At 49.0% G+C, this 137,997-nt stretch overlaps 6 protein-coding genes across 10 annotated transcripts; 1 reads left to right on the top strand and 5 right to left on the bottom strand.

Annotated features, from left to right (window-relative positions):
* Positions 1–6,553: 6,553 nt before the first annotated feature.
* Positions 6,554–10,395, top strand: DUOXA2 (dual oxidase maturation factor 2; the record flags this gene model as incomplete). The annotated part of the gene is made up of 6 exons (XM_084293530.1): positions 6,554–6,700; positions 6,823–6,880; positions 8,768–8,902; positions 9,091–9,304; positions 9,535–9,749; positions 10,196–10,395. The coding sequence occupies 6 exons, from the start codon at positions 6,554–6,556 to the stop codon at positions 10,393–10,395; spliced, it is 969 nt and encodes a 322-aa protein (XP_084149656.1).
* Positions 10,396–13,870: 3,475 nt separating this feature from the next.
* DUOXA1 (dual oxidase maturation factor 1) lies at positions 13,871–18,917 on the bottom strand (the record flags this gene model as incomplete). Its single annotated transcript, XM_084293698.1, has 6 exons — positions 13,871–14,085; positions 14,813–15,027; positions 16,823–17,036; positions 17,156–17,290; positions 17,887–17,944; positions 18,771–18,917. 6 exons carry the CDS (start codon positions 18,915–18,917, stop codon positions 13,871–13,873), a joined length of 984 nt encoding a protein of 327 aa, XP_084149824.1.
* Positions 18,918–27,125: 8,208 nt separating this feature from the next.
* Positions 27,126–31,137, bottom strand: NMB (neuromedin B; the record flags this gene model as incomplete). The annotated part of the gene is made up of 3 exons (XM_084293120.1): positions 27,126–27,173; positions 30,350–30,552; positions 31,002–31,137. The coding sequence occupies 3 exons, from the start codon at positions 31,135–31,137 to the stop codon at positions 27,126–27,128; spliced, it is 387 nt and encodes a 128-aa protein (XP_084149246.1).
* Positions 31,138–41,165: 10,028 nt separating this feature from the next.
* On the bottom strand, positions 41,166–50,039 carry SEC11A (SEC11 homolog A, signal peptidase complex subunit). Its single transcript, XM_084293394.1, has 6 exons — positions 49,957–50,039; positions 49,727–49,836; positions 47,225–47,374; positions 43,433–43,552; positions 41,791–41,848; positions 41,166–41,631 (listed from the first exon to the last, which is right to left on the bottom strand). Exons 1-6 carry the CDS (start codon positions 50,005–50,007, stop codon positions 41,581–41,583), a joined length of 540 nt encoding a protein of 179 aa, XP_084149520.1. The 5' UTR covers positions 50,008–50,039; the 3' UTR covers positions 41,166–41,580.
* A 226-nt stretch (positions 50,040–50,265) lies between these two features.
* Positions 50,266–90,736, bottom strand: ZNF592 (zinc finger protein 592). 2 transcript variants are annotated; one of them, XM_084293058.1, is made up of 10 exons: positions 90,634–90,736; positions 89,696–89,810; positions 83,399–85,737; positions 68,165–68,343; positions 63,612–63,788; positions 62,662–62,821; positions 58,525–58,803; positions 57,214–57,326; positions 53,419–53,554; positions 50,266–52,107 (listed from the first exon to the last, which is right to left on the bottom strand). In XM_084293058.1, the coding sequence occupies exons 3-10, from the start codon at positions 85,727–85,729 to the stop codon at positions 51,571–51,573; spliced, it is 3,912 nt and encodes a 1,303-aa protein (XP_084149184.1). In that variant the 5' UTR covers positions 85,730–85,737; positions 89,696–89,810; positions 90,634–90,736; the 3' UTR covers positions 50,266–51,570. The 2 variants fall into 2 exon arrangements, with proteins under 2 accessions (XP_084149184.1, XP_084149185.1); XM_084293059.1 differs by lacking the exon at positions 53,419–53,554 and having other exon boundaries at positions 51,896–52,107.
* A 13,966-nt stretch (positions 90,737–104,702) lies between these two features.
* Positions 104,703–132,783, bottom strand: LOC311213457 (mucosa-associated lymphoid tissue lymphoma translocation protein 1-like). Of its 4 annotated transcripts, none has more exons than XM_084293468.1 (16): positions 132,643–132,783; positions 131,974–132,062; positions 131,704–131,807; positions 131,153–131,271; positions 130,659–130,812; positions 129,824–130,002; positions 128,230–128,326; positions 125,914–125,940; positions 124,890–125,093; positions 119,881–120,058; positions 116,242–116,316; positions 115,523–115,650; positions 115,120–115,251; positions 114,852–115,003; positions 108,504–108,629; positions 104,703–106,972 (listed from the first exon to the last, which is right to left on the bottom strand). In XM_084293468.1, exons 1-16 carry the CDS (start codon positions 132,673–132,675, stop codon positions 106,643–106,645), a joined length of 2,127 nt encoding a protein of 708 aa, XP_084149594.1. In that variant the 5' UTR covers positions 132,676–132,783; the 3' UTR covers positions 104,703–106,642. The 4 variants fall into 4 exon arrangements, with proteins under 4 accessions (XP_084149594.1, XP_084149596.1, XP_084149595.1 ...); XM_084293470.1 differs by lacking the exon at positions 132,643–132,783 and adding an exon at positions 132,189–132,296; XM_084293469.1 differs by lacking the exon at positions 131,974–132,062 and having other exon boundaries at positions 132,643–132,782.
* Positions 132,784–137,997: the final 5,214 nt, after the last annotated feature.

Here is a 137,997-nt window from a genome sequence, read left to right on the forward strand (position 1 = left end):
TCATTGCCAGGTTGTGCGCATATCATATGAACCACGTTAACCCACTTCCATCAAAGATTTCTGTACTTTTGTCCTTTTACATTAGAAAGCAAGGTGTTTCTTAATGAGTAACATTTCCCTGCTCCTCCTCCTTCACAACAGCTCACCTTCTTTATACAAGAGACAGAATGTTCTTACAAACCACTCTATTATCTTTTCATAGCATGGATTTTAAAACTAAACCACTGTTGAAATACCTCTGCACTGACTGCATTTTCAGTTCTGTTCTCACCTCCGCGTGCATAGGAGTGAGGTGTCCAGCCCACACCTGGCTCTATGGGAAACCTTTGTGGGACACCTGCAAAGAGCCGCATGCCCTGAGGTGGCTCTTTCTCACCAGCAAACCCTGCAGTTTCACAGCAGCACAATGTGCCAAGGTGGCTGTGTGGTGCTTGGGTTATCCTGCAGCTCCTCTGCAGCGTGCACCTGGCAAACAGCTCATGCACAGTCCCTCAGCTGTGCCACAGGGCTCACAGCAGGTCTGTGCTGTGCTGGGGGCTGCTGCAAGCCTCGGAGCTGCTAAGGATGCCATCAGAGGGTGGCCCCAGGCACACAGTGCTGTCCCTGCCCTCCTGAAGTACTCCACTGTGAAAGGGGCCCCACAGCTCTTCCATCCTACAGCCCTCTACTGGGCTGGTCTTGAGGATGTGAGATTTGGGTTGTGCAGCTGGCGGGAACCACAGGAGGAACCCAAAAGTTTGTCCAGTAGGTGAAATGCCACGACGTTTGTGACCTCTGCCAGGAGTGGCAGCGCCCAGCCACCATCACCACAAAGGACTTTTGTACCAGGGAGATCTTTCCTCTTTCCTGCTGAGATCAATACAAAGGGCTGCAAGGCTGGAGACACCCTAAGCAACCAGCAGCAGCTGTGATTTCCTTGTGCGCAGAAGTCTGCTCGACCTCCCACGCTGTAGGAAGGGAGCCCCCAAAGACACAGCTGAACTTATCTCCTGCTGATCCGCAGTGTACGGAGCTGCAACCCTCATCTACAGCTGAGACATGAAGGTGAAGATTTACCAAAGTCACTCAGGAAATGTGGGGTGAAGCCAAGGCTCAAACCACATCACCATAGTCACAGTACAACACCTGTTCTCCTTCCCCTTACTTCTTCTCGCAGGGCTCCAGAAGAAAGTAATTTTGAAAATCCCCTTTGTCAATGAGCAAACCTCCCATTTCCTCAGCTATGAGAACTGTTCTTGATTCAAGTCAAGAGACAGCATGCCAGTTCTCACACATTTCTCATCTGTCAGTGGACTGGCACTGAAAACCCATTTATTTCCTGGTCAGTCTCACACACTGTGGAGTCCTTGGAGATCTTCCAGCCTTGGGTAGAACCAGCTGTGGCCAGCACGATACAGTGACAGTGGTGTTGTTGCTCCAAGCAGTAGGTTGGACTACAGACTCCAGAAACATAGATTATTTTCCACCCATGTTGAATCTTCCATATCTTCCTTCTCTTCCATATCTTTCCATTACCTTTATGTCTTCCCATGACTTATTTGGCATATCTGCAGCATGTCTCTCTCAATCAAATGTCAAGAGCCATCTCCCTTTTCCAGGAGCACTTTTTCATGGCAGTATTTGGACTGTGCAGGCATGGGGAAACATGACCCTACTTCTCCCCTGTCTATCAGACTTTCTCCAGCCATTCCTGGGAACTTCCTCAAAGGGAAGGCTGAGTAACATGAATCCTTACAGGACACTCTCAAGAAGGGGAAGATGCACATCTGAGCTTGGGGCCCCATGCCCAGGGAAGACAGGCATCCCATGAGCAGCACTCAGCTGTCCTACAGGATGCTTTGCCATGCTGCAGCTGAGAGCTCCAGCTTCACTCTCTCCACTGTGTTCTCCATGTTTTGAGGACCCATCACCTGGCTTCTCCAGAAAGAGCCTTCTGCTCTCAGATCTCCCTCCAAACCTGCCAATCCACCCAGGAGCTTCTCTGACATAACGAAATGTGGCTGACCTTGGAAGCCCATGGTGCAGCTTGTCAATTGAAAGTTTTGCAAGCTTGGATTAGCTTGATAGTCTTACGAGTTTACCAGGAACTTCGTAAGGTCTGATGAGCCCTCAAGGCTTTGCTGTTCCACGGATTCCTGTGCCACCTTGGGAAAGTCACTCCCTCCATCTGCACCTAGTGGAAGGAAGTACCAGCTTCCCAAGCCCTGTCTTTTCCCATTAGAGAGCAAACCTGTGCCCTGTCTTAAACCTGGGCTTTTTACATCCCTGAGTATGTTGAAACCCTGCTGCAGAGGGTACATGGATGTGGCTTCCCCCAGAGCCAGGACCTCCAGCTTAACTGATCTCAGCAGATTTGGCTCCCCCAGAGTTAAGGCTTCATCCTTCAAACATCTCCTGAGCTCTCCCCAGAGGCATGTGTCAGCTGGGACTTTGAACCCCGTCAGCACACTGGAGGAGTGGCAGTGCTGTGGCTGAGCTGAGGGTGACCATATAGGTAAAGCAGACTCAAGGCATCTGAGAAGCTTGGAGCCTTGTCCTTATGGCCCCTGTTAGTCACAGCTTTTTTCTCTCCCCCCCCCCCCCCCCCCCCCCCAGTCTTGGTGGGACAGGTTGGGACACTGCCACCTTCCCCCACCAGCCAGTCCTGGTGTTTGAGAACAGACTGCATCTCTCCAGCCTTGGATGTTGTCCACAAAAACCCACACCTGGGCACACACTATGGACAGTGATGACACAGTGGCCCACAGCACCTCCAGCTTGTCCATGCCAGGTGCTCCAGCATCACCACGGTGTCAGCCCACCTTGCCCTATGTCTCCAAACCCTGACAGGCAGGGATGTGCAGGGCTCCGTTGCACCCTGCAGAAGGGGGAAGTGTGTGACCCCATCCCACTCTCTCACACAGGCCCCCCAGTTCTCCATGCCCACAGGGACATGGGTGGTCCCACCCTCCTAGTACCCTGTACAAGTGCATGCCCCAAGCAAGCAGGGACACCAGTAGCCCCGGCCCCTAGGTCTCCTGTGTAGATGGGACATGTACCCCCATCTCACCCTAACAAGCAGGCAGGTACACCAGTGGCCCAGCTGCATGGTTCCCATGGACGTGGAGACATATGACCTTATCTCACCCCATACCCCACACAGGTGAGAAACACATGACCCATCCCCTTCCATACACCACACAGCCAGGGACGTGTATGGCCCCATCGCCCTTTGCCCCTCGTGTCAGAGAGGAGTAGCACAACCCCCTGCTCCCCCCACGGGCAACAACACACGCACAGCAAAACCCGCGGCACGCCTCGGCAGGCAGCAACACGTGCAGCCCTAGCTCCTGCTCCCCCACGCGGGGGGGGACAAGCGTGGCCCCGACCCCCCCTGACTCCACACCAACGGGGAGGATGCGTGGAAGCGATCCCCTGGCACCTCCCACCTAGTCGGGGAGGCTCGTGGCTCTGACCCCATTACCCCACGCACCCCACACTCAGCAGGGACACACACGGTGCTGACCCCAGCGCCCCCCCAGCCAAACAGCAACACGTACAGCTCCGACCCCCATCACCCCCGCGCAGAAGCGGACACGCGTGGGACCGATCCACAGCCCCCCCCCACGCAGGCAGGGAACACGCGTGGAGCCGACTCACATCCCCCACAGACAGTCAGGGAACACGCGTTGAACCGATCCACGGCGCTCCCTGACCCCATCACCTCCCCCCCGCGGAGCAGGACACGCGTGGCCGCGATCCCCCGAGCCGCGGCACTCACCGTGGCGGCGGTGCTGCGGGCTGTGCGCTGGGGCGGGCGGCGCCGGCATTTACATAGGGCTCCGCGCCCGCCGCCGCCTATAAGAGCGCTGCCGGGCCGGTACCACCCGAGCGCCGCCGCCGCCGCCAGCAGGTAGGTGCCTGGGAAAGCGCCGCCGCCCCCCGCACCGGCTCGCCCGAGCCCCGCTGCTGCCCCAGCCCTTAGCGAGCTCCGGGGAGCAGCCCCCCATCACCACCCTGCTTGAGGGGTCCCGGGTGGGTGAGGGTGGGGAGATAAAGGATGGAGCTCCATCCTGAACTAACGCAGAAGTTTTTCTTTAAATGGATTTGACTTTTTCTTTTTTCTTAATTTTTTCTTCAGGGGTGGGATAGTACAGGGGGTCCCCACACCTCTGAACTTCCAAGAGATTGCCCTTGGAAATTTTGATGGAAAATATCAATCTGCAGCCCGCAGCAACCCAATTGAGGGTTGCTGTTGGCTCTGCTGTGAGGTTTGGGATGGAGTCCTCTGAAAATTCTCTTCCAGCCTGACTCATCCAATGAAAGGAAAACAAGATTGTCAATCCAGAATATTTTAAATGAAATATATACTTTTATGTCCATTTCTACTAAATTACTGAACCTTTCCTTGAAGATGTCTCTAGACTTTCTTTTTCCATACATCAATAGAGGAGATGACAAGGGCTTGAGGGCTACGTACTTGCTCCTGCATGGAGGATGCTTTCTTTCCAAGGTGCAACAACTTCAAGTTCTTCTGTCCTGAGCTGCGGGCCTCAGCTTTCCACTTCAAAGCTGTGAAAATGCCAAGGAACTGGTCTTCCGTGCAGGAAACTCAAAGAAAGATTGGATAGGCAGCAACAGAAAGCACTGTTTCCCTAGGAATTCTTCCCAAAACTGTTCTTACAAATTATATTGTAGACAAAATGTAAACATCCCTTGATATTGTTTGAAAGTTAGATTAGATTTAAAAATGAAACATTTTCCATGTTATGTTCTGTGTTTTCAATTCTTATATATCACTGGTCTTTTGATGACCCTTTTAAGCTGCGAAGAGGTGCATTTCAGTGAATGCGGACTTGGAAAGCGTCCCTTCCCAAGCGTTTCCATCTTTTGAAGTTTGGACAAATATACAATGAAAACAGTGAAATTCAAGACAACAAGAGTTAACTAGTTCTAGTCTAAACTGGTTGTTTATTCCTTCTCTTACAGCCTCTCAGACTGTGGGCACACTTGCTGATCTGGGAACCCTGGACTTCAGCCTGATATTGTAACATTGGGACTCAATTACAGCTCCTGCTCATCAGGTAATCCTAGTAGGAATGGTGATTGAAGGTTGTACTGATCCGTGCTTGGCTGTCCTTGGAAATACACAGGAATAATTACAACAAAACAATATGAAACAAGATTTATAAGTATACTTGATAGCTCTGTTGTTCTGGAACAGAGAGTCTAGATAAGATGAGAGCTAGATCAGTTGTGAGCCAGAAAATTTCCTTGTAAAACCCAGTGCCTGTTAAACTGTTTGCTGTAATGATCTGGGTTTCTTGACAGAGATTTATTCTGAAACAAAATATTGCTTTACAGATTGAAAAGTGACTTCAGCTGCCCCGGTAAATTGTTTTAAGATACTTACTATAATCATCACCCACTTCTAGGGATTTGAGACCTGTGCTTTTGTGGCTGAATTGCTTTGGTTTGGATCTTATCTAAAAATATGATTATTACTGTTTTCAGAAAATAAGAATAAAATCAACTCCTTCATGCAAGGATAGAATGAAATTATATTTGGCTGTGAGTCATGTTAGCTCTGGCATTTCTTGACTTTTGAAGACTTCCCAGGGTAGTTACATGCAGAGATGCTATTAAATAAGCAAAATGAAAGGACTAAGCATGTAATCAGTTTTGGTAGAAAATATCTAGCCCAGAAATAGGTGAATTTCTGTAAATGCCAGAACTAAAGTGTTGGTGGGAGTTCAAAGCAATCTTTTGGAACTGCACACTTTGCCATTTGATTTTGTATAGCTTAGTCTCCCATAAAGATTCACCCCTGATGCTTGTATGTGCCAGTGCTCCATTCTTGGACCAACATCTGAGGTCCACAGGTTTCTTCTGTTCCTTTGGGGCTGCTCTGGACTGAGCATAGAAAGAGATTGTACTTTGCTACTCCTAAGACTTTACAGTTCCTGGGGAAAAACCTCTCTGAAGAGAGGGGGTGGCAATGGAGGTAGTGGGCTTTGACTGGTGATGGTGCCCCTGGCTGGGATAATTTTGCTTTTGTGAAGTCAGTGTTCTCAGAGGTTCATTGTTATTTTGGAGGAAATCTGCATGTGCCAGCTTGGAGGAGCGGTGGTTGCTGGCTTGCAGACTTCCTCGAAGGGCACACCACAAAGTGGAAAGCCCTGGCCACATCTGCTGGAGGGAAAAACCTGGCTCTGTCCGGGGAGGAGCTGCTTGGCAGGTTTCTGGGTCTGGGCACTTCCTCAAGCTGCAGCAGGACAGCACCTTGCGGTTCTTGGTTCTCCACGCAGCCACAAACCCCTCAGGCTGGCTAAGCCCTTACCCAGGCACTTCCTCTCCTCCCCTAGGGCTTTGGGTGGCATGTTTCTCTTCTGGGGAGTATTTCATCGTGTCTATTTCCTTGCAGTGTCATTTCCTTGAGTTCTGAGGTGGACCTCCCGCAGCTGGTTATTCCAGAGCTGAGTTGGAGCTGGTGACCACAGGCTCAAGAAGTGAACGAGGCAGTCTGAGCCTCTGCCGTGACTGCCTCTCTCCCCTGGGCTGCTAGAGGTGCAGAATGACTCTCTTCGACGGCGTCTACCCCTTCTACCCGCAGCAGAGGAAGCACTTTGTGTTCGATGTCAGCACCATCATAGTGATTATTGTCTTCCTGACGTTCGCTGCCACCTTCCTGCTCATCATCCCAGGCATCCGTGGACGGGCGGTGCGTGACCCTTCCTCCTGGGGATAAAGCGTCCACTGCCCACGTTTTGGATGCTGGGGCGAGGCGGGAGGACAGCCGGGGGCTGTTCCTCCGTGCCTGACATCCCACCTTTCTCCATGCAGAGGCTGTACTGGGTGTTCCGAGTTCTCCTCAGCCTGGTGGTGGGAGTGGTGATTGTTGGTAAGTGCTGCGCACCCCTTCGAGGGCGGGCACGGGGCAGGATTTGACCCTGGGGCAGGGTCTGTGTCTGGGGAGTATGAGCCGGTGATAACAGCCGCGGCTTGGCAGAGGCTGGTTGCCCTTCCCTTACTATGCAAAGCAGCCGTGCAGCTTCTCAGCTGGGCTCCCCCACCACTCACGCAGGGGCTGAGAGCTCTGGGAGGTGCCTGAGCTCACTTCTGAATTGAGAGGGCACTTTGCTCTAATTGCACCGAGGAGGTCAAAGAGCCCCATGTTCCTCCAGCTGCACGAGCCTTCCTGAGCCACTTGGTGCCACGGGAGCACGGATAAGTAGCTCAGACTGTGGCCAGGCAAAACTGGAGGGTGAAGGTGATGTAGAGAGCAGGACAAACTAAAATATAGACAGAATGAAAGCAGGGGGTAAAGACTTTCCAAGGAGCAAGGCAGGAGTACACAAAGGAGAGGATTTGATTGAGCAGAAAACAGGAAATCTTCTGTAATAAATGGGACTGACAGCTGGAACCTGCAAAGTCCAGGCTGTGGGCATTTCAAATTTGGACAGGGCTACAGAGTGTATAAGCAGCAGTGAGGGGAGGGAAGATGATGGGTGGAGCATCAGTCCTGACCCTAAATCAAAGAAACCCCAGCTTTAAAGTACATGGCTGATTATAAGACTGCTTGGAGTGGGATGATGAAGCACAACTGAAATGACGAACGACTTGAGGATAAAAGTGGATAGAAGTGGATAGCCAGGCTGTGACCAGCTGCTTGATTCTGCTACCTGACACATGGGTTATGGGGCCCAGCCCGGCATGTGGCAGTCGCCCTCCACCTGGGGGTGTCTAAGTGCTGGGAGATGCCACCAGAGCTGCCAGGGAACACAGCGCCAGGCTGCAGCTGGAGGAGGGGAGGAGATCGTGGCTTGCTCCACAGCCTGAACCAGTTCAGCACTCACTCAGCTCTGGAGAGCCATCCAGTGCTGTTCTCAGTACAAGGATGCAGCCAGGTGCTGCTTGGGCACACAAGAGGAATTAATTGTTGTAAAGCCAGCGTCAGGATTTCTGTCTTCAGTTGGGCACACTCAACCCTGCAGCTGGAAAATGTTCCGACAAAGCTGCAACCGGATCAGTGCTCTCACAAGTTGATTCAGCAGCTGAACTTATTTTTAGGCAGGTTTGAAAGGTTTTGTGTGGCCTGAGATTCAATAATTGTCTTTACATTCAGCTTGTATTATTGCTGGAAAATTAAATCCACGACAAAGTGAAAGTGTTTCAGAAAAACAAGCTTTTTTTTTTTTTAAAAAAAAAAAAAAAAGTATACCAAAAATGGTTCAAATTTTTCTTTTTCCCCCAACTGAAATGACCAGCAAAAGCTGCAATGGTGCTTGCCACCCCTCTCAACCACCTCTATTTGACAAAAATTCCAGTGAATTTTTGCTATTTACCCTTAGTGCTATGTGCTGATTCATAAGGAGCTTTATAATGGCAATGAAACTCACCCCTGTTCCTGAGGCTGAGGAATGGGCTCATTTCTGAGCCCTGTCCTTGGGGGCTGTGGTGCTTGTCATGGTGGGGAGCTTGCAGGGAAGTTCTGAAGAGAACGTCCAAGGAGGAATCAGGTCCTGGGGTGCGTTCCTGGGAATCTGAGCTCCCCCCCTCCAGGACTGAGGGAGTGGATGCTCAGCAAGAGGAGGACAAGAGCTCTGCCAGGGCGTGGGGGCTGGTTGAGGCACGTCCTTATGGCTGACTCATTTCTCCTGCCCTTCATACACTCCCTTGCAGTGCCACAGAAGAAAGGCGGCAGCTTGAGCTCATCTCAGGCCCACCTTGAGTACAGCAAGGTCCGGGACCAACCCTTCTTTAACCACCCTTCAATTTTTTCTGGCAGCTGTCCAGTTCACGGGGGACTGGGAGAGTGGATGGGTGACAGCAAACACCTCCTACAAGTCCTTCAGCACTGTCATGGTGAAGGCGGACATCGGGCTGCACGTTGGCCTGGCAGGGGTGAACGTCACGCTGGTGGGTGAGTCTGATGTCCCTGCCTGTAGTTCTGGGGGCCATGGCCATGGGAGGTCTCCAAGTGTTTTGTGGATGGCCTTGCTTTTACTGGAGGCTTCTGAGCCGATGCCATCGCTGGGTTGCCTGTGCTCCTGGCTGGCAATGCCCAGCCTGCTGGGCCACAGCAAGACCTTAGTCTTCCTCCTCTGGCAGGAAACCCGGTGAATCAGGTCAATGAGACCATTGACTACAACGAGCACTTTGCCTGGAGCTTCGATGCAGACTACGATCACAGCTACAGTGAAGGCCTGGAGAAGGGGCTGCCCAGCCCCATCCTCTACGTGGCAGAGAAGTTCACCACAGAAAGCCCCTGCAACATGCACAGGCAGTACCGCATCTCCGGCCACTACGCGTCAGCCACTCTCTGGTGAGCTCTTCTCTGCAGGGGAGACAATCCAATTCCACCCCCTCTGCCCTGGGCAGGGACATCACCCACTAGATCAGGTTACCCAGGGCCCCATCCAGCCTGGTCTTGAACACCTCCAGGGATGGGGCATGATGACCACGAATCTCTGCTCCCACATGGAGATCCTCACATAGATCCACCTAGGCTATGGCACTTGCACATCTTATCCACTGGTCTTCTCTCGTTTCCAGGGTGGCCTTCTGCACGTGGCTCATCTCCAACATGCTCTTCTCCATGCCCGTCCTAGTCTATGGAGGCTACATGGTCCTGACTACAGGGGCTTTCATGATCTTTTCATTGCTTTCCTTCTCCACTGTGAGGAACTCCCTGATATGCCCGATCCAATTTGGGACTGAATCCCTGCTCATAGACTATGGGGGATCTTTCTGGCTCACACTAGTGATTGGTAAGTACAAGCTACATCCAGACTCACCACAGAGTCTGGGTTTGCAAGAGTTCTGTGTTTTTTTCCTCATAAATGGAGGCAAGAGATCTTGGGGAGTGCAGCCCAGTGGAGGCTTGCCCTGTGCCTTGGCACAACAGCTCCCAGCAGAGGTTAGGAGAGGGCTGGCAAAACTGGGAGCATAGTCCCTGTCTTGAGGGTGGTGGAGGGGTTTTTAGTCCCTAAATTGCAGCAGTGCAAGGAATTGGGGACTATAAGCCTGGAATTTAAGACCCATACTTGTTTTTTATGATGCTCAGCACAGAAGCTGAAGTGACCTTATACAGTAGTATGCCGTCTTACATAGGAGAAGGTATTGTCCCTCAGTAGGGGGCCATCAGGGTAGGATATGGGGAGGGAAATGTGTTGGTGTTTACAGGATTGCTCTCACAGAGCACATTGTCTTTCAGGCTTGCTCTGTTTTGTGGCTGGGATCGCTATTGTTGTACTGCACTACTTCAACCCAGACCTACTGAAAACTTTCTTTGACCTCCATGAGGTCAGAACTGAGGACTGCCAAGAGATGACTGAAGTGTACATCAACCCTCAGTTCATGAGCAACACACAATCTCCTCCTCAGCCCTCCAGAATTATCTCCAGCGGCATGTAGAAGAAAGCTTTTCCTATTCCTTCCCTGAAGGCAGGCCTAAGAGGGCAGAGCACAAACCCTTCTTGGTGTCTCCCAACACCCATCTCCCTGTCCATCTGCCTCTAAAATGTGCATGAGCCCTTAATGGGATGGGGACTTGCTCAGAAGTACCTTTGCAGATTCTCTTTCCCTGATTGTCCTCTCTGGGAAAAGGGCAGGCTTTGCAACGAGCCAGCAGGCTGCAATCTGAGTAGCTCAGATCCCAAGCAAGTTGAGCCATATGCTCACCCAGGAATGTGGTGGCCAGTTCCCATACCAGAAACTGAGCTTTCTGGTGAGATTTCTCATGGGGAGCACCCGTGACTCCAAAAGACAGTGATCAAACCTGTTCAGTTTTTCTTTCCCAAGCACTGATGTAGACTGTGTAGAACTTGAAATGTACCTAGGAAGGCCAGGCACAGACCCAGACTCCCCCGGGCTGGATGCTGCATGAGCTAGAGTAAGAAAGCTGCTCCAAAAACAAAGACTGAGTAAACATACCATGGAGCTTGCCAGGGGGAATGTGGTGATGTGATTGTTTTCACTTTCAAACTTGGGCTTTACGAGATAAGAACTGTAGCCTAACATGGGCCAAAAAGATGCCACAGGGGAGGGAAGAAAGAAATTATACCCGTCCAGCTGGAGCACACTTGTACTGGCTGGGCTTACCACGAAATGCAACCCTGAGTCAGACCCAGCCTGCTTGTAGATGAGGTGAGAAATTAAGTGCATCAAGTTGTGTAATTACAAATAAAAGATGAGCTCTGGAACCAAATCCACCAGCCTCACAAGGTGTCCACTGGCATGTGCAAGGTGATAGTCATATCTGGATGCTGGTTACCTGAAAAGCTTTAATCCAGTTAATTGTGAAGGAGACAATTTCAGTATTTTGACTCTTTTCTTCCTGAGAAAAGATTCTTGCTGTTAAGTTAGACTACTTATTCCTTTGACATGAAGATTGTGTCGCTTTAGTGTGATTTGTTACTGACAAGAATTGTTATTTTTAATAAACTTTTATTTAAAAGTACTTCTTGGAAACATGGTTATTTTCTGGGGCTGTTTTCTTCTGTGGGGCCATGGGTCTTGTCTGCAGGTAAATGCTTGTGAGCTCCCTGCAGTGGCATCCTTTCTATTGGGGTTGCCCTGGCAGAGGCACCCACAGGAAGGATAAGACTCATTGGCTTGGCTCAAGGTGGGCCCCTGAGAAACACTTGTCATCAGAAGCAGCATGTTACAGTGGTGTAGGAGACCCTCAAAAAGATTTTAATTAGTTGAATAGCAGGATGAAAACCATAAAACAAGAAAACTCCCTCAAGAAAAGGAAGCTGCTTTCTCAGGTCTTTCATTCTTGAGTGCAGACATATCAGGTCTGGAGGCATTGTGGGAAGATGCTGCAACCAAACACAGGTTATCAAGACTGGTGTGGGACAGATCGTGTGTCCCCGAAGCACAGGAGGCTGGGGGGCTTCCTATCTGTCCTGCCACCGCATCTGGCACCCTCCTGAGCACTGCAGCACTGAGCACATTTCTGTTTTGCTCAGGGATAATTATTTTGCCTCACTATGTAATGTCATGTGTTTGTTCACATGAATCATGAGAGCTGTAGTTGTGCAGCCCTTGCTTGTGCTGCTGCAGGCCCTACCTCCTCCATACATCACAGATCTTTCCTCAGTTTCCTGGCGGTGCCAGGCTGCTGTTGGACAACAAGATGTAAAGTGATTGCCAACAAAGCCCTGGTTCTCAGCCCAGGCTGCTTCTGGCCCTACGCTGCCCAGATGGGGTTTGATGGCTGGGCAGAACCTGGCATCTCACCAGAGACCCAGTGCCAACAGGCAGAGCAAACACCATTAAGCAACTTGGAGAGCACAGCTTCTGGGGCTCTGTAAGGACCATGGTCCCTGTGCCTGGAGGTAGTCAGTGCCCCAGGACATGCAGCCATCATGCCACCTAGCTTTCACCAGAGCTGCCTGCTACCTTGCCCCCAGGATGGGCTGCAAGGGGGAACATGCTTCAATTTTAATTAGATAAGTAAAAGCCTTTTGTTGCACCTTGCATCTTTAGGCTGAAGCATCACCTAGTAGACACCTTTGGGAATGTCCTGGATGAGGTCTCCCAAACCAAAGGAGTTCAGCTCCAACCTCTTTGTAAATGCCTCTTTACCACATAAAAGGCTCTGCCTGTGACTTCTTCCCTATCCTATGATGGCCATGTGAAAGGAACAGCATCTCCAGCCCTCAGAGGGACTCCTTTATTGACAGACAAGAGAAAGACTGAGTCCAACTTATTTTACTAAGAACAGCAAGTGAATACAATACAGGGGGAAAACAAACAAACAAACAAACCAAACCAAAACAAAAAAAAGCATTGGGTGGCCACATCCACCCTGGATTTGCAGGATTCCAGCTTTGCATACCCCATGACGAGTTCATTTCCACAGCCTTTTACACTAAATGTGAATGAAACTGCATCCAGAGCTTCGTACAGAGCCGGGGGAGGGGAGCGGGGTGAGAGGGGAGCGGGGTGAGATGGCCCTTGGTCCCCTCCTGGCTCTTTGTAGGGCAGGCAGACTGCCTGGTGGTTTGATGCTCCTTTGTGATCCAGCCTCCGAGGCTGCTCACAGGATCGTCGTTTGGGGTGTTCATAAGCAGTGTAAGAAGCAGGAGCCTACCGACCAACTCTGACTGCTCTGCTTCCAGCACAGTGTGCAGCCCAGCAGCTCCCTGACCCATGAGCAACTCACTGCCCATGAGCCTCAGCAGTGGGGTACTTGGATGCACCTGAAATCCAGGATGCCTCCAGAAATTGGTGCCTCCGACATTCAGGACACCATCAGGGTTTGGGCACACAAGCAGCTCCAACATGGCACTAAATGATGGGCCTCCTTGACAATCCATCCTTCACTCCAGACAAAGAGGAGGTGCTGGACACAGGGCACCCTGGTGGCCATGGCTCTGCTCCATTTTACTGCCTGACGATGGGCAGAGTGGGCCTCTTAGAGGCCTTTGGGGGCACTCTGCTTCTCCTTTCATTCATATTCATGCTTCTGCAATTATTTGGTTTATCTCTAGTTTCTTCTGGTTTAATTTCCATATCTTAGGGAGGGATCCCAGGTGTTGTTGGGGATGGATGGGCTAAAGGGAAGGGCAGTAGCCCAGTGTCTGTAACTGGACAGCCAGGGACAGGACAAGGATTCACCTCACCCTAAAAGCTCTTCCAGCTGCTGGTGAGTTCAAAAATTGAAAAACATTAAAGAGGGGAAATGGGGGGGAGGGGGGGAGAAGGGGGAATACAACTGTTGTTTTTGAGGAGTCTTTCCAGATTTGGATATTCTTTTCAGTGAGCTCTTGATGTGTCTCTTCTCACCTGGGCTCCTGGGGGTTTGTACCTGAACACGTATTTGGGGGGGATGATGTCCTTCGTCTTTGCCCTCTTTCTCCTGACCCCCCACAACTGTGCCTTACAGCTGGGTGGTCGTCACCTCACAAAGCTCATTTAGGGGGACCATCAGCACGTCCTGGTCAGAGGAGCTGGACTCATCTGGCAGGTGAGGCTTGTCCCACCCCTCCGCTTTTTCTCCCTTTCCCTCATCCAGGTTAAAGACAAGCTTCAGCTTCTGTGGTCGCACGGAGTTGAGGATGATCACGCCCAGCCCCAGCAGCAGGCACAGCAGCCCTGAAACACACAGGGTGAAGACAAGTGTTGGCCCCTGCTCTTCCTCCTAACATGTCCCATCCCATCCAGACCCAGACCTGGGGATGGAGACCCAGACTCAGACCCAGACCCAGACCCAGACCTGGAGATGGAGGCCAGCATCACCTGGGAGGTCAAGGGAAGGGTTATTTCCCTTCTCTCCTTCCTACTGCACCTCCATATCTAGACACTGCTGTCAGTCTGGGCCCTCCAGTACAAGAAACTAGCCAATAAACTTGGGCAGAAGGCCAAAATAGATGGGGCTGGAGCCCACCATGTATGGGGAATGTCTGGAGGAGCTGGGCTTGTTTAGCCAGGTAAAGAGGAGTCTTCAGGGGAACCTCTGCTGAACAAGAGCCAGTCTCTTCTCAGAGGTGCACAGGTGCAACAGGAGAAATTCCACCTTGATATAAGGAAAAAAAATGCTCTCCATGAGTGGAACAGCCATGGGACAGGTTCTGAAAGGCAGAGAGGGTCTCTGACCATGGGGATATCCACCACCAGACCAAACAAGGCCCTAGACAATCTGATGTGTCTTTGTGGTTAACCCTGCTCTGGGCAAGTGATTCAGGACTTTTATAGCACTTCCCAGGGCACACCTCCACACAGGTAACTGGGGTCACTCAGATGAGTGTGGACAAAGTACTTTTGGGGCATCATTGCTGCAGGGATGAGCAACAAAAGCCCCAGTAGCAAGCTGAGCACCCACCTGTTGCTAATGTCAGCCAAAAGGATCCACCGTAGTCTGTTTTCAGAAAGGCTGGTCCAAACTGGATGGGACACTTTGGGGTGTTCCTCGCAGTGATGAAGAAGAGCAGTGAGAAGAGCATCAGCGCGGCAGTGAGCAGGAGCATGTAGCCACCATAAAGGAGGATGGGCATGGAGAAGAGCAGGATGGAAATGAGCCAGGTGCATAAGGCCATCCTGTGAAAGGACCACAAAACCGAGCTGCATGCATCACACTTGGGCATGAAAATTCCTTTGGTGGTAGAGGGGCCTCTCCACACCCAGGGGTATTCAGCACTAAGCTGCACAAGGCCCCGAGCACCCTGATCTGGTTTTGACACCAGCCCTGCTCTGAAGTGAGGGCTCATCTGAGCCCCCAAATTAAGCCTTTTACTCCAAATTAAGCCTTTCTCTGACCTGGTGGTCCTCCATGACTGGCCAACTCCAGGTGGTTCCCACCTATTCAAAGCGAGAATGGCAGCAAGGAAGAGCTTTGTAGGAAGAACCAAACAAGATGCCCTGCCCGCCTCTGATTCAGCATCTGGAGTGAACCCAGCTCCCAGCCCTGCCCTGTGCGTGGTTTTTGCGTTTATCTCATGGGGAGGTGAGAAATTGTTATGATTCCAAGAACAATAAAGAAGAATACTTTTACATCAACTTCCCTGCCTTGAAATAACTCCCTTCTCAATAGCAGGGAGGTTTAGGCATGGCCAGTTACTTCTGAGAATGAAGAGGGGGACGTGAGCTGGGGCTGGGTGCTGGCACCCTTGCAAGGAATCACAAGGCACTTGTCCCTGCAGCTTTTCTCATGATCTCTGAGACACGTGGGGATGCTCTGAGACCCTGCAGTCACAGCGCACACAAAGGATCCCCATTTTATGACAAAAACAGCCCCTGAGCACCCTCTCGATGTTCCCTCCTGCTCCCCTCCAGCAGGTCTCACGCCTGCTCCAGCTTGCTGGAGGAACCCCCATGGTGGTCTCAGCAGGGCTCTGCATCTTCAGCCAGGTGGCCTGGGAGAGGACCTTGTGCCAGAAGCCTCACAAAGTGCACTGGGTCTGGCTGGGATGGAGTTAACTTTCCCTGCAGCAGCCCATACAGTGCTGTGCCTGCACTTGTAGCTAGAACAGCTCTGGTATCACACCAGTGGTGTGTCTGCTGCTGAGCAGTGCTGGCACAGCATCGGGACTCCCTCAAAAGCCCCCCAAAACCAGTAGGTAGGCAGTGGGCAAGAGGTGGGAAGGGGATATCACAGGGGCAGCTGACTTAAACTGGCCAAAGGTATATTCCATACTGCATGGTGTCACACCCAGCAATTAAATGTGGGGAAGAGGAGAATGTCTCGTTATGAAGACATCTGTCCTCCCAGACAACTGCTATGCATACTGAGGTCCTGCTTTCCAGGACATGGCAGAACATCAATCAATGATGGGAAGTAGAGAATTTTTTTTCCTCTCCTTCTGCTTCAGCACAGACTTTGCTTGTTGTTGTTGTTGCTTTTTTTTTTTTTTTTCCTTTCTCTCTCTCTCTTTTTTTTTTTTTTCTTTTTTTCCTCTTCCATTTCCTTTTAATTAAATTATCTTTATCTCAACCCTTGAGCCTTTTTTTTTTTTTTTTTTCCAACATACTTCCTTCTCACACTCTTCCAAGGAGGGGAGGTGAGAGAACAGCTGTGGCGGAGTTCATCAGGCCAGGAAGGTAAAAGCACCACATGAAGCTTCCTGTACTTTCCTTTAGATAATGCAGAATATTTTCACCACTTTGCTGCATTAGGGTGCGGGGGTTAGATAAGGACTACAGGGGAGATGACCAAGCATGGGTGTGAGCCATGCTTGAATCTCTAATTCTTCAGAAGGGAGGATCCCTGAGACCAGCCAAGGCTTTTTTTGTGGACTTCCAAGGAAGAGACCAGCTCCAACAAGCACTCTTGGCTCTACTCGGTTCTTCCTACTTCCCGACTAAGCCCTGGAACCGACCTCCTGCTCCACCTTACCACAGCGTGATGGACGCGTAGTGGCCGGAGATGCGGTACTGCCTGTGCATGTTGCAGGGGCTTTCTGTGGTGAACTTCTCTGCCACGTAGAGGATGGGGCTGGGCAGCCCCTTCTCCAGGCCTTCACTGTAGCTGTGGTCGTAGTCTGCATCGAAGCTCCAGGCAAAGTGCTCGTTGTAGTCGATGGTCTCATTGACCTGATTCACTGGGTTTCCTGCCAGAGGAGGAAGACTTAGGTCTTCTCTCAGCCTTAGAGACAGCTCCAAGATTTCCCGGTACATGCAGGGTAGCCAAGCTTGTGCCCAATCCCTTCTGTTTGCGATACGCACTCACCCACCAGCGTGACGTTCACCCCTGCCAGGCCGATGTGCAGCCCAATGTCCGCCTTCACCACGGCACTGCTGAAGGACTTGTAGGAGGTGTTTGCTGTCACCCATCCGCTCTCCCAGTCCCTGGTGAACTGTATGGCTGTAAAGACAGGTTAGCCACAGCCTGGTGGTCAGACATCTAGTGACAATGTCCGTGGGAGGACCTGCTTGGACTGCCACCATGGCCTGAACACCATCCCAAGGGTGAAGCCTATGTTGTAAGCCTGGCTTGTGAGCAGAAGGTACACGTGCTTGCGTGTCATCCCTCCAACACCTACCCATGAGTTCAGGAGCCCCATTCGGGATGGTTTCTCCTAGCTCAGCCCTCCGGACCTACTGGAAATGGGGTTGGTTTGTGGGCACCCTCCAGACTTTGGTCCTCATCTAAATGCCTGCCAGTTTGTCTGGGTCCCCTGGCAGATGGCATCAGACTTTCATTGTCCATGCTAGAGATGCTCTGTGCATCTGACCACCAACCTTTAGAGGAGATGGCTCCCACCACTTGCTGATTGCCCTGAGTGAGCCAGGTGCTGGGCACAGAAATGGGTTGGTCTTCCCTGTGAGCTCATCCTGCAGGCTGGGCTTGGCTGCTCCATTCGTTTCCTCCCCCCACACCTCACTCCTCCATGCCACACATCTTGGACATCCTTGCTCTTCCCCACCTGGCTCCAAGTGCCCCTGGACCCCCGTACTCACTGAGGACCACGGCTCCGATGAAGAGTCCCATCATCACTCGCAGGAGCCAGAAGAGTCGCTGCAAGTGGGAAGCAGAGGTCTCAGATTTTGTGACCTGGATCTCAGCTCCAAGCATGTCCCACCAGAAATGGGGCCATCCTTAGCCTGGGGAGCTGCCCCACAGGCTCTGTGTGTGGGTAGGAGAGGGGAAGGACCCATGACTTGGGCTTCCTTTCCATGGCATGGGGAAACCTGGGGGGAGAAGGCAGAAGGGAGGTCGAGGCAGGGTAAGAAGGTCAAAACAGCCCATTTGGGAATATGGTGCCTTTCCCGTTCTGAGAAAGATGGAGCCACTCCCTTTCATAGTCCCAAGTGGAAGATTTCACACTTATCCAAAGCTTGTATGTTTTTATGTGTTGGCAGCTGGCCACAGCTGGAGACAAAAGCAGTGGGGCGGTGGGTTGGCTGGGTGGGAAACACCTTTCTGCAGGCTTGTGATGTGCGAGCGGTGGGGTCACAGCAAAGTGGGTTTGCCACACATCCCCCCAGGCTTGTCTGGCAGTGCTGAGGCATGCACAGCGCACACCGCCTGTTTTTTTGGGGATTCAGGAAGGTGGAGCAAGCTCTTTGTGCCTCACCCAGTGAAATCATTCAGGTTAAATCTAACCGAGAACTTGCCAAGCTCAGATCTGGGCTGCCTGTAAATTTGGGGTGGTGGAGTCCAGCATAGGAGCTGGGCTGGAGCTCGTCCTCAGGGCTCGTTGGAGATCCCACAGCCCTGGCCATCGGCAGGCCCCTGCCCCGGGGGCACATTTGCTCCAGAGTCTGCTGTAGAGGCAGGACAGGGGGGCAGCACGTGGGGTGCACCCAGCATGGGGCTGAGCCCTCCCAGCCCCTCCACTTACCCCCTTTCCTCGGATGCCCGGCAGGATGATGATGGAAGTGGCCAGTGCAGAGAGGAAGACGGAGGCGATGACGGCCGAGGTGGTGTTGAAGGGGAAGCAAGCATTGGTGCCAGCGTAGAAGGGGAAGGAGCCGTTCCACAGCGTCATCCTGCTGCCTGGGGGGTTGGAAATTGGCACCTGGATCCCCTACTACGAGTATCACCACCTTACATCTGGAAGTGCATTCAGGCATCCCCCATGGGACCCCATCCACCTCCCCAGGCCACATCCCAGAGAAAAGCAGGCTCAGAGCTGCAGGAGTTTCTGCTGCAATGCCTAAGTGTGTCCCCAGAACTGGCAGCAAGGTGCACACACATGGCTGGACCTCCTGCTTGCTCCTCTTGCTTGTTCTCCACCCCTGGTCTTTTGTCTGGGCTTCCACCCTGCCTTGGGCTGGCTTCTAATCAAAAAATCCAGCTTCTGCTTGTGTGCAGAAGGCACTCCATGCATCGGGGCTGCTCCTCCCCAAGCCCCAGATGGAGGCAACCCCAAGAGAGCAGGATTAACCCAGAGGCAACAGAGAAGCTGCCCCGTGTCACTACTTCCAACCCTGCATCCTCAGAGCTGGCCAGCGGCAGCACCATGCCACAGCAAGCAGAGAACTTGGAAAACAAGCATGCTGTCATGGTTTTGGCCAAAGTATTTGGTCAAGACACTGCCGGACACCCCTGGGCAGTGGGGACCATCTGAGCAGCGCCTGCAGAAGCACCCGCACCCCTTCCCCGTGCCGAGCCTACCTCTGCCGCGGCGATGCCGGAGCGCCCGCCGATCCCCAGGGCCGGCTGCTGCTCAGAGGTGCTGCCTCCCCGCCTGCCCACGCTGCCTCCTGGGGCTGCAGGCAAGAAGCCAGCCTGGCGTGTTTCTCCCAGCAGTTTTCTCGTGCTTCCAACCCCCTCGGCAGAGGGAGGGTAAAACCACGTCTTGTTTTTTACCAAGTTCATGCCCAGCAGGAAATGAGGCATTCCTGGTCAGACTTTGCCATTTCCCCTCAAGTCCCAGACTGTTGCTACTCCATCTGAACACTGAATCCCTCCCTGGGGGTTGTTTAAAAAAAAAAAAAAAAAAAAAAAAAAAGATGAACAAAGGGGTGGCAAAGGTGACGTGGCTGGGAAACATGTGCAGAACTGTGCTGCGGGCGCATCTGCTGGCTCAGGCAATGCCTGGATGTGGAGTCAGCTCCAGATCCAGAAGCATCTGCAAAGCAAGGGAGACGTGGGCTTGGGCTTCAGAGCAAATGGGGCAGCTGTTGGGGGGTGATCACTAGAGTTTGTGGCTTTGGGCCTCTTGGAGAAGTGTGGGAATGGGATAACCAAGGAGATGCCCGGTCCAGCTGCTAGAATCCCACTTCCCAGAGAAAGGATTTCACTGAATTTCCACTTAGTGCACAACCCTTTTTCCCCATGGGGTGGGAGCTGATGGTTCATGCACAGCATAGTTGTACTTCTCCCTGGAGAAGAGCCCTGTGAATTGGAGCTGCCATCCTTCCCCAGAGACCCCCATCCCCGGTGGTGATGGGAGCGTGGTGTGGCAGTGGCAGGGGGATGCTGCACACCTCTGGGCTGCTGGTGGGGTCATTGGCATACAGCTGGCTTTGCCTCCTTTCCCCAGCACTCAGCATCCACAGAGAGGTCTTATGGGAAGCCTAAGGCCACAATGATAGCTCAAGCTTTTTTTTTTTTTTTTTTTCCTCTCTCCTTTCAATTTTCTGGGTATTTCTCCTATTTTCTGAGGACAATGGTGGTGCAGTCATGCCATTCTCCAGACACCTTCCATGGAACAGGTCTAGGGGTGAGTTTTAGGTGCAGAAGCCCACAGCCACGTGCCCAGGGCACTGCTCCTGCTGTGAGCACCCTGCCCACAGTTTGAGAGACATCTTTTATCAAGCTGCTTCTGCTTCGCCCTATTTGCAGTGATGGATGAGGGTGAGTCACCTCATCCAGGCCATGGCAGGGAGTGGGGCGGTGGGAGCAGCCCCTCTTGTGCAAGCTGCCTCACCATTTCTTGCAGTGCTGGGAGCCAAGGCGGGGACAGCGTAGGGATGTGCTTAGCCAGGGAGGTGGCTCTGGGGACACATCAGGAGCCCAGGAGGCCACCACAAGGGATTTGTGCACAGGCTGTTGGGGCCAATGGGGTAGATGTGGCGTTTGCATCCAGGTGTCACCATGGCCATCCCCATTCCTGGTCCCAAGCATGGACATGGACACCTCAGCTGGGGCCAGGCAGTGGCTCTGTTGTGGTGCAGCCCATCTAACATCCCCTATCCAACATCCCATCACTGGAAGAGGTCTGGGTGTCAGAGGAAAAGGCCTCCCGTTGGCCAGCCCAAGGGAAACGTGCTGGGATCTCCCCAGCAGAGGGTGCCCACCAGGTAGGCAGCAGCATGGTGCCCATGGAGCCACAAAGGTGATCACCACGAAGGTGATGCGGGGCAGGCACTTGCGGCTGCTGTGGAGCCAAACACAAGAGGAAAAGGCCAGGCATCTCAGAACGTGAGACCTGCAAAACAAGACCAGCCAAGAGGCCAGGGCATGGCATGGCTCCTCTCCCCTCCCTGTGACTGCTGCCTGTCTCAGCTCCTGACTCGTGGCCACCATCCACGGCAGGCTCATCCCAGCAGCCAGGCCTGGGCAGCAGGCTGGTCGCACCTCCGACGTGTGTCACGCCGTGCATCACGTCCCTGCCCGCCCGCTTCCTGGGGAGCGGTGCTGGGGACACGGGGAGCAGCTCTGACCCATCTCTTTCACCAGCCACAGCTCCTGCCAGGCCCGCTACCGCCTGGCCTTAGCAGCGTGAGTACCTTCACTGGACAGGGAGTGGAGAAATGCCCCAAACTGCCTGGGTTGAAGTTTCTCCACCTCCCTTATCCAGAGATACGATAGACTTGGCACATTCTCTACCAGAAAACGCAGACCCATGGGCTGGGGCTGCCTAGAATGCCAAAAGCTAAACAGGCCAACCTGGATTATTTCGTGCTTCATCCTAGTGCAAAACCCTGAAAGCAAGAGCATGATCCTGTGCCAGTCCACACTGCTCAACAGGTATAAAAGCTCAAAGACTTGTCCTTGCACACACATGGCTAATTAGAAGGAGGCAAGAGCTACTGTGATCTTCAATTCCAAGGCCAGCACGCTGCTTGACCTGGCCCTGGCAAAAGCCAACCATTGCACCAAATCTTCCTGTGCGGTTGGTTTGCTCCAAGGAGCATCAGGAGTGAGCTTGGTGGCCAGGCTGCAGCATGGGGTGAGGGATGGGATCAGGCTGCCAGTGGGTAGGATCATTGCTGGGTGCTGGGATGCAGCTACAGGCCAGGGATTAGAGTCTTGTGGTGGAGACACAGGAGGGCTAACAGGGAGATGGAGCTCAGCAGGAGCCTTCATCCTCCCAGAAGGAGGTGACAAAGGCATGAGGCTTTGGGACACATTTCATCATGGATTTCACCACCACAGCTTGGATAACCCCTTCATGGAGATAACAGCCCTTCCTGTCAGTTTGACGTAACAAAGAGGGAGCTGCCCCTTTCCAAGCTTTGCTGGGGCTTGTTGACGATGCACTATGTGGTAATTAGCACTTTCAGCCCAGGCTGCAATTTAGAGAGAAGCTTTCTCTCATAATCCCTGCTGTTAGAGGCCTAATTAAAGCGATATGCATTTTTCCATGGAACTCCTGTGTTTAGCATCACCACACCAGCCCTGAAATTGATGAACAGAGCTGTGCTACCCCACCTAGGATTCAGGTCTGTGTCTGAGCACACACAAGCACTCTACACCCCATACCCTATCTGTGGGTAGAAGATCATCAGAATATCTGCACCCTCCATCCAGGCAAAAGGGCCAATAGCACATGGTGTGATAGGAAACCGTTCCGAAGAGGTGGAAAGCCCTGAGGGCTGCTCTGCAGTGTGTGGGTAGAAGTATTGTAAGATAACTTGCAACCAACTGCTTGCTTAATATTTAAGTAATAATAATAATCATCATCAATAGGATCAAGGTAGTCTGCAAACAGAGAGAAGGTTGCCTTAGCTTAGACGCAACAAATAGCTGCAAATAGTGCTGACTGCAGCTGGAACTGGTACAGATTTCTGGAGGGATTGTGGAAACTTCCCAAAGTTTACTGGGAGCTTTGTTTGTCCTTTTCCTGGTGGAGGAAAATTGAAAGGAATGTCCTAAATTCATTTTTCCTAGAGCAGATCTGGAAGAAGGAGGGAACACATGCTATAGGAACAGTGCTGCACAAAGCAACTCCCGTGTGCTACATCAAGTTTATCCCTCTCAAGATATTTTATAAACCGCGAGCTTGAAGAAACAATTAATATATGAATATTTTATTCTTATTCCTGGTTATTATCACCATGCAGAAATCAAAACTGTGGCATAAGTATATAGAAAATGGAAATGATATTATGACAGACCTCCCCCCTGCACACATCATCACCCTGATGGGTTTTGGGGCCTTCTGGCTGCAGGAATGCTCTTACCTGGCCGTGTGGCTGGTTTTGCCCCTGCTGCTCCAGAACCTTTTCCATCCGTTGAAGACTGACTTCTGTCTGCCAGGAACAAATGCTGCAAAGAAAGCCTGTAAAAAGTTTTTGCGGATCTGTAGCTGGGACACTCTCTCTATCTCCCTCTAGCCTTGGGCAGCAACATCTGCTGCATGGACATTGTGAGACTGTCCCGAGTGCTTCACATAGGGAACCTTGGGTGAGACACAGCCCTGAGATGGCCCAAAGCCTCCCAAACTAGCAGAGAGATGCAATTCCCTCAGCGCAAAGAGCTGCAGAAATCACCAGATTTCCAGACACCATGTTTTATGATGTCCTTGTTTCAGTTGCTTGTCCACAGACTACCCAAATCCAGAAGAAGCTGTGCTGTTTGCCTGGGGCTTTCAGGTAGATCTCTGTCAGGCCAGAACCCATCCCCTGCTCCTCTTCAGCTGACTCTCTTCCTGGGGACCTCAGGTGGCAGGACCAGATGCAATGCAGTGCTAAATCCACGTTGGGGTCCCATACCTGTTTTTTTCCAAAGTGCTTCTGCCATGCTCCAGACAGATGGGAAGAGCTGGTACATGGCTTAAATCTCCCTTCTCGTCACCTCCCAGGTGAGTCCATCCTCAGTCCCAAAAGCTGACCAAGGAACGCTGGCCACATGTGTGCCGATGACAGGGCTGGACTACTTTGAAGAAAACAGTGCTGGATTCAGGGTACAAGTCCTTGCTCTCTGCTCTTTGCCATTTGGTGAGATCCCTCTGGGCCCTTCTTGTCATCCTACCATCATACCCTTGATGGAGCTACCCAGATGGTTTGCAACCCTACTCTGCATTTTGCTTTGGCTCCTCTGCAGCAGGATGCCCTGCTCCCTGGAAATCATTTTCAAGACAACAGGGGTGCCAAGCACTGGACACCCACTTTCTGAAGCTGTCTCAGCATTTGGATTAATTGGGTTTAACTTGTTCAGGTCAGATTTAGGTGGCCATATCAGGATGAGAGAGGCTTCCATGGAGGTGCATGAAGGGAGTGGCAATGGTGTTTAGAAGATGAAGATCATTTTTGCGTCCTGATGACAAGCTGATTTCCTTTCTGCCCCTTTCTCCCTTCTCTTCATTGCCTGGTTTCTTGGTCTCCCATGGAAGAGGGGTCTCAAAACACTGCAGAGGAAGGAGCAGACCAACCTGAGGCCTGACACCTTTGCTGAGGATGGAGGAGAGCCAGTCCTATGCAACTGAGCATGACAGGGAGCAGTTCGCTAAGCCTGGGACGCTAATGACACCAAGTGGTAGTAGTGAACCTTCAGCCACATAGCTCTGAGCCAGCTCCTCCTCACGGGGCAGTCCCACAACTGAATAGAAACAAATGTCAGGGGTGACAGTGGCTTATCACCTTTTTTCTTCTCTCATTTCACACTCCTTTTCCCATCTCTGCAGTCATGCCATAGCCACAGGGGTGGGGGAAGTCCAGGACACCTGCTATGAGCACTTTGCAGACACCCATCCTCTGAACTGCCTCTGATGCTGAGGGTCTGTGTGGGTTGGGGGCATCCCAGGGACCTGTCAAGTCAGTGGCCGCATTACACCTCTGCTCGTGGTGTGCAGAAGCAGCCAGCACTGCTCTGAGCAGGATCTGGAAAACACTGAGGCACAAGAGCCTGGAGAGCAGGAGTCCAAGCTGCAACATGGAGGCGTGGCAAGGGGAGCAAATGCAAAGCTGAAAAAACTGAAAACAGTAATAATAAAATGCTATTTTCCCTAGCCTAGGTGTAAGGGCTTAGCCCTGGAAAGTGATGACCTTGTAAGTGACGGGAACTTACACAGCTAAGTGGTGGAGCAGCAGGCCCAGTACTGGGCTATACAGCCTTCATCCCCAGAGGTTTTCAAGACCCAACAATACAAAGCCCCGAGCAACCTGCTCTGACCCCAGAGCTGGCCCTCCTTTGAGCAGGTGGCTGGACTAGAGACCTGCTCAGGTCCTCGCCACCCCAAATTATCCTGTGCTCCTAGGATGGCGCCCAAGGCAGGCTTCTTTCTGTGCAACACAGGGCTCTGTGGGGCCAACACAGCTCCAGTGGTCTTACATGGCAGCTCAACGTGGCCTGGATCTCTGGATCCTCTACCCAACAGAGACCTCTTGTGTCTTGACCTGCAGCCCTGGTGCACTACGTATGAAGATGTATGCATCCTCTGCCACCTCATGCTCAAGAGATGAATAAGTCTGGCAAGAAGTACCTGTTCCTTCTAGCTGATCTGCATTCAGAGAGGCTCTTCTCAGACAACCACCTTTCCTAGGTGCTCAGCACCTGAATCAGTATTTAAATACTTATATTACATTAACTGGCAATACATTAAGCTACCCAAATAAGACATCAATTTCCCCTCAATTGAGTCTGTTTTGCCTGCGATAATAATTGCTAAGTGATCAATTCATCTTTATCTTGGGGTCTGGGGCAGACAGTGGACAGACAGACAGGTAAAACAGATAGGTTCCTGCTGGGAGAGGGAGGCTCTCACCTTGGTATCTCATGGCAGGTTTCTGCTGTGACATCCAGAAACCTGCCTACCTTCCCCTGAGCCTCCCTGGGCAAGCTGTGAGCTGCAGTCCCACTCCATAGCACATCATGAGACAGCTGAGCATCAGGTCAGGAATCCCATAAGGCTGTCACTCCATCACACTGCCGTCTGAGAGGCATCTGGTCTGCTCCAGCGCCAAACACGATAAGCTATGTCATTATTTTTCCTTGCTCATAATTAGCTTATAAGACAAGGCTTTGATACAGCTAACAGTAGGCAAGCTGGGGGTCACCCACATCCCAGCACACAGCAACGAGCTTGGGGAAAAAATAAAAAATTAACTGAAGAAAGGTGCCTCCCAGAAAACATCTCCCTCAAGTACAAAGTACCCTACTGTTGGGGTGTTTGATGGGGAGCTCCAAGTTTTGGAGACAATGCTGGGGGCAAACCAGTTATAGGACATTTGGTTTTCACCTGCCAAAACCAACCTTGAAATAGCTGAGAGAACTCCAACAGCTCAAAAGCAGGGCTGTAAGTGGGAGAAAAGATGCTCTTTTATTGGTCTAAAACCTGTATTTGGTGTGCATTTGCTGGCAGGCTCATTTTCTGCAAACATGATCAGTGCAAATGTACCTGGACTGGTTGCACCCACAACAGGCTCCAAATCCCAAGACTGAAGATTCCTGCCATGGCTTTCCCCTCCCTCTGCACACATCAGCACATGCCCAGGGTGGCTAGGAACACTCATGATGAGAAGCTGCTCACAGCCTGCACTCTGAAGGACAGCAGAGGAACATAGTAAACCCTGGGGTTCTGCTCCAACCAGAAATCACCATGATATAGGCAAAATGCTTTTTTGTTTTCACAGGAACACGCTAATAATTTCTCCAGCAAGGAGGGTTTATAGGGTGCTTCAGTAGCACAGTGCTGTAAAAACTTACCCACGCTCACACTTTTATCCAACAGCAGTGAGCATATCCTTTTGCCTTCTGGTTGCTGAGATCCAGGAGCCTCCCTCCATTCCCCATTCTTCCTTCACAAGCCATGGGGTCAACCTTTCCACCCCCAAATAAAGTCTAAGCTGCTGTTTGCAAAGAGCTAATTTTATTTGCAGGGTCACATCAGATATCAAGAAAGCAGAAAACATACAGGAAATATACAGGGTGGCTCTGCTTTTCATACAAGCAATCACTATTAACAGTATTACAGAAAGAATAAATAAAAAGTGATGTTGCTACAGTAACCCACAAGGATTATGATCTCCTCCGTTTGCCGTGCATGGCCAAGCCTACAGACTCCATCCTCCACTGCTCTGCTCCTTCAGTTTGAAAAATACTTCTCCAGCACCTTTGTCAAAAGCCCAGTCTCCTGCAAGAAAAGGTACAATAGTGAGCCACTGGTCCTATATGCAGCCTTCGTTGGCATCAACTGCCTGGGCAGCATGGGGCTTAGCAGCTGGATCACAGCTGACATCGGAGGTGAGCTGTGCTGACACTGAGACAGTCACTGCTGTGTTGGTTTCATGGATGAGAGCAGCTGCAGGGCCCAATCCAGCAGGGAGCTACATGAGAAGGCAAAAAAAAACACACAAAACACAGCAGAGAGAAGTTGTAGATGGATTTTTGAGGGATTGCATACTGCCCAGAGCTACACAGAGCAGCATTTGTTTTCCACCCAGAGGAGCTCTCCCCCTACCCTGGAGTCATCTCATTCCACACACGGGTCTCACCGTGGTTGCCTCCAGAAGAAATATTGCCATGCACACAAGGAGATGCCAGCCCTTCCCACCCCCACTGAGGATCCTCCCCTCCCAGACAAAGATTTGTCACACATAGCACTGAGGCAGCACCTGGAACCCCCTGAGCACAAGCCTTGCCTATTGCATGTAGTTGAAAAGATTTAAAAAAATATATATATTGTTTGCAAGCCCCTTCTGCTCTGTGAGACTTCTTGCATCACTAACCATGAAATACATGCTCCTGCTTTGGGAAGGGACATCGTGGGATAAATCCCACTGGCAACAGGTAGGAAAAACAAAAATACTAAGCCCTGGGACTTGTTTAATGTTTAGAGGAGCCCCACAGAAAGGAAGAGCCGTTCCGCGAATGATTAGCAACAGCCTCAGGAAGGGAAAGGTCCACTTGTTTTTTCATTAAGTCTGCATTCCCTTGACAGCTATCCTGCTACAAAGGACAGCTTGTGCTGGAGCAGCAGAGCAACACGTAGCACATCAGTTCTTGTCCTGCTGACCAGCAGGTCCCAGTGAAGGTGGAAGCATCTTGGCTTTTCTAAACCATGTCAAGATGGAAATGACAAACCCCAAGTAGAGGGCACATGGAGAGTTTCACGACAAAAAGCTCTTAAGCATCGTCTTAGGCAGGCAGCAAGCACTGCCCGCAGATCAGTTCAGGCACACACTGGCTGCTGACGCCAGGTGTCCAACAACAGCCAGAGTGAGGGAGAAAGCAGTAAGTGGCAGAAATTTGCACTGGCAACGTGTCACCCACAGGAGCAAGAAGTATAGTCCCACAGAAAAGTGTAACAAGAGCAGTGCTCAAAGGCACCAAGGAGAAGTAACATCAACCAGCAGCTCTGAGGCAAGGACACCCCGGAGGGTGAGAAGGCAGGAGAAAGGCAGGAACTGAGTCCAGTGAGGTGCTCAGAGGTGGTCGAAAGACACAACCAAGCGTAACGCCTGCAAAGAGCAAGGTCCCTGCTGCCACCAGGATGGCTGGTACCCACCAGGTCAAGGCAGGAGAGGCAAGAGGTTCTGGGAAGAAACTGCGAGGGACAGGAGCCAGCAGCACACCAGGCACCTAAGCTGCAACACCACCTCTCACACAGCCACCAGAGGCATCAGAGCAATGAGGCAGACAGCTGGTAAGTGCCTGCTTCATGGAGAGCCAAATTGCTCTCCAGCAATGGAGCTTCGACACCCAGATCACACACCAAAGGTGAATGTTTAACAGTGGGTGCTAACCCTGGCCAGGACCTGCTTTTGAGCACTGAGAATGAGCACGGCCATAGCTGGCAGAGCACAGGCACCCCCAGATGGCAGCCTAAGCCACAGGACCACTGTTTGAGGAAACATCCACCCAAGTGCATCCGTGACAGAGCAGTGACAGCACGACTTACCTACATGGAGGAGATCCACGAGGATCACACATCCAGCTCTCACATCTCAGTTAGCTAATGCAGCAAATACCCTCCACCTCCTCAACGGCTCCCCAAGGCTGGTTGACGAAAAGTCCAGGATCTGCAGAGCTTTCTCCTCCCTTGCAGCTGCATCTAAGGAGCACAAGCTGTGACACCGCAGTGGACAGCACAATGTGAGGAGAGCAGGATGTCTTCGGCCACATCCAGCTTCTATCCCTCTCTATCCCACTGGGGCTAGTTCCCTAGGAGAGCCTCAGTTTACCTTAATCTGAAGGAATCAAGTCAGGAAGATGCTCAAATAAACCATTCAGGCTGACCTTCCTGCAGCTCTGCTCCACTTGTGCCTTCCCTACAAAAAAGGAAATAGGAGCAAGCACTGCCTAAACCTGGATGACAGAAGCAGCTTTACCTGTATTCACTGTTACTGGATAAGCTCCTCAAGCAAGCAGCTCAGTGGTACAGCACACACAGGACCCACCTAAGTGGATTTCATCCCTTCAAGGCTCTCCATTACTTCCTGCTGTGAATAGAAATGGCAAGACACCAGGGAAGCATACATGAGACAGCAAATGGGCAGAACCACATGGACCAAGCAATTCCATCTCCATGTTTTAAGAGAGGATCTGGGCTCGCTTTGCTCCCAGTGGCTTAATTTTCCACTAGGAGTTGGGTGAGCTCTCAGGCAAAAGCCACACCAAGGAGCTAAAAGAGGAGGCTGAGGACCTGCTGACATAGCTGATGGAGCTCCCGCTGCAGATAGAGCATTTGCCTGCTGCCCGATACCCACTCTGTGGCAGAATAGTTCACACCTTCCCTCTGCAAACCAAGCTAACAACACTACATGCCCCTTCTGTAATGAGGCATCCTGAGCACAGCAACACAACCACCCCAGAAGGGGGAATCAGAAGCCCAAGACCTCTCTGTAGGGCAGACTTTTCCCTGTACATACAAAGCCATGTCCCTCTTTGCCTTTCTCTACAGAAAGCAAGGGGAGGCAGGATTTCCAGGTCCTTGCGGTGGCTGGGTAAGGAAAATTATTTCTTTATGAGAGCCACAGTAGCCAGCTGTCCTCCTCTGCATTGAGGAGGACCCAGATGCTCATTAACAACCCCTGGGCTGGAGATCATGACATCCCCTGTCCAGCCTCACACCCTTCCCAAACATTTGGGACCACTAGCTGCTGTCCAGCTGGACGCAAGCCTTGACAGATTTATCTGCTCCTTTATGGCTGCTCTAGGGAAGTAATTTAAGGCAGGTTAAAGGGAGCAAGAGGGGAAATAAACCTATAGCAGCTGTACAGGTGTTCCCAGCAAGGCTGGCTGTTGCAGATTAACATCACGACCACCTCCCTGCTCTGGGCATCTCCTTCCATATTAGTCAATATTCACCTGATCAGCAAGGTCATATTTTCCTTGGTTCTCATCCAAAAGTCTTTCTTGCAAGAGGATTTTCAGGAGCTCGCGGGTGAGCAGTTCCATCATGTCCTCCAGCAAGGCTCTGAGCGAGGGACCAAAAACCATCGGCACTGCGGGCTCTTCGGGTGACTCCAGGCGCGGGGTGCCCGTGACGCTCTTCTTCCCCATGAAGTGTCCTGCAACACAACGCACTTGTGTGGCTACACAAAGGGCTGGAGAGCAGCAGAGACTCCGGCTGAATGACATTAAGCTGTTATCTGCTACCGCATGCTGACACCCCTCTGTGAGATGCACCGAGCAACCCTAATGTCTAAAACAGCTGGATACAATGCAGAGAAACACGGAGATCCCAGGTCCTCGTTCCACACCAGACCTCAGGGGATTGAAATTACCACCCCCAGGAGTTGTCACCTGCTTCACCAGGGAGCATCACCTCCGCCCTCAGGCTCTCCAGCCACATTCTGTGGGCAGGGACGTGTGGTGCCATGCCACCACCTCAAATGACAGCACAACCAGAGACCCCCCCGAACCTCCTCGTGGACGGGAACCACACCGGGACCCCCCCTGCACCCCCGCTCCCGACCCCTCACCCCCAGCCGCTCTGCCCCAGGGGGACCCGCGCTACCTGTGGCCCAGAGGTTGCCGCGGGGGTTGACCTTGATCTTGGCCGCCTGGCTGCGGTGCTCGGCGAAGTCGAGGTGCACGGCGGGCCCCAGCGCGGCTCCGCACAGCAGCAGCAGGAGGCAGCGCAGCGCCGCCATGGCCGCCTCGGCGGGACCCGCTCCCGCCTGGCGCCTCCGCTGCCGCCGCCCCGGTTTATATACCACGGGGGGCGGGGCCTCGCTGAGCCACGCCCCCTCCACCCCAGCGCGTGGGCTTCTCGCCACGCCCACCCCAACCGTTGGGCTCCTCGCGCTCCCCCCTCAGCCGCCCGCTTCCCGCCCTCGGCGTCCCCTCAGCGGGGCGGCCCCTGCGGAGCCAGATCCCAGTTCCGCTGCTCAGCCTGTTACAACTAAAGTAGCGGCAGAAGACCTGATGTGTCTCAACAGACTGAGCTCCGAGTTTCCAACCGTTATCCCTACATGTCCACATGTTTTCAAATCCCTATGCCCTGTCCCTGCTTCCACCTTCCACATATAGCCTGCAGACGTTGGAGCTCAGTCACAAGCTCCCAGCTTAGCCAAGACATCTCCCAGTACATTTTTACCTGGTTATTGGGATGGCTTTGGAAGGTTCTGTCTTTAAACCTACCAGCTCTCCTGAGTGCCTTTACCCTTTTGGTCTGTGGCCTCCTATGGGAAGCAGATCTGTTTCCCAAAGCAAAGGGTGGCTGCTTGCCTTTTTAAGTCACTTCAGGATCTTGAAGACCTTAGCACCACAGCCACACCTGCCATAGATTATCACATTCCCCCCAAAATTTGTCTTTTTTTTGCATGAGTAGGATAGAGCCATGCATACCCAGCAACACCATGGATGAGGTTGTGCACACCCTGCCGTGCTAGGAGCAGTGACAGTAAGGGCCTGAAGCAGTGACTGCTGAATACAGTGAAATCCACGTAAAACTTGGTCAAACAGGACCCTGAGACACAGACTGTGCTTGGTTTCTTCTGCAACCCACAGGGATTTTAAGGATCCTCCAGGTTCCTCACTCACACTGAGGTGTTCTCAGTGAATAGCAAGGTGCAAGAGCAACCTGTAAGAGCAAAGATAAGTTACAGTGCCCAGAAAACTCACCTGGCATGCTGAATTTTGAATTATTCCTCTTCTGTGCAGCACACAGAGACCAATGCCAGGGAGCAAAAGGTCTGAAGGGATGGGGCTGAGCAGGACCTGTTGGCCCCCCAGGGCCCAGTCCCACTGAGAGGGGATCAATGCAGGCAGAGATGGCCACCAGGTTCGGACAGGAGCTCAGATCATCAGGCAGGTTCACAGCAAGGACACAAGTCTCAGGTCAACCTAGCAATAAGGCAGGGCTGAGATCAAGCCCAGAAGTCAGTCCATGGCCAGGCACTGCTGAGCTGGAGGTCAGCACCTCCACTACATAGCTTAAGGAGAGAATGAAGACCCAGGGCTGACCTTATATCAGTTCCTGGGGCCGTGAGCCCAGGTGGGACCCATTAACACCTATCAGTGCCCTCAGGCCCCTGAGAGATTCTGCCAAATTTGCAGCTTCACCACTTTGCAGGGAGGTGCTGGCTTGTGGGGGAAGAGATGCCTGAGATGACCCAGTTCTCCTGGGAGGTGGCACAGGGGAGGCTTATTAGCAATGCCCTTCTCGGGTTTTACTGTTGCTAAAGAGAAAAGGTCTTGGGGAGATTCATTCCTCTGCCACAGCAGGGGGTAGAGAGAAAACTGCAAATGTAGTTTTAATGTTAGAAGAAGAAAAAAGTAAATAAATAAACAAATGATATGAAATACTCCTGCACAAGGCGTGCATACTTCTCAGTTGTGTGCGTGTCCCAGGATGCCAGCTGGCTGGTCAGAAGGTGCAGGCTTCCCCAGAGGTGGCTTTGCTGTCCTTGTGGGCTCCCTTTCTTTCGGGGAGGTGTGCTGTGCTGACGGGCCAGCAGGCCAGCTGGGAGACATGCCCTGGTCGTGGGTCCCATGCCGGTGTTGCTGGAGGCCCTGGGCAGCAGCAGGGAATCTCTTGCCTCTTTCTCTCCATGCTCCTTCCCTGACCCTTTGCAGCCAGAGATCTCCTCTGGATGTTCTCCTCCGCCAGGTGAGCTGAGGGAAGAGCCAAAAAGCCCTCAGGCTGCTCTCCTGGTGTAGCTAGGTGGCTGTACCCACAGCTTTGGCTCTGCTGTCCCATGTCACTCCTCACAAGCCTTGTGGGAAGCTCTCACTAGCATTTGGGCTGCCTGGGGTGATGTGATCCCTGTGATCCCACCCTGGTCTGATTTTAACTGGATACAGTACCAGAACTAACACAGAACTTTCCTCTGTTTTAACCAGCAGCTGCATGCTGTTAGCTGCTGTGTCACTGCACGCGAGCAGCAGCGGGTTAGAGCGAGATGAGGAGATACCTGTAGGATTACGGAGGATGAAGCCAGGGATGAAGTGATGCCAATTACAGAGAGGGCAGAGAAACGAGTCGTGGGCAATTACAGCACCTACCCAAGTGTGACGGGGTTAAGTCCTGCTCCTGCGGGGCAGCGCAGTGCTCCTGGGAGATTAACTGGGAGGGGAAGGCAGCCTGAGGGACAGGGACTGTCACCCACCGAGCAGCAGGAATCAGCACAGCATTTCAAACAGGGTGAAGGCTTTTGTTCTGATCTGATTTTAACTTGATGCACAACCGAACTGACACAGATCTTTCCTCTTTTTCAGCCGGCATCTGCAGGTGTTATCTCAGCCAGGGTGTGAGAGGAGGAATGGATATTTCTGATCTCCACGCTACTGAGGAGGGACAGGGACTGCAAGGCACGACATTTCTAGCCAGGCTTCGAAAGGCCGGGAAGAGGAAAGTCAGGGAACAGTTGCTCAGGGACTTGGTGCAGGCTGGACGTGGGAGCATGATTCATGGCAACATTGTGACCCGAACCCCTGTCCCCAGCCACCAGCCTGCTGTGGTTTGTGATACATTTTCTGCCGCTGCCTTCCTTCAGCTTTAGCGGGCAGAGCTGGGCTCCCCAGGGGCTGCACACCCCCCCGCTGCGCAGAGAGGCAGCCGCTGCTTGGTGGCAGTGGGGGCTGGAGCCTGCCGATGGGACAGCTTTCATCTGGGCCCTGCTGGGACCTCCAGCACTTGGGCAAGAATTGTCACCCCAGTGCTCCTCCGTGGCTTGCTCTCTGCAACTCAACAGTTCACTTTACCAACTGCTACCAGCCGCCAAAGAAATCTTCCCAGCTAATATATTAAAAAAAAGGCAGTACAAATTCTATTTTAGAAATTGATTTTGCCGGCAAAGGTCACCACACTGGCTTCCGCAGGTGGTTGCCTGTCAGCCACCAGCTTCCTGCAAGTGCCTTGCAATGGAGCCGGGGTGGACAGAGGTGACTCAGCATACGCTGGGCTTCTGATAGATGGCTTTGTCCGTGAGGCAGTGTGTCTGCAGAGATCTCACCATCCCCTTTCCCAGCAGGATTAACCCCTGGGACAGGGCTGGAGCCACCTCTCTGCAGCCTTACATGGACCCACAACCTCCAGAAGCTGTTCCGTCTCACCCAAAGCAGCCTAAAGGCTCTAAAGATCCTTCAGCTTGCGCCGTTGGCTCCCCCTGATGCCTCCAGTTGGAGGAAACAGAGATGGTCTGTTTTGCTCTCTATTTTTCCCTAATGATTCTCACTTGTGATTTATTTTCTCGATGGCTACTGACCACTGAAATGACATTTTCATAGCACAGTCTGTTACAACCCCAGCGTTCCAGATGGTAACACTTAACTCAGAACCCGTTGTTTTATAAATAGAGTTAAAATTATTTTTTCCCCCTGTGCACCATTTTATATTTATGTACATTTGAATTTCATCTTTTTTATTGCCCAGTCTCTTCGCACAGTTGGCCTTCATCCACACAACCCTGAAAAACTTTGTATCAGCACCAAACTTCAATATTTGCCTTCTTTTGCAGATCATTTTTGAATATGCTGAGCGCAGTCCCTGCACAGCTCCCTGGTGTTTTCTGCTACAGAAACAGATTGTTTCCTCCTACCTTTTGTTTCTTACCTTTTAGCAAACGATTTCTCCCTCTAAAGACCTTCCCTCCTATTCCAGGTCTGCTTCCTTTCTTTAGGAGCCTCTGCTGACGAACTCTGCCAAACACCTTTGAGAAATGCAGGTGGATGATCCCAGTGGGCTCACTTGCCCACACACCTCCTGAATCCTTCAATGAGCTCCAAGCTTACTCTGACAAGAAGTCCTACTTCTTCCCAGCCCACAGATCTGGTTTACAGCCTGCAGATCCCTGTGGCTCCAGCCCAGCCATCTCTCTGTCCCCTGGTGCCATGGTGGGTTTTACAGGACAGGTATTTGCCACAGCTAATAGCTTGATGCTTTCAGGTTTGTGTCGCATCTGGGTCTTTGTTTGACTGTGTCCCAGGCCTGGGTCTTTGTTGTTATTCTCTCAATCACTGATTTCTTCTGCAGGTTCTTATACTGCTGGTGTCCAGAAGCTGATGGCAGCACAGTACACCTGGGGTGTCCCCTTCCTTATCAAAGAGCAATGTTTGTCTATGTAGGGCTGATGTGAGTACTAACAGACCCGTGAAACAGGCACTAGTGAAAAATCCTGCAGATGCACCAAAGACAAAGCAAGTTTTCGCCAGGGAAAGCACAGCTACCTTCCCATAGCTATGCAAAACAAGCGTATCCAAAAACTGCACAGCTAAGAAGGCCTTGCTAACACTGAGCTAAGATCGGGCAAACTTAATAGACCAATCTGGAAATGCCATGGTTCGTAGGGTTTAAAGCAAGGTCCATTTTGTGTCTTCGCTATTGAATTACACTTTGATACTTTGGCATTGACTAATGCATCTCCCAGTGAGGTAGCCAGTCTGGCCTGGGAGGGACTCTGAGCTGGAGAGCTCCAGAAACACAGTGCAGATGCTCTCAGGCCCTGCAAATATCTACTGGGCAGGCAAATGCATACTCAAAACCGATTGCTCTAATAAAAAACAAAGAGTAAAGGCCTCAAATCCTCCTGTATGTCTCTCTCAGAGCTCCTGGTGCCAATAAAACCCTTAGCAGCAGCGACATTCTTTCAGCTTCCTCTTCAATGCTTCTCCAAAGCCAGGTCAAATTTAAAGTCCTGTCGTATGCCCGAGGGTCTGTTTTGATGCATTTGTCTCTTATTTACAAAAGATTAAATCCCTCTGTTACATTCATTCTTCCACAGGCAACAACTGTTGTTTATAAAAGATAAATCTTGAAATCTCGCACATCTTGTTTTCAACTCTTTTTCAATTTTCATTTAAGCAGTAAATGAGTTGTGGTTTTTCCCTGAGGTTTCCCACTCACTCCACACCCACTGGACATGGTACAAATAACGGCTTTGCAAGAAGACTTAGAAGAAAATCTTGTTTTCTTGCAGGCAAATCCAGGCCTAGCTCAGAAGTGTCCCAACCAGAATTACGTGGCAGAAGGCTGACATCCCTGTTTGAGTGAAGTGAGGCTTAGAGAAATTAAATTGAAGTTCATTTTCTCTGCATTATTTTTACTTTTGTCTCTCTGGAAACTAAAGCCCTGCAAGGCTGGTTTCTATAGGAGAATGAGAGATTGGAGAGGAAAAGCGATAGCAAGATACTCAGCAGAAAGTGCTCCAGGAAGTGCTTTTAAATTATTAAAGAGAATGAGCAGAAAAGTCAAGAGATGAGGAGCTCGGCAGAGAGAGCAAGAGGTAGGGAGTGTGTCTGCGCAGTCCTGGACCACAGGGGGTAATCTGTCCCTAATTAGGCAGCTGTCTGTGCAGAGATTTGATTTCCCCCAAGGTTTAGGGAGCTCTGCTAGATCAAGCATTCAGAAGACCTGCTGGAATTGAACACGTGCATGAACTGCCCTGTGAGCAGGACAGTTTCCACTGCTAACACACGATGTGCTCAGCCAGCAGGAGCCACAGGCAGGCTGTGCACCGTGGTGAGATGGGACTGTGCACGAAGGAGCATTTGTTGCAGGACCTGAGAGGCAAGTGGGGCCAAGGACACAGCACCAGCAAAGCCACACGAGGGGCTCCTCATGGCTGGGCAGGCTACCAACAGTGGTGCAGCCACCTGGCTGTGGCTAAGGAGATCCAAGATCCGCCTTGCTCCTTCCCACACGCTGACTCTGGATCTGCTGTTTTCTGGTGGGTGAGCAAGCAGAGTGGCTGCGTGCCTAGGGCAGAAGGGACGGAAGTATTGCAAGGGAGGGCAGAAGGTAAAGGAGGCAGGAAGCTATTAAATTGGCCCAAGACGCAATGTAGGTGCTGCTTCTCTTTTCCCGGCAGCCGGAGCTGAGACATGCGGACCAGTCATCTACTACACATCAGCCAGCACCAGGATCTGCTGACACGGATGGGAACCAAAGGCTGTGCCTGTCTGGCATCACCCAGGCGCACCTGGCAGTCGGAGGACTGGAACCAGGACATTCCTCATCTGATTCAGCCACTGAGTCACCCACACCGTGTGGGTCTTCAGCTGGGGAGATGGACGCATCTGCTCTGCGTTGGCACAGGAGCTACCTCTGAGTGACGAGCTCTGCCTAAGCCACCTCTCCTCACTTGGCACCTCTGCTTAGCCTGTCCCAGGAGCTGCACGGTGAGTTTGTGGTCACGCATTTCTCTAGCAGGAAGCTGTCTTCTAACCGTACATAAACAAGGCATTGCCTTGCAGTCTTCTCTGAAGAAATAAGGTTGACCTCTTCTGGTTATAAAGGCAGTAAAACCACCATGAGATCACCAGGTCTTTCTAAAGAAAGCACGCAACCGATCACTACAAATCCAACCTCTAGAATCGCCCTGCTAAGCAATACACAGTGGCAGATCTAGATAAAAACAGGGCAAAGCTGATCACTGCTTAACCGACAACTGTGCATTCAAGCATCATAAACCTACAAAGACAGCCTTTGTCTCGAGGAGCTTCAATTTTCAGCATGTTACTCCTTACAGCTCACTTCCCATCCATCGTGCTTTCGCTTAAGCATTCAGCTTTGATTTGAAAAAAGAGTTCACCAACTGAATTCTAGCAGTGATCAAAAACACTCCAGCACTGCTTTGTTCTGATGAGGCAGCTCCTGCCCATGAAGGAATCTGTACATTGCAGACCTGTGCCCTGAACTGCGGATGTGAAGGAGCAGTAATTAGGCAATGACATTGTCTACCAGAAAACCTGCTCTGTTTGGCTGTAACCACAACAGAGCCTCTGGCAGTCTTAGACCTGGTGGATTTTTTATTATTATTATTATTTTTTTTTTTTTGTCTTTATACACCAGACCTTTCAACACCCACATACTTTACAAACAAATCCCATTCCTGCTGTGACACAAAGGTCTCCGTGTTTCCTAAGCCACCTTGAGATTCTTAAGTCTCAAAGGCTTTGCTGCAACTGGCCAGGCAGCTTCACCTTTAAAAGAAGAATAAAACTGAAATAAAACACAAAGACACAGCAAGTCCTAGCAGCAAAACCCCTGGCTCTGCAGGAGCACAACAGCACTCACCAGACATTACAGCATTAGCACCCAGCTGAACCAGAGATCCTGCACGCTCCGTAGCTTTTCTGCTCAGCAAAGCAGAATAAGAGATGGGGACAGAGCCAGCAGCAACTCTTTGTCATCCTGCCCCCACGTTCCCAGTTTCCAGCCTGTGCAGGCTCGTTCCCGGCACCTTCCCTTCTCACAGCGGCAGGAGAGGCATTACACGGATGCGGGATGTGATGTGGGAGGCAGTGCGGGAGCCGGTGGGAGTTCGAGCTGTGAGTGGATTAACTGCTTATTTATCCTCGCTCTAATTAGAGTCAACACTTCATTTTATGACTGCAGATAACACAGAACCACGTTGTCAGCTACGTTGAGCTGAAAATAGGCAGAACAGGGGCCAGAGGAGTAATTTCCCAAATGGCCACCACAAGCACTGAAGCTGGGGACTGCAGTGGGAAATACTCCACCCTTACCCCAGCCACCCTGCGTGCTTGAAACTCTCCCTGCTCAATTACACCGTGTGGCAACATGTGAGAGCAAGGCTGGGAAAGGCACACCTTCCTGCGAGAGCCTGAGCGTGGCCTTGCGCCCACGTTAGCAAGGAGCACGTCCTCAGCCACACTGACTGCTGAAACCTGCTGCCAGCAGCCCGCATCGCCAGCGGGGTGACCATGCCACGAGCAGGACAGGTGCATTGGTATTGCCAAACAACTGAAGTGACCACCTATCTCTCGGAGCTGGGGTTCTGCAGATGCTCTTTCAGAGCTAACCCTTACATCCTCTACAATCAGAATTCCTTTGCATTTTAGCTTTTTTGTTATTGTTGTTGTTAAATTCTCAGTGACAGTAACACAACTGCTCCTGTGTGCTCAGTTTCTTGCAAAAGGTGTGAAAGTGAGAGGACTCAGGGAACAGCACCTGCAGCACTTTCAGCAGGCTTTCACTGAGAGGTGTTGATTAGCAGACTTCAGACAAGCTTGACTCCATCCTTCATATGATACCAAGTTAAAACAATTCCTTCGCAAAGCAATTCAAGCCAAAGGCAAACTGGGGAACAGAGCCTCAGCTTCAACGCTACCTGCAAATGCAGAAACGTTGCTCCAAGTCCTCAGGAAGGTGCTCAGCAGCCCTCAGAGAGAGATTTTATGTTCCCTCACTGCTGCCTGGGTTTGTCTTTGACAAAACATCCCCTCCCTCACTCCAGCATCTTGGACAAACTGCGTCCGAACTGTCTTCTCAAGGACTCCAATGCTGGAGTGGCAGATATAGATTTTTATTACTGGGTAACGTTAAGTTAGAAAAAACAAAGAGCCACAAGGCCCAAGGCTCAGTGCTAGTGGCTGGACCTTTTTGTAGACTCTTAGCACTGTCCCAAATATAAGATACTTCCTTGCTGCAGCCTACCCAGGGAACAAACCACGTGGTTAAACCAACTGTCTCTACTCATTTTGGGATACCACAGGTCAGCACAGCTACTGAGTGTTAAACAAATGGCCCCGTGGTCGTGGCTAACAGCACAATCCACCCCTAGAGGTGGCACAAGCCTAGCAAGCTACGTATGCAGGAATCTGAAAACAGACCATAAATGCCCTGTTGGGTTTTGTCCTTACCCTTCCTGACTGCTTTTACCCTACACAAGCTGTGTGTGTGACAGCAGTAATCATCTTCAGTGATCCCTGTTGCTGTGCAATCCTAGAGCAGTCATGAAGAAGGGGAAATAGAGGATGCGGTGAAATGCACCTGAAGTAAAACCTGCTTTGAACTCTCAGCAGGTGTTGTAAGATCGAAAAGAGAGCTGTTGATCCAGGGAGAGCACAAGTGGGGAGGAGACAGGCTTCTGCTGCCAGGGGAAGCTGTCTAGCGAGGCAGCCGGTGAGTAAACTGCACACAGGGTCAGACAGCCTGAGCTGGAGGCAGCAATTGCAGCACGATCCCAGTGGCTGTTCTCATGAAGAGCTGCCCTAACAAAGGGAAAGTAAAGTCTTTCCATAAGTCAGTATAGATAGCACAGAGGTAAGTTATAAGTTATATGGTCACACACTCCGTGCCAAGCAGCACAAATTTGCTTAGAAGCAGATAAGTACTGAGCCTCTGCTTTTTATCTCCTCGTCAGACTCTCCTCTGACACATCTATACAAGCAGGATCACTAACCAGACAGGGAAGCTCAGAAAACAAGCAATTGCATGTGGCAATGAGTGTTTTCTTCTTTAAAACCTCTGTGTAGTTGGGGTTCAGCCAGAAAGTAGCTTCCAGATGAGCTGTAAGACATGGCCAGCTGTGGAGACCCAAATCCTATTTCTAAAGTGTAAAAAAAAAAAAAAAAAGCCTATTCCATCCTACTAAATCATCCCTGCTAAACAGCTATGGATATTTCCCATCACAATTCTTCTGTTACTTAGTGCTTATGCACAAAGTAATCCTTTGTCATCTTCTGCCCAAAAGACATCGCAGTCCTTAAGCAGATTATTTCAGTGTGATTTACAGGAACACAGAAAAGTTGAAGAGATCTACAGCTCAGGACTGCTTATTCTCCAAAAACAAATGAGAGGGGCAGCTGCCGATCTGTAACGAGGGGACAAGTCAGTTCACTGGGCTCTAGGAGTCAGTCTGCGATGGCAAAACCCAACCTCGCACAGGGAAGCTGGGCAATAACAACGAACATGGCGGGCTCATACTGGGCGAGATGCAAAATCTTTATTCCAGTTCTGAATTGGAAAAAAAAATCACCTCCACACATCACCATTTGACAGTTCAGTCAGCATGGGGAGAGGTCTTGCCCAGTGGAGGCACAGACTTAGAGGACACAGTCCTGTAGGCACTTGGAGAGGAAGCTCAGCTTCAAAGTACAAACACTGAACAGTTTGGCTTAAATTTTTAATATAAAAACTCACTAAAAATGCTAAAATGTGACAAACCATTGGAAATACTGTGACAAACATTTGCCCTTACGCAGTATAAAACAAAACAAACCCAAACTTGCAAGAAGCTTTGAAATGTATGTTTTCTTCTTCCTCCCGGCACATTGGACCATCACCTACTTAAAATGTTCCTCTACAAAATCCATGGCATCTTCGCTGCGTACTTCACTGCAACAGGCTACTCTCGATGGACCAGCACAAATAAACCCAGTAGAAAGAGGACTGCGTACTGCAAGAGAAAGCAGAAGAGACAAGAGTGTGCACTCACATCTAAAGATGCAGAAACAGCAGCAAACATACAGGGCAAACAGCACTCTGCACACCAAGTTCTCATGAGGTAATTTTAGCTGGGGTGGAAGAAGCGGGGAAAAGATTAAAGAACTCTTACCTTAAATTTTGGATAATCATTCATTAAGATGGTCACTATTCCAATATAGGGCACAAATCTACAAAGACAGAAATAAGAAAGAGTATTCAAGGTTGCACACGGAATAGGCACTGCTCTGTACAAAGGAAGTGCTTGCTGTACAAGCATGTTTTGTATAGCTAGCTGTTATGGTTAAACATCTTGGGATTCTTCCTGCCAAGCAGGAAAGCCACAGCAGCAGGCACTGAGTGGATATGCAACCCCAGTGCGTGTTTTAGCCTCTGCCTTCTTCAGCAGAGGTGCAGAAGCAGGCTGCCTTCATTCCTGCCTGATGGGGTTCTTTACCTCTACTAACATAAGTGGTGATTTTTTCCTATCAACCCTTTAGGTTCTTGGCCCTCAAGAGCTCAATGGCACCTTGAAGCAATCAGACCTATTGAGGTACTGCTGGGAAAAAGGTTATCACCAGTGCTCCCTTGCTTGCATCTTCAAACAGGCTAGCTTTCCTGAGGGCCACTGTAAAAGGAGCAGAGGCCTGGCCAAAAGGCAGGTTCCCTTGGATCGAACAAGGCAAAGTCAATCAAATTGCTCATTATGCGTGGTGTGCTGCAAGGCAATTCAACCCAGTTCAGCAGTCACCACCTGCAGCTTGTCACTGGTCCTATTTCCCCAGCTCCTTTCAACACAGTAAATCCACATCCAGGTGCCAGCAGGCTCCTAACGCCAACCACTGGAAATAAAACATGGGTGTAATAGCAGCTTGTTTTCTGAAGAGGGAGGGAGGGATAATTAGTATCAGGTTTGCAAAGAATCGATTTAAAATAAACGAACAACAGTGGACCTGCCTTGGGATGGATGGATTTGGCACAAAAACAGTTTAGCTTGTAGAAACCTTATCGACTGCTATAGCGAAGAGCAAAATCTAAACAGCCCTGAGTCAGCTATCTAATCCCAATTATTCTAATACTCTTGATGGTTAACTGAAGTGACATGCTTATGCATGATCTGGAATATGAAAAAAGCTTAATGGTGAGGGGAGGGGGTTTGGTTTGGTTATTGTTTGTTTTTGTTTTAATTTTACTGCAGTTATCAGGAAGACCAAGTTCTGTCGATATTGTGAGTACTGAAGCTCTTTTGTCTAACTGAAGGAAGGTCCTCAGGAAAAAGGACAACTCTTAGACCAAAAGGCCAAGCAAGCCATGGAGATTAGAAACAGGTGGTTGTTTCCTCCTGTGAGAAGGAGGAAAGAAATACTGAGCAAGCATGCTCTCGGGCCTCCATCAACTGATGATAACCTGTACCAATTGAGAACCTTATCTTGCACACAGGGGATTCCACATTAGAAAGTCAGATCTCACTTCCCTGGAAAGACTCTGACTTGCAAAACAATTTTGATAAAAATTCTCATCGTGCCTAAATGCCTGAGCATGCACTGCCTTTGCACTGGTGTCCATTCAACGTCAAAATCTCAGGATGCAGCTCACAGCTTGACACCTTCACTTAAACAAGCTCAGAACTGAATTACCTTCGTCTTTTAACTCTCGGTGGTACCTTTTGAAACAGTCACAAAAACCCAGCAGGGTGAGTTCAGGGAGAGCGGGATTAACAGCCGGCGTTGGGGAAGAGCAACGCAAAAAGCTGCAACTTCCTCAATTTCACTTACCCTCTTGCTCTTCCTACTACGTCCTTCTTCTCCAGCCAATGTTGCCCTCGTTTGTACAGCCCTCTGTCATCAACAGCATTATTGTCTCCCTTTGTCAAAAATTTGATGTCACCGTTTTGCCTAGCAAAGATAAGATGGACAGATAAATCAGAGAAAAAGAACTTTTCAAGAGCTGCTTTAGAACAAGCATGTTGAGACTAACATAAAGATATTAAAGCAATTGTGTTCTTGATGTTTGAGCAGGATGAAAGATGGAAACTCTTGAGTGCAGAGGAAAGAAGATTGTTTGAGGGGAAAAAAATGCAAATGGAAGAATGAATTCTGGCCCAAGCCAAGCTTTCCTGCAGAGTTTAAGATCAGAACCAGCAGGATGAGCCATTTCTAGTGAAGGTGCAGCTATTGTCTCTCTGTTTTTGACCCCTCTCATGTTGATGCTTCTTGTGCTTTATATACATATGTTGGACTCTGGGCTCGGCACTACCACACAAAATGTAATTCTGGCGTTCAAGGGTATAGCTCTACTCAGTAGCAGTCAGAAGCAAGCTGAAGCTTAGAAATTATTAAGAAAGGGGGACAGAACAAAACAAACAATACCATTATGATACTGTATGAACTCACGATGTGCCTGCATCTTGAATGCTCTGTGTAGTTCTGAACCCCCTACATCCTTTTCTGAAATGAAGAGGAAAACTGGCAAAGGTTCAGAAATAGTTAACGAGGTCTGGAACCATTTCCATACAAGAAGCAACAGACCAGGACTCTTCAGCCTGGAACAGACAGGACTGATGAGAGATATGATGGTAGTCCAATTTAAATGAGCAACTATCAAGCAGCTTTTCACTGCCTCTTCTGATACAACACCTAGAGGACATCAAACAAAACTCAGAGGTAACAAGTTAAAACAAGTGAGAGAAGGTGCAATGCATAACTAACGCAGTGCAAACTAAACCACGTCTCTCTGTGGTGGGATAGTTTGGATGGCAAAAATTACATCAGTTCAAAAAGTGACTAGATATCCCACGTAAAGGAGTAAGTGGGGCCATTAATACAGATCTATCACTTCTTGCTCGAAACCGTAATTTGCAGAAAGCAGGGAAATCATCACTGCACACTCTCCAGTTTTTAGTTTGTCCTTAGGTGAATTAGTTAGCTTGTCAGAAACAGGATCCAGTGGTAGACAAACCTTTGCTCTGACCCGGAAACAGCTGCTGTTATGCTCTAGCCTTACACACCATGCTTTGCATACTTCCCCAGGCATTTCCATCCTGCTTGCTGGACACCTGGCAATGCTTGTGTCGAAGCAGCAGCTTGTGCCACTGCTCAGGGATCAGCTGGCCCCTGTCATCTCCCTGTGTCACTCTAAGGCAGCATTCTTGTTGCTTGATTCTGTCGGCTTCCTCACAGAAACAACAGATCAAATACAGCACGGGAAAGCACGCAGACCTTCAGAGCTCCTACCATTTTCATCATGTCTGAATACCAATCTGTGTTACTTGACATGAGAAGCTTGGAAGGGAAAAAGAGGAGGGAAAAAAAGGACAGATCTCTCTTCAAAGCACATCTGGCTCCCAGTGTGGGAACAGCAAAAACCCTAGGAGCTTACAGATACGGTCTGGAAAAAGATGAAGATACCCAAAGGTGCAGATAATGTAGTTTCAATTCTGAAAACTAATGGTGTAGTAGCACAACATCTTACTGGAAAGGTTCAATGCTGCATCACGAACCAGTGTGAGAATCTCTCAGTAGGGCTGCTCTGCTGTCCGAAAGGTGAAGTGAAAGCTGGTCTGGCTTTCCTGCACCAAAACCACTAAGTACCTAACTTCGCAGACTCTGTGCTTAGTGATAACGAATGAACCCCATTTCACTCTGAACATGAAGAAAAGGCTAGCAAGTAAAAAAACACTTTTGCACTGAAACAATAGTGATGTGAACAGGAACCCAAGTTGCCGCAAAATCATGGGCAACAGGGTTGTCCTGTTTACCTTCATTTTGACACCCCCATTAGCTTTCACAGAGACTTTTCAGTTTTCATACTGTCCGTGACTACAGAAAGAAACTGGACTCTGTCTACTCGGAGGACATTCCTGAATTCGAAATTCTCACTGGAAAAATATTCTTCAATTAGTGAGCGAAGCAACTGATACCTTAGAGTATGAGCTGCTTTCGATGCCCAGCTTCAGGTCACAGTACTCATTTTTCAGTTTTATCTTTACTAACCCAAGGGTTTGTCTTATTTTAAAACGAAAGGAAAAATACAGGAGAATGGCTTGACTTTACAACATCTAGGACTGGTACTATGGTCCTGTTACATTTTAATTAAAAAAAAAAGGTGACGGATACCTTAATACCTAGTGCTGAGATAAAGCCAGGCAAAAAAAAAAAAAAAAAAAAAAAAAAAGGTGGTGATTATCTGGAGAGAAACTGTCACACTGCATGTAGATTTCTGCTCCTCCTTCCCATAAACTGAGAGCAGAGAGAGGACCCTGACTTTTCTCGCCTCTTCAATCATCAGCCCATGCAGCAGCACCAGAGCCCAGATGAGGCTCTGATGAGGGGAGAAGGAAAGTAGCGTTTCACCTAAAAGCGTTCCCAAGACATCTCAAAAAGTGCATGTGCAGCATTAGATACCAGATTTACTACATATAACGACCTTATTTTGATTTTTAAATTAATGGTATCAAAACCAGTACTCTGAAAAGTGACTAAACCATCATTGCAAGTTTTGGGTGCAGAACAACTCGGTACAGCAAACAATCTGTTCTGTCAACTGGGGGAGATGTCACCCTCTCTTAGCCAAGATTTAAGCTGAACTATTCACATGCATGACGCTGTTTGAGCTCGAAATTGGGTCAGACATGTGGTCTGCACGTCCCAGTAGCTGTGGCTGCTACGAATGCTTGGGGAGAGAGAACCTCCCCATCCCATCAACCTCATCTGTCTACAGCAACCCTCAAATGCCACCTTTACATGTGATTCAGGTGATTCACTAAATCTATGAACAGATCTCTGAGCCCTGGTACAGCTCTAGTCCATCCCTAATGCAGCAGGCATTTACTCAGCAGAAGCAGGTGTTGGGACACCATCCAGTTGTTGCCCTCTTCTCAGAGCTTGCTTGAATAAAGAGGGATTTGGTTCAAGGTTTGGTTTTCACCTGAATCCCTCACGGGGCTGGCTCATATCCCCCTGGACTGCCCCTGAAGGCTCATAACTGCAGAGAAAGCCTTGCATGAAAAACCAAACGGGAACGACATTGTTTTTCAGTCCTTCAGACATGCACCCTGCTAAACATTTTGAGAATGAAGAGTACACAGTGCAGCACATCTAGGAGCCCCAAGCATAGCAATGCAAAAATTCCCACAGAAACACCCTGCCCCTATATGAGAGCAGGAACCTGGACCGAAAAAACAAGCTTTGAAATAGTAGCGTATGCTACACACAAAATGCCCTTCTTCCATAAAGTTCTACCTCTACAAACAAGAGTCACTTCACACATACAAACCCAGCCACACCTAGAGGAGACAACACAGCAATTTGGGGTGGAAACCATGGCACAGGAGACATTAAGTGACACAGGGAGCTCGGGATACTAGTACAGACTCCCCAGCTTGTGAATTCTGCCAGCTGACCCTCATAAGGAAACCAGAGGCCAGATTTGGTCTGTCTGAAACTTCGATGTTACTTCCGACAGCAGGATACCTGTTACTGAACTTTCACCATTCTTTTAGCCAAGGAGATGAGGAAAAATACAATTAATTAGATAACTGCAAAAGCCACCACCAAATTTGGACATACTTCTCATGAATTTTCAGGACACGATGGACTATAGGAATTTCCCTTCCTTCTATCCTAAAGACCACGATTTCTCCCACTCTGATTGGATCTTCAATTCGGTTTGTTAGGAACAGGAGATCTCCTCTGTGAAACGCAGGCTCCATGCTTCCACTGCAAAAGAGAAGAGGAGCAATTGAGCAATATTTAAACACTCAGAATCAGGCTTTGGAGTTTATAGTCTTTTAAGAAAGATCTTGCAAGGTTCTTAACTTGGACTCATTAGGAAAAGAGCACTGCCAGCAGCCAGTGTTAAGAACATACCAAATAGGAAAAGCCTTCTGCTCTCTTCATAGTAACTGAGCTGACTACAAGCAGCAGCAACTCTGCCTCTGAGCAATCAGCTCGAAGTGCTACACTGGCAGTACTACAGCAATGGGTAGCATTTTAAAGTTCATTTTTTTGTACAGGTAGATACATGATCTTTGTGAGCAAAGCACTGAAAACATACAGGCATTTACATTCCCATCTGGAACAAACAGACGGGTGTGCTAAAAATTTGTTATTGTGATTCATCACTTTGCTTAACTGCCTCATCCCAGGCACTGCTATTCAAGCTATTTTTCTCCTGTCTTGTAAATGGCAATTGTTACAAAATACTTAACCTTCTTAATTCCAAATAAATAATGCAGCACAAAAGGAAACGATGAACTTTAAAGTACCGGGTGTACTTCTGTTTTATCGCAAGACAGTGCAGAAGCTGCTCTTCAGAAGATAAGATCGCATTGCTGAAGAAGGGATGTGACCCAATGGCCCCCGTCCTACTCACTGGGAGGTGCAGGGCGGAACGTCTCCCCTGAACTTCACAGATCCGTCAGGAGTGCCACCTCCTTCAATTTGTATGAGTCTTGCTAAATGGCACGCCGCAATTAACGCTGATGTAGAAACGCACCGAAAGGCCAAGGCAGCGACAGAACATGACCTGTGCAATACGCACGCGGCGCCTGACAGTGCCAGCACCCAACAGCTCCCTGAGAACTCCAGCAACGGGAATTTGTCCCAGTAAGCAGGAGGACACGAATAACAGCGGTAGTACCCACGGCATCGTGCTCTTGTGATGCAACGTGCAACATCTGAAACACATTCACTGACGGTGGTATCCCTTATTTTCAGCCACACGTGTATGAGGGCATGGCTACAGCTCACTAGAAGGCCAGGGAAAAAAATGAGCAGCCGTGAAGGGACAGATAGTGGATACTCGTGAGGATGCAACACAACACTAACAACGCTCACTGGGTATTTTAGCAGCAAGCCTGCTCCCACTCAAAGATAAACTCCTCCTCACTGTAAGAGTTTATTTCCTGGCACCTCAAAGATTTCAACCTCTTTTTACATTAATCCAGACTTGTGACATACTTCAGCTACTCGTGTAGCAACAAGAGAGGCAGGCAGGAGGTAACTGCACTGCGATGTCCTGCTGCTACAGCCTGTACCGGGGGACTGTCAGCCACCAGCCTCGCTGAGACGTGAGCTCCACCACAAACTCCGCTTTCATACAGCGGTTATGCCCCAAGCAGTGGCTCTGTCACTGGTGCCAGGCTCCCTGCTCCAAGGCCTTCCTTCCCCACGTCTGCCTTCACCCACACTGCCGCACGTTTTTCCACAAGTTTCGGCAGAAGCGGCTGGGTGGAGCTCCTGCCATATGTCTTTGAAGTCCTCTGGTTTCTTCTGCATCTCTTTCCTGAGGGTTACCCCCGTAACACACACGTTTGCCGGCTGACAGAAGCAGAAAAGTAAGATGTTATTCTTACATCAGGCAACACATTCTGCCTACCTCCTCCACAGAACGGCTGAGGTTGGAAGGGACTTCTGGACACCACCTGGTCCAAACCCTGCTCAAGCAGGGACACCAAGAGCAGGTCGCCCAGGTCCACATCCAGGTGGGTTTGAACATCCAAGGAAAGAGACTCCACAACCTCTCTGGGCAACTGTGCCGGCGCTCAGTCACTCACACAGCACAGGAGTGCTTCCTGACGTTGAGAGGTCCTGACAGTGGGCACCACCAAGAAGATCCTGGCTCCAACCTCTCTGCAGCCTCCCTTTGGGTGTTACTTCTTCTCCCCTCTTAGAGAGGCTCTTGCCCAGCCAGGGCCTGGTGGCTGGGCTGCAGGCAGGGTCTGCTGCTGCCGTGTGTCTTCAGATAACATCCTCCAGGGGGGCTGGAGAGCCTGGAGCACCACCACCATGCCCATGACCACAACCACGACCACCCTGAGCAGGACCATGCCCATGCCCACGGCCATGGCCATGACCACCACCGTGACTGTGACTGTGCCCATGACCACAACCATGAATGACCACGACTGTGACCACTGCCGTGCCCATGCCCATCACCCTGACTGTGCCCACAACCACAACCACGAATGCTGGTGACTATCTCTATGGCCACGACCATCACCCCATGACCACGACCGCGACCACCCCCCGCCGCCCAGGCCGCCTCCCGCAGCAGACCCGCGGCTGTACCTGAGCACCACCACGATGGGGCTCTCGCTGCCCGTCACCACCATCAGCCCCTTCCAGATCATCAGCGCGGACGAGACGATCATGCCGAAGTTCAGCACCTGGTAGTAGAGCTGGGGGAAAGGGGGAAGGGGAGGGGGCGAGAAGGGGCAGCGAGGTCAGCCCGGACCCCACCGCCGGCGCCCCCCATCCCATCCCATCCCATCCCATCCCACCCCATCCCGGCCCCGCACCTGCCGGCGGTTCATGCGGCGCACATCGTCCAAAAAGTCCAGCGACAGCATCGCCGCTGCCGCGCCGGGCCCCGCGCCCCTTCCGCTTCCCCCCGCCGCTTCCGATCCCGCCCCGTCGTGGGGAGGAGAGAGGGGGCGGCCCCGGGGCCTCCCCGGACGAGGCGGGGACGGGGGCGAGGCTCCCCCCGGCTCCCTCGGTCCCTCCGTCTCCTCCCGCCGCCGCCAAGCAAGCACGGACCACTGTTGGATGCTTTTATTTGAAATACTTTGAAGTAAACATCGTAGCAAGGCACAAACGCCGCTGCGGATTAAATAGGTTATGTGATGGCTTGGGAGTGCCCCCCACTATCGTTACTCTACGTAGGCTACCTCGTAAAACATTCCCTAGGCTAATGTACACAGTATCAAAAAATACAAAGAGTCCAAACTGTTCGTATCAAAACACATTGGGACAAGAAAGTGAGCGATTCGAATGCAATAAGATAAATAGTTCTTAAATTATTTAAACATTGTCATAGTAAACAATAACGAGCAGGATTCTGGCTCAACATAACAAAAAAAAAATGGTACAGGAGATAATTATATTACACGAAGCATGTGTGTGCCAGGGGGACGAGCGAGGGAACAGCAGGGACAGAGTCAATATGACCACGGGGAAATAATCGCCTCCGAAGAACTGGATGACACCGAGCCAGGGGGAGAAGCGCTAGGGAAGGAGCTTGAGCCCAAGGGTGAGTGGCAGCAAGGGCAGCCCAGCTCTGCCAGCACCTCTCTGGGGACTTCTCCCCACTGATGCCACCAGGACACGGGCATCTCAGCCACCCAGAGACACTACGGTCACAGGCAGCCCTGGGAGGAAGATTTTCTGCTCCAGGGACCACAACACCCCGTCCCCATTGCGCCTTCCTGGTGCAGAGGCGAAGTGCCATACCCACCCACTCTCACACTGGATGACAGTGATTGAAACTCTCTTTCAGGGTGAGTAAGATTTGTGACATTTCATTAAGTTACCTTTCGGAAAATAAGGTTGTTATTTAGGGCAGTAAAATAAACGGAAGCTGGGGTACAGCTTGAGCCTGTCCTGTGGAACACAGACAACCTCAGATCGGCCAAGGGCAGTTCTGAGGAGTGTGTTCTGCTGAGACAGCATTATGAATTAAAATGAGTATAACAAAGGCAGGATGGGAAGAGAAAAATAAGTCATAAATAGGAGAAGAAAGAAAGCGAGACAGGGAAGGCAAGGCAGGGGCTCTGGGCAGAGGCTGAGGCAGCGCACACTCAAAGGAGGAGAGCTCATCTTTAGGAAACTGCAGCTGCAGAAAGTGCTCCTTGATCCTCAGGAGTTGGACAAGCTCCAGTGAGGATTCTGGCCCTGCTTTCCCTTTTCACCTCTCTGATCTGGCAGAGAGTTAGTGCTTAGGATGAAATGGCAGGGTTTTTTCCTTTTTAAATTTCCCTTACAAATGGAAGTTAACGGAAAGCAATGTCCATCCCAAGAAATCAACAGAATATTTCAAAGATTTGCCCCATCCCCACCCAGTATTTTAAGTAAAAACCCCCAAACAAAAAACCCCAACAGACCAAAAGGGTTTTTGTTTCATTTTGTTTTTGTTTTTAAGTCTTAAGAGACTTTGAATGATTGTTCTGAGAGGTGCTATTAGGACCCTCCACACCACACGTCTGCCTGTGTTCACAAAGAGCTGAGTCAGTTTTGCACTCTTTGCATTTCAGGTTTTCTTCTTCCACCGTAGTGTTCATCTCGCCATTATACCCCTCATGTCCGTTCTCATTCATCTCTGCCTGTAACTTCTCCCTTTCCTCTTCTTCCTCCTCCTGCTCCTCCTCCTCTTCTTCTTCCTCCTCCTCCTCCTCCTCTTCCTCCTCATCTTTTACTTTGTGAACGATGAAGAGGTGTCTGTTCAGAGAGATGTGAGACGTGTAACACAAGCCGCAGAACAAGCACTGATACGTGGAGCTGTCTGTCTTGTGCTGAGGTATGTGTTCCTGAAACTCAGTACTGATGTCTGTTGCAAATCCACATTTAGCACATTTCCAATGCGCTTTCAGTTTTTTGGCTGACGGCGCGTCTGAACCTGCAGTTGTCTCTGCCTGACCCAGCTCATCCGTTGCCATCCTCTTTGGAGATCTTGCCTTAAAAAGTAAGATGGAAAACATTACATTATTGTTCAAAACCATGTAAGAATAAGTCTTAGCTTGCTAAATTCCACACATGCATTTGAAGACCTCTGAGAGCGAATGTATGTATGTCTTTTGTTACAAACTAAATAATGGCATGGCTATGGGCTCTTCTTGCATTGTCTTCCTTAACACCACCTAAACACCTCGGGGTTACTGCAATGCCTAGTCCATCCTCCATCCCAACACACAGGATCTCAGCTGCTGTCCTGCAAAGTGAGATGGGAGCTCTGGGAGGGGCTGGCTGGGCAGAAACGTGATGCGAAGGTGAACTTGAACATTTTCCCCTCTACTCAGGCGTTTTCTTTGTGCCATCTCTCATTAACTCATCCCCTCTGTTTTACAATCCCACAGCGTGCCTTTCCTCCCACAAGGATGGCTTGCTCACATATGTCCCTTCATGTGATTTTGTTATCTCCTTATCCAGCAGGATTGTGCAGTCTTTGTTTTGCACACACTTAGGCTTGTATTTGCAGACACAGCTAGAGCTGTACGAAGCAAACTGCCCTAGACACATCAGCTCTGCTTGGAGGAAGCAGCCACCAGCTCATGGAAGTGAGTTCCAGGTTTCCCTTTCACTATGCCCGTGACCACAATACAAATACAGCATAAATACAGAGGGGACTCAGTCTTGGTTACAGTCCCTCTGTGCTACGGTACTGATGAATGACAAACAGCAGTAATAAGGAAAACCTACTGCTATTTTTAAAGTAAATGGAACAAAGAAACCCAGCCAGGCAATCCTGCACTCCAAATCAACCCAAAATAAAATCAGTTGAATGTTTGCTGAAAAAAAATTGCACAGTCCTACTTAGGAGGAACACCATTCTCTTATGTAACATACAGTAAAAAAAAAAAAAAAACGAACAAAAAAACGAGAGAAAGCAGAAAAATGCACCATGCTCATACACCTAAATGAAACAACACCATGGCAAGGGAAAATGAGGGTAAAAACAGACCCAAATTAGTTCTGGTTACAAAGCAGCCTGGAAAATGGTCAGTTAGAGACAGGGCCACACATTCAAAAATAATTGAAAAATGCAAAATACATTGCCCTTGTGCTGCCACAGCTCAGCTGCGCTTTCAGTTCACATCACAACACTTCTAGAAAGCAACAAACTGTATGGAGTTTACAGAAGAGGAGGGCAATCTGCCCAATGGATGTGAGAGGGCTTTACTGCCACAAGGCTGCAGCTCGACACAACACCCTGAGTGGACAGCTGCTTGCAAGGTACACTTTAACAAAAAAATAAGAATATCAGTTACTTCTGCTGCGTCTCTCTCTGGAGCTTTTGCTTTGGCCATCTGGGATAAGTCTGGGTTTTTGATGCCATGCATGAGGCTGATGTGATTCTCCAGCATGAATGGCTGAGGAAATGTCTGATTCTCATCTGTGCAGTACCTTGGAAACAAAAAAGGAAGAAAATTTATTAAGGGAGATGCCCAACTGTTCATTTCATCCTAACAGCTCTTTGTTACGTGCCAAACCAAGAGGTGTCATTGAAGACAGAAGCTGGTGAGTAACGTACTATTAGATTACCGAAAGAGGCAGCAAATCACCGTTTTAATAATAAAATATTATCCGTGACGAATCTAGAACAGTTTAGAGCTTACCACAGTAAGTATGAATGAGAACGAAAGTAGGACACACATTATTTACAGTACAGTACTTAATAAACACAGGGATGAGTGGAGATCAGGCCCACTGTGATACATGCCACACAAGCACAAGGTAAATAATCAAGATGGAAAAAGAATGGGAGAAAAACAGCTCTCAGTTGAGAGACCTCATGACTTGTGGAACACAGGGGAGCCCTGCAGCAAAACCAGGTCCTGCACCCAGAACTCCCACACACCGGCGCAGCATCACATCCACAAGACTATATTTACCACAGCGCGCTTAAAATTCTTACAAAACCTCTGCACTTCCTGCCTTGATAACAAGAATCTAGTCAGGAACACTCACAAATGCATCATTTACGCGTAACCGCACCTTAAAACTTGGAAGGCTTCAAGAGGTGCCAGAAACCACAGTGGCATTTCAAAAGGAGATGTGGAAGGGTTGAGCCAGCTATTCACCGGCCCTCCTGGGTGACCAAGGTCTACTGCAAGTAAGTGCCAGGTCTCGCAGGCACATAAACCACCCCTCTGCAGCACGGTCAAGCATGCAGAGTATTATGATTAGCAACTGGGACACCCAAGATGGACTTTGTGCTCTTCTGCAGGCTGCCAGCATGACATAGGGACGGTCCATAAGCTATGCATTGACCCAAGCAATGAGGCAAGTAATATCAGACTTCTCTGAAATGCACAAAATTGCAGCTGAAATGTAGGCAGCAGGGGATGAAAAGCAGCACATCGGAGATTAAGTGTCTCTGGGCAACAAAGACATTTTTAACAGCAGACAGGATGATTCCTACTGATCTTCCAGCTTCTCTACTGGATGGAAATTAAACAACTGTATTTTCATATTGTTACTGACAGAACTGCTCACTGAATATTTCTGTTTTTTAACAGGAACCGGTTGGATGATAAATCAATATTTAATAATGATGGAATTTTTCTCCCTCATGAAGGCAAGACGAGAGGTTATTAAGTGGCATTTATCAAAAATAAACAAGTTGAAAATCAAGCATTCCAGACAGTTTGTACTTGAGACTGGGAAAACCAGAGCAAGTTCCGATAACAATAACCAAGTGCATTATGAAAGAAAATACATAAAACATCAGAATATCTTGCAACTTGTTTTAATTTGGAATTCTTTTCATGGGAAAAGATGGGAAAAGTTGCTAAAAGATGCTTTCCTAATTATTCCAGTGACAAACTTGGCATGAGGGTGTTTAATCAAAACCTCCAGCACTGATTTTGCCCGACAAAGTTAACAGAAGGCAGAGGCCTACGCATGGCCAAGGGAGAAGGGGAAATCACAGCTTGAAATGTTAGAAGTGAGAGGACAACTACAAGACAGCACACTGAAGTCTCCGAAATACTTGACTAATGGATTCAATAACAAACTTCACTTATACTTCCTGGCCTTCACGTGGAAATTCAGGAGTAGAGGATGATGTGAAGTTAAGGCATCAGGACTGATACAAAGTGCCTGGTAGGAAAAAGAAAAACAACAGCACCCAAGCAAAAAAGGAAAGCAGCAGCAGAGACGTGATGCCTTTGAGTGCAGAAAGGAGCCAAAGAGGAATTCAGAGAGATGAAGGAATCACAAGTGGTAGTAATGAAGGTGATTTTTATAACAGCACTCTGCACTACCTAAAAGGGATTGAGCCAGTTCAGAAACAGGTTTTGGAAAAGACCCAAGGGACGGAGAGTCTTCCGCATCTCCTGGTGTAGAGGCTGTTCTCGGGTCTAAGGCACACAGGCATAAAGGCAGCTGGAGGAGACACCAAGGGCAGACAAAGACAGGGTAAGTAGATAGGGAGGAACACGGCCACAGAGGCTTGGTAGAGATGCACTGAGGTCAACTAGCTGACAAAGGGAAGACCATCCAGAAGACCTTGGATCCAAATAAAAAGCAGCTGTTGGAGACTCTGGCATAAGATTTTCAAGGAAGAGACCTAATGTGAAGGGTGCTATGATTTCACTAAGTCTTCCACTAGAACAATTAAAGAGGACACAACCACTGTCCAGTTACGACTTCATCAGCAGATTTTGAGAAGGAGCAACTACGAACTTGAGAATTAAATACAACCACAATTCACTTGAATTTGTAGCTGTGTCTGCTGTAAATATGGCATGACCACAAACCCTTGGGTCTGTACAAGCTAGTAGGTTGGCACACCCCAGGTTATTTGTACGCAAATCCTTCCTGGCTAGACCTTATTTTCATTTTGATTCTTATACACCCCACTTGGAAAACAACCGATCCAGAGAGAATAGATTTATACAAACCAAGAGCACAAAAAGACCATCTCCAAAGACTCCAAAGACCATCGTCCACAAACTTAAAGCAGAATGAATTCGGGGAGTACTGGGAGCCAATGTTTCATTTCCTCCAGAGGCTGCAAGTCACAGCGCAGTTACAGGAAATGGAAAATGTATAATTCCTGGCTGGAAAATGGGTTGGGAATTTACTCCTATCAGGCCCTGTGGTGATACCAATCCTTCATCCATTTTTAAAAAGCTACTGTGGCTCACTATGCAATCCACAGACAGAGTACAAGAGAGATGTACTCTTCAGAATAGGCTTTTAGTAATTTAAGTGCAGTAAAGCAATAGCACACTCTTCAGAAACGCTTGCATTAAGCCAAGATTTTAGTTTAAAAAAATCCTGTACCCTACATCACTGCAAACTTCCCTTCATACACAAATGTACTTTAATTCCATGTTTTTTAGAAGGATATCTGAGAACCTGAGACAGGAATCAAGTCCGCATGATTGCTCACTGTATGACTTATTCTGCAACAGTAGATGAGAACAGTTGCAGAGGCAGTTTTGTAAGCACTGAGCTCTGTCCTTAACTGACATTGTATTCACAGTTAAAATATGTTCACCGGCAACAACTTTCATTCACTGCTGATTCACGTAGTTCCTCTGAGGTCTCCAATTCCATTTTCCAATTTTGAGGTGCATCTTCTGAAACAAACCCAGGAAGCTTAATTCTCCACCGCCCTGCAGTTTGCGCAGTCAGTTCTGCCTGTGCAAAGTGGTGGCAAGACCTGGTGCCCTAGATTCATTAGCAGTTTACACACCTTTTTTCCAAGGGGAAGGCACGTGAGTGATGCACAATTACACAAGCCACAAAGCAGCAAAGGATTGGCCCCAGATTTTATCAGCTGTTCCACAAGGGCATGCAACATAATTCTCTTTGCACCTGCAGATCTCAAAATCAAACCTTACCCTAAGTTTCCAAAAGGTATTATGCAGTCCAAATCAAGGACTTACTTTAGCCACCAAGTCTCTCATGTCTAAAATAGTCTTCTCACTCTCTCTCAGTAATTTCTATCCTGGAGTAGATTGGAGCAGACACGATCTATTACAAATAGCTCGGAACTTGAAAGATTAGCCTGCTATTGAGTAGAAATTTGAAACGTGGTATTTAGTACGTACCAGCAAGTGTAAACTTTCTTTGCTGTGTCATGATTATTGCGGATGTGTCTACGCAGACTGTTGGAGGCGTTAAATGAGCGTTCACACTGTCGACAGGGATACCTCTTCACAGACTACAGAAGAACAGAAACATCTTTTAGTAACAGGGAGACAAAAGGTACTGACTGGATTCTAACTTTCCCATGCTGTACATCTGGACCTTACCTCTCACGTGCAGAATATTGCTCTTCCACTATTAAAGATCACTGATATTTTGGGGTTTCACTTATACTCAGCCCAACAGTTAGTTAATTATAAAAAACAGAATTAGTTAAAGCATATGCTTTTTAAAATTAATATTATTAAATGGGAATTGCATTAGATGTTTTTGCTGTGGGCTCATTTCATTACAAGACCCTCTGCAGAATTAATTCAGGGGAAGGTCCATTCTCACCCAGACAAAGGCAAGACCCCAGTGCGAAGTACAGATCTGCCAAGTCTACCCTTCCCTTAGACTTTTTAAATAAATACAAGTATTTACTGAACTATTTGGCAAACCTATAGAATTCAAATGGCACTCTCACCCTGCCCTAATCTTCTTCTCTTGATATTTGTCAGGTGGGCAACCTAGCATTCCATTCCCCCAGTCAAGCTAGAAGGAATCAAAGACGATGATCCAGATTTTGACAGCCTCTTCTCACGGGACTCAAAACAGGGTGATTCAGTACATCAAACAAGAAGTCCTGATGCCAAAGTACTACAAAATCTGGCACACACGACATCTTGGCCTGTGTTCTGCAAGCAAGTTAAGAATTAACTTGACAGAACTAGGTCAAGGCAACACAAGGCCTGAGCTGGATAAAACCAACAAAATTGAGATTTACGGTTCCTATAACGATACCTCTGTGCACAGCATGTATCTGTTACAGGAGTCTTCCCCAATTAGATGTACCGTGATATCTACCAAATAATAGTGTCACTAGAGAGGAACTGTATGTCCTTCTCCAGCTTTGTTTAGATCCGACTGTTGAACCAGCAACTGGAAAAGACATGACTTTCCATCCGCTTACCCAAACAACAAAGCCTGGCATTAGATGTAGTGGGAGAAGGAACAAAAAAAACAATAAGGTACACAGGTTGTGCAGTATATGATCAAGGACAGAAAGTGTGCTTACAACAGGCTACCTTGTTCTTTCTCCTGGCTCTACTCTTACTCCTCAATGAGCTGGCAAACAGATTATCAGTTTCTTTTTGCCTCAAATATTAATGATTATCAGTCTGGCTTGCTAAAAATGTTGTTACCTAGCTAAAGTGTTTCATATGAGTCCTTACCCTTCCATGACTTCTCTTCATGTGGGACACGTAGGTTTCCCGATCAGGAATCCACTGTGAACACTCCTTGCAAGTCCAACCAGTTCTTCTCAGTCTGGACTTGGATTCGGGATTGTGTCCTTCCATCCTCATGTCCTTCCTCGGCAGAGACGAGTGGGACGTCCCATTGGCTACTGACAGCTCCTTTGGTAGGTTATGAACCTGGTTCCTCGATGACTTCTCAGACTTCTGGCGAAAGCTTAAAAGCTCCTCAGGATTCTGAGGGACTCCATGAACACCCTGGACAACAAAAATAATCAAATCAAACATAACATTAATATATAATTTGTATAATACACCTTTATCTATAAATAACTAACACCTATTATCTAAATAAATAATTTAAGCCCCCCTCCAAACGCTATGTTAGTGTCTTACTCTCGTATATTGTCCCATTTCCCCTTGAAGCTGGCTGCAGCGCTTTCCCCAACAAGAGATTTTCCCAAGAAAGACGAAGCTTCTATTTATGCTTCCTGCGTGACAACAGCAGCTCCTTGGTGCTGTCTGTTTAACATTTTGGATGAGCTCTGAGAACTCTGGTTAAAAAGGGAAGATGTAATGAGAGAGAAATGCTAATTGTCATTATTTCAAGAGCCTAAGCTCTAAAAACACATTGCTTTGGTAAATGCCGAGCGAAATGTTTGCTGTTATCTTGGGGGCTCCAAAGCTGCTTGATCTTTGCTCAAGGGAAGGGAAGAGACAACCTCTCAGTTTCTCCAACCTTATTTTCTTTAATTCCACAATGTCTACTGCTATTTACATTTTCACAGTTCAAAACTTTGCTCCTGACAAATAAAAGCAAGCACAAAGCCAGAAACCAGCCTTATATGGAATATGTTTTCAGGCTCTTTGGTTGTTCAACAGGCCAAAATCCCTGTCCCCCAAAAAAAGTTGTTTTAACAAAGAAAATTGAACATAAAGAAAATAATCCAGAATTGAAGAGCTGTGGGAAAGCAAAAGGAAATAAAATAGCAACATACCAAAGAAACCTCAAGAAATTCCCCTAGGAACAACAACAGCTCATCCACACAAAAGGATAATTTAGAGGTTTAATTGTGCACAGTAATTAATAACGGGTAAGGTTTCAACACACGAAGGCCCCAGGCCTTTGGAAGTCTTTCCTCGGGTTAGACACCAAACACAAACTTCAAAACACAAAATCTCATCTGAGAAGACTGCGCTTTGCACCTGATCCAGCTGCTGTCCGCAGAAGCTCCTTCACGAAATCGCAGGGCAATGGCAGCTGCTCCGCAGCATGGCCAGCTATTTAGGGTAACATGAACACTTCACCTTTATCCCCATCTGGAACTCTCAGGAGTGTTTTATGAGCAAGGAGTACATTAGCACCCATTACTCCATTCCTCCTGTTATTACACCACTGGAGGAAAAAGAAAGGAGCACAGAAAAGTGAACTGACTTCATTGCAGAATCAATAACAGGACCCAGACCTTCCAACTCCTCTCTTATCCTTTAACAACGGAAAGTCAGGAAAGATGAGAAGCCATACGGTTTCTTTGTTTTTCATGGGGGCACAGATCAGACAACACCTCCTACAAACGCTATACTGCATAAAGGACTGGGACCAAGTAGAAGTGATGGGTTAATGCAATTACTATCCTGCCACAGCCAAAAAGCCTTTTTCAATTAAAATCTCAAAGACATGTTGATGGCCAAATACAGTGGTTAAAATATTTTACAAGTTTTGTACTGTCGATGTCAGGGTGCTGGTGCACAAACTGCTGCAGGCAGGTCCCTGGGCCTGGCATCTGCAAATGAGCTGCAACAAGCTGAGTACTTCAACTCAAGCCCAGCCATCAGCATCGGGGCTGAATGCCTCTTTGAAGGTCCCAGCCTTAATCTCAACTCTGTTTCCCCAGCTATAATACAGGAAGATTAGCAATCATCAACTTCACAGGAGGGCTTCAAATTTTAATTCATTAACACATGCAAAGACTTTCCAGATTTGCACGTTAAAGGCAAAGGGGGAGAGAGCAAAGTAGTAGTTTTGAATGTTTTTCTCTTTTAGGAGCGAGCTAAGGAATTGTCTGGCTATTTTAAGTGTAAGTATAAACAAAGTCACCAATCAAAAAAAAGTCACTGTTTTTTGCTAATCAAAGGGAAATAAGACTTTGCAAGCTCTTCCTTCAGAATGATACCAGTAAGTCTTCCAAGACAATTTTCCCTCCAGTGTTGTTAGGTACTGTGCACAGAAATATATTGACTGAAACAACAGGAAAACATGGTGCTCGCATTCATGGTATAATCGAATCTGCAAGCCCTCATATGCATCCTGCTAAAAATCACCACCAAATGGGCAATAACGTGTTTTTCATACACGTATCATAGAATCACACAATGGTTTGGGTTGGAAGGGACTCAAAGACCATCTGGTTCCAACCCCCTGCCATGAGCAGGGACCCCTCCCCAGCAGCCCAGGCTGCCCAAATCCCACCCAGCCTGGTCTTGGGCACTGCCAGGGATGGGGCACCCACAGCTTCTCTGGGCAGCCTGGGCGATGGCCTCACCACCCTCTGAGTGAAGAATTTCTTCCTTATATCTAATCTAAATCTACCCTTTCATTTTAAAGCTGTTACCCCTTGTCTTATCCCTTACCCCCGACAAAGAGTCCCCCCCCAGCTCTCCTGCAGCCCCTTCAGGCACTGGCAGAAGCTGTGAGGTCTCCCCAGGGCCTTCTTTTTTTCAGGCCAAACACCCCCAGCTCCCTTAGCCTGGTTCCATAGCAGAGTGGCTCCAGCCTCTGACCACCCTCGTGGCCTCCTCTGACTTGCACCAATAGGTCCATGCCCTTACGCTGGGGCACTGGACCTGGACACTGAGCTGTTGACCAGAACTCTTTGAGTGCAACCATCCAGCCAGTTCCTTACCCACCGAATGGTCCATCCATCAAATCCATGTCTCTCCAACTTAGAGACAAGGATATCATGGAGGACAGTGCCAAATGCTTTACACAAGTCCAGGTAGATGATGTCAGTTGCTCTTTCCTTACCCACCAATGCTGTAACCCTGCTGTAGAAGGCCACCGGATTTGTCAGGCATGATTTGCACTCAGTGAAGTCATGTTGGCCGTCACGAATCACCTGTTTTCCATGTGCCTTAGCACAGTTTCCAGGAGGATCTGCTCTGTGGTCTTGCTGGGCACAGAGGTGAGACTGACTGGCCTGTAGTTCCTAGATCCTCCTTTTGTCCCGTTTTAAAAATGGAGGTTATGTTTCCCTCTTCCAGCCACCTGGAACTTCACTGGACTGCCACAACTTGTTAAACATGATGGACAGTGGCATAACAACTTCACCCATCAGTATAACCGAACTATGAATGGCAGTGAAATTACTGCATTGCTTATTGCAATATGAGCTATTACTGTGGGAGTGCAGATTTGGAGCACTCTCTGGACCACCACTTCTACCAAGTTTTTGGGCTGACCCAGAACTATCAATCTTCAGACCATCTCCTTGAGCATCCCATGCTGTGCTGGGCCTGCCATGGAGCGGTGCCAGCAGGGACACACAAGGCGGGGACCCTACTCCCAAAGGCTGGCAACTCCAGGGCAATTATTTCTGCCTTGGTCATTCTCATCTCATGATCTGCTGTGATTCTGCAGGCAAGTGGAGCAGCTGGGGAAGTGGCCAAAGAGCCAAAGCTGCTCTTTTTTTTTTTTTTTTTTTTTTCCTGTTTGAGTTCCAGAAAGAAAAGATCCAGCTTTTCTTATATAAACCCAGCAATACCGTGAGCAGAGAACACTTCTCCCTGCCTCCCAAGCAAAGATAAAGCTTCCTACCAAGTTTAATCACTTCCTTGGTTTAATATAAAATAGTGTAACAATCAAAAAGATTTACATGTAGAAAGTAAGCCTTTGTCACAAAGCTAAATTAGATATAGATGAGAGTAACTGCCTGCAATATTACCAACTAATTGCTCAACTGGTGTATCCAGATAATACTGTAAGTTTTTGCAGTCTATTTTTCCACTATTGCTCAAGAACCTTCCACTTCTTCAACCAATTTCCTTTAACAGTTGACACAAACTCTCCATGAACTCAAAACTAGGACCTCGTATCAGTAAGTGGTGGGAGTTACCTACCTTAACGTGCTGCATTAACTGCTGTTTCTGCATATACACCTGCTGACACTGCGGACACTTAAACACGCCCACTAACAACTTGTTGGTATTCTGCTGAAAGTGCTCTTGGAGCAGCTTCTTCTTGTTAAAGACAGTCTCACAAGAACATTTGTAGATCACCCTGGAACAATTTAAAAAAGAAAACTCACTCTCTCTTCGTTAGTTATCTTGAGAAGACAGGGGAAGAAGTTATCTTGGCAAGTTAACTTCAAAAAGGGATGGGCTTCTAACGAGGGCTGCGCTCCCAATGTATTGTCAACATACACCCACGTGGACCACCAAACCATTAACTCAACTGGGAAGAATTACAAAATGCCCCAGGCACATACCACAGCCTGCTAAAAATAAGTTTACTTATATGCATATGTGTAACTACCTACACGTTTGTGTCAGTAAGTGCAGATGGAGGGGAGCAGACCCACAAGTATACTAGCTACACATTACTTTCAATCCTGCCTTTCCATGCTCCCTCCCTTACACATTTTTGGCACTAACTCAGGGCTTGATACAAAGTGGAAAAAACAGGAGGTTTCTCTAGAGTGATTTTTTTGGGGCAACGCTGCATGGCACAGCTTTCTCTTCCTTTTGAGTGCCAGATTCAGCAGTTACCCTGGAGACACCTACCACAAGGTGCCACTCTGACTCCTGATGGACAAAGCATAACAATTAAGGTCCTTTTACAGATGTAAACAAAACCAGGAGCCCCAACTCCTCTCCTCCTACCCAAGCAGACTGCAGTCGTACCAAGGAGAGCACCCTGTTGTTAGGAACAAACCTCTGCCAGCAGACAGTGGCAGCTATTTTTCTGACATGAGGACAGAAACCAAAAAAAATGAAAAAAATGGGATGGAAAGGGGGAGCTCTGGAACTACCCAGCAAAGGAAAAGAACGGGTAATAACAAAATACTCACTGAGTCGTCTTGTGAGGCTCTCCTGGGTGCTGGCTGGTCATGTGAGCCGTGGTGCTGTCTGCTGACTTGAAGGCCATTGGGCAAAAAGAACACTTGTGGAAGACTTCGCAGTGTTTCTCATGAATGTGCACTTTCAGCAATGCGAGGGTCATGAAGACATTGCCACAATGGATGCACCTGGGGGACACATGAAGAAGAAGCTGAGTTAAAGCTGCAATATTGCTTTCAAAAGGCACACACCAAGGGAAAGCAGCACAGAGGGAGGCAAGCACCAGGCTATGGCAGGTCCTCGTTTAGTCTCTTCAGTAACAGCGCAGAAGAATCAAGGAGGAATACGATACAGGAACTCACAAGCTGGGCAGATCTTACAAATTGGCAAGTGAATGCATCTATAAAAGAAGCCTTCGGAGACTACAATGATGCAGAAAGAACAAAGGAAGATATGGTAGAGCAAAACGCATCCCTGTATCTCTGAAAGCCAATTCTTTTACAGGTGCAAACGAAGACCTGAAGTAGAAGCATCTGATGAGGTCTCCAGGTAATAACAAGCATCATAAAGTTAATCCCCAGCACACTCACACACACAAAAGAAGAATATTCAGCTAAGAAATCTTCAGTAACCCTGTACAATTGCTTTTTCTCATACTACACTAAGCAACAGCAAATGATGACAGCAACAGCAAAGATACTGAAAACAGCAACAGAAACTGATTAGGCTCATTAATATCATTAAGACCCAGGTGCTGTCTGGATATCGCTTGTCTGGGAGCTGGGGGGACGCTCTGGGAGGACTGCGACGAAGCAGCAGAGGTTGCAGGTGGAGCCGGAGGGTTCTTCTTGGCAGCCTAAAACAAAGCCCTGGGGCCAGGAGGAGGGCCAGGGTCACCCAGCACGCTCCTGTGACAGGCCTGCCCCGAGATAGCAACAACTGCCTGCAGCCACACTACATTTAGGCTTCAGTGCTCCTCCCAAGCACCCACCCTGCTGCTGGGAAGCCACACGCCGACCCTGCAGGGGCGCATGAGGATGCAGGCACCTGCCCTCGCCTGCACCAGCTGCAGGGGTCAGCATCCCCGTGGCAGCACCCAGTCTGGCCCAGGACCAGAATAGCTGCTGTTAAGAAGATTCAGTCAAAACGAGCTGTGGCAGAGCTCTGCTCGAGCCAAACGCTGCGCGTCCTGACCGCAGCAATGAAGGAACTTCCCCGTGAGGAGCCCGGCTGGGCACGTGTGGGACCAACTCTCGTGCTGGCAGGATACAAAAGGCACGTAAGGGGTAAATTCCTCCAGCGAGGCTGGAGTTAAGCTGCTTTGTGAATGTTTTTTTCCTTCGTTCTGAGGTTTGCCGTTTGCCCATGGTGCTGTTAGTGCTCGTGTGCTCACCAGCACCGCGGCACGAACGCCACACCAGCGGCACCGCCGCAGATGGACCCCAGCTATCTAGCAACTGGAAGAGCTCCAAGCCTGTATCAAAAACAAACAAGCCGCCTGATTATCCTTCCCTCCAAATGAGCCTCCCGACAGCGCTTAGGAAACCAGTCTGTGCTTTGAAGTTGTACTTCAAAAGCTCCTTAGGCAGAAGCCAGCCCAAAGGAGCCGAACCCTCTCCCCCCAAAATACACACAGAAACGCTCTTTTCTGGAATTTACAGAGGGAAGCGGTGACAACAGCTGGTATCGTCCTTGGGAAAACACGAAAATGTTCTGCTCAAGTAGTTCTGCCTTCGAGCCTGATCCTCAATCATGTGAGCCAGGGAGAGAGGCTTCTATTGTAGTAACACCAAGAACCCTGTTATTATGGAAGAATAAATTTCCAAGTACAAATGGGAGAAAAAGCACTAACCCTGCCAGTAAGCTCTAGCTGGTACACCCAGGAATATTCAACAGGCTTCTTCCACAAACACTTCCCGAATCAACATGAAACAGTTCTGCATTACGTTCAGTTTTGGCAAGCACTAAAGACTTCATAAAGAATTAGGGATGAAATAAGTTCTAACTTGGGGTCAAATGATCACAAGTTAACTTAATTTATAGTAAATGGAAGTTTAAACAAAAGCCACTTTGTAATCAAGAATCCCAGTGCCAGAAGGACAAACTTTGATAAAGTAAACTAATTAGCAGAGCAAAGTGGATGGAGGATGTCAGAGGCTTGCCATGTAATTTCTGTAAATTACAAATTCTGCTATCATATCCCAAGCACGGGGGAATAGCTTGCAAGAGAAGGCTCCAGGATAGCCTCAGGGCAGGGAAGGGTGGCGTACAAGTCTTGGAAAGAATCCTGTGACAGGAGATAAGGCTACAAGATGTTGTTTTAACCTTCTGAGTATTTCCTACGCTGTCATCACCCAGCCCCTGAACATGCCCGGTGGCACCAAGAAGGAAAAGGGGTGCTACATGGTGCCACATCTGTGGGGACAGCTGGACAGTGCCTGGAAAGGGGGGGAGGTGACACTTGGAGCCAAGTGGAAAGCAGCATTTAGGACAGTCTCGTTAATTTTAATGCTAAACTGCAGAAGACCTTTCTCATCTTCAATGTAATCCACACTTAAAACTCAAATTCAACCAAACCTGCTCCAAACTTCATTGGATGCATTGGGATACCAGCAGAAAACAGAACAAGGATTGATCAGAAAAACAAAACCAAACATATGTATTAGAAATTCAAGAAAAATGGATATCTATCGTGAAGCAGCAAAAGCTGAGCTGACCCTGGAGAAGATTTAAAAGAAATCCTTGGCTTTTCCGTTCTGCAAGTAACAAAAACAAAAAGAAAGAACAGAAGTCCCTAAGTGACCACAGGACAGATGCCATGGATTATCTAGATATCGTTCCACAACTTGAATTTATTTCTTCTCTTTTCACCAATGGCAATGACATCAACCCAGCAGCATGGGCAGGAAGGGTAACAAGGATGGCACAGCCAGATGTTCACCTACTCAGTGGATTCAGTTTTCAAAAATGAACTTCAGAAGATACAAATTAGGGAAGTTAAAGAAACTTAACTGCTAGAGAAACCGGTTAAAGCTCAAACACCGTAAGTAGCATTCTCTAGCTCTGTCTTGTTTTAGATCTTCATTACTGTCCCTAGCACAGAAAGCAGATATTTGCTTATGACATCTGCAGATGGATGGAAGCTGGCATTGCTGACAGGCATTAAGGAGGCATCATAAAGATATTACTGCATACATCTGGAATGAATAATGTTTAAAAAAAACACAATGTCACACATTTAAGAATCAGGAGCAACCTCTGCTGTTGGTTGCTGTTGACTGTGAGCCCATTAATGGGAAACAGAAGAGAAAGGACTAGCACTGGATCCTTGCTAAGAGAGCAAGCTCAGGCCAGAGTAACCCTGTGACCCATTACTGACCAGGGCATTTCCAGGGATGGGGATGCTACACAAGTGGCTCAGCACAATGAAGCTACGCCTAAATTTGGGATTCTCAAGTGCCAGTGAAGTACAAACAACTACATTAAAACCACAACTAGTCTTCTGATGTCTACTCCCATTCACATTTTTCCATCTCAGGGAAATGTTTGTTTGCTTTTTCCAGCATTCTTCCTTCATCCTTCTCACAAATTAATTCGTTTTTCGAACAGCCTCAGTATCAGAGCCATTTAATTTGCAATCGAATTAATTCTTCATTGTGGGCTGTGCACCCTCAGATCAGATCCCACATGAAAAAAACTAATTAAATTCAGAATCAGCTGGATACGTCTCTTGTCTTCATGGTCGAAAGAAAACGCCCTTGAAAACTTAAGTGTGATTTTAGAAGCCACACAGTGGAAGCTTCCTGAATTTGTAATTTTAAAAGAACAGTTCCAAGAGCAGAAATTGCCCTATGCACTCTGAATTTCATAGTATTTAACGGTAATCAGAGAAAAAACAGGACTTTAAGGAATCTTGAAAGGTCACCTAGTCCATCATTCATCTCCTGAGCAAATCATCTGCATCTCAGCATGAGCTGTGTTGCAGCTGAGGTGATCTACACATACAGAGCAGGAAAGGCTTGTAGGGAAAAGTAATGTCTTTTATTAAAGCAATCAATTTGGCTGGAGAAAAGACAGCACAAACACACACACACACCACCTTGGGAGCCTTCCTCCATTTCTCTCAGCTCATGAGAAGCATTTGCAGAGTTTCAGGGACATACAATAAAATAATCTGTACCTTTCCTGTGAAGGCACACATCCCTCAGTCCATTATAACTGACATATATATAAGTTCTACCCTTAAAGAGATTTAGAGGATTAAGTTCTGCAATCTTTTTGCTGTAAATATCAATCCTGAGAGGACCGTCTGCAACTCGAAGTTAATACAAGCATCTTTCAACTTAAAGCTGCCTCAAAATCATTTCTGTGCTCAGAAACCTCCCCTTAAATTCTTTTAGTCATTTCCCGTTCCAAATGTGTTTCGTCCCATTGAGAACCACGTGGTCCTGTGACACATCCCCTTTTGCTCCCACCACAAGCAAGACACATTTCCAAAGACCTAAATCCAACTTCCCCCTCCCTCTTGCCACCCCAGCGCAGAACTTGTGGAGCTGGCACAAACCTGAAGCCGACTTTGCGGGAGTAATGCAGGCAGTTCTCCTTGACGTGAGTCTGGAAGTAGGCAGAGCGGCAGACGGCCCCGCACTCCGGGCAGCAGTACGGGGACTTGTGAGCGTGGATCCTCTGGTGGGCGCAGTAGCTGCACTGGTTGGGCAGCATCATCTGGCACACTTGGCAAGTCTGATGGAAGAAAGGTTATGTTATTTATTTATTTATTCTCTATTTGCTTCTCCCCCCCAGTTCATCCCAGAAATCTTTCAGGCTTAGGGGAAGCTCCAGCACATTCCCCTGCCTACCTGGCATTAGCCCTATGACACACCATGCCATACCTTTGCCATCTTTTTCCATAACAAACCTAACAACTTTTCTAATTAGCCATTTCAAGTGAGCGTATCCATTCTAAAACCAAACCCATGTGATTTATTTCCCTTTTTTCTTCTACAAAAAGAAAACACCAACTTTCAGCTCTTAGCTCTGAAAACCTACGCAGCCACTGCCCTCATTTCAGCATTAGGACATCTGAGAAGGAAAGCACTTTCCTCAGCATGCCCACGTCCTGCACCCAAATCACCAAGAGCGCAGACAAACTCCCCTTACGCTGGCTCTGAATGCTTGCCACCGAACACAGCGCAGTGCTGCTGTGCCTTCCCTACCAAAACCACACCTGTGTCTCCTGCAAAATTTCTTCTAACTGGACCAACTCTGAACTTTTAAAGAACACGAGCCACGTGTGCTATGATATCCTTATAGGTATTGCTTGATAACCTTGTATTGGAAATGATGCAAAGACGCTTTTTCTCCCTGTTTCCATGCCTCTTACGAAATCCATTTTTTTCTTTCTGCTGTTAGAAGGGCCTCACCTGATAGCAATACAGCTCTGCAGAACAAGCATCATTTACATGTACATGACACAGAGTTCAGTACCGTAACAGTATGTACGTGTGAACAGCCATAATAGGTACCTACCTTCTGATCTGAGCCCCCTAGGAGCTTAGAGTCTCTTCTGTCATTAATAAACACATGCAAAATTATTCCTCTGCTCCTAACTCCAGCTCAAGAATGAGCTACAGCAAGCAGCTCATTATGCATTATCAAACTGGATAATTTAACTGCATCATTTCTTCCACTCCAGTTAAAGAAGGCTCTGAAGAAGGGAGTACATCTTCGTGGCCAAGTGAAGCTTTTAACATAGCACGTGTGCACATAGCTGGGCCAGCCTAAGTCCTTCAGACTTCGCTGCTGGCAACCAGGGTAGAAAGCTGGAAGAGATTTGATAAAGTCTCTCTAAATCTGACAAAAAGTAAAATAAAACCAAATGCAGTGAGGGTCAGCTACGTTTTCTACACCATTGCTACTTCATGGAACATCTCTGATGCTCCAGTACGTAGTTAGAGAATTGTCAAAAGTACTGCAGGTATCAGAGAACATCATTTATAATAAAATGCACAGCTACAACAAATCCAAATTTTTGTTTTGTTTTGTTTTGTTTTGTTTTGGAGGGGGAAATAAGAAATTAGGCCCTTGAGGAAGGAGGAAACTTCAGAAGTTGTCAAACTATCCAAAAGACGTGATTTGAGATGTTACAAAATAAATTTAAAGCAGAAAAGATTTCCATAGGAAAGAGAAGAATGGCTGGAAGGAACTGTTTTGTAGAATCCCCACACAGACACCCAAACCTAAACCACATTCAAGGGCATTTTAGCCCTTCCCAAAACGCCCTAATTTCAGCAAGGAACAACAGCACTACTCAGTCATGGTCTGAACCCACAAAATATAAATGGCAATGGGAAAATGGGAAATTAAAATACCCCCAGGACCTCTAGGCAAGGAATATTTTAACTGCTGAGCTCAACCTTCAATTCTCCAAAGCGCTCTCAAATCACCAAAGAAGAGCTACAAGGAAAAACTGATGTTGAGGGCAGTCTCAGCTTTTTTTATTGTCTTTTACAGAATTTTTTCTAACCGGGTTTCAATTTGCAGTGAGAAGTGTCACTTTTTGGTGTTGCCAGAAGAGGACCCGTCAACTTTGACCCCACCTAGTATTTAAAGCAGATTCAGCACAAACACAAGCAGAAAGCACCTTTGCCCTCTTGTTGTAGCGAGAAATACTTCTCCACAAACCCAAAAAACTGCCTTGTTGAGGCTGATTAAATTTTGATTTTAAGGCAGCAAAGAGACAGCTTGGGGCTCACCTCTTGCATCCCAACGTGCCCTATCTGGCACCCCCAGAGGCTCCCTTGGCCCCTGGGCAACCAACACACAGAAAAACCTGATTCTTCACTGCCTGGAGTGCTTGTGCTTGATCTGAAACGTGCCCAAATCACCCCTCTGCCTGCAGCATTCAAGGGGCTTTGTGGCTGGGCAGTGCTGCCTGGAGGTGTGCAGGCTACACACAGAAGCAGTGAGCTTCCCCACAACATGAAAGGCTGTCAACAACCCAAAATATGCTGACACAGGGTAGAAATGTTTGGGGGCCAGCTAGCAAGAGGCATCAACACTAACGGTTATCTTCCTCAGACCCTGCAACAGCAGGAAAGCTGCCAGAGAGTGCACATGCATGATAGGGAATAAAAAGCAAGAGTCTGGGGAGGATAAGGAGAAACGAATTTATTGCGACTATGGATGCCATGGCAGGAGCTGGAAGGATTCCCACACTGACACCATGCTGCAGAGTGGGGACAAAACAAAAAAACAACCAAGCCTCCGAGTTCAGATTGTCTCATGGAAGAGACGAGAATTTAGGGAGCAAACAGACAAAACGAAGAGCGATGAGTCACGGATGAATTAGTAAGAGTAATGAAAACTGTCATCTTTAACCAGCATTGCTGGTACTGTACTTGGGAAGAGTCAACACCGCTTTTCCCTCCCTGCTTCATCCAAGTTCTCCAAAGGACTCCAAAGCCACGAAGGTAAGGAAGATGTGCCCTCCAGATGGGTCAGTCTACCTGGATTTCCAAAAAGAGTTTTGCAATGCCCTTCTCTAAAGGCTTTCAAGGGAACTAGCTGCTAGGGCATACACAAAGATGACTTATGCATGGATAAATCACCGGTCAGAAGACAGAAATAAACAGCTCTTTCATGGAGGAAGGGCTCTAGGAAAGGTCTGCTGGAATTTGGGCTCTTCAAAATACTCACAAAATATCTGGGAAGGGGAACAAACAGTAAAATGACAAGGAAGGCTGATGATAGCCTGGTTAACTCTGTGTACTATAAATAAGAACCAGTCACGAAGAACTGCAAAAAGACCACAGAGGACTGAGTATCCAGGTAAGCACACGGCAGGTTACGTTTGGCTATCGAATCAACGTGATGTGCATGGGAAAAGCAGTCAGCTTTACACATGGAGCAACAGCCTGCAAGCCAACCACTGCCACTACAGGAAGGAGACACTTCTGAGAAACCATCAGCAGTGATCTGCAGCAATTAAAAAAATAAATTAGATGTCAGGACTGAATAAAAAAAAAAAAAAAAAAAAAAAAAGCAAAAACCAGCACAGGATGAGACAGAAAACATCTCCCCCCTGTACATAATGCCCACAGTTGACTCCTGTATGAATGGTGGTCACCTCCTTTGCTCCAAGGTACACAGTAATGCTGAAAAAGGTTCAGTGAAAGAAAATAAAACCGGTAACTAATGCCTTTAAGCTTATTCTCATCCTTTCCTTAAGGCCTGCAAAGGACTTGAGGCCAGAAATCCTGCCATTTAGCTGCCCAGAGGCAGTGCAGGAGCCAAGGGGCAGCCCTGTTTCAGCTCCTCACGTCCCCAAGGCTTCATCTTGGAGCCCAATTGGCGTTCTCTTTTGCAACGCTTCTGCTTTGTACGAGAAATTTTAACTTGGTTCCAGATGTCACATTTTTATCTCTCTCCTAGTTTTCCATGACTTTTCAAAGAAGTCTGGCAGCAATTTGAGACATTCATTAGTCAGTTATTTCTAAAGCGTGTTACCAGGATATGATTTTGAGTTGTGTAATGTCTGCGTTTTTCATATACTCCCATAACCTACACTTTAATCAAGAGTTATTTATTACAAGTTTTATTTAATTCTGGTTCGCCTGCCACACAGCATTCAGGCTTTTCTTTCAAAAGTCACAATCACACTCACAGAAAAGTGCTCAGAAGCTCAGGCACTTCAGAATACTTAATTTTATTCCCATTTCTATTTATTAACGTCTTCAGAAGGGAAAAAAAAAATAAAAAAAACCTAAATACTCATTGAAGTAGAGTTAAGGTTAAAAAAACATGCTAGACCAACTCTTTCAGAGTGCTAACTGCAATCCTGAAGCCACAAAGGTATTCATAAAGCAGGAAACTTGAGGATAAAGCCCAGTTTTGCTGTGGGAAGTGTCTGCATAGAGACAGCATCATTGACCCTTCCACTTCATTAAAACAATTGACTAAATGACTGCCTCACATTTGGTCCGTTTACAAGCATGTTTTCGTCCAGCCCAGCTGTGCACAGCACACCGGATCAAAGTCAGAGCCATCTCCCTTCTCACACACTGGCAGCGCCGCAAAATCCCGGCGGGCAATCCTCCCGGTGGCTACAGACAAAGCCTGCAAGCAGCCAGGGCACCATCCCATTAACACCCCACTGGAGGCTGAACCCGGGGCACGAAACCCTTCGCTTTCACTACTCCTGACACAAACCGAAAGGGAACCAGCTTCGGTGCAAGCAGAGACACTTCACATTGGGTTCAGACCCTCTGCTGCTACAGAGGGTTAAGGGATGCCGACAAAATTCACATCTATTTAACGAGAAGCCCCCAGACTCCTTGACACGACCGTTGTGTAGCTTCAGCTGAAAACATGGGGTCGTGCTGATTGCAAGGCATAGAACTGAGGCTACAAAAGAGGAAAAATTTCATAAGGCTAACAACCTCTATGTTAAAAAAAAAAATCATTAAGGACTCAGAGTGAAACAGTTAGAGGGGAAGAGAACTGGTATTTTTGGAACACAAGTGCACTTGTCCTTTACATATTCATATCAAAAATCCCCCACCAGAGGTGCCCTAAAGCCCCTGTCCTTCCCAAATCCAGCCTTTCAATAGCTTTTATTTTCCTGCCTTAGCAGAACTGAGGGGACAACCAACACTTCTGGCAGCCAAGGGACCGCAGGCAGTTTGAGCGGCGCAATGTAGATTAGCAGGATGTTTCTGCTATTAAAAAAAAAAATTAGAAGGGAATTACCACTTTGTGTTAACCGTTAACTTTGCATTAGCTTTCACTTACTGCCTCACTGGGCTGCATGCCAGCAAGCTGCATCCTTCAGCACGGCTGGGTAGCACGCCGGCTCCGGCAGCCCGCAGCTCCAACCCTCACCTTCAGCTCCACACCTCCTGCAGGCACAGCTTCTTGCCAGCCCACCCGTCTCTGAGCAAACCAGACGCCTGGAGGATGATTTTTCACTCGGATGGTCTCAAGTTTGTAACGGTGCTACGCAAAATTTTACCTCTGCGAGCAGAAGCGGCCAGAAGAGGATTTCTTCTGCAGTCTTTGTGATAGACAAACTGCATCCTTCCTCCTGGCTTTCTTTGAATAGTTATCATTTCATTAGCACGTTCAACTTAAAGATCTGAAAAGCTACAAAAGAAACCTGAAGTTATTAATTAAAAGAAAATTCTGGAACCAAACTGATACCCTGAGACCAAGGCATTCAAGTTTTGAAGGAACACGCAAGTCCAGCCCTAACATGGACACTTTTAACCTCATTAACTCCGTACTCTCACGGAGTACAAAGATACTTCTGTTTCCTTGGTTATAGCTGCCTGTTTTAACGTGTCAGCCCAGAGGGCCAACGCCACCACGGGAACCTGCTTGGCTGTCAGCCTAAAGGACTTAATTACAATTCAATGTGGAACTTCTCCATCTCTCCCCTCTTCGGCTCACTCTGGCTCACCCCCCTCTCCACCACGTCTGCTCTTTGTCGCATCCCACCTCTCCTGTTCACTCTCAGCAGTGCTCCTGCACCTTGTCCAGCACACAATGCTCCCAAACCCAGCATCCTTCTCACACCCTCCCAAGACTGACCCCTCCACACACACCCCTAAATATTCCCAAGACACCGGGGTGATTAAGCCCCAGTCAACTAAGGCGTTCAAGTAAAACCTGATTCCCTGGAAGTTAAGGCTCTTCAATAACCACAAAATACGTTCTTGTATTTGCAGCGAAGTGTGTAGCTCTAGGAATTGCCAGCTGTAGGGAACAAAGGAATTTCAATGCAAAATGAAGTTTCACGACACTATCCCACATGTAGACAATGCTGCATCAAACCAACCTAATTCTGAACGTTCTCAGAGCTTTTCTCCTGCTGTCAGCCCTAACTTTAAGAATTTCAGTTTCCACATCTTTTCTTCGGAGCCGCCAACCAACCACTCTGCCTCTCGTATTGCGACTCGAAACCTGAACTCCCAGTTGCTAAAACAACCCCTTACTGGATGACACTGGGCTTTCACATCCCCACTGTCAAGTCACCAGTACGTCCCCAAAGACTACATGGCACTTTTCCTTCTCCTTTCTCATGACAGTAACGTTAAAGCCCTCTGCTTGCCCTCCACCCTGCAGGGCAGATTTCGCAGAATTTCTAGGTTGGAAGAGACCTCAAGATCATCGAGTCCAACCTCTTTCTGCCCATCTAGTCTCTCAGCTCTGCTTCTTTCTTCTCACCCTGCATTTCCTCGTGCTTTGTGTCCTATCACAGACAGGAGGATGGCAGCTCACACACCATTTTTGCTGTGATCTTCACCACGTTGCTTTTTCACTGACTCCCTTCCTACTTCGCCAGCCAACTATTTGCTAATCCCAACTACAAGATCCCAGCCCTTCCACAGAAGGAAGGTTCGTAGGATCCCCTCCCTCCACCTGCAGGGCTTTGCCTGACCCAGCCCAGGACACCGTTTTACTCTTTGGGCACGTTGCTGGTTCACGGTCACCTTGGTGTCCCTCAGGACCCCCCAGGACCTTCTCTGCTGGGCTGCTTCCCAGCTGGGTGCTCCAGCATGTCCTGGAGTTGGGTTTTGGTGGTGCTCCCCAGGGCAGGACTTTGTAGCTCTTGGTGAACCTCCTCGGGTTTCTGCCCTCCCACATCTCCAGCCTGCCCAGGTTCCTCTGGATGGCAGCAGTTTGGTGGCACCTGCAGAGGTGCTGAGGGTACACTGTACCCCATCACCCAGACTGTTAATGAAGCTGTTTGACAGGCCTGGACCCAGCCCTGACCCTTGCACGCTGCTAGTAACTGGCCTCCAACCAGCCTTTGCACTTGCACACCACCCCTCCAGGCCTGGCTCCGCATCCAGCTTCCAGCCCGCCGCGCTGGCTGCTGACCCAGCCCATACTTCACGGCTTTCCTAGGAGGTTCCTAAAGAGGACAGCAACAACAGCTGCACTGACATCAAGCTGGGCAGCACACACTGCTCCCTCCTCATCTGCCACGAGGGAAGGCCACCAGCCTGGCCAAGCAGGAGCCAGCAGCGTGCCCTTGCTGGGAAGGCGGCGAGCAGCGGTCTGGGCTGGAGGGAAGGGATGGATCCTGCCCTGCGCAGCTCTGGGGAGGCCGTGCCAGGAGCCCTGGGTCCTGTGCTGGGCTCCTCAACGCAAGGGAGAGCTGGACAGACTGGGGAGAGTCCAGCAAAGCGCCATGGAGATGAGAGAGGGGCTGAGCACCTCTCCTGGGAGAGGCTGGGAGCAGTGGGGGTCAGGGGGAGCTTACCCGTGTCCGTACATAGCTGCAGGGTGTACAGAGGACTGAGGCAGGCTCTTAGTGGTGCCCAGGGCCAGGACAAGAGGCACCAGGCACAAAATGTAACATGGAATGAACATCAGAAGTGCTTTTTTACTGTGTGGGTGACCGAGCACTGGCACGGGCTGCCCAGAGAGGCTGTGGAGCCTCCCTCCCTGGAGATCTTCCAAAGCCATCTGGACACGGTCCTGGGCAACTTGTTCCAGGTGTCCCTGCTTGAGCAGGGGTTGGGGCAGATGGACCCTGAGGTGCCTCCAACCCAAACAATTCTGTGACTCTTTCAAGCAGATCCTTGAGGAGGCCTAAGTCTGCTCCCCTGAAATCCAGATCTGTGAACTTCTCCACACTTCCCCCTGCCCTCAGAATCCCGAGTGCTTTTGATTTTCACACATCCAACAAGCCCCTCATTGCCAGTGAATGTGAGATGCAGCAGAGCACTGGCAGCCCTTGCACTCGGGTCAGGAGGCTGGCACTGACGCTGTCCAGGGCTCTCCTGGCCTGCTCATGCCCTCCAGTGCTGCAGATGTTTTGTGGACCTGCTCCTGTGAGCGTGAGGCTGCTGCCAGCTGCCTGTACAGGGCCTCGTCTGTTCTTCCCATTTTTTCTGCACACACACCTGCAGTTCCTCGTGTACACTCCCCATGCTGCATGCGTTGGTGCACGGGCACTCCAGAAGGACACCTCCTCCTCCTCCTCGTGCCCTTCCCTGCACCAGCAGGGTTTGAGACCACCACCACCACCCAGCCCTTCTGCTCTGGACACTGTCAGCATCACTGGTGCCCATACTGAAGAACAACAAGGGAGCAGGAGCCTTCCCTCTTGGTGCCAGAAGCCCTCAGCTTCCAGCCTCACAGCTCCCACGCACCATCCCGCCAGGGACAGCCTCTGCCCCCGATCCCCTCCTTGCTCTCATGCTGGTTCCCCTGCGTGCTGACCTCCATCCCCTGGGGGCTGTGGGACCAAACGAGGGTGGGATTGTCACCCTGTGTGGCAGCAGCCCACACGCTGATTTAAGCGGACCACAGAGCTGCACCCGAGCCTCCTTCCTCCCCAGCCTCTCCTCATCCCAGCGCGCTGTTCTGGCCTCAGGGTACAGGCTCTGGCTCCTATCCTGCCACTCATCTCTTTGTCTGCGCTCCCAGCAGCCTCAGTCCCTCCATGTGCTTTCACCGTAACATCCTCCAACCCTTTGCTTCCATAAAATCCAGAGGGAAAACCTCCATATAAAAACAAACCAAACAAAGTCAGCCTTCGCTGGTACCTAGGAATTGCATTCATCGCAGTTGGCCTGGGAGAGGAAGAAAGCAGTACTCTACAGTGCCAAGAGAATATTTATTGATTTTTAATCTTGTTTTCCAAATTAAAACATGAACATGCAGGGAAAAAAAAAAAAAGGAAGAAAAAAACAGCAGAGATATAGCTGCTTTCTTACTTGCTACTTTACTGCTGAGAGCTTACCAGTGCAGCATGTGGTCCTACTAGCTTCTGGCAAGTTTTAGCCAATAAATTATAAAACATTGATTTAAAAGGGGGAAGGAAGAAGAAACAGAAAAGGCAGCCATAAAATTGCTTTTAAGTAACTCTAGTGTAGGTGGTGCATAAACAGGATACGTCATGTCTCACTGAAAAATCTTACTGGACAAATAAAGAACAGAAGAAGAAGAAAGAGAGGGGGAAGAACAAAAGCACAGAGGTGGAGGAAAATTCAGAGGTCCTTAGTTTACACATTGTACTTCAAGTCTTAGCTACCTCTGTGGATTTTGGATGGTAACATCAAAAAAAGATAAAAAGCAAAGTAGGAAACGTCTCCGGTTACTACTAGATAGACAATTATGCCCAAGAGGGTCAGACAGTACTCCGAATTCTTGCACATTATTGTGCACTGTTCTGTCCTTGCCAAAAAAAACAAATAAGCTCTGTCTCAAAACCAGTTTGTAACCTTCGTTCGTTACTTCTACGGGAAACCTCTTCCAGAATTCATTCCTCTGATGATGACAAACCAGCTCCTAATTTTCCATGTAAATCTATGAGTCTGTTCTCGCATCAGCGTTGCCCGTAGGTTTAAAAAGCTCCACTCTGTAAACATCACAGCAAACACAGAGCAGCCTCACACACCCGCTTTGTGAGGAAAAGCAGACCTATAATGAAAGCATGAGGATCTGCACGGGTTTTGTTCATCTGGAATTTGAGCTCAGTTCCGAAAAGGCTACAAGAACTGTCTGATGCTGACAAACTACAGGGGCTGATCCCTGAAGGGAAGCACTTCATTTCTGAAGATTGGATTTCTGGAAGGAAGCGCCACAACCCTCACCTTAATATTGTGTCTTGTGCGGTACTGAAGGAGACCCATCGTAACGCTTCAGTTCTTTGCCAAGCTAAACTCATAAAGGTCTTTTAATTTCCCCTCGTAACATCATCTTTCCACTTCCCCAGTCGTCCAGCCTTCATTTATTCCAGCTTCTCCCTGATACATGCAGAACAATGCATGTTCCTCCCAGTAAGTAAGTGCTAGCAGCGACAGGCAGCATTAACAAGACCCTGGCTGGTGCTGCAGGTTGACTCGAATCCCTCGCACAAAGTGGTTGTAAAGTGGTTGTTCAGAGCCTTCCTGCAACCAAACACATATCCTGCTTCTCAATTGCTTCACCCCATTCCTATGCAGTCCTCATGACCACCTAGGTCCTCCTGTAATACAGCCAGTTTTTCCCCCGATGACTTCTAACTCTGTTGGTTCCACAAATTTCTCCAACACATTCAGCCTCCAAGGTCCTTAACACAAACATCAGCTAGGATGTTAGAGCTGGATACAGCCACCCCTCGGGCAGTGCTACAGGAAACCTGTCCCCCGTTGCAGTTCCCTCCTCTTTTACCTGATTCTGCTCCAACCTCTTAACTTTACTTCTTCAGTACAGCCGTTCCTCACACAGCACTCCTGTCAGCCATTTCACTGAACATCTGGACAATTAGGATCTACCTAGTTCTCCAATCCAAAAGTAAATTGCAGAACATGCATATTGGATTAATTTGGCATAATCTAGCAACTATTTAATCAGACTCCCCCCCTCAAAAACACAACTTGCTCTAGAATATAACACTGCTGTAGTCAGACCAAACAGACCTGAAGTTACAAGACACATCTGCTTCCACCTCTGGAACATCTGGCTAGAGATAATACCTGCACGCAGCACGGCAGCCTGTGTGATCAAAATCCAACCTACCAGATATTCAAGCTCGCACTGTTTTCTTCTTGTGATTCTGCAACAGAGGAGTAAATAAATCCTATCAAGTGATGATTGCAAAAATGGCCTCACAAGTCTCCAAAAAAAAAAAAAAGGTAAAAAAAACTGAGATCCATTAATACAATCCAGTTAAAACACACATCCAGTAAGTCCTGTTCTATTTCTGAAATGGATTAACTCGTAACTCGCAATCCTATATCCTCGCTAAAAGCCAGAGAGTCCACCTTGCCATTTAGCTGCCTTCATCTTACACATATTCTATATGAAACAAAGTCCAGTCGGATTTCCCTGCTGTACTTTGAGTAACTGCAACCACGTAGCCACTGGAAGCCCAAAATGTAATATTACAGCCAAGCTCTCAATCATTTCTCTAAAGGTCTTTCCGCTCCACCTGCTCACTCCCAGCATCATCGCCTTCTCATCCCCGTAGTTGCTCCCAATCTCCTCCTGTCCTGACTGTCCGGGACCACATCCACGTTCCTCTTCCCTTCTCCAAAACGACCAGGATCCACCGATGTCACTCACATTTTGGCCTCACCTAGGGAACTCATTTACCTGTTATCTGCCCCATTAACACGGACTTTACCCAAGGCCATTCAGAAAGATAAGACAGTATTTTCCAAACCACTGGCAGGAATAAGCACACATTTTGCCTTACTTTCCTTGTGAACAGATGCAAGACACATGAAGATGTCTAACTAATTCAAACAGTCGCGGTAAGAAATTCCAATTAAAGTAAGAAGTCTTAGGTACGATACAGGATGTTTTCTCATGGAGTGAAGCCAGCTTAAGCTGCATCCCCTCTTCAATCCAATCACTCCTGCCTCTCGCTGCAGCTCAGTTGTCCTTCAGTTATTTCACTGCAGCCTGAAACTGGGTAACTGTAAATATCATACTGAAAAAATTAGCCTTCTACTTCTTTTCTCAAACAACCCTGTTGGATAAGACATCTTCCCTGCCTTCCAAACAAGGTGACGTTCTTGTTCCATACCAAGCTAGAAAGCTTCTTATTTTCTTGTTTCTCGGGTTGTGCACACATTAGATGTGCATGTTTCATAGTTAATAATCCAAATTTAGTATCATTTCACACAAGAGCTCTACAGAACACCAATCAAACATCAACCCAGCTTACTTTCCATTTGTCAGGGGTCACCATCTTTTAGTACAGATCTGGGAACAGCAAATATGCCACTGCCACCCTTTGTCTTCAGCCACTGACCTTTCCCAAGAATTCCCTTTCCTGGGATAATCTGGGAGTAGGTACCTGAATAATCACTTCAGGCAACAACACAACGGGGACCTGCTCTGCTACAACCAAAGTTAAAGGGATTTTTTTTTTTCTGTTTCCTGAAGCTCTTTAGAACATGTAAGCCAAGCCACAGCTTTACTTTGAAAATAGCAAGATACTCAGTCCCAGAATTCAGACACAAGCTCTTCTCCACGCATCCTGAGGAAGGCATAGAGCAAGATACTGAAAAACACCAAAAAATCCAAAATACTATAGTGTGATTTCTGCTAGCGTTAAGAAACGATGACAATGTTTCCCCATCCCAAAGACAGCTGTTTCTAAATCAACATCTCAGGAGGCTGAGAAGAATGTCAGGGACGAAAGCAATACACAAGAGTTTTTGCTCAAATGCTTAAAATTACAACAAACACACAGTCCCTTGAGACATGGGGATGTGGTTCACGTCTGAGGTTGTCCACAACTGTTTATACCACCTCTGCATGTTGGCATCGTCCCACAACAGGAGCACGCTCCAGATCAAGCACGGGCACACAACTATGTGCTGAATTCACTGGAGCACACAATATGGAAATTGTGCCAGATTTAGGCTTCTACATTACCTGCAAGAGGGGAGAAAATATCTCAAGAGTATTTTGTGGCTGCTTCTACCACCTAAGAAAGTGCTTGTGAAACTAGCTGTTAGGTCATCTCCTGCTCCTACCAACGTTCCTCTTTTTTTTTTTTTCTCTGAACTATGTGAGAGTAGAAACCTCAGAAACAAATGCAGAGCTGGTGGAATCCCTGCCCATGGGGGCTGGAATTAGCTGACCTCTAGGGTCCCTTCCAACCCAAACCATTCCATGATGTGTAAAACCTTCAGCTCCTCCCTGTCCCAGGGGCACTGTGTCGGCACCTTTTTGCCATGATGACTCAGAAGCTGAGTGTGGCACCCATCTCCTGCATGGACCCCCTCCAAGACCAGCTAATTTCGGACTGATTGCTGAAAGCCTTAGTGGTGACACAAAACACCTTGGGTACTGCCACAAGGCCAAGGGACATCTTCCATGAGCTACTGATAAATCTGGACACAAACAGTAATGGGTATACAGGCCCAAGTTCTTTTTTTCCCTTTAGAAATATAACAGTTTTGCTGAAATGGATGTTCTGTGGGATAGATTGGTTTAGGTTGGGTGTTAGGAGAAATGTCTTTACTGAAAAGGCTGCCCAGCCCTGGAACGGGCTGCCCAGGGACGTGGCTGAGTCACCACCCGCTGAGGTCTTCAAGACACACGTAGCTGTAGAACTTCACAGCGTGGTTTATGGTGGGCTTGTCAGTACCAGGCTCGAGGTTGGACTTGGTGATCGCAGAGACCTTATCCAACCTGAATGATTCTGTGATTCTGGGAAGGGCGCAGGGCACCAGAGGGTAATGGGGAGCAGGGACAGGAGATGTGCTGAAAAGGGCCTCCCAATACAACACTGCAGCGAGGGTGAACACAGCCCTTCGAGTATAAGCAGGGGAAGACCAAAACAGGGAGGAGAGGGCTTTGCAAGCTCTCACGTCCCCTCTTTTTCTAGTTTTTCAACAGCTATATTCGGAAAAGCACTTCAAAAAAAGATCTCACATCTAGCAAACCTAACTCAAAGTGAGAGGCATAAACTTTTCTTGGTTAAGTTACAGAATAAATTATTTGATTACAGTCTAAAAATACTATCAGACATTTGTTCTCTCTTTAAGGAGCTCTTGAATTGATAATCCCACAACAAAAATAGGAAATACATTTTTAATGCCACTGATTAACATTTTAGCTCACTTAGGAGCACCCGCTGTATCCCCTCACCTGAAGGCTTTTCATTCCAGACTGCTGACATTTCCTAGAAATGTATTATAGTCCCAAACCAAGTTATGGCATTGATAAGAGTGCAGTGCTTACTGGTCTGCCTCAGGTAAGAAATGTGATTACGTGGCCACGTCAATCCCTTCCGGCCTCGCTATTTTTCATGACACAACCATTCAGCCATAATCTATTTTTTGCTGCTGATGAATTTAAGAGAAAGATAACAAAGCATCTAAACGGGGCCACTGCATGCCCATGCTAGTAACCTAAATGCTCCTGGTGGACATTTAACAAGTAAAGGGAGGCTCTGGAGAATGTAGACACCGCAACAGCCGCAGCAGAAAATGGTGGTCAGACCCCAGAAGGTCATGGGGTGGCACGGTGTCCTCATTCACGGAGCTCATGGAGGAGAGCACAGGAAGTGGAGCTGGCAGCCAGATGGACATGGAAAGTTTTCATTTCATGCAAAGAAGTAAGCAAAAAGGATTCCTCCTCCTGTTCAACTTTAGGACGGTTTATACTTAAACGGAATTGACCATATCCTCTAAAATAAATTAAAAACAAACAGCAACCACAACAAAAAACCCTACACACACACACACCAAAGTGTATCATCATGGTATGTAACAGAAAGCATCCCCTTCCTCTTCATCAGTAGATGCTGCTAACCTCTCAGCTAGTTCCATCCCAATATACGCTTTACCAGTCTAAAAGTTAAAAAACAGCACCAAAAGTTCGAAGTGTAATGCAAAGATTTTGGCACAAGTTCTAGGAAAGGTAAAATTAAGCTCTGTCAGGTTTCCTGTACCCAAGCCTAGAGCACAAAAGCCTGTTGAAGGCACTTCTCAGCACTTGATGTGCTTGCTGGTGATCTCTGATCTCCAACACCATCTTTCTTTGATGCTCGGAAGATCTCCATAGTCTCCCTCTGGCTCTTTTCTTGTCATCCCCATAATCAGACACTATCCACTCTTTACTGGCAAAGGGTAAAAAGAAGGTAAGCAAGCAATGCCAAGACATCCCTTCAGATGCACACATCCGGTCCCACACATATCCCAAATGTTCCCTGCAAGCACTTTTTTTTTTTTTTTTTTAAACAAAGCGACTCATTTGCCACTATGACACCTACTTCTTTCCGTAGAGGACAGTGTCTTTAAAGTCAGATTTAACTAACAACATTAAAATGATGACTTACCAGTCTCTCATTATCTTCTGAGGTTCTCTGGTAATGAGCCGCTAAAGCAACGTAATCCTGCGCCTGCTTGTTACATTCTAAACACTTGAGTCCTTGACGGATTAGTCGCAATGGGTCCGTGTACAGAGGCAAAGCGGGCTGAGTGTTTGTAGAAATTCCTACCCCGTTTCCTGAAGTAGCATTGGGTTTACGTGAAGGAGAGGGCGAGTGCAAAGTCTGAGGAGCCAAAGATGCTGAAGGGCTTGTAGAAGGTGAAAACATTTGGTCTAAGGAGATCGGTTTCATCAACAGCTGAGAACACTGCATGATAAATCCTTTGCTCTTATGATCTCTTGCATGTTTAAGCAAGCTACACTTATTAAAAAAAAGTAGCATAGTTGAACACTGAGTGCACATGACTTCAATGTGAACGCTTCGCCTACTATAGTGTTGAGTCAGGCTTTTCTCTAAGGCAAACGAATCCCCACATTCCAGGCAACAGTACCCAGAGGCAGGTAAATTAATACTGGTGTCAGGCGGAGGGCTAAGGTTGGGAGTATATATTGGCACCGGATTGGCACTGTGCAGTACTTTGTTAAATGCCTCCACAACGACAGGAGCAGCTTTCTTGACTTGATGCACCAGCGGCACCGACATTTGAGTCACCTGAGGCTGATTCCGCCTCTGCGCTGATGACTTCGCCGTAACAGAAGCAGCAACACTGTGCGGAACTAGGTTGAGATTTGCCAAGTGCACGGCTTTGGGAAGAAGGCTGGAGGTGGTCACGCTGGACGGCTGCACCACGATACTCTGCTGCTGCCTCTTGCTCAGCTGCTGCCCAGTGAAACCAACTTTTATGGCACCGCCGCTGCAGTTTGGCAGAGGAGATAAAGACACAGCAGATGTGCTGTTTGCTGCAAGATCTGTTTTCATACTATCTGTGTAAGGGCTCGCTATGTTCGACAGCTGGATAGCCAAAGCAGCCCCATTTTTGGTTGAGTTCTTGCTAGCCTCGCTTTCCATAACTGCGCTAGTGTCAGGGGAAGGGAAGGATTTGATAAACTCTTCAGCAGATGAGGTTTCTGCAGATGACTCTTCTAACGATTTACCCAGCTCATCATTTTCTGGCAAAATTCTAGTAACAGTTCTTTTGATTTCACCAGAGGATGTCTTGATAGTCTTTATTCTAACTTTGGGAATAGCTGGCGGAGAGCCGGCTGCCATGGAAGGCGAGCCTTTCCCACTGCTGTCACTACACACGCTTCGAGGACTCTCGGGCTGCTTGCTGGCCTTCCTCACCACCTCTAAGGGGCTTCGCGGACTCTTTGGCGACTTGGGCATTTTTGGACTTCCCTTTGTCCCATCTTTAAAAGGACCAGGTTCCTTCGTAAGATTCGGCTGATCGCCTTTTGGAATACAGGCAACCTTTTTGGCCTGAAGAGCTACTAACGCAGCCACGCAGGATGACAACTTCGAATGAGTTGGCTTTAACCTCTGGCGAGGTGGTACTGACGAAGACATGTTCAGGTCGGGCACAGACCCTTTATCTTCTCCTAAATTATTGTGAGGGAGATCTCCAAACACCAAGCCTTCTCCAAGAAAGCTATTAGTATCTACCAAGTCCTTGCTTGACTCCACAAACCTCTCTGCTGATTTGTCTTGGTCTCTCCTGTTCATTTCCAGCCTACTATCTGGCTGGAAGTGGATCTCCATCTTTTGATCCTTTTTACAGTACTGATCAAACATGCTTAATTCAGGCTCTGGCACCTTCCTAAAATGATCTAGTACTGAGGCTCCTGTTGGTATATACATGGAAGGCGGTGGAAAATACGGAGTTTGGGCATGTTTCAGTTTATCACCAATACTGTTCTCTTTGAACGCATCCTCTGGTTCAGGGCTGGAAATCGGGCTAAACTGACTAAATGTTGGCAAAGGCTCCGATTTGGACTGGTCCAATTTTTCAGAGTAACTTCTTGAGCTATCGCCATTAATAAAAGTCGACTCAAACTTCCCATAACTATGCACTAAAGCATGAGCCTCTGATGGCAGATCAGAGCCACGAAACCCGTTGTGCAGCAGACCAGTCCCCAGGTGATTTCCCTCCTTCTCTGCTTCAAAGGACTCCTGGCGACTCGTGTTCTTCACTATTACACTCACGACAGGAGCATCGGAGGGAGGCAAAGAGTGGGACAAGGACACATTTTCATCTATACAGATTCCCGATGACTTCAGGTGATTCTCGTTCTCCTCCCCAGCTGACGGGATGGTCTCCTTGGCATCAAGGCTTGTCGGATCAGGGATGTCAAAAGCAGCCAAGAGGTCATCAAAGTCTGGGGTTTTCATGTCCCCCATGATGAAAGCTACAATTAAAAGCAAAATACGTTGTCAGTTGTTAAGGTGTAATTGCCAGAGGTGCCTTAGAAATTAAACTTATATTCACATTTTAAAGAAAAGGTACAGCATTGAAGAAGCCTCCAGGGCGGAGTGTAGCTGCACTCCACAGAAGTTCCCTAGGCCTCTAACCTTAGGTGTTGACCACACCAGAGGAACCTGGTGTGCTGACTCTAAGAGGAAATGTACAGAGGGTGGAGCAGAGTGGAGACACCATAGCCAGGCTCAGTGATAAGATGGGAACGTGAACGTACATCGGAACCGATAAGCTGCATATTTGCTACCCCGGGCCAACTGCCTGCCGTGTTTTAGACAAAATGCTGTCCTTTTGATGAACTTTGTCCATTCTAATACCAAAACACACCTCCATCCCAAAAGCTACTTGCCTCCAAGGTGTAACCACGCCTTCCTGGGAAACAGAAGTCTCTACAGAGTCACTTTATATCTTTTCATGCGTTTGTAGCCAGATAGTGTTACTCACACTCTTGGTATTTGCACGTGCTTTGCAGACAGTGAATTTATCACCAGCAATCCAAAGAACCTGTGCATCTGTTGCTCTAATAAATTGCACTACTCGTTAATCAAGCCATGGTAGTTCTCACTGAACATGACCAAACTCCTCAAGTGTGGCCGTGGTAGTTCATGGAACGCGACTAGATTAAGGGTGTGTTACGTTATTTGTGCATCTGTCATCGTGATGGTTCAGTACTCTGAGTGTGGCTGGACTTAGGATGAATTAAGCATCACCCCCAATAAATTTACCCTTTAATGCAATAGGTATTATTTCTCTCAAGGACAAACTTTGTAAGATGTTGCTGCAAATGACTCTTATGTGACAAAACACACAAACTACCCAAAACACTAACGCAGCATGGCACAAAGGCTAGAAACATCTGCTGCAGACACTTCAACTTCCATTTCAACTACTCCAAGATTGACTTTTGACTCACAAAGATATTTGCTCTGCGGGACCCACCTTTTTTTAAACACAGCTTGCTTGGCACAAAGATATGCAGGCCAAGCAAGCTCTCTAGGGAGAGGGAACCCCACTCTGGCTCCTCCAGGCCCACCGGTGACCAGTATCAGTTCAAACTGCAGCCACCAGGCAATTTTCACCACACCGAGGGTCTCCCACTAGCATCAGTTCTCAGTTTTTGTCATCTTCACCCCTTCTGCTGTGCTGCTTTGGAGGGCAATCACGGGGAAGGAACCTCTTCTACCTGCACTGCTCCTGGACAATCAGCAGAAGCTCAGTTCCCATCCTGCTCAAGCCACAGGGACAGATGACAAATGACAGGAGCTGTTCATCTACAGTCCTGCAACACCACCTCTCCTCTCCAGGTTGTCTGCGGAGCTGCTCCTGGTGTTGCAAGCAAAGCAGTGGGAGATGGCATCCCCTTCACCTCTGGTCCAAACACAACCTTTTGAACGTCACCAAGCCCACACAGAAGATGTTGTTTCAACCTGATACCTCCAAGAACAACTGTCATCATGAAATTCAACTTAAAAGATTCAGAAGTACATTACTGTTTTATTTTTTTTTTTTTTTTTTTTTTTTTTTTTTGAGAGCTAATAATCTGAAGAATTCAGTCCTCCTTCAAGGCCAAAAAGCTAGAGGTAAACAGGTAGGCCAAGAGAAATAGGCCTGAAAACTGAGATGACTCCCTACGCAGGGCAATTTAAATAATACAAGTCTTCAGTAAATATTTCAGTACAGCCGCTCAAAGCAAACTGCAAACCAAGCAGGGGTTATTTGAAACAGGGGGCAATCCTTAATTAGATAATGATGCCACCAGGCCCAAACTGCCCAAAGACAAAGTAAAGGATCAGATCCGAATCGTAACAAGAAGTGACGTTCCCAGCCAGCTCTCTTCACAAGCCCTCCAGAAGGGAGTGGAGCTTAGACACCAGCCACAGAGCCCTATGACAGCAATAATAAAGCTCTGATGAGATGCATGATGAGAACTGACAGCACAGAATTGCTTGAGCATTTGTGCTCACTGCTGTATGGGTTTTGCCCCCACATTTAACCGAAATGTTGGTGCAACAAATAGACTTCCCAAACATTTAATGAGCCATCATTTAACACGTTTCATTTGAAAGCAAACTGATGCACGCAGGGAGGAAAAGGCCCAAAGAGAATCAAGTAAACTTGCAGAGCACCAGTTCCTGCTTGGCAAGGAGCACCCACAGGCAAAGTCAGTCCCGCCACACTCACTTGACTTGGGCTGCATCCGTGCTGCCAAAGCCAGCAGGGAGTGAGAGAGAAGGAAGGAGTGGCAAGAGCCCAAAAGAAGGGGGAAGAGCTGAGAGCAGAGGTGCAGGCAGGGAGGAACAAGGACCTTGGGATGAGGCAGAGGGAGAGAAAGTAGCTGTTTGACACCTCCCCCAACGGGCTGGGAGCTGCTAATTGAAGGCTGCTTTTATTATTTGTGACTGGGTTAAAAAAGTTCATCAAATGCCACATTTAAAAGCAAACAAAACAGAACTCTTCCTGGCAGACTGCTGGTACAGGGAACCAGCATTTCTATTTCTAGAGCTGGGCCAGGAGAAATCACCGCAGCACAGAACAAGGCATACTGGTCTTCGAGCATTAGTTCAGCCGTGCCTACAGACAAGCCCCGGAGGTGTTGCTTTGGTTAATCTACTCCAACACACTTCTGTGGAGATTTACTTGGCTTAAAAGTGGCTCGCTGTGGTTTAGCTTAAACTTGTTCTCATTCTTAAATTAAACCACAAATATGAATGTCCAGACAGGGCTCTGCAGTAATTTACAAGTCCCATCCCTCAGCCAGGTAGGGCAACGGTGCTTTGAGTTAAGTCCCCAAAGCCCAGAGGATTACCCATATGCTTCAAATCACCAGCACTTGATAATGAGTTTAGAAACATCACAGATTATTGCAGTTGGCAAGGAGCGCAGACCTGAAACCTCCCTTTCCTTTGGGTGGGAAAACTTGTGCCAGTTGGGCAGCAGCTAGGCATCGTTCAGCTGCTGAGATTCCTGGCACACAAATCCCTATGCGAGGAAGACATTTCGTTCCATAACCTGGAACACCCAAGTTTTATATACAGAAAAATCAGCTTGCCAATCACTCGACCCTTCTCTTCTCGCCCCCAAACACCTATCCACATCTCTGGATGTGTATTTTAAAACACGAGGCAAAAATGAATCCAAGGTATCCGCAGCATTACAAAATAAGCTTTTCTTGGAAGAAACCCTGCATTTTCAGATTTCGTGTACGTCTTCAGGCCTATAAAAGACGAGTTCATGTTCTTTACTATTATGAGAAGAAGCCTCTATTCAAGCATTTCTACACAAAACTGCATCTTAAACTTGTCAAAGCTACAATTCCTTCAGAAAAGCAAAGTTGGACACAAATTCTGGAGAAGACTGCATAAACATCTTGCCAATGGAAGAGATTTTAAAAGACATAAATTTAAAACTCTGATTAGACACTACTTATTTCTGCTCTTAGATAACAAACGGGACAAGTATATTGACGAAATTCTGCCCAAACTTTCCACGAACTGGCTTATGAGGAAAGCAGAAAATAGGGACTTCCATCCTTACTCCGTCCTTCCATTGCTAAAGACTTGCCTTAGAAACAAAGCTCAGAAGCCAAGTTTCTCTCTCTGGTTGCCTATAAAAGACATGGAGGTTGAAACTTCCAAAGCAACGGGTTAGATCAGTAACATACGGAGAGAACAAGGACTCACGGAGTAAAACACATGTATTTCACTGTGCAAAGCCAACCGCAGAACAGCGTGTTTCTCCAGGAGGCAGGGAACCTAGATGTCTCCATGCCATCCCCGCGAACTTGCTGCAGGCACTATGGCAAAGCCTAGGGCCTTCTGCTCTGGCTTAAGCTTCGCAACTCCGCAGAGGTACCTCAGTACCAGTGTCTCCCGCACACGTCCTGTACAAACCTTTCACCAGCAGCGTTATTCCTGCGGACTTTGGGAGATCCGCAGCGGCTCCTCTTCTCCAGACTTCCAACCAGCGCGTAGCATGCTGCTCGAGGAGGAAGTTCAGGCTTGCCACCTAACACAAGAGCACAAAAACGCAATTACACGAGGCTGGGCGTCTCAAGACAATAAATATTCATACAGCTGCAAGACAACAGTTAGGTACAACGGAAAAACACCTCCTGCTGCGACTGCAGGCCCGGAAAAAAGCAGCTTTTTCCCGGAGCGGGCATGGAGGCAGGCTGGGACCGCTTGCCAGGGGTTCGGCTGGGCTGTCAGGAGCGGGGAAGCGCGGGGAGCAGCCGCCAGCTGGCAGCGGGGCCGGCCAGGGGCTGTCAAGAGGCAGCGAGCCCAAAGCTCGGCGAACTCTGCCAGGCAGCGGAGGCTCCGGCCGGGGGGCTGCAACCCGCAGCCGGCACCGGGGGGCAGCGCTCAGGCCCCGCCACCCGACACAAAGGGCAGGCAGGCAGGCGGCCGCCCCCCCACCCCCTTTCTCCCTTTCTCCCTCCGTCCCTCCCGTTCCTCCCCCAGCCCGGCCGCGCTGTCAGCCCGCCGCGGCCCAGCCCCGCGGCCCCGCACGTGGGCGAGCCCCGCCGAAGTTTGCTCGCCCGCCGGGGCCGGGCCGCGGAGGCCGGCCGGGAGCCGCCTCCTCCTCCTCCTCTCCTCCTCCTCCTCTCCTCACCGCCACCGCGGCTCCACGGTTGCCGGTGGTGGTGGTGGCGGTGGTGGCGGTGGGGCCGCCCGCCCTGCCCTGCCCGCGGGGCGGCAGCAGCACCGGCAGCGGGAGGCAGCCGCGGGGCTGGGCGGAGGGCGAGCGAGCAGCGCAGGGAGGGGAAGGGAAAAGAAGGGAAGGGAAGGGAAGGGCAGGGCGGGCCCCGGCGCGGCCGGGCGGCACTCACCCGCACAGGCGGCTCCTCCGCCGGCCACCGAGCAGCCGCCGGGGCCCCGCGCAGGCCTCACCCCGCACCGGGCACCAACGGCCGCAACATGGCGGCGGCGGCGGCGGGCGGGGCCGGGGGCGGGGCGGGGCCGGGACGGGGCACGGCGAGACCGCCCCCCCCCCTCCCCTCCGCACCCCCCCGCTCCACCGCCGCCACCGCCACCGGGCTGGGCCTACGGGGACGGGGCCGCGGCCGGGACGGGCCCTGCTTGGCACCGGGAGCCCCCGCTCCGTGCTTGGGTCCCCGCACGCACACGCAGCAGGCCCCGCTCTGAGGCGCTCCGTGCCTCCGCTCGCCCAAAATCCGGCTTCTGGGACGGGCAGGGTGCTCGCCAGCTCCTGATTAACACCGTGTTTTTGTTTTTTTGTCCTTATTCTGCCCCAAAGTCGGCGGTCGCACGGTTTTATTCAGGGTTCTTGTCGGGTGAGTGGGGCTAGGCTTCGCGGCCGCCCACTCGCTTTTCAGAAATGTGAAAACCCAGGGCTGGGTTTTTCCCCAATCCTATGGAGCTTGCGTCGTCAGTCGTTAGGATTTATTGACTATTGGTTTTCATTGCTCGGTGACTTCCTGAACTGCTAGCACTTTTGGGGTACTCATTATCAAATCCTACAGTTAAAAAAAAAAATTACATTATTGTGATGGCTTGTGCTCAGTGCTTTCCATAGTTACAGATAGATTCAGAAGCACCAGATCACCAGTTAGCCAGCACCTGGAGCACTGGGTCCGGTGCTGGGTCCTCACCAGAAGAGAGCAAGAGGCATACTTCACAGGACCACAAAATCAGCTAGGTTGGAAGAGACCACCAAGGTCACCGAGTCCAACCTCTGACCTAACACTAACCAGTCCTCCACTAAACCATATCACTAAGCTCTACATCTAAACGTCTTTTAAAGACCTCCAGGGATGGTGACTCCATCACCTCCTTGGGCAGGCTCCATCTGAGCATCGGGAAGCACTCCTGTGCTGTGCAGGTGATGGGGCACTGGCCCAGGCAGCCCAGAGAGCCTGTGGGGTCTCCATCCATGGGGATCTTCAAAAACCACCTGGACGTGGTCCTGGGCATGCTCTTGAGTCACACAGCTTGAGCAGGGAGATTCAGCCAGATGACTTCCAGACGTGCCTCCAACCTCAACAAGTCTGAATCTGTGAAGCATTTGGTGTTAAGGTGTGACTGTGTCATTTTCCTTCTGTTGTAAATAAAAGCCAGAAATATTTATTGTGTTTGTCTTCCTTGTGACACAACCTTAGCGTCTATATTGCGTACTACATGTACAGTACTGATCATACAGCATTTGTTTCTCATCAGTTAAGTAATTTTGTTTTCCTTGTCCCCAGTCCAGTGGGTAATATATATACATATACTATATATAGACGTGTATATGTGTATATTATATGCAGACATATGTGTTTGTGTACACCCATCGCTTCCCTTCCTTCATTTCTGAATTGATGTTAACACCTTTCTCCTTTAAGAGGTGACAGCCAGTCCCTTGAAACTAATGAAAGGGCAAAGGAAGTTGCGCTGAGAAAAGAGTTTCAGTATCACGACTGGTACCTATATTTTTAGCACGTCTTTTTCTCTATAAAAAGCTACTTGGGAGCTGTAAGCTATAACTGCTAAGATAGCTGACATTTCTTATACAATTTATGAAGACCTGCCACAGTCCTGAACACGTTGTGGCTTGCAGGGAAGCCACTGTAATTTGAGTGATTGTGCTAATTAAGAAATATAATGCCAATGGGAATTTAGCTCCATCCCAAATGGATGAGGAGGAAAGGCAGCCATAGAGTGCCCGGCTGAGAGGCTAATTCCTCTCCATATGACAGCAGAAACCCAAAAAGTATTAAAAGGTGCTGCAAAGAGCAGCTTCCATGGGCACAGCTGTGCTCTGATGGCACCTGGATGGGACCTGTGCTCTGGTGGACCTGGATGGGCCTGTAACAGACAGCTCCTGCCCAAGGGAATCACGCTTCCCACTACAGCATGAGCTAGCTTTAGGAGCAGGATGAGGATTCAGAATGGGGTTTTTACCGCTCCCCACTCCATCCATTGGCCAAGGTGGGCTGACAAGTCAAGCAGCTATCCATCCCAGTTTTTTAGGGCAGGGAAGGAAACACTGTGTTGTCCAGCTATGTCTGAGAGCCTCACTTTCAGCTTCTTCTCCTGCTTGAGGTTGTTTGAGCTTGCATTTGTCTGGGGGAGGTGGGCTCTTCCCAGGTGCAAGCTGTGTCAGAGGGTGTGTGCGTGCGTATGTAGGCAAACGGGCTGGCAAGCACGGTGAGACCCATTTTATTTATTCATAACAAACATAGCAAAGTCTTGAGCACTCATGCCTAGGCAACTGTCATTTTTCAATTCACCGATTAATTTGTTTCTGTCAGAGCGTGGTGTTATAGAGAATTACCTTGAGCTGGTTGCAAAACTTGTGTGTTACAAAATTGTAATTAATGTTTCAGAAACTCCAGGGAAGGTTTATTATTGGCAGGGTGAGAACGAATCCCCAGACACAAACATTTCTCTAAGATAACAGTGTAGCCTTCGGCATTATCTACGCACACACACACACAAAAAAAAAATCAGCGTAACTTAAATCAAGGTAATTAATTATACAGATGTCATCTGTATGCATTTAAAACCATTTACACCTTTCATTCTGGCTTTTTGGTCTCCCCAACTCCAAGGGCATGCCCCAAGCAGATTTTTCTCCCTTTGGCTTCTTGGCATGTACACCAACGAGCCAACATGACTGTTCAACAAAGAGCGCCCCGTACAAACACTGATCAACCACCAACATGGAAAATCTTGCCCTTGTTCCAGATCCATTCCTGCACCAAATCAAACAGAGCAAAGCCCTGTATCCCTGGGAGTTTACAAACTGCAGTGAGAACCCTAATTCGGGTTCTCCCCCTTATATTTTAGGATTATAGAACTGTTTTGTGCCCTGCCATTCTTCTGATTCCCGTTTACTGGGAATTGAGGTTGGCTGATTTCTCATGAGGAGATTGTAGTCAAGGGCTGCTGGGATGGCATCGGTGCAACTCTCCCCTACCAGCTTTCACAGGAGCTATATCGAACCCGTTTTACTACTCAACAAGAAAACTGGAGGAATAACTTCCAGACAGCCTTCTTTACCCATGAGAGCTGCAGGCTCCAGTGCGGTACGAACATGCTCCAAGGCCTGGGCAGGCAAAGTCCCTTGCACAATCCTCTGTGCTGACAGCAGAGACAGCGCAAAGCCCTGCGCTCTGTGTGGCTGTGCCTCAGTGTTGCCAACACAACTGCTTGTGGGGCTCAACACCTGATTGCTGAATGTGAACCGGGTGCAGAATGATCAGGGACAAGGCTGGCTTGAGCTGTTCTCACCTCTGTGCCCCCAGTGGAACAATGTGATGGCAGCTGGACCACTCTATGGACAAGAGAGAGCTGATCCAGATGTTAAAACCCATTCTGGGGAAGAAATTAAACTTCACTACTTCCCCCATCATCTTTCAGGTAGTCCCACAAGTGGTCGTGTGGGCAAAAATGAGGAGTGGGGCATTGCACCCAGGTGGGAACCAGCCCTAGTGGGAGCTGCTGGGGCAGGAAGCCAGACCAGCAGCATCCAAAGCTGCAGCCCACACCGCTGAAAAAGTTTAACCAAAAACCACTGAAAAGTTTAACCAAAGCTTGAAAAAATGCAAAAAAAAAAAAAAAAAATAATAATAATAATAATTCTACAAGGACTCCCTGTCCTAAATTGCCCGTAGCATGCTCACAGCATTTTTAGTGCAGTTGTACCTAGAAAATCATTGCCAAGAAAGCTCAGAAAGTTGCTTTGCATGTTCACAGGCAGGAGAGAGCAATGTAGGTGCAGACGTGGGGATGCTCTGTGCTGCTGGTGTGGGATTTTCCCTGAAAGCAGCCAAGAGGATTTGTAGCTGGGCAAGGCAACACCTTCAGCCTGTTCTTGCTTTTCAAGCATCGCCAGTTTCTAGGAATCCCAGGGGAGGCAGAAATCCTCCATGCTCGATCTCTCACGGAATCACAGGGTCACAGCATGGTTGAGGTTGGGGGCACCCTTGGGTCTAATCCCTGTTTCCCTGTCCAGGGCCACCTCCAGACATTTTTGGAAGATCCCCGTGGATGGAGACCCCATCTGTAACGCTGCTGGGTTCGGCACCGCCAGTCCCACGTGCTGTGGCAGGGCAGAGCTGCGTCAGCTTGGGGAGCCCAGCATGAGGCTCGGAGCTCCTCTGTAGGCCTTACTGAGAAAAACCTCGAGCAGAAGGCTGGTGTTAAGCAGCAATAATTACATCCCTGGAGAAGTCACAGCCTTCAGCAACCCCTCTCAGCCCTGTAGTACTTGCATGTGAGATGCAAAATCTGTTTCCTAAAAGTTGATCTTCACTTGCCAGTGGCTTTCTCCTCCTTCTTCTCCAGACCTTTGGTTTTGCAGTCCCAAGGGAGAGAAGGACCTTGGGAATTTATCTCCGTATCTTTCCATTCTCGTGTTGCTTTGTCCTTAAATTCAAACCTGATTTTAAGTGAGATTACCGGTGGTGTGTCTCATGTGTCCTGGAGGCTTTCGCTGCTTTGTTTAACAATAGAAGCTATCTTGTCTGTTTACAAGTCCATTATGAAAGAAGAAAGAAAAAAAATAACACTGTGAATGAGGACACAGCATCTCATGAGTGGTGCAGGAGGCTGAGTACTTTTTGCTCAAACTAAGCTTTGGTAGGAAAATGAAGAAAGATATGAAGCTAAAAGGGGCTGTGACAAGCAGGTTTTTCAGAAAGAAAAAAATAAGAACAATTGTAGGATTTGTTGTGGTGATTTTATTTTATTTTATTTTATTTTATTTTATTTTATTTTATTTTATTTTATTTCATTTCATTTCATTTCATTTCATTTCATTGTTTTATATTTTTAATGCTTTAAAAACACTAGGAACTGTGATGATAAGGAAGCATTGTACTAGCACAGTCAAAAGTCATCTGAAGATGTAGTTGTCTACAGTAGGCCTCCTTTGACCCCATTAACTGTGGACATTAGAGTATTTCATGTTCTTTTTTATCCTGTTAGGCATCCACTGGGCCATCAGTTACACAGTGCTGTCACTCAGGGTGCTAAGTGATGGGCTGTGGTTGCTGTGATATGTCAGTGAAAGACATTTAAGGGTAGGACAAACAAATGTCTCTGGCCTTCAAGAAACAATTTTCCAAAGGTTGAACTCACATTGACTCATTCCAGCGCAGCAGAGAGCTGTGCTAAGCGCTCTTATTGCAGTCTACCTGGAAGCAGAAGTGTTTCCTGCAAGAGAATATTGTGGAGAGGAGCCAGGAATGAATAAGCTGCCTTATTTCATTGCTGAATTACGGGCCGGGGAGGGGGGGAGGGAATTAAAAACCACCTTTTCCAATGAAAGGGTCAAGCAGAATTCATTAAAACATTGATAAAGACAAAGAGTAAAATTACAATGGGGAAGACAGGGTAAAATTACAACCTATGGCTTTGAGGTAGGAAGGAAACAGGCAATAAATCAATTGGCCTGTGTGGGTGGTGGAGGTTTCTCAAGTCTGCCCCTGGAGCATTTTGCCATGTCGCATCGCTGCAGGTGACGAACTGAGCTGAAAGCAATCCTGGTGACTGTCCTTTCCATTCCTGTATCCCCTTTTCTCGGGGCGTCTCCTCCCAGGCTTCGTGGAGTCCTTTCTGAGCATCGGTGCTTTGCCATCTAACACCACTGCTACTATCATAGTTTCCTACAACCCCCCAGCTTTAAGGCACTTTTCCAAGGGGAGGTGGAGAGGGCTGATCTGGTAGGTCCTATATCCAGCATCAGCACCCATTCCTCATGGCCGAAACACGCCTGTACTCAAAGCATGGTGAGGAGGGTCTGGAGTGGATGTTGGTCTCTTTTCAGACCCACCCTTCTGCATTTCTCCACAGTGGTCACCAGGGCAGGGAGCAGAAGCAATGTCCAGCCAGGCTTAGGCCTGTTTTGGGTCAGGCCCTGCAGAGTCAGGGCCGGCAAAATGTGGTGCACACCACGAAAACACTTCAGGACAAGCACTACTGCAGGTTGCATGGGGACTGCTGGTGTCTGAGATAGTCCTTTTGATTCAGCCACTTGAAAGGAAGCCTCCAGAGCCTGCTGATGTGCTGTGGGATTGCAGTGCATTTGCTGATTTCCAGCTGGTGGAGCTGAGGTGCGTTGCCTCAGCTGACATCAAAGGGAAGAGCATTAAATAGGCTCTTGCTTTGTCTCACTGAGTGATAAGCATCCATCACCTGAGGTACTTTAAAGTCTGTCAGACTAAGTATGCAGACCACTGGGAGGGATTGATTTTATGCCTTCTATGAATTTTCTCTTTGTCTCAACAACAAAGAACCTTCCATTTTTCCTCATGGAGTACATTTTCCAGTGTTATTCTTGGTGTTGTCTATCACATCCTCAGTAGCACTTTCCCAAAACAGTGCCAAGACTGGACATCCAGATGAGATCTCACCTCTCATGTGAAATTTCCAGCTTTGACCCTACTGTTTCACGAGCAAGATGCACAGAAGAGTTGATGGTGCATGGGCACCCAAAATTCACTGAAATTTGAGCCCTGGGTGGGGTTGCTCCCTGCCCACAGTGCTGCTCCAGGGAGCTGGCTGCAGCTTGGTTCATCTTGCTGCTCCTCGTGATCTTGTGGGTCTCAGCAGTCTTGGGAGGGAATTCGGTGGCTCTGTTATATCAGCAATGCAATTGAAAGGATGATCTCAAGACTGGAAATGTTGAGTTAATAATTAGATTTCAGGCTTTCTTTAATTAACACAGGTGCCGGGGAGACTCTATTGAAAGAAGTATAGGAAGAGAAAGGATGAGAACTACACAGCAGCAGTGGGGCTTTGGGGAACAGCACAGGGAATGAAGGTATTAATTTAGCAGGAGCGGTGGTGGTTTAAGGACATAACGTGGCAAGGGCTGTCTGCCTTCTGAAGCCTTTTCCCTCCTCTCCCTTCAAGCACACCATAAGAATCGTCCAAAAGAGCCTGGTGGGGAGCAGCAGTCACACAGAAGCACGCGGATCCCGTCCATGCACCTCTGCAGACGTGGCCAAGATCACAGCCTGTTAGGGTACGATCAAACTGTGGGCTTCCTCTGCTGTGCGATTCTCCAGTCTGGGAGGATTCAAACGGTCTCACTGAAGTTAGGTGAGAAATTAGGTGAGGAAACCAAACCTACTCTCTGAATTTGCATAGTCAACGTGCATCAGAAAGCCCCCATCAGCAGCAAGCGATCTGTCCTCCCAAAGCAGCTGCTCTGCGCTGTCTCTGACCTCTCAGGCATGATCCTCCAGGGACACCAACAAAATAACTTCGAAAGAGAGAATTACAACTTTTAGCAACAATATTTACAATTCATATATCCGTTGAACCCCAGGAATGCACCCGTTTTGCTGCCCATGCTCTTTGCTACATGAGCAAATGTTGCTCTTTGCAACATGCAGCGACGTCCACCGTCTCCTTCTCTTTGAAAGATGTCATCCTGGCTGTCCTACCTAATGTCCCCCTGCTCTCCAGGACCTCTTGTTCCTCTCAATCTAATGTGTTGACACAATGAAGTTACACTTTTTAGGAAGAACGTGAATCCCCATCCTACAGCTCTGGCAACCCCCTGGGTATCAGCACAAGCCCATCTGCCACTGACTACCATGAAAGACCCAGAGCAACATGAAGTTTTAGGTGGTACAGGCAGGGAATGGTGTCCTTGCATTGGCCACATACTCATTTTTATCTTCACTTCGTCTCTTCCAGGAGAACATACGAAGGCGGGAGACTACAGCCAAGCATAATTTTGCAGCAATTTTTCTAGATTCCTCAAAGGACCCAGGGTAGAAGGCCACTCTGAAGATCCCCAGGCCAACCTCCTGCTCAAAGAGAGGCTGCTGACAGAGTGACAGCCTCTTGCTCAGAGCCTGATGCCTACGAGGTTTGTGACCCCATCCCTCAAGGCAGTGCCTGCCTACACGAATACATTCATCGGCCCACACAGAGGCAGGGCTGGGGGGGTTCTCCAGTGAGAAGAGATTATTTCCTGACATTTCTGGTGTTGGAAATTGTCGTAGAATTGTAGAATGTCCTGAGTTGGAAGGGACCCAGAAGGGTCATTGAGTCCAACCCCTGGCTTCGCACAGGACCACCCAAATTCCTATAGTCTGTCTGTACACTGCTGCTCTCTGGAAAGCAACATGGCTATCAGGCCATCAGAAGCCCTCCCTATGTCACAGGGGTGCTTTTGGGATGCAAGGGAGTGACTTGGTAAAAATCAATGGCCTGGGCTGAAAAGCAAAAACAACAACAAAAAAAAGAGGAGAATATGCATCTAGAAGCACTCTCCCAGAGAACAGAGGGAAGGGCACTCCACAGTTGCTTCTGCAGCTGTCTCTGGCTCATGAGCTACACTTCTTACTCAGCCTGTCGCTTCTGCATGCTGTGGTGAAGGCCCGTCTAGACTGGAGGTCGCACGCAGGGACCGTGCTGCGCTACTTGCTCATCGCAAGAGCCGCGTGCGCTCATGCGTGCATCCTAGCACAGGCTCACAGACAGAAGCCTCCAAGAAAGCAAGCCAGAAGACGGAGCCCCAGGCTGCACGTGTGGACACTGGTGCGCAGACGTACTGCAGGAGCACGTCAGAGCCATGGGTGCGAGCTCCTGGATGCTCATAATGAAAAATGCAGAAGGGCAGGTAACCGAGGGCATCCGGGCATGCACATCAGATCCTTGCCAGACGCCCAGGGGTCTCTGCTCTGCCAGCTCTCCTCTAGATCTCCAATGTGACAGTGCAGATATGTTTATCTTCTCCATGGTGTTCCCCCCCCCAAACTCAGCCCTAGGACTCTGCAAGTGAGCACCTGAGAAGATGCATAGGCCCTATACCTGGAGATAAAAGCAGTCATTGAAAAGGCACAAACAAAGGGCATTGTGACTGTTTTGCCATGTCTCCAGTCTTGAGAGGAGGCTGAAATAACCTTTATATAATCCCATTAGCATTTCCAGTGAAAACAACAGCATTTGAGGAGGGAGAACAATGTATTTTCTTATCATCCAGAAAGGCCAAAGGTATTTATCTGATTTAATATTTTATAATTGATATTAAGCAACACAGAAGGATCCGACAGGCAGGCTGGAGATGGCTGCAGCCCTGCAGTGACATGGCAGAAGCTGCCCTCTACTTTTCCAGTAATGTATTGCCCAGGTCGGGGCACAACAGCCCTCCTCTACAGACCCCACAGAAAAAAAAAAAAAAAAAAAGGATTTCCCTCAAGCCCATTTGTGGCAAGGACACAGATTCAGAGGCAGGCTCCTCCAAGCTCATACTGTCACCACGTAGCATTGTGCCAGTGTCACATCTCTGCATGAGGCAGTGCTCCAGCTGCTGGAATCCCAGGGGAAGAGAAATGCTTGGCCTGCCTGTGATCTGCCCTTCCCCTGGTCAGGTGTGGTCTGACAACCCTGGCCAAACTGCTGCGGAAGGGTGAGACAAAATAGAAAGCTGTGGAGAAGATGTGCTGCAGATTGGGGAGGATGAGAAAAGAGGCAGGGCACAGAGGTGGGGGGGCTCAGAAATAGGTGGTGATGCCCAGCAGGAACCAAGGCACACGCCTGAACATCCAGCAACACTCTCCAAAGTGATGGCTTTGCCTCCAAAGGTAGCAGCAGGTCAGGACCAGCACCACTTCTCCAGGCACACCAACTGCTCCATCAACTGTGTGACCTTCAAGCAGAGGCATTACAGTGGGTGCAAGTCGGCCCCACTGATGCACGAGATCGGCGGCCGCACAACACTTGGGTAAGTACCTCGCATCTTTCATCTCCAGTAGGGAATGGAAATTAGGTTATTCTTCGCTGAAACATTCTGGAAAGTCATAGCTGAAATCTCTCACTTGCCTCTTCCATCTGTTTATTTTTACCACTTAATAACACGTCTGTCTCGTCAACTATTTCTGACACCATGGCAAGAAAATCAAACTTGGTGAAGACAGCTTTATCAAAGAGACATTAGCTCATCGTTACTGCGTGACACCGCGTCAGTGCTTCTCGCATATATGAAGTCTGGTCTGTAATTTCAAAGAGAGTCTTCCGTCTCTTTGAGGAGGTGATATGACCAATACATTTGAAATTGTTGATTACTATGCAAAAGGTTATCCAAACTGTGAAGATAAGAAGCAACTTCAAGCATTTCAAGGAGTCTCATTTGTTCAGTGATATGCTTTTCTCTTCACTGCCACATGATGTCACGGACCCAATTCCAAGTGATTAGTAACAATGGCAAAGCAGTCACTGAAATAATCTTTGATAGAGGAGAGACCTCTGTGACCATGTGAGGAGGCTGTGCTATCAATAATTTTATCACCATTGATGAAGTCTTCGTCTGCAGGCTTTACCATGCCACCAAACCTGCCCCTGCCTTTGCTTTCCAAAGAGGCATCACAGCACTCTGCAGAAGGATAGCTTGCCTGAATGCAGATCAGCCCTTTAAATTTGAGCAGTCCTGGGTTTATTGCCTTCATGGTGGATGACTTCACTCACCCTTTTTACTTAAAACCATCCTCCTGGCTTCATTACTGAACAATCTGCTTCTTGAGGAAGCCTGGAATGACTGAATCTGAACCATCTCACATTTCCAAATGAGCTGTTTCACCACCTTTCCCTTGTTTTCTAGACCTGATCTATTTTTATTTATTTTTATTTTAATTTCAAAACAAAGTTTCAGAACTAGTTGAGCTGAACCCATGTCCTTGTTTGCCTTCTGGACAGGCAGTAGGGATATTTCACAGTCTTGCATCTCCCAGCCTGCCTGCTGTTCAGAGACACCCAGAACATGTATATTCTATTGGACATATGATCTGGTAGGAGAATCACAGAAGCGTTGGTTGGAAGGGACCTCGTCCAACCTCCTGCTCAAAGCAGGATGATTGCCAGTGTTAGGAGAGGAGAACACAGCCGTGGGTGTCAGCATGTGCAAGGCATGATGGATAAAGGCCATCTGGGACATGCTGCCTTTGGAGTACCACCTGAATTCAGCAATTCAAGAGCTCCCTGCTAGTCCTGAGTCTGCTCTTTGATTACCATCTTGTGCACGGTCCTGCTGTGCCTTAAGAAGTCGACTGCCACTGCCTCGTATTTCAGAAGTAAGCCTCGGCTCACAACCTACAACAGTGCTTTAGAAATAGAGAAGTTCCTCTATGAGACCAACTCAAGTCATTATCTTATTCAAGGCATGTTCACAGACGTGGTCAGTGGATCCCAGGCTCTCTCCTGTGCAGTTTTGATGAGTCCAGTAGGAAACAGCTCTTACCCAGAGCAAACGGGGATGAATCCAGGTGGGATTAGCAGCCAGTGAGGGGTTGTTCTAACCCAGAAACAGCCCACGTTCTGCCCCACTTCCGCGCTGCTCCTTGGATACGTGGCATTAATGCCCTGGTGGAGTGGCATGCTGATGTCTCAGCTACCAAAATGTGCCAGGAAGATCTGTTTGGCATGGGGACATGCTCCGTAGAGCTGCTGATATGGAAGGTCCAAAGCTACTGGGCATGATACGTTCATCTGGATGAAGAGAGCTGGTGACCAGATGCAGCTCTTTCAGAGGCAGCTCCCATTGCCAACACATGGCAGCAGCAGCTCGCACCACCAGACGAGAATAGCTGGTGTCCTTGCCTGTCCTGAGATACGAACCCATTGCTTCTGCTCTCTTCTCATCCCTAACTTGGGAGTTTACAGGCATGATCAGCTCCTCAGGTGCAGAGAGAGCTGCCTTACACTTATCTCTCTGGTTGAGTCTGGAGAGTGGCTGATCTGGGACAAATCTACCCTTTCGTTGATTCATTCACAAAAAAAAGCCAGCTGAGACCAAACCCTGAAGAATCTGCTGCCTATGGAAGCACGCCAGGTTCGGGTATATATGCCAGCCCACACAAAACACAATTCTCAGCTGCGTGCTGGGCCAGTGATTTTCCAGCAACTAAATAAAACAGACAAAATGGCATTTCCCTGCTTTTTACTGCCTTGTTTTCTCACTCTGTTTGGGTGCATCTGCCTTGTTTTGTCAGGAACTGCCAAACATCAGCAGAAAAAAACCTGAGAACTGATCCCAGACAAACCGTGTAGCACAGGACGAGCACATCAGGCTGTTGACCAATGTGCTTCCCTTCAACACATTTGCATGAACAGAGGAAAAAAGAAGTGAAAATTAATCCCCAAATTACTGAACATTTAGATGATGCTATTTTCATGAGTTTAATGACTGTTTAAAGCTTCAGTTTGCTTGTTAAAGAAAGCGTAGCAGACTTTGGCAAAGGGAAGGCAGCTTTATTACCTACTAAAATGCTTCAAAATGCTATGCTCAAGTTGTTGTTCGTAGCCCCTGGGCACAGACTGGCCCAGAAACAGCTGCAGGCAGAGGGTGGTGGCCACAGTTATATGGAGGCATGGAAGCAGAGAGGGAATGTAACTGGAGCTGATTTGGGGTCCCACCTTGCCTGTAGCTGTGCAGCTAATGAAGGAGTCCAGCCTTCAGTGGGTCTCATAGTCCTTCTCGGAGAAACAGACCAAGTCATGGGGTGGTTTTCTCAGTAAAGGTAGCGTGAATTAGACAGGTGAGCCCACCCGTACTGCTCAGCTATAGGATCTGCCCAAGCTTTGACCCCCGTAAAGAAATGCAGTGGGATAGCATCACATTTCCAGGTCTCTAAGCTTGGAGCAATCACCAGCTACTTCAGGAAATGTACGAACAGGCATGGAAATCTACTCAGAATTGGTGGGGATGGAGGGATAACCTGAAATGACACAGAAAGATGGGTGGGATACATGCTGCCAGGTGAGAAACAGATGCAGTAGGAGGAATGGCCACAGGCTGCAGGGTCAGTGCTGGGCCAGGATCAGGATAAGCAGAGGACAACCGTGACGGAACCACAGATTGAAGGGAAGACTTACTGGCAATAAACATTTATCCCACCACAGCATTTCATGTGTACGGTAGGGTACAGTACGGTAGGAATACAGAAACAGCTTCACCTTTTCCTACAATGAATCCAGGCCCACATGGGAGTGACCATCAGGCTGGCTGGGGATGACCCTGATCTCTGGGTGAAGGAGGTGCAGGACCCCATCGAGGGTGAATGCAGAGTGCTGGCAAGACTGAAGAACAGGAGAGTTGCTGAGGGAGACAAGTCCCCGTCCTACAGTTGGCACCAGGACAGGAGGCCTGCTAAGCCTGGCCCTGCCACCTGCGGGCCACCCTTTACAAAGGAGGGGGATAACTCACGATGAATGCTGACATGATTTTATCTCTACATTTCATCTGACATTATTTCACAGAATCACAGAATCACAGAATTTCTAGGTTGGAAGAGACCTCAAGATCATCGAGTCCAACCTCTGACCTAACGCTAGCAGTCCCCACTAAACCATATCCCTAAGCTCTACATCTAAACGTCTTTTGAAGACTTCCAGGGATGGTGACTCCACCACTTCCCTGGGCAGCCTGTTCCAATGCCTCACAACCCTTTCAGTGAAGAAGTTCTTCCTAACATCTAACCTAAAACTCCCCTGGCTCAACTTAAGCCCATTCTCCCTCGTCCTGTCACCAGGCATGTGGGAGAACAGACCAACCCCCACCTCGCTACAGCCTCCCTTGCGGTACCTATAGAGAGCGATAAGGTCGCCCCTGAGCCTCCTCTTCTCCAGGCTGAACAAGCCCAGCTCCCTCAGCTGCTCCTCATAGGACTTGTTCTCCAGGCCCCTCACCAGCTTCATCGCCCTTCTCTGCACCCGCTCAAAGGGTCCATTAGGTAGGATTTCATCCTACCTAATGACATTTGATCCACTTGCTAAATCCACACTTCAGTATACTGTTACCTAAAGGAAGCAGTCCTCATGCATAAAATGCTAGAAGACACAGTTCAAAGCATAAAAAGCATTAGGGCAATATTAAATCACACGTCACACCCTGGCACTTAGAGGGAAAAACAAAGACCATTAACTTAGAGCCGCACGGAACTATGCATTCAAAAACACCAAGTGTTTTATTTAGAAAAAATAAACAGCCTTGCTTTGAATGAGATTAACATTCACATGAGATGACATCCGCCGTAATTACATGAGCCAGAGACACACTTTGCCCCACCGGTATAGAAGGGTGTGTATAATCCCTCCTTTTGAGTACTGTACTCCTCCTAAATGGCTCCACAGCAATTCCAACTGACCCGTCTTAAATTTCTGCTGGTGGTGATTTAATCTTTGGTTCTCCCCTCAATTAGTTTATTATTTTCTGGTTTAGTTTCTCTATCAGCCCATTCTATTTTAAACTTCATCCTGTAATTTATTTTTTTTTGGAGCTTTACATTTTTTTCCTAGTAGGCTTTCTAGACTTCAGCCAGATGGGGCCTCTCTTCTTTCCCTTGGCTCTACTCACTGTGAAGAGAATAAAAGCCTCCTCTGTTCTCTTTGGACAGGCTTCCAGCATTTGTAGGATGGTTTATCTGGAAGAAGCATTTCATATTTTTCCATGCTGCAATAGGCAGTCCCCACTGTACACTGATATGCTGTTATCTTCACTGCTGAAGAAGAACCAAAACTCAGAAAATGTTCTCTCCAGTCCTCTTTTAGAGCAAGACAGCGGAGAGAGCTCAGGCACTCTCCCCATCCCACCCCACCATCCTTGACTTCTCAAGAAGTCTTTGAGCTCCAAATTCCTCCTGCCACAGGATCACAATTGCCAGAAGGGTTGTCTGGAGCTCTCTGGTAGAGCTCCATGCTCCAAGCAAGGCCAACTTCCATCAGCTCACCAGCACCTTCTCCAGTCTGGAGTGGACCGTCTCCAGGGATGGAGATCCCACACCTCAACAGGGTCACTGGCCTCCATGTGCTATTTGATTGTCCTCCCAGGACAATCCTTATTAAAGAAAAATTAGAGAAGGCAGGGAGGAGACTGCAACCACTCAGGCTGGGCCTCCTCACCTGTGTTCCTCCCTGGACGGCTGGTTCTCCACAGAAAGTAGTGCTTCAGGCTGCCCACAGTGCATGTACACTGAGACAGGCACTTACAAAAGAAAACAAAACCTACCAAACAACAACGACAAAAAACAGTCGCAGTAATAACTATTTTTGAAGTTCTTCCTCCTCCATCCTGTTTTTTTCCATCTCCCAAATGTAGAGCCTCTGCATCTGAGAGGAACTCAGGACCACGCAGAAACACCCTTTTATGCCCCAATGTAACATGCTACAAGGGGCTACTACTGACGGAAAACCAGCCTTCACTGTAAACATGCACCTGACAGGATGTCTGAGCCTCCTTTTCCTAGCAAGCACTTTTCTTGCCTCGAGTATAAATACATTCTGTAGAAATATATAAACACATAATTTAAAACCTGCTTGGACACAAGCAGGATTTGGAAGGAAGGAAACCCCCAGTGCAACCCCAGGGGAAAGCTTACACATTCACACAGTTTTGTCTGGTCCCTTGGTCATTCCTTGTGTCCTTTGCACAAGCAGTAACAGCAGCTGTGGCCTTTGAGATGGTGCCTCTGCTGTAGCACAGGACTGTAGTGTTTGTGGGCTTCTCAACACAATTAATGCTGTAACGCTCGCTTTCAGGCACTTGCTTCACAAACTCCGATTCGCAGAAAACATCATCCTGTGCCCTTGACTGTGAGCACTGTTGGGTTCTGTCTGGAGATGTTATGGCTTGTCGGGTGGCTGGGTCCTCCGCCAGACGTGACAGCGACTCCTTGGCCTACAGCCTCATGTGGGACAGGGGTCGTTTCCAGCAGGCTTCAGGACCAGATGGGAGAAGCCTTTCCAAAAAAGCAGCCTTGGCCTCATTTGGACAGGGCGATCGCTGCGGCTGGGAAGCAGATAAATTCCGCCGTCTTTAGCACTTATATAACTGCTGCCTCTACAAGGCAGCCACCCCTCAGCTGAGCACACCAGCCTGCAGGGTCAAGGATTTGTTCCTGCCCGGGGGCCAGCCCGCAGCAATGCTGAGCAGAGCTCGCTCAGGCTGCTCTCATCATTCTCCTCTGGCTCACTGCTGGAGTTGGAGGGGTTGCTGCTGGGCAAGCTGTGGCCAGCACCTGTCCTCAAGGATGCCTGCTGCCCCTTCGGGTCCGCCCAGGCAGGAGTGTTCTGGTACTTTGGCTGGGCATAGTTCCTCTGGCTGAAAAACTGCCCCAGCAGAGATTTTGGGAGGATTTTCTGAAGGCTTTCACAAGTCCTTTTCTTCGTGCTCAGCTGGGTGTAATGCAAATCCAACTGTAGGACTACATCCACCTAGAAGGGGAGAGCAAAAGACACGAGGTGATTCGGAGACTAAGACTTGAAGCACAGCTTTTTTGCTCAGTCAAAAATCCTGACGGACTCTGCTGGCTGTTCTGCAGGCTCACAGCCCCATGCTGTGGTGTGCTGGAGCAATGCTGCTGCCACAGAAGATGAGCTGCTGTGTACGCTTGTGGCATTCGAGGGCCTGAGCCATGGTTTCTGGATTTCAGGACCTCTCCTGAGATCATGCCACCTCACTTAAGACCTTATCAGTGCAGGAGAGCATCACCCCAGGGCGCTGGTGCAGGGGAGTTGGAGGGGACAGGGACTGTGCCCAGGCAAACTGCACCCACACAAGGAAGGCCATGACATCTGTCCTGGTCATGACGTCTGTCCTAGCCACAGTACAGCACTGCACACACAGAGGGAGGCGTGCAAGGGCAGGCATATGAATCACTTATATAAAACTCACATCACAGAGTAAAAAATGAGAGTTTAAAACAGCAATGCTCTGCAGGGATCCATTTGCAGTCTAGTACTACTTTAGATCTCTATAAAATACGGTGAAAAAAAAAAAATCAGAAAATAGCAGATTCATGGCAGCCAAATCCCTGAACGTGAAACTCTAGCATGGGGCTGTGCCTGAGATGCCTGGCTGTACAAAGCAGGGAAATGTATCATGCAGCAAGGAGATTTTCCCTGTGTGCCTGGCAGGCAACACAGGGTCCAGCTCTCTTGTCTGCATTTAACAGCTTGGGAAGGGTTCAAGAAAAGAGCTCCAGGAACAATCAAGGGCTGAAAGAGCTGCCATATGCCGAGGCACGTACTGTTCTCAGCAAATGGAGCTCACTGTAGGCAGATCCACACAGCAGCTCGGGAGCAACGTTCAGGGTGAGCCTGCATGGAGCAGAGCAGATAAGCACCTGGCAAGATCCACTGGCTGGGTGATAGAGGGAGAAAAAAAATAAGGGAGAAAGCAGGTGCATGCTGCTATTTGCAAAGAGAGAATCTGTTGGAAGAGACAAGGCAGGCAACTAGCAATTCTGCCTTCTCATGGTCTTTAAATAGTTTGAGAGTCTTTTGAAGTGTGCCAGAGGCAGAGTTTGGCCCAGGTTTGGTAGTATCACTCTGACAGCAGGGGATGAACTCTCCTGCTGCTCGAGTTCCTGGCCAGCCTATGTGCCCATCTCTCAGGCAAGCACAATGCTTAGTGAGATATCCTTCACCCAAAACATTTGGGCTAATCCTGACCTCTGCGAGGTTGCTACAGGCAAGGAACAGCCTCTCTGGCCAGACAGCACAGAAGGACAGGATAAGCCAAGAGAAAGAAGTCAGCTTTTGTGCCCTGGAGACCAACAAGCTCCTCTAACATCAATATGGGCACTACACTGCAACACAGGAGGGTCTGAGCCCAGATGCTGGCCACTTTCTGCATGGAGCCAAGAGATGCATGGTCAGAGGGGCACAGCCAGTGGGGATGGAGAGTACCAGTTGTGTGAGGGAGCAAGGGAACAACAGAGATTTGCACATGGCAGCCCTCTACCTGAATTTTCTGTAGTCCACAGAGCTGGAAGATGCAGTCCTGCTCCTCCTGCTTGCACACAGATGCCAGCAGAGATTCCACTTGATCCGGGCGGCTCTCCTCCAGGTTGGCCACATCATCCACCTCCTGGGTCAGAAAGACAAAGGAAATGTAAGGAAATTTCAGTGTCAGCTTAGGCCTGGAGGAACAACTGTCCATCAAACATGCTGCTTCTCTACATGGCAGGGACCAGGGCTGGCCTGTGCCCTTGCCACGGGCTAGGGGCAATGCTGCGTACCCTAAGGGAAGTAGTACAGAGTGCAAACAGCAGAAATACAGAGATTTTACACACACGCCTTGTGGGAAAACCTAGCCAAACATCCCCTGAGGGCAGCAACAGGAAATCTGTGGTGTAATGGGATCTCCAGCAGTATAGATAGCAGCAACAGCCCATATCACAGCCACCTGTAGTGTAAGGGATGTGTCGAGGAGGGAGGAAGGAGTTTTCTGAAGGCAGAGCTGGAGGAAGCTCTGAGCTGTGCTGGGTGCTGAGCTAGCCCCTGCCATCTACAGAACTGTCAATTCTTCCCTAATTACTCAAACTTTTTCCAGAACAGCTCCCTCTCTATGAGATCCTATTCAGTAACCATCGTCTCTTGGAGCCTCCCCTTTTGGCCTGCAAAAGGCCAAAGCAATTTGTTTCTGGCCAGAATACCGGGGGTGGAAGCTAAAATGTTGGATCCCAAATGCTGGCTGGGATCTACAGGCATCACAGTCACTTTTGCCTGCAATGTTGGCAGAACAGGAGTAAACAGCCCATCATCTGTCTGTTGCTGATCCAGCAGGTCGACCAGAGGCAGGCTGAAGAAATAGCATTTATCTCAGGACAAAGCAAAGCCAAATCCCATCACTGCACTTGGCTACTCATTACTGGAAAGATAAACTGGAGGGTGTTTAGGAGAGATCAGGGCAGCAAATGGAGTTGCAGGAAGGGGGATGGCTGTGCCAACAAAGGGAGGACACAGCTCATAGGAGGATGGAACAGCTCTCCTGCTCAGGGAGCCTCCTCACGGTTCCTTCAGCAGGAATGAACTGCGTCTGAAACAGAAGACAGAGTGCAATGCAGAGCACCTTCTGCAGATGAACACTGCCCTCTCCTGCCCTCTCCTTCTTTGGCTCATCACATCAGGTATCTGCTTCGAGCTCCCTCAACTCAGCCACTGCTGTGCTGCACTCAGCAGCCGGGTTAAGATAAACCTGGAGACCAAACAGAGGGACCAAGCGGAGCAGCCTGGAAGCCACCGATGCAGGACTTCAGCAAGAGGACCACAAAAAGGAGCAGAGTGCTCCTACCGCACCCAGCCAGCTTCACCTCACCTGATGCTGCTGACATTGCACTGCGATGGAAAGACAGGGCAAGCATGCAGTCAGCCCTGCCTTGGGTAAGCCTACCCTGCCAGCCTCCTGCCATGGGAAAATCACCAACTTTTCAAGTTGAAGGTTGTGCCTGTGCTTTCAGTAGCATCTCTGGACTGTTATGAAGGTGCCAAAGTTATCTTTGAACCTTGCTGGACTTCCACAGACTTCCCCAGTGCATCCCCACATCCACAACCTCTGTCCCCAAGTGCCTCCTCTGGGATCCATCAGCCTGTTGGAGCTGGGGTTGGGCCATGTTCCCTTCTTTCTCCTTGCAGCCACGGATGTGCTGTGGATCAGATGACTTCTAAGTGCCTACTTTTGCAATTGCATTACCAGCCTTTGTGGTCACCGTGAATCTTTGGCGACTAACATCGCAATTTGGTTCACGCCAGCAGGGCAGGGATGCTCAGATCTGTTCTAATGCACGAGACTCTTCTCCTGAACATCTATTGTCCTGCAACTTCAAGCCCTTGTGGCTACGCTACCCTTTTTTTCAACCTAAGAAAAAAACAAATATTGCAGATGTGACTAGCAGGAATACAAGACTCCAATGCAAGTTAAGACTTGGTGCATGAAAAGCCAAGCAGCACCAGGAATCTGGGATGGGGAGAACCACGCAGCCTCCCTGAACGGGACAAAGACATTCCTTGGCATTGAACATCCAGATCAGATGTGCTGTTTCTCTCTGGCACAGACCGGGGGAGCAAATTGACCCAAACAAGGACCCAGTGCTCCAGCCTCAGCAACACTGAGCACCAGAGAGGGCTTCACACAAACCTGGGAGCTCTTGGCAGAGCTTTCTGCCCTGCTTTGGTTGCACCAATCATTGTGGACTGACCAGAGCAACTGAGTCATTTCCCATCCCGTGCTTATTCTCGTGCTTGCTTCTGCCTGTGCGCAGGACCTTGCACCTGCCAAGTAACAGCCTTGCTGTCAGATTGCACCTCCAGCTTATCCAAATCTTTCTAAAACCCAACCCTGTTTTTTCAGCACACTGCAGCGCTCCCCATGTTACGGGATCTGCACATTAAATAAGCTCATGCTGTGACACATCACTGATGTCATTAATGAAAACTGAAAGTAAAGCCGCAGCCCTGGTTTTCCAGAAGAAACATATTCAATCACCCTGAGAGCAGAAAAGTTTTATGTGAAGTTTAAATGGAGCCTCCCATGCTCCAGCCTGTGCCCAGTGCCTCTGCTCCTGGCACTGCTGACAAGCGCCTGGCTCCAGCCTCTCTGCAGCCGCCCCGTGGGTGATTATGGACATTGGTGAGCTCCCCCTGAGCAGTCCCCACTTCTCCAGGCTGAGCACTCCCGGCTCTCTCAGCCTCTCCTCACAGCAGAGATGTTCCAGGCCCTTCAGCTTCCCTGTGTCCTTCCTTGGCCCCCCAGAAGTACGCCTGTCTTCTGGTGAGGAGCCCAGCACCAGACCCAGCACTCCTGGCGTGGCCTCCCCAGTGCTGAGCAGAGGGGCAGGATCCCCTCCCTCCTCCTGCTGCCTCCTGCTCACCTTGGATCCCCAGGGCCTTCTCCTGCCAGGCTGCTTCCCAGCTGGGTGTCCACAGCACATCCCTGGGCTGGGCTCGTTCTCCCCAGGGGCAGAATTTTGCACTTCTTGGTGAACCTCATCAGGTTCCTGCCAGCCCACCTCTGCAGCCTGCCCAGGTTCCCCTGGATGGTGCATCAGCCACTTCTGGTTTTGTGTCATCAGCAAACTTGCTGGCAATATACTCTGACCCATCATCCAGCTTGTTAATAAGATTTAACATCTAATAAGATCGTTAATAAGATTTAACAGGACTGGCACCAGTGCTGATCCCTGGGGTACACCACTAGTGACTGGCCTCCCGTTTGAGTTCATGCCACTGATCACAACCTCTTGAACCTGGCAATTGAGTCTGTTTTCTATCCACTTATCTAGTCTGTTATCTCATCAGCGTTATCTCAGCATGTCTATGAGGAAGTTAGGTGAGAGACTGCTAAAAGCCTTTAGACAAAGGCTATCAGATTATCAGGCATGGCTTCCCCTTGGTAGTCCACACTGTAGTCCACACTGGCTGATTCCAGTTGTACATCTTGTCCTTACTGGGTTTGGAAATGCCTTCCAGGATTATTTGCTCCATCACCTTCCCAGATCTTTACTCTTGCCCTTCTAAAAGACAGGAGGGACGCTGGCTTTCTTCCAAGCCTCAGGAACTTCCATTGACCACCATGAGCTGACAGTGGCCTCGCAGTGACATTTGCCAACTCCTTTAGCACTCGTGGCATGGTTTATGTCCTAGTTTCTTTAAGTGCTCCATGATCTGATTCTCCTCCACCAGGGGAAAGTTCTCCTTGCCCCAGAGTTCCTCTCTGGTGTCTGGGAGTCCTGAAGACCACTCCGAACAGTAAAGATTGAGGCAAAGAAGATACTGAGTACCTTGTCCTTTACCATGTCCTGTGTCACCAGGGTCTGTGACCCATTTAGCAGGAAGGCTGTATTTTACTTGCCTTCCTTTGCTGATGTAGAAGCCCTTCTTGTTGCCATCAGATTCAATTCCAGACAGCCTTTGGCTTTCCTAACACCATCTCTGAATCCATGTCTCTACAGTCCTCCTGTGCCATCTGCCCTTCCTTCTACCTCTCACATCCCTGCTTGTCACGTCTGAGCTCAGTTAGGAGCCCCTGGCACATCCATGCAGGTTTCCTGCAGCCTTTGCCTGCTCATTGGGATTCCTGAGCTTAGAGAAGGGGAAAAAAAAAAAAAAAAAAAGAAAACCAGCAACAAAAAAACCACCCCACCAGCTCTGCTGGACCTCTCATCTCTCCTGGACTGCGTCTCACTGAAGATACCTCTTGAGCCTGGTGACCTTCAAGACATTCATCTGGGCAAGGAGTGACCTAGTCTCAAGGGATCAATTAAAGCCTTGACATACGAGACTCAGAGCTTCTCTGCCGACAGCAACTTGTTATCCACAAGTACATGCACTCTGCTAAATTCCCAGCCTCTGTAGCCTCCTGCGCCAATGACTTCCACAATCTAATTACAATGCACACAGGCAACTATTTCCTTCCATTAGTCTCCTTTATCATTTCTGGCTGGCTAGGAGTCAGGAAATGGAGAAAAGAATTTTCTGAATTAATATTTATATTCCATTTGTAATTACTGACAAATGTTTCCCCATGATGGAATGTACTATTTAATGAGGATGATGCCCTGGAATTGGCAAGGCCAGAGTTTTGGTGGGCCCAGAGATTCAGATACTCTAAATAATATGGGGAGAAGGTGAATGGGGAGACCATTAGGTCAAACAGCTCCAGATCAAGTGACTTGACTTGAAAATATGGAGCTTCAACACAAAAGTTTAAAAAAGTAGGTATTTAAACAGTACAGAGGAAAAAAAAATTGAATGTCTTAGCTCTCAGCATTACTCATTTCCACCTATGTCCTAAAATAGCTTCTCTCTCTGAGGAAGATGCAAGACAAGGGACAGGAAAGAACACTACCACTGGACAATTAAAGAAAATGAAACAATGCTAGAAAAGCCCATCATAATTATCTCTGACAAGCCCTACATCAAGCCCAAGCTCTCTGCTGAAGTCACTTTGGTAGTCAGAATATGGCAAATGTTATAAAATCTGACATTTCCTCAGCCAAACGGCCCCCTGAACTCATCTCCCAGGGCTTAAAACATACACCTCACATCATGCCTGTGTTTGCCTGCCTTCAGCCTCCAGCTCCCGCATCTCAGCAGTGCGCTCAGACGGTCCTCTGGCTCCTCTCAGTGTCCCTGGCAAGCAAGGATGCAGCCAGAGTGCCCAAATCCCCAGAGGAGCCAGGTGTCCTCCTACACCCTGAATCTCTGGGTTGGTCCCCAGGGTGAGTGTGGGTGGCCTCAGGGTGGATGGTTGGCGTGCTCGATGAACTGCAAGGTGTGAGGATGTGCTGCCATGTCAGCAGACACCACTGGAGGTCAGTGTAGGCTAGCACCGCCATGGAGCAGACAGGGACAGGGATTTTACCACTCCAGCTTTCCTGGGTCCCCTTTTTGTCTCCCTGATCCCTCTTGTGCTAGTCTGGGATGCAGGAGCAAGCAGATGGGTCTCCCTTTTCCCACAAGCGCTGCCGTGGGATGGACACATGCACCCACACACAAAATTTTCAGGTGCGTTTTGGGAGTTCACAAGGGGAAATGATGATCTGGTTTTGTTAAGGGGCAGGATCAGGCTCCAAACCTCCCGCTGGATGCACTGCTCCGCATCGGTGACCACAATGTACTTAGGGGCAGCATCCCTCCATGAGCAGCAAGGGCCAAAAGATCCACCACAGTCATGCTACGCTTCAGCAAAGGGACTACAGAAAAATGAGGAAGATTGTTAGCAAAAAGGATCAGCAAGAGGATTAAATCCTTGGCAATAGCGTGCAGACCACTGGAAAAGACCACGCTGTGAGCATGGTCTGTTAGGAAAGGTGTGAGAAGGGGTATGAGGAAGCTGGTATAGATCAAACGGGAACAAGTCCATGAGAATATATCATTGTGTTGAGATATTTTAGCACAGCGGGTTAAGACGGAATCATTCAGAAAGCCAGACCTGCTTCCAAACGCAGAAAACAGACAGGCTCTTCATCTCAATCAGATTAAATGCAATAATTTAATCAGGCAGGCCAGAAATCAGTCTGACGAGTAACTGGTTAAAGGCATTGAAACTGGCACTAAATCCTTTTCACAATGCATTAGGAGCAAGGCAGGCAGTCTGCCAACCACTGATGTGTGGAAGGAGCATTTAAAGAGCACAAAGCTCCTGCAGGGAGGCGGTGTCAGCAGTAACAGTGGCGGGGATCCTGTTTCAGATGGGTTCAGCCTTTTCCAGCCCTTGGGACTCCTTGGGCTCACCACAACCCTCCCTCCCCCTCCTGCCCCAGTGGGAATCAAGGGGAATGGGACCGGCATCTCCCCATTCGAGACTCACGGTGGGCTGGCGGAGCATGAGGTGGGCATCAGTGATGTGGGCCGGGGGCTCCTGCAGCTTGGCGCAGACAGACATCACGTTGGAGAAAAGGTGTTGGAAGCGGAGCTCTGCCTGTGCCCCACAGGGGAATGTCACTGTTTCTCTCGGTGGCTCTGCAAGGGGAAGCAGAGTGGGGTCAGCATGCAGTTCCTCCAGTGATCCCTCTGCAGAGAGGTGCCTCTGAGGGGCACAGCGACCCCCCTGCTCCCTCCACCCCTGCACAGCTCACCATGGCCACATCCCCAGCGCTCCACGGCTGCTCCCAGGGGGCAGATGGGGTCTGTCAGGGAGCGGGCTTCCTTCAGAGTGTGTTTGATCTCCATCACCTGCTTCCCAGTGACCAAGGGATCCCGGCCGATGTCTGGAGGAGACAATTTAGAGGCACAAGGGTCACTCCAGGTTCCTTATTTGCCACCCTGCCTTTCAGACCCAACATTAGCATCCTGGTCCTGCTGCCAGGTTATTAAAACTTTCCACGGGGCATGGCACAAAACTTGATTTTGGGGGCAGGGGAAGTGTGGGTGTTTATCCTCACTGTCCCCCTTGCTGGGACTTGGCTTCTGCTGATCTCTCTTCTCATCCCTGCTGCTGAAATGAATGGTTTCTAACTCGGGCTAAAAGCACTTCTTTACCTTCTAACACATCCTCCAGCATGTGTGTAACCTTCTTCTCCTGCAAAATATGTTTCTTCAAATATTTCATGAAGATCCCAGAGCTGAACTCCCCATCCTGCAACTCATAGGCTTCCGCATCTTCACACCTGTAAGGGTAATGATTCATCTTTACCTTTCTGCAACGGGGAGGAATCAGGGTTTGTTGGCTGAGCCTGAGTTAGCTCCTCAAGCAATGCTGCCAAGCGCTTGATGTTAGCCCCAGAGAGGATGAGAAGGGCATGGGATGGGAAGAAGTGGTGAAAGGGGACAGGAGAAAAGAGCACAACTTCTTTTGTCAGCCTGGCTGGGTGACAGCAGCTGAGCAGCCCCTAAGGCTAGCACTGGAGCAGTAAGCAACGCTCATCTTCATCTCAGGAGGCTTCTGGTGACCTGCTCATGGCACACATGCCTTGGGAATCAGGCTCAGGTCTAGAAGGACAGATGACAGGAGCTGATGCCACCTTCACAAGTAACCTGTAACTGATAAACAGGCTACCACTAGCAATGGCAGGAGGAAGAGAAGAAGTGTTCAAACGGGAAATGCTAGAGATAGGATAAGAGCCAGAGAAAACATAAGAAAAGCAGTCTCAAGCCTCCAAAGCCCCCAGGCATGAAGGTACGAAAACAGCTGGGAAAGTGCCAGCTCCTGCCAGGATTTGGTCCTGTGTCACAGTGTGGGCACAGCAAAATACACTTACGTGGCGTAGCCATAAACGATATTGCCCCAGGGCTCCAGCGGCTGTACCTGGGAGAGGGCACACTCTAGGTTGTACCTGTAAGAGATGAAAGTACCAGTCAGTGCTGAGAGCAACAATGTGTGCCTGGAGGGGACAGCCAGTGTGCTCCACAAAATCCACCTGCTGTGGATGACAATAATATTAACACCCATGTCAAATATACTCATGTTACTTGGGCAGCAACTGAAACTAAAGCTAGGAGTCCTAAGAACCCAAACCATGGGAAAATGAGCAGATAGCGTCACCTCTGAGCTATCTACACTGGTAACTGCTCTCTATCCTGCAAGTGAGCCTAGCGCTGTGGGTGCAACCATGCCTCCTCCCTTCTGAGGCTAGTTTTTCACAAATCCAAGCAGCAGCATGCTGCAGAGAATGTGTGGGTTGCAATGGACTGCTGGCTATGAAGGACTTGGAGGTGTGCACCAAAGCACAGCTTGTGGCTATGGCTTGACTGCCTGTCTCAGGGTTCTGGGGTACTCCACAGCTCTTTTCCAGCCCCCACACATACCTTCTGCCCCAAGAAACCAAAGTGAATACATGGCCAGGTCTCACTGGGGGATGGGATCAGTACAGCTGGAAGCCCAGTATTGGTTCTGACACCAGGGTGAGCACAGGCCTGCTATTTTCAAAATCAGTTATATCTGAAGTGATAGTCCTGGTTTCCACCAAAATAGATGTCCTGGTAGCACTCTTGGCAAGCCTTACCTAGGAGCTCGCCCAAATCAAGACATATTGGAGAGCACAAGCACTGGTTGCTTCTGAGGTAGGAGGTCTACACCAGTGATTTGGAGCTATTCCCAATCACACAGGGATAAAAGCCAGGCACAAAGATGGCATTATTTGGTGTTATTCAATTCCAGCATAGCTTGCTGGGGCTGAAGCTGGCATGCTAAAGAGAGCAGAAGGGATCGTTGTATTGCCAGCAGCCAGTGAGTTACCTACTGCTGGCGGCACAGCCTGTGGAAGATGTTCAATGGCAGTATTCATCTGGCTCGTATAAGTTTTCTAAAGATGATCAAAAGAGAAAATGTTGAAAAGGAGATACACTTCTAAATATGAACACTGAATGGAGAGATTTATCTGCCTCCCAGGTGCTCCTAAATGAATACAGAAATCTGGGATGCCGGGTCCAAGAAGAAATGAGACAGCACATCCCAAAATAAGCCTGTTGTCCACATGCTGGGAACATCCACCTGAGGCTGCACAGACAAAAGTTGATGCAAACCTTTTGTGATGGCATCAGCAGGCATCCACAGCTCCAGATGCAGCTGGTGCATGCAGCAGAAGTTCTGGCCATGGTTTCCTGCCCCATGAGAAGACAAAGTTTTTTTCCAGACCATGACTAAGCACAGGAAGATGTCTGACATCAGAGAAGGTGGCAGAGCTTCCTCCTGCCTCAGGCCCTATAGAGGCTCATTCACACAGCACTTCTTATACAACCCAGTTCTGATTTGCACCCCAGACAGAAGACAGTGTCCTCCTCCTGTCCTAAGCAGCACACTCTAGAAACCTTCATAAATCAGGAAATTCCTGGAAGAGGCAATCGCATCCACCCTAAATGAACACATAAATGTACTAGGTTACACACAGGCTCCTTGTTCCTGGTTCGTTCTGTGCTGAAGCTGAACATCTGCCACCACTTGGCAAAGGACCGTGTATTTCTCATCGCCTTGGCATTTCTGATGCCGACATATGGGGCGAAGAGATACTCTGCGTGAGATCCCTCTTAGCACACACACGGCTCCTCCTGCTTCACGGACAGCTGGGCAAGCCACCAAAAGACAACAGCTATCTGCAATTCACAACATCAGTTTAACCAAAAGGGTGTTGGGAAAGGGGGCCCTGGGAGCCCTGTTTTACTGAGTGCTGTAAACACACGCATCTATGAAATCCAGATGCTTTGCTGAGCTGAAGCAGTGACTTCTTAAGAAAAACAAGCTGGGCAGAGAGCTTCTGCCGCAATTCCCTGTGAGCCCAGGGATAACACCTTCTGCACTAAGTGCTGCGCTTGCTGTGGGAAAGGGTAGAAAAGAAGTGTGAGATTGGGGGAGGAAGAGAGAAAAACAGCCACATCACCACGCCTAAACATCAGAGCAGATCTCACATCGCATCCTTTTCCCAAAGCACCATACAAATTCACGAAGCACATAAACAGCCAGCGACACCAAGGACGGAGGTATCAGCCCTAAATCCACTTCATGGGTTGTCGCTGTTTGTGTTAGAAACCCCAGTGCAGCACTGCCCTGCTCTTTCCAGGTGGAGCATTTGACATTTGGGTGAGTTCCTGGCCTAACCTCCGCCCTCGGATTTGGCAGGAGCTGTGCTGATGATTCAGCAGTGCCCCTCAGCAAGGGCTCTCAGCAGCACAGGGCAGGGAATCAAGGCGCTCTGCTCCTGCCATGTGCTGGCAGAGGCAGTGAGACAGCAGGAGGAGAGGGATGCTTCGCCACAGGGCTTTTGGGGCATGTATCCAGGGACAGCAAGCTCTATCAGTGGTGGCAACTTAGAGCTGCAAAATGCAGGGTAAGTCCCAGTGCAACCAGCTTGCAATCTATTCAAAGCAAGTGTTCCCAGCTCTGCAGCTAAAAGATGTCAAAGACCTAATGTCTTACCAGGGGCTAGCAGTTCTTTTGAGACAGTGCTATCAAAATCTTTACTGTCTTTCCAATGCTCAGTGCAGGAACCACAGAAGGAAGAGGAAGAATTTTCTGCCTTTGACCTCCAGGTCCTTCCTGTCCTGTAAATCTACCTCAGGAGCCCCAAATAAATGAAACTATCACGGCTTCTACTGGATAAGCCTAACTACCTCTGTTGGAAATGGGCAAGTAGTAACTTTCTGCAGCCCACAAGATGCACGATAGAGATGTGCAGGCCAATGCAGGATGATAGGTTTTCTACACTGAGAAGAAAAAAGCTGATTCCTGACCTCAGCAGCAGCCTTGGTCCCACTTAACACAACGACTTCAGAAGCCTTTAAGGCCAGTAAAATCAAGTGGTATGGCTTAAAATGCTTTCTACATTGTGTTGCCTCTTCTTACTGAGATCTTAACAAAAACACAGCCGAGAGAAAGAGATGAGCTAAATGGCCCCAGGCTGAGCATGCGGGGCAACTCAGTGAGATGACAGGGGGACACTGCTACAGCCTGCCTGGCTGGGTGGGTCAGTGCAGGTGGCTGAGACATAAAAGGCCAACCCGTACTATAGCTACGCTGAGTTTCAGCTATGACTTTATGCCAAAGTACAGCCAGCCCTTTGCAGACTGCAGCTGACCTGCCTGAATAGCCTCTATTTGTCAGGCTTTGTCATTCCCCTTCTCTCCAGCACATCTCAGGCAGGATCTGATGCTTACAAAACCACATCTAGCACGTGACTGACTGTGCTTCCCAGGAGACCCTGCAAGACCTGACAGCCTTACTGATTTTATGACACAGACGGATAACCTTTCACAGAGCCCTCAGCAGTGCAACAGAGGACAAACATCTCACGTGGCTGTGCAGGAGCCCATTGCTGAAGGGCGGATGAGGCTGGCAGCTGTTTCCCCAAGCCCTCGAGATGCCACAATCTGCCTGCCCCACTGAGGAAGGGGGAAGAGCACCCTACCATTTCCTGCAGGTGTCCAGCAGGATGAGGTTCAGGGCCGTCTGCTGCTGCTGCATCTTCTGGAGGATCCTCTGCACGCTGATGCAGTTCTCAGGGGCATACGGTTGTGGAGCATCGATGGGGACCATGTAGTTCCTCCCCAGATGTTCATAGCCATGCCCAGCATAGTAGAATATAGCTGGAAACAAGGAGAGGAAAGGATGAGTCACAGTGCAAACCTGTAGGCTTGTAACCAGCTTCCCATGGCCATCTTCCACCTCCCACGCTGAGGGATACTGGCATGGGACAGACTTACACCAGGAGCACTTATAGACAGAGAGCTTAAGCCATGTTGGCCTCACAGTTTCAACTTTTTCCAAATCCATTCCCTTCAGCAGAGCTGACAGTAGCCCTAAGAAGCTCTCTTGTACTTGTGGTTTCCAGCAGTTCTTCAGGAGACACCAAAGTCACTGGGTATACATTAGCTAAACTGTAACCATTTGTGCTACAACATCCAGGCTTGGATGCTAAAATGTAATCATTTGTGCTACAACACATTAACAACCTTTTAAGAAACACCGCAGCTTCCTAGTTTTGGAGGAGAGACTGTCAGCAGCTTAGGTGATGGGAAACACTCCTCTGGTTTGAAAAGTCAGCCTGCATTTTATACAACTACGAGCCAGTGGAAAATGAGATTTAGAAAGAGAGAGAGATGAGTTCTCCAGATGTCCGGATCATGTAAACCATGGGCTTCAACAATCTCAAGCCAGATACCAGCCCTGTAAGGTGGGAGAGGAGTTAGATGTCTCATCCAGACATCTGTGGGAAGTCCAACATCCAATGTGAATTTTGGTTTTGAGCTTTACTCTCGAGCATATGAAACATAACAATGGTTTCTGCCTTTACAAGAGACAGCAACATGGGAACATCCAGCTTGGAAAGCCAGCACTGAGGAAGGTGACACAGCCAAAGCTGGTGCTTCTCCAGCCCCTGCACACGTGCTGAGGGATGGGCTCTCCTTCTGCCCTGGGACCCCCAGCTGGGCTGTAGCTTCCCAAAAAGAAGCTGCGCAGTGGCTGTCTGCCCCTTCCCAGCACTGATAAAACTGCTTGTGGGATGCTGTCGAAAGACAGCTTGGGGAACTGAAATCTGCTAAAAATAGCTCCACGAGGTGACGCAAACAGTTGCACTACCGCAATTGAGGGACAGTGAAGAATGAGGTCAGAAATGGGAACAAGCAGCTAAGAGGCAAAAGTAAGAGAAATTCATAAGCCAGATTCACTGCCAAAGCCCACGCTTCATTAAGTAACCTCTCCTCTATTTCCCTTCCCCTCTTCCTGCCCCTGTAGTTTGCAGGAAATTCACTTTGATCTCTGATGCTGGAAGGGGTGCAATGAGTGGGGCAGGAGCTGAAGGACTGAAAGCATGATCTCATCGTATGGAGGCCTAAAGTCAGCAGGGGTTTCCATTCTCAGGGTACGATGGAAAGTTACTCAAATAGATGTTTTCACAGATGCCCACAAGGTTTGGGTTCCTCTTCTTATGGATTGCCAGCCTGAGACAGAGGGCTCTGACTTGCAGAAGTTTTAAACTTTCATAATTCACAAATCAAAGCCACAAAAGCCTGCTCCAAAAAAAGAGTATAAAATGGGAAGCATTCTGGAAAAATCAGATGCAGGCATTTCAGGCTTGGACTCTAAAGTAGTCAAGCACTTCTGGCTTTTGTCTGTCTGCCTCCATTTCTGCACATAAAATGGAGGTGATGACATCCTTTACCTGACAGTGTCACCAACGCTTGGAAAGACCTGAAATATTACAGAAAAGCCCACAAGAGATCATTAAATCATTAAATCCCCTAACTCTGGGGGTCCTGTTTTGCACCCTGAATACACTGTTGAATGCTCCCTGTGCTATATAAACCACAAAGACTTGAGTTCAAACAGAAAGACAGGTTCTTTACATCAGCTGAACAACTTTGCTGCAAATCTTTCTTAGACTTAATCTCTCTTCCTGAACAGGAACGTCAACATTTTGCCTAGAGGGGGAAAAGGTGTTGTTTTTGTTTTGCTGTTTTTTGTTTTTGTTTTCCCTGAGTTACATTTCAGTGCTCTTCCCACATCTTGTGAGTCAAAACTGCTGAACAGAGACAAGCTTCCGAGTACCAAATTAAAAAGGGGAAGCTCCAGGCACTGCTTATAATACAGGAAATGTCAGCATGATGCTTAATTAACGCATGACAGCTTATTCCTAGTATTTCGCTTGTAACTTTCTGCTCTTATTGCATTTCCGACATTATTTTTTTGACTCAGGACTTTTTAGGACGCTTGAAATAACCACTAGGGAGATTCCTTGTTTATCCGAGGACTATATAATTAGACTATTCAGGGGATGTCTGGGGCCTTCAAAATCACCATTTCTAAGAGGAGGTCTGGAGGAAAAGCAGCCAGATGAGCCACCACCTCCATGCAGTGAATTAGAGAAGCCTTTGAATCACCTCAAACATCCAGACATATGATACCTCTGTGCCTAACAATGAAGCCTGGTTTTGTTCTGGGATGGAGAAATCTCAGATGAGGCTCAATAACAAAAAAGCACAAAGTCCAGCACTCAGGCAGGTAACACCAGGCCGTGCTTTGTCCGGGGCTGAGCGCTGACTGACCAGCAACCCTGGAGATAAGGACCTGGGGTCACAGCAGACACCCTGCTAATGATGAGCCAGCACCCGGGAACAGAGCTATGTTAGGAGACAGAGCACCAGCAGGGCAAGGGAAGTTCTCAGCACTCTCCTTGGCCCTAAGGAGACCCCACTTAGGTCCTGTGTCCAGTTTTAGGGACTTCAGTTCAAGAAGAAGGTGGAGAAGCTAGAAAAAGGGCAGTGGGAGCTACTGAGATGCTGGGGTCCAGGGCCTGGGAAGAAAGCAAGGAGAGATGGGGTGGGATGGTGATGTGGAGGTGAAGGAAGGGTCTAACAAGAGCCTGCAACTGCTGTAGGGGCAATTAAAGAGACAGCAAAGCCCAGCTCTCCTCATCAGCACAGGCCATATAAAACAGGGCAACCTCAGCTCCAGAGGGTCAGAAACAACTTCCCAGGAGGAGGTCTGCCCTGAAATGGGCAGGTGGAGAGGTGAGGTCTCCAAAAAAGAAAACACCCACAGGTAGAGGCACTGAGATGTCTCTGTGCAGATGTCTCTGTGCATGTCCAACACACCCACGTGGATGTACAGGATCGGTTCCCACATGGGCACCCCTGGGATCTTAGAAGTTCTAACAGGCTACCTAGATTGTGACTGGAACTGCAGCCTCACCACCATCATCCACCATGTACGAGTTGCATGAAACCTGAATTTCTCAATCATTTCTAGGTGTTTATCCTGGAGCTAGTGCCTTGAAAGATGGCAGTTGTTGAAGGAGTTGTTGACTTCCTTGTAAATATGCATTAACAAGACAAGGTAATTTAAAGGATTTGTGCTTCACCTGTTTTTTTAATCTCATGCAAGAAAACAGATGAAAAACTACTGGCAGATGCATCACAGTGAGATGCAGCACAGTTCAGGTGGAGAAGCCCTGGGGCAATCAGCAGGCAGACTGACCCAACACCCCACCCTAAGCCTGGATGCCACCCATTTACTGCAAGAGTCTTCCACTCAAACACAGTGCTGGGACCAGCCTGTGCCAAGGTTCACTGCCTCAGAATAATAGCAGACCACTCAGCTTAGAAAGCTGTAAAGAAAACTACTATTTGAAGCAGGCTATGCCTAGCAAACACTTGAGGATTATCAAGGTTCAGTAATTCAGCTGTTAATGCTTTCCTTGCCAGTGCACAAAATCAATTTTGCCAGGAAGGATCAATGGCCACAAATGCAGAAAAGCACTAGAAGTTTAAATAAGGCATGACAGCATGAAAGGTTCGCCATTTCCAAATCTTTTTCTTCTCCATTGCTTACGAAAACAGGGGAATTGCCATGGAAAATAATGCCGTTTGGTCCTCGCTTGCTACAGATACCAGGTAGGAATGGCAGTGCCTTACACAGACATGGAAAAAGCACAGCACCTCCCCAGGGAGGACACTAGCCCAGGAGAGGCAAAGCCTGAGGTGCAAGGGGATTTCAGACAGCAACCACAAAAGGAAGCTGCAGGTGAAGTCATAGGAATACACTGTCATCAGATGACACATGGCTGGAGCAGCAATAACTGCATGATGCCTTTCCCTGCCAGCTCAGCCTCCCTGAGTGACTCAGTGCCTCCCGGAACAAGGTAGCTTTGCAATGTTTCCATCTGTGGCTTCGTCCCTATCCATTGCACAACCTCCCAGCCTCACACCGAGTGCTAGAATTGGCCTGTGTTGACTTTTGCTGTCTCAATACCCTGGTTCGCCATGCAGCTGAAAGGGTGGTGACGATAAGCACTTTCCGAAGCAGGCTGTGCCTCATGCTGAGGTTTCAAAGGAAAAAAAAAAAACAAAACATCTGCCAGGTGTTTTGGGGGTATCCATCAGGCTGGAAGACCCTTAGAAACCTCACAGAAGCTACTTCTCACCACCAAAATCTGAACACCTGCTTTAAGACCCACAAGATCTGCTCTTTGGTTTTATGTTTAAGGAACATTTCCCGTTGAAGCCCAGCCCCAAAGCCATCTGCAGCTGGGAATACGCGCTTCTGCAAAAAAGGCTGTCAGAGGCTCAAGCTGGACCATGAGGAATGAGAAACAAGCAAAATGTGGCCAGCTGTAGCCATCACAGATCAACAGGAGCTCCTGTCCTGGAAAAGGGCCAAGTGGGGCAATCAACAATCTCCTGAATTTTAAAACACCCTCTCCCAACCCCAACTGGAAGCACTAACTCCCCAAAACATCAGCAGAAAACCATGCTAATTGAGCCACAGGGTAGCCATGTGACAGTGAAAAACCTGTTCTGCTTGCCTGTAACCTAGACAAAACGTTTACCTGAAGAGAAAAGGTATTTTTTTTATTATTATTTTTTTGCTCCTCCCTTGTATCAACCACTGCTACGTGTACACAAACTGATGCCTTACCATAGACTCCTTTTCCCAGGAGCTGCAGGAACCGACTGACTGCTGTCACCATCTCAGCCTTGTTCAGGTCCAGAAGAGAGACAACTTGGAAGCCCAGCTGCTTCAGAAGAACGCTCAGCTCAAACACATCTGTGACGGGAGCCATCAGGTTTGGATGATGCTGGTAACGGTTGTTGCCCACTAAAAGTGCTATCTTGCCTGTAGCTAACAGAAACACCAAGTGAAAAAGCTGTAAGCACACAGCAGGTGGCAAGGTCTCACTTCCTTTGGCTGGTGTGAGGGCAGGGGAAATCTTTCTCACTTTTAGGCAGGAAGGTTAGACCTTACCCTGTCACGAGCCTGGAGTGCCCTCCAAAAAGCCCTCAGCCTTCTGAATACTTTGGCAAAACGTGCAAGGCATCATTTTGAAAGAAAGACCAGAAAAGTTTCCAGGTGGAAAGCAAAACCGCAGGAGTGGAGGAGGATCTGCACTACTGAGGTTATTTGGCACCAGCCCTACTGTGACTGTTTCGCATGCTGGCGGTGCCTGGGAGGGGGAAGCTCTGAGCCAGAGGTCCTTTCCCCCCACAGGACTGAAGGAGGGAAAGCCAAGGCTCTTGCTTTCATTTTAGCCCCCAGCTTCCCCTGTAGGAAAATCAGATTGGCTTTCAGCACCTGTGGGAGCATGGAGCTTTGCTCTGGTCCAAGGAGGTATTTCAAAGAAGGGAAAAGGCGTTGTGTGACCCAGACTTCGTAAAGTCATTTGGCAAGCGCAGAGGTTGAGATTGGGTTACTCATTAGGAATAATCTTACTCCACTGGCTGAGACTGATCAGGTCTTGGCAGGGAAAAAGACTCTCATCCTGTGCCTCACAGCTCTGATCCAGAAAGCTCAGAGCCAGCGGAGCCTGTGACGATGTGGCCATAAAGGCTTGAAATGGCCTCTGCAAGAAAAGCACCCCTATGCCCTGCCCTCCCATGCACCCTGGAGCTTGCCTTTTAATCAAGGGAATAATTGCTCAGGAAGAAATGATGACAGCACTCACCAAAAAACTTCTCTGAATGACAGGAACCTGGAAAATAGAGAGGGGAACGATAAGTCAGTGCTCAGCACTCAGCATCCCAGTGCCAGCCCCCACAACAGGTCTGAAACCTGTTCCTGTGGCCCCTGGCAATGCAAAGCTGGATCATGCGGTGCATCTGCATCTCATCCGCATCTGTAGAAGTAAAACAGGCTGCTCCTTGGGCAAGTTTTTCACTGTCTGCTTGGTAACCTTGAAGACACTTGTCTGCTGATTTCAGGAGCCTGCCTGAGCTGGCCTTTGGGAGGGACCTGAAACCCCATGTCAGCAGCAAACGGGAACGGCAAGTGGTTGGAGTTGAAAGGTAGGGCATGTCGGAAAGGAGGGTGCCTGTGTGTGAGCAGCCAGGGAGCAAAGCTGAGAGAAGGAGCAGGCAGGAGAGCCAGCGTGGAGGAGCTGCTGCCTATCAGGACATCTGTGCTGCTTGGACCAGCTCTGCCCGGACTGCTGTGCTTCCCAAAATGCCGGTGCTGCTCCCTCGCTGCAGTGAAAGGAAAGGAAACAGAATGACTCCAGGAAGAAACTCAGTCAACATAAGCCTCAGGACTGAAAGCTGCTCCCCGCAAGCGGGAAGGAAGCTGGCTGTTTGCTCTTGGTGGTGATAATATTCCTAGCACCTTCAACACCCTGGTTTGTCTCTTCCTGCCTTTCAGCAGTTCCAGCTCAGGAAGGCCACCCCAAAATGTGACTCACTTTCACATCAGCTCCCCTGTCTGAGCACTGCACTTTGTGGGTGCTGGTGTGCCTGTGGGGAGTCCATGCAGGAATCCCACCCCTCAGTGCTCCCAGCATGCAGTCTCTGAAAATCATCATTACCCTGACAGCTCCACATTTCCCTATTTAAAAAAAAAAAAAAAACAACAAAAAATCCAGCACAGGAGAAAAGCCTGGAACTCTATAAGCTCTAAATGAAGAAAGGGCATATTTTTAATTGCATAAATCTTATGAGTCTGGAAGACCTTTAGCACCAGAACACACAGTGATGACAGTGCTGGTAATGCTCCAGGGATGCCTGGACATCCATCAGAGCAAGCCTATTTGTCCTTTTCTGCCCTCTGACAGAGCCACCTGTTGCATTTTAAAGCTACTCAGCCATAGCATTTTGAACCCAACCCAGTCTGATGTCCCTTTCATGCTGACTGTTACTCCTGGGTGCTGTTTTTGCCAGACGCAAGAAGGCAGGGAGAATACACAAGGCTCTGATTATACAGGACCAGTTTGCTCCCTGGAGAGGTTTTAAAGACAGCCTGTAAGGCCAGATGAGAAGTTTATAGCATAGAAAAATCTCTAGATGGAGTAAAGAGCCCACAAAGCTATTTCTGACTCACTGCAAAGGCAGAAGGCCAAAGCAGCCATCACACTGGAGGTGGAGCATGCCCGAGGCCCCGGGGATCCATCTTCTCCCCAGGATCCATCAGGTCACACAGCACGTGCTGCATCAGCCCCGGGCTGCTAGCCCGATGGGGCTGAACCTTCCTGAAATAAACACCATCCTCTCCAGCTCCACGCGTCTGAGCACATCGCTTCATCTTGGCAAGGCTGTGAATCAGTTTTAGTGAAGGGCCCTGTTGCAATTTGTTGCGGGATCTACTAAACCAGCACCTCGGCAAGGCAAGAAAAACTGCAGTGAGCACCAGAGAGTGCACCCTAATGTGGCTGTTTTCCTACCATCCACAGGACACAGCAGCATCCCAAGCCGCGGTACAGCCAGGCAGACAGAATGCTGTTTTTTTTCTTTTACAGTTGCTACTTCCCTCGCCAAATCTGAACCCCGTTATCAAGAGGTCCCATTTATCATGGGGAGGCCGATGCCTGCATTCCCAGCTCAGTAGGGTTTACGCAGCTCTGCTGAGATCATCCAGTATATCCAGAGTGTGAAATTGTGCTCTGCAGGCTGCTCCTGTGACAGCTGCCACAGGACTGCCAGGACACTCCAGGGTTTCTGCAGAGCCCCATACTGCCTCTCCACTCTGAAGTGTCTGATGTTCCGCTCCCCATGTAAGTGTTATTTAAAACCAGTGGTCTTTTTTTTTGTGTTACTAAAAGTCTGTTCAAGCTGGAGAAAGGTGAGAGTGGCAGAGCCATGCACCCTACTTCTCCTAATCCCACACCCCTCAGTGCAGCTTCCCCTGCACAAAGTGAGCCCCGGGGTAACACCCTGGCACTGGCCTCCTTCTCCACCGGCATGGCATTTCCAGGCAAGAGCACTAAAATCCTGTAATTACTTCTCAAGGTAGGAGATGATTTGCAGCAAAGCAGATGTGGGTTGGCTCTGCTCACCTATGTGAATGTCCACTGCGTTGGTCCAGTGCTCTCCGTGGCTATTGGAGGCACAGCAGAGGTACGTGCCGGAGTCACTCACTTTGGCGTGGGGGATCTAGACAGATCAAAAGTTAAATCACATTATTTATGGTGACAGTTTGCACCCTCTCAACAGTATCTGACAAATGCACCCTTGTTTCTTGAATAAAATATATTTTTGTAGCTACATGTATTTCCTGCAACCTCATTTATCGCCTCAGAAAGATACCTAAGATATCTTTTCCATGACTTTTGTCTTCCTAAGAAGCTCAGTAAGGCCACACAGTAATGTTTGCTGCAAACCCCAGCTTCTAGAGAGCAAGAATGCTCTGCCCAGATGCCCTCTTTTCTTTATCCAGCAGCCCTAAAATGCTGTGTCATAGCCATACTCTGCCCCATGAACCACACTAGCAGGACAGCACATGGCCAACATCAGAAGGTTGCCCATTTTTTCTCTTAGGTGGCATTTTCTAGATATCCATCACGCCCATTGCTCTATTCTAGCAAGTTTCTAATTCATATCCATCCCTCCTGAAGCAGGACAAGAATGCCAGCAGTTCTGGCTGGCAAGGACCTCTGCAGCTCTCCAGCCCAGCCTAGCCTCCTGCCCAGAGAGGAACTAAAGGCACAAGCGGGTCAAAGCAGCTGTGGCTCTGTCTAGACATGTCTTGAAAACCTCTGAGGACAGAGATCTTGTGGCCTCTCTGTGTACAGGCTGCACCACTGCACCCACCCCAGAATGAAGAATCTATTCCTAGTCCCCACGCTGAACTTCCCTGGGAAAAGTTCTGTTGGAGGCCACTGTCCCCTGTAACACCACCTAGGAAGAGCTTGGCTCTTGTTACCATGCTTTAAGTGATGCCCCAGGAGGAAATCCACCTTTCTCGCACAGAAGACAGCACTGACTAGACAGCACATTCAGCCAGTGACCAACCACAAAACCAGACCTTTTTCTGACTCCCTGACTCTTTCCTGTTGTAACTAACCACTTGTCCTTCTAGCTTTCCTGCAGGCAGACACTGTTCCTGCAGCTCCATCACTTTACACCTACAGCCCCCTGCATGTACATACAATAGCTGTTCTTGGGCCACTGCAAAAAAGCACAAGAGGCCTGCTGAGAGCCCTCAATGCCAGCACAAGGCATCAGTCTCTTATTTCTTACAGAAACATCCACAGCTTTGAAAGAAGCCCATAAAATGTATTCCCTCTTCAACCATAATCCTTCAGTCAGGGCTATCAAAGCAACAGGCATAATCTGTGGACTGCAGGGAAACACGGCTGAGCATGAGGTTGTTTCTCAAGGGCTGAAGAGAGGGGGAGGACAGGCAAGCAGAGACTGCTTTCTGACCCCATTCACCTGATCACACAGATCAAAGTATGCCTGAGCCTTTACACACAGGTAAGAGCCAGGCTTAAGGACTGTGACCTGTCCTGTCAAGGATGACAACAGCACAGGATTTTCAGAAGTCTCTCCAAGGCTTCTGAAGCTCTCTCACACTCACTGTCCCGTCAGGATTCTCCCATCACCCAGCCCAGTAGCCAAGGTTTCTGAACCATCCCGAAGTAACATTACCCAGAGCTTTTTTTTCTTCTGGTGTTCCAGCACGTTCCCATTGCAGTACCACTGGTAGCTGGGGGCTGGGACCCCCATGGCAGCACACTGCAGCAGTAGTGGCTTCCCAACCTCCACCTTCTGCTCAGTGGGGTTGAGGATGATGACCGGTTCTCCTTGCCAGAGCTGAGGGAGCAGTCCTATGAAGCAGGAACACAAAATTGGTTCCCCATCCATGAGAAGAGAAAACAATGGTATTTTTGTACCCTGCAGTCTGTGTGCATTGCCAGAGAAGTGAACATTTTCCATCCGCACCAAGAGATGCCATCCCGTGGCACGGCTGTAGTTGCAGCATCACTGCTGCACCCTTCTGCAGGGAATCCTTGAGAGCAACACCCACAACAGAACATGACACACCAAAGCCCTGCCTCATGCTTCCCAGTCCTAAACATGCCCTGATTCCTGGTGATGCTCACCCTTTCCTGTCAAGGGTGCAGCCAACACCCAGAGGTATTTTTGCCAGGTTGCCTCTTCTAGTCCCTCTGTCCAATGCAAAACAACGCATACCCAGTATAATGTCCCTCTGATAAACCCATGACGAGTAATCAACAGGAGGAGCAGGTAAATACAGCTGGGGTTATTGGGACCATGACAGGGACCTGAAACATCCATAGCATGGACACAGGAGTCTGGCTAAGACCTGCATGCTCACATCACTGGGGAGATCTTTCTGTATAGTGATTTTCAAGCTGGGAGGACACACTGTCCCAGGAAGCACAGAGTGATGACTGTAGTGATGTCTGGCAGTATCTGTGCAAAGCAGAAAACAGAGAAAAGCTACGAGACATGATAGTACCTCTGGCAACACACGGATGGACCTCCACCTTCACCCAGTCAGAGAAGACGGCGTTTCTGTAGCGGTCATTGACTCTGCAGGTGTAGAGTTGGGTCTGCTGTGCAGTGATGGGCAAGTCTTGCTTGGTAGCACCAGGAATCTGGAGGCAGACAGACTAAAGGGAAAACACAAGTGGTGGGCAGCGAGTTGCCACTCACTGCTGGCAGCAGAAGGGACCAGCAGGCTCCTGCTAAAAGCAGGCAAAGCAGGAATCCCTCGTTTTGTCACCTCCTCCCGCCACAGGGATACAGGGAGAAGGATGTTTTCTATGGCACTCCCCATGGCACCTGCTGAAGCCCTTAGCATGGTCACGTAACCGCATGCTGCTCCCCCTCCTCCTTTCCTAGCCTCCTGCCTCCCACCCAGTCTGCCCACAAAGGGCTATCTCCACCATGCTGCGGGGCAGGGAGCAAGCCTGGCACAAGGACTGGAATAATCTCTGCTCACAGCATTACCTGGCGCTGACAAAACCACTGGTACTGTAGCGACGTACGAGCCTCAGCTCTGCACCGCAGTGTGAAGGAATACCCGACGGGGACGGAGACGGAGACCGGCTGCTCGGTGATCACAATGGCTACGGAGAAAGAGGAGTGAGTCTGAAACAGGAGCACGGCCACAACCCGGGAGGCACTGTGTGGGTCACTTCTTCTCCTTCCGAGGAGAAACCCTCCAGCACAACCCACGGCACTCAACCACTCACAACAGGAGCGAGGCCCCGAGTGCAGACAGGGCCTACTGAGGAAGGGAAGCTTTGAAAAACGAGGATGCTTGACCTCCCGTGGGTTGCCACGCTGTTTTAAAGGTGGCTTCTGCGAGCTTAAACGCAGGCAGCAGCACCCTGCGGTGCACGCTTTGTGCCGCAGCGGGGTGAGCAGACCTTGGGTGCAGATCACCCAACCTATGACCCCAGCATCGCCGCTACCAACGTGCTGCTGGCTGCGAAACACACACCAACACCCCGAGCTGCAAGGGTGACCCGCGAGGCTCCGTGCCCAGCGCCGCTCACCTGGCTGCATCGCTCTACCGGCGCCTCGTCCCCCGCACCGCACCAGCCCCGGCCGCCCTCTGCAGCCGCCGGCCCGGCAGGCGGCTCCTGGCCCCGCCGAGCACCTGCGGAGGGGAGAAGCAGCGGCACAAGGTGGGCAGGCGGCCCCCGGACCCCCCCGGCCCCCCGGCCCGGCCCCGGGCGGCGTGGCGGAGCCCCAGCCGCCCGCTCTCCCCGCTCCCCTCGACGGCGGCGGCTTCCCCGAGCCGAGCCGTGCCGCGGGGCTCTCACCTGCCGGCATGGTGACCTCCGAGGAGCCGCCGTCCTCGGGGGGCAGCGCCGGGCTCAGGCTCCCCGAGCCGGCCGGGCTCCCGCGGGCCCTGCGGAGAGGCGGAGGCGCTCACCGGGGGGTGCTCGCCCCGCCGCGGCCCCCGAGCTCCTCCGGGGGCCACCCGGGGGTCTCCCCGCTGCGGGCTGGGGACGCGGGGACGCGGCCCCGCACTCACCTGCCGCCGGCCCCGCCGCCCGGGGAAGGCCCTGCCGGGCCCCGCAGCCGCACTTCCGCGCCGCCGGGCCCGCCCCGCAGCCCCGCTCCGAAAGCGAAACGGAGCCCGGCGGCTCCGCCCGGGGCCGGGGCTGCCCACGGGTGTCCTCATCCCGTGCCCACGGGTGTCCTCGCCCCGTCCCCACGGGTGTCCTCGCCCCGTCCCCTCAGCTGTCCTCGCCCCATCCGTTCAGCTGTCCCCATCCCCAACCCCTCCGTTGTCCGCACCGCGTCCCCTCCGTTGTCCCCGTCCCCTCCCCGTTGTCCCCACGGGTGTCTTCACCCGTCCCTCTGCCGACCCTCGCTTCCATCTCCAGCCCCACTCTTGCTTCCATCCCCATCCCCACCGTCTCCCCCGGCACCATCCCCACGACCACCCTCAGCCCCTCTCCCCTCATCCCCACGACTGGCCCCACCTCTGTCCCCAGGGCCACCGCCCGGGGGCTCATGGTGGTACCCCAGCCGTGCTGTCCCCACTCCTTCAGCTGGGAAAAGTGTGGCGAGACCCAGCCTGCACTGACGACAACCTTCTGGGCTGTTTCCGCCACGAAATTCCCCCGCCGCCTGGGCTGGCTATCACGAGGGCTCCAGGGGAAGTGTGGCTGGGCCAGCCCTCACAGAGGTTGCACAAGACCCTTCGGGACAGGGCAGAAAGCCGACAGATGGGGACAACTGGGAACAGCCTGGCCCCACAGCCCAGCCCCACAGCCCAGCCCTGCAGGGCCGGTGCCATGAGCTCTGGAGTCTGGGCTGGGAACTGGCCCTACTCATGGTCTCTGAGTTATTTGCTTTTCTACTCAAAGCCCAAACTTAACCTTTCTGGTGAAGGAAAAGTGTGAAATTGCTCCCCTGGTTCCTGAAATCTCTCTCCTTGGCCATGGAAATGGGTCTGAGGGTTCATTAATAAAGCAGCCAATTGATTTAGGAGTTAACTTCAGAGAGGCCTTCTGAGACCAGAACACTTGTGCCTGTCGGATTTCTACCGCAAACAGTCCGTTATAGCAGGATGAGAGATCCTTGAGCCCTTCTAGAGCTACAGCTTAATGAAATGAATTACACTCGGATGCAGGCTGTACTTGGAGAAGCAGAATGTAAGGATTGTTATCGCTGTGCTGTGACTTTTATTTACACACTTAGGACAAAAGGCAGAATCTCCTCTGCCACCAGTATCTTGGGTGAGGCTGCAAATGCATCCAGAACAATGAAATAAAAAGGATTCGCCATCGTTATATTTCGTTACAATTAATTTTGCTACATGGCCCTGTGGCACAACCAAGTCATGGTTAGTTGCTCTCCCTTGCAGCACAATGCGGCGGTGTTACAGAAGGTACATGAAGCGTGGTGAAGGCGATGTGAGGTCTGGAGTGGCCTCTGTAAGAAGAGACTCATTAAACCAAAACTCTTCACCTTTCAAAAGACTGGGCCAAATGGAAAGGAGCTGGAGCTGAACCTGAGCTCTGTGCAATTGTGAATGGAGAGAACACAGGGGGACATGGGGGTGGCTATAATTCCCAACAAATTTGTTACTCTGTGATGTGACCACGCAGGGAATATGACACAAAACCAATGGGGATGAAACAGGTCTGGGCTCAGGACCAGCATGGACAAATTCCCACCAGCAGACAAATTCCCCCTGGGTCTCTCCCTCAGCTCTTGCCACAAGTACCTTCACTAGCAGTATGGAAGGGTGCAGGTGGATGTCTGGATGGCAGGGGGAAGCTGTTACGGCTGAGAGAAAAGGGATGGAGAGAGGGCATGGAGGAGAGGAGCTTGGGCACAAGGGGGTCCACCACCATGTGCTTACCTGGGGAAGGGACAAAGCTGAGCCATGTCTCTCCAGGGAGGGGACTCTTCCTGCTGCTTTTCTCTTAAAAAGGATGGGGGTGCAGTTTGCAGAAAAAAGATAAAACCAACAGAATTGGTGGATGGAAGAAGGATGCTCTCCCTCCACACATAATTAGAAATATACCCTACATGTTTAAAATACAGATATTAATGTATTGCAAATGAAGGTTCTGTCTGAGCGTGTTCCGGTAGCTCTGTCACATCTCTCGTGCAGAGTCAACATAAATACAGCACGGGCAGCTAATAACAGTGATCATTACATTAACCTGAACACTTTCCGTGAGCTAAAAATGACACTTCTGATTGATGCAGTGTCTTTTCAATCAGCTAGAGGTTGCTGCATTCCCCATAGACCACTTCTTTGGGTTTCAGGGCTAACATCCTCTATTATAAGCCTAGTCTGTTCTGCTTGTCCTTGGGTCATTAAAAGCCCTGCCATGGCACATTCTGCATGAATATTTGGTCAAGAATATGTTTTTTTCTGCATGCCAATGGTGTAGTTTGTTGACATTGTGCTGGAGAGCAGGAAGAAACCTGTTATTTTAGAAAGGGAGGAACCCATGTGCATGTGTGCAGGATGGGAAAGGGAAGGATATACTGTGTGAGAGGAGTGAGAAAACATCTGTGACACTTGCTGTGAGTCAGCGCTGGATTTGCAGGCAGAGGACGAAAGCTTTGCTAACAAGGCTTGAAGCCTTGTGGCTGACTGGCTTAGACTTCAAAAACTAAATGCTGCGAGAGCGAGTTTCCAAGTGGAGACAGGAGCAGAGGGCACTGTCACTCTGCAAACAGAATGACTGGAGAGCAAATGCTGCAAGAGAAAGCTCTGTCTCAGCAGGGTGACTGACACAGGAACCATACAGAGCCTGAAAGGGCAGAGAAATACACATTCACCATGTGTCTAGGGGAAGGCTTAAACACTGCAGCAGGATCCATCCCACCACACTTAAGTTGCTAGGTGTTAAACCTGCTTCCACCACCCAGGTTTCCGTTTGCTAGTGGGGTGAGGTGCAGAACCACAGTATAACTGGGGTGAGAAGGAGCACCTCCAGGTCTCTGATCCAGCCCCTCACTCCAAGCAGGACCTGTATCTGTTGGCCAGCATCTTGTCCCATCCACATTTAACAATCTCCAAGGATGGAGATCGCTTACCTCTTGGCCCCTGTTGCATTGTTTGATCCCCCTGATGGGGCAATTTATTTATTTATTTTTCCTTAACATCTAATCTGAATTTTCCTCCTTGCAGCTTGTTTTTGTTGCCTCTCAGTCTATCACTCTGGACCTCTGGGAAGTGGCTGGCTCCGTTTGGTCTGTGCCCACTCAAGAGGTACTGAACACAGCAAGAAGGTCTCCATTTAGACCTCTGATTAAGATGTAAGCCTAGTTCCCTCCAGCTCTCCTTGTATGGCATGCGCCTGAAATCCCTTAATTGCCTTGGTGGTCTTCACTGGACTCACTCCAGTATATCAATGTCTTTCCTGTATGGGAGAGTCTGAAACTGGACACAGTTTCATCCCCAACACAAAGACTCACCCGTTCTGCACACCCTTCTCAAGATGAGTGTCTATTCTATCAGGGCAACACCCTGAAAGATAGAGCTCAGTGTGATGGCACAGTAAAATGACATGTGTAATTCATATCATGGGACTTAAGTCCAGGATTCCTGAAGTTGTGGGACCTGAAAGTCCTCCTTTCAGAAAAAAAAAAAATGGGGATAGGAGAATGACACATTGGGCATCCCATCCTAGCATCCTGCCTGTCACATCGGGCAGCAGCTGAAGCACAGCACAGGGTGTGAGATTGGTGCACGCACACAGCAAATATTCTTCTTTCATAGCTTGAACACTTCTTTAAGCTTTTTAAAGCAAAGCTAGTATCTTTGTCCTGAGGAAATCTCAAGAAATTTGCCTTCCATAGACTTGTCCTTTTTTTTTTACTCCCCACTAACATTCAGCAGCCACAGCAATGTGTGGAAGCAGCTTAATGCCAAGGTTCATAAGGAAGCACCTCTCTTTTACTGACTAACTCCTGCTAACTTCACTTGATGCCCGTGGTCTTATTTTGATAGACACTCTCTCCTTGGCCCTTGGGACCGTGCGTACCTCTGTCATATACACCTCAGTTGTTCCTTCCAGGCTGAGGAGCCCCAGTCTATGCAAGGGTTCTCCAAGCGGCAGTCAGTTCTGCTCTCTGATCATCCTTCCTGCCCTTCTGTGAGTTGTTGTGTTCTTTGATTGGTTGGTTGGTTGATTGGTTTTGGTTTTGGTTTGGTTTGGATTTTGTTTGTTTGTTTTTTCCTCTTCTTTTCAGGTCTGCTATATTCTGTTTGAGATGGATTCTTCCTGAGTGGCAGATCCCACCACTGCCTATGGAAAATGCCTGTCATTGCTTCCTCTGTGAGTCATGTAACATTTGTCATCACAGACTTTCATCTGTTATTTTATTGCCTGGTGAGATCTTCAGTCAGCCCTCTCAGACTTCCCTTTCTCCCCATGTTTCCTAGGAACAACTCCAAAAGTCTGATGGGGTCCATCTCCTTTGCATTTGCCAAGACCACGTATCCTCTCTGGTGTCACACATCCAGCTATTTACATGCTTGATAGCACAATTACCTGCTACAGAGATCGGCAAAAAGCAAACTCCAGTATCTACATCTGAAATGACACAAGGCTCCTTCCAAAACACTGCCCAAATGCAAGATAGTCCTGAGATCTGAGCTAAGAAATGTATTTCACCACGGCTTGAGTGGAGACCTGCAACTCTTCTATGAGAGAAAAATTCACCTGGAGGTCCTGGCTTTGGATCTGGTGTTGTCTGCAAGTGCTGCTCTACTGGACTGCATGTCTGGATTCCCTACATACTCCGTGCAACCTTCTCCCCCCACCTTGGCCTACAGATGTCACCACCCTCCCCTCTATGCAGGCTTGGGCATCTGCTGGGCTTGATAACTTCCTTGATGGCCGTCAGTTTCTCCACATGCGTATCTGGCTCAAGTTGTAACCTCAGTTGTAATCTCCCTTTCCACTTGGCTCAAGGTTTGATATACCAGTGACAAAAGGCATCTGAGGACCAGACTGTGTTATATCAACCCGCTGTTGCTGCACATCGATGTTGTGGCTTCATGTCCAGGTGTCACCCAGCACCTTTGCTGTTTTTAGTGTCCTTTCTGGGGTTCCTGATCTGGGCCTCTTGACTTCTCCCTTCCATGTGCCATGCACGCTGATACTGTGTTTCCATCATAAACCTCTGGAAAAGTAAACTGTCCATGGGACTCCAGAACAGGATAACAGAGCCATAACTTGTCTGCCTGAATAAACCAGCCAGGAGACCCTAGCCTGGTTCCTTTCCCCACAAGTGTGGGAAAACTCAGGGTAGTAAGAGAATAAAAGGGGCTGTTTGCACCTAAACCAGAGTGGTCAGTACGCTTATCTGGCCATGCCCTGTGCCTCATCAGTGCAGTCCAGCCTGGCATCTAAATAAACTCCTTTTCCAACTATTCATCTGGCTGAGGGGCTCTCTATTCTGTGTGGATGGGCGCATACAGGGGACTGAGTGCCAACAGTAAGTCACACTCCGTGTAACAAGGATGTGCCCAGATGAACTGTAGGTACACGTACCAGAGACCTGCTTGTGTGTGTGCATGTCTCAGTGGGAGGCAATGGGAAAAAGAGGGTGCAGGTGCCAGCTCCTGGCACGCTGAGTGCATGAGCTCAGGTCCTGGAGGGATCCAGGTGTATAGCTGGCACACTGTCGTGCTGGTCCCTATCAGAGGTCACCTTCCAAACCCCAGTGTTTGCTGGGGATGAGGAGCAGGGGATGTCCTGCACAGCCATCACCTGCCTCGCTGCTTGCTGTCACACTCATTCTCTCTCCTGCCCGGGCAGGGATCAGCTCAAAGCCTGTTGTCTTTCCCAATCCGGACCTCT

The sequence above is a fragment of the Netta rufina genome (assembly GCF_964035555.1).
Source record: "Netta rufina genome assembly, chromosome: 11".
Taxonomy (NCBI): domain Eukaryota; kingdom Metazoa; phylum Chordata; class Aves; order Anseriformes; family Anatidae; genus Netta; species Netta rufina.

Bases quoted from the DNA above. Each gene is read 5' to 3' on its own strand.
- SEC11A (XM_084293394.1), bottom strand. From the start codon at position 50,007: ATGCTGTCGCTGGACTTTTTGGACGATGTGCGCCGCATGAACCGCCGG. The intron at 43,553-47,224 runs GTATGTCCAAAT...TATCTTTGCTAG, and splicing joins GTCCTGAAAATTCATGAGAA to GCAAAACGGTGACATCAAAT. The intron at 41,849-43,432 runs GTAAGTGAAATT...CTGTCTTTGTAG, and splicing joins GTAGTAGGAAGAGCAAGAGG to ATTTGTGCCCTATATTGGAA.
- ZNF592 (XM_084293058.1), bottom strand. From the start codon at position 85,729: ATGGGGGACATGAAAACCCCAGACTTTGATGACCTCTTGGCTGCTTTT. The intron at 68,344-83,398 runs GTAAGTCATCAT...TTCTTCCATCAG, and splicing joins CAGAAGATAATGAGAGACTG to ACTTGCCAAGTGTGCCAGAT. The intron at 58,804-62,661 runs GTAGGTAACTCC...TTTGTTGTCCAG, and splicing joins AGTTAATGCAGCACGTTAAG to GGTGTTCATGGAGTCCCTCA.
- LOC311213457 (XM_084293468.1), bottom strand. From the start codon at position 132,675: ATGAGCCCCCGGGCGGTGGCCCTGGGGACAGAG. The intron at 125,094-125,913 runs GTGAGTGCTGTC...TGTTTCTGTTAG, and splicing joins TCATTCAGAGAAGTTTTTTG to CTACAGGCAAGATAGCACTT. The intron at 115,252-115,522 runs GTAAAGAAGTGC...TGTCTCCTCCAG, and splicing joins GCTGGAGGATGTGTTAGAAG to ACATCGGCCGGGATCCCTTG.